Below are 144,179 nucleotides of genomic sequence, written 5' to 3' on the forward strand. Positions count from 1 at the left end.
ACTCGATGGATGTGAGTCTGGGTGAACACCAGGAATTGGTGATGGACAGGGAGGCCTGGTGTGCTGTGATACATGGGGTCACAAAGAGTCTGACATGACTGAGCAACTGAACTGAACTGAACTGATTAAATTACAGTAAGGGAAGTACTTTAAAATAATACTCTGCTGCATTATTTTTGAAACAGTCATTTGAACTTATTAGAAGCTCAAATCCAATGCTCTTTTCATCACTTTTTTAACAGTGATCTTTAAAATCCCTGTGTGATTTGGTGAAAATAACATCATCTGTGTTTTTAATATTGTATCAGAACTCATATATTAATATTACAGGTTAAAAGGATCTTACTTTTAGATATAGATTATTTTTTATTTTTACCCATGAACATTAAAAAGTGTATTTCAAGTTCTAAAACATAAATACTCCAGTGAAACTGAGAGTATAAATGTACTATATAAATATACATAATATGGAGATTTTGCATTCCATCCCTTTATTGTCACTCACTCTAATACCATTTACCTGTAAATATTTATCAAGCATTTGGTATTTATGAGTGGTGATATTAGACATTTGGGATACAGCAGTAAATAAATCTAAGGAGACCCTGATGTCATAGAATTTACACTTTCAGCAATCAGAAAAGAAATACAAGGAATCCAAATTAGAAAATAAGTCAAACTTTTATCATGCAGATGACATGATACTCTACATAGAATGTCCTAAATATGCTACCAGCAAACTACTTGAGCTCATCAATGAATCTGGTAAAGTTTCAGGATACAGAATTAATGCACAGAACTCTCTTGTGTTTCTATACACTTACAATGAAAGATCAGAAAGAGATATTAAAGAAACAATCCCATTTATCATCACATCAAAAAGAATAAAATACCTAGGAACAAACCTGTAATAAGAAGACAAAGACCTGTGCTCTGAAAACTGTAAGACAGAAATGAAAGAAACTGAAGGTGACTCAATAGATGGAAAGATATACCATGTTCTTGGATTGGAAGAATCAATACAGTCAAAATACCATATTACCCAAAGCAATCTACAGATTCAGTGCAATCCCTTCATTTTTTTTCCCACAAATATAGAACAACAACAACCACAAAATAATTTATATGGAAACACAAAAGATCTTGAATAGCCAAAGCAATCTTGAGGAAGAAAAATGGAAATGGATGAATCAGATGCTGTAACTTCAGACTATACTACAAGGCTCCAGTCATCAAAACAGTAAGGTACTGGCACAGAAATAGAGATCAACAGAACAAACTAGAAAGCCAAAAAAAAAACCCCACACAGCTCTGGTCAAAAAGATCCCCCCCCAAAAAAAATTTAAAAATGGGCAGAAGATCTAAATAGACATTTCTACAAAGAAGACACATACGGATGGCCAAAAAGCACATGAAGAGATGCTCAACATTACTATCAGGTAAATGCAGATCAGAACTACAGTGAACTATCACCTCACGCAGGTTAGAATGAAAATGAAACTGAAAGTCACTCAGTTGTGTCCAACTCTTTGTGACCCCATGGACTCTATAGTCCATTAAATTTTCTAGGCCAGAAAACTGGAGTGGGTAGCCTTTCCCTTATCCAGGGGATCTTCGCAACCCAGAAATCCAACTGGGATCTCCTGCATTGCAGGCGGATTCTTTACCAACTGAGTCACAAGGTAAGGCCAAGAAAATGGTAGTGGATAGCTTATCCCTTCTCCAGCAGATCTTCCCGACCAAGGCATCGAACTATGATCTCCTGCATTGCAGGAGGATTCTTTACCAACTGAGCTATGAGGGAAGCCCACAGGTTCGAGTGGCCACCATCAAAAAGTGTATAAACAAGAAATTCTGGAGAGGGTATAGAGAAAAGCAATGCTTCTACATTGTTTGTGGGAATGTAAATCGGTACAGCCACTATGCAGAAGAGAATGTAGGTTCCTTAAAAACTCAGCAATAGAACTACCATATGATCCTGCAATGCCATTCCTTGGCTTATACCTAGAGAAAACTATGATCTGAAAAAATTCACACATTCTAGTGTTCCAATAGCCGAGACATACAAGCAACCCAAATTTCTGTTGACAGAGGAATGGATAAAGAATAATGTGGTGTATATATACAATTGAATATTACTCAAAGAATGAAATAATGCCATTGATGAACCTGAAGATTATCATACTAAGTGAAAAGTCAGACACAGAAATGTGAGTATCATATGGTATCACTCATATATGATATCTAATTTTTACAATGATGCAAATGAACTTATTTACAGAACAGAAACAGACTTACAGATATAAAAACAAACACATGTTTATCAGAAGGGAAACAAGGTCAGGGAGGGGTAAATTAAGAGGTTGGGATGAACAGGCACACACTGCTGTGTATAAGATAGACAACAAACAAGAACCTACCGTGTAGCACAGGGAACTCTACTTAATGTTTTGCAATTACCAGTTTGAGAAAAGACTCTGAAAAAGAATGAATCTATGCTTCTGTGTAATTCAATCACTTTCCTGTTTGCCTGAAGCTGACACAGCCTTGTAAATCAACTCTACTCCAATAAAATAGATGACTTAGAATGTACATTTTCGATATGTATTTTATGTGGGTGTAATGGGAACAAACGATACATAAGTAAGTAAAAATAGCCACTGTGATGATTAGTTTCAGGTATTAGCCTGAAGGCTAAGGGATGCCTAGGAAGCTGGCATCTTCAAAAGAGATCAAATCTGAATCAGTAGCGTGAGGAAAGACTATCGGTCCCCACCAGTGTGGATGGCCACCATCCAGTCCGTGATGGCCCAAATAGAAGAAAATGACAGGAGAAGGGCAACTTATCTTTCTCTTTCTGAGCCTGGACATCCATCCTCTTCTTCCCTCTGGAAGAAGAAGCACTGGAGCTCCGGGATCTCTACACTCTTAACCCTGGGACCTACACCAGTGCACCCTGGCTCTCAGCTCTTCCCACCAACTGAAATACACCAGTGGTTCTCCTGGTGCTCCAGCTCGCACTGAAGATCATGGCAGATCATGGGACTCCTTGGCCTCCAAAGCAGTCTGAGCCAATTCCTGTAATAACATATCTCTATCTCTAATCTCTGCCTCTCTTTCTACATTTACATCTGCATCTACATCTATCCTACTGGTTCTGCTTATCTGGAGACCCTTGACTAATAGTACATTAGTACATTAGACCTGCCTGAAGCATACTATTACAGTGTTTTGAATTCACAACCAGGAAGCTATTTCACACTGCAGCAAAAGGAAAGCAAAGTTTAAGCTGAGATCTAAGCCATTAAAAGGAGACAACCAACTAAAGATTTGCTAAAATAGCTTATAATACATATTTTACAAACACACTATTCCTAGATCTGAAAGCAGAATGAAATCATTGAGGTCTAGGAATAGAAAGAGAAACATATTTTTGCTCATGAAGTAAAGGAAATAAGCCCTGCATAGTCACTGGAAGGACTGATGCTGAAGCTGAAGCTCCAATACTTTGGCCACCTGATGTGAAGAACTGACTCCTTGGAAAAGACCCTGATGCTGGGAAAGATTGAAGGCAGGAGGAAGGAACGACAGAGGATGAGATGTTTGGATGGCATCACCGACTCAATGGACGTGAGTTTGTGTAAACTCCAGGAGTTGGTAATGGACTGGGAGGCCTGGCATGCTGCAGTCCGTGGGATTGCAAAGAGTCAGACAGAACTGAGCAACTGAACTGAACTGGACTAGGTGTTCAGGAAATGAGGGGAGTGAGACAGGCCAGAGTGAGATGCACAGTCAAGGCCACATCGTAAAAGGCTGATGGGGTTTTGTTTCTTGTTTTAATTGCGCTGGAAAGCTATTTAAGATTTTAGGGGGAGCCTATTACACAGAGTGAAGTAAGCCAGAAAGAAAAACACCAGTACAGATACTAACGCGTATATATGGAATTTAGAAAGATGGTAACGATAACCCTGTATGTGAGACAGCAAAAGAGACACAGACGTATAGAACAGTCTTTTGGACTCTGTGGGAGAGGGCAAGGGTGGGATGGTTGGGAAAATGGCATTGAAACATGTATATTATCATATGTGAAATGAATTGGCAGTCCAGGTTTGATGCATGATACAGGATGCTCGGGGCTGATGCACTGGGACAACCCAGAGGGATGGTATGCGGAGGGAGGTGGGAGGGGGGTTCAGGATGGGGAACACGTGTACACCCATGGTGGATTCATGTCAATGTATGGCAAAACCACTACAATATTGTAAAGTAATTAGCCTCCAATTAAAATAAATTTATATTAAAAATAAATAAATGAAGTAATTAAAATAAAATAAAATTGTAACAATACAAATTTAAATTTAGACTTAAAAATTGATTTTAGGTAGGAAATTGCAGGACATGATTATTTTTAAAATACTATTCTGGTTACTCATTTAAAATGTACTGTAGGGGGTTGAAGCTGTGAAATAAAATTCATATTTTATGGAAAGACAAGTAAAATTTCAACATAAAAATTCTCCTCTGCCCTTTGACCTCCTCTCTCCCTGCACTGTGCCTCATGTATCTGCATTGTACATCAACCAAAATTTCCCCATCAGCAGGAATACCTGTTGAACCATAAAGAGCAACTTTCTCCTATCATCAGGACAGTTCGTTAAAAGATAGCATTCCTTCTTGATCTTGCAAAGGGTCACATACCCCATTACAGTGATGGTTAGATCTGGATTATGTAAACTGTCAATACTATGTCATTTGACATGCAGCCTTGTCTCAAAAAGAAGAGGTGTCTGCGGCTTAACTTCTAACAGACAGAACAGTTCTCAGAGCTTTCTGATATGCTCCTCCAGAGTTACAATCCTCAAATTTGGCTTGAATAAACATTTTCATTTCTTTCATAGATCGAGTGATTAATTTTTCATTGACAAGGCAAAATGGTAGCTCAGAGATTAATGGATAAAATCAACAAGTCTACACAGTAGTACAGTCAAGGGAGAGTAGAAATTAGGACAAGGATGGTAGAAGCTGAAATGGTGAGAAGTAGATCCACTTGGAATATATTCTAGGATTAATATGAGGAGTGTTGAGATGCTAACATAGTGTTCTTCTGTGTCTTCCATATTCTCAACCCAACTTTTGCCCCAGTTGTTTATTTTCCCCATTTTACAAAATCAAGATACAGTATCGAAGATCCTTACCTTAGGCCCAGGGGCATACTTATGTCTTAGGTACGTAGAGTTGACTGGCCTTTCTTCATGGTAGTTGAATGTTCACCAAAAAGCCAAGATCACTCTAACAAAGTATTCGTTATTTAGAAATTATAGAAACTTTTAATAAAATAATTACTATTTAAAATTTAAGTCCTTCATTTTATAGATGAGGAAATGTAAGCTCCAAGAGGGAAGGGATTTATCACACATCACAACCTATCCTCAGCGTTCATCACTTTGCTGGGGCATATTACTAATACAAGCTCAACAATATGTTTTTCAGAGGACAAAGTAACATACCTTATTAGTGTCAGGGCTGGAAGTCTAATGCAAGTCTCTTACCTTCAAAATAGATCTCTTAAATCCTCTTTTTCTTCTTAAATTCAAATCTGGAATCTCAAGTTTCATTGTAGTCCTGAGTCCGGGTGTAGAAAACATCTGAAAGATAGATTATTATACATTTTTGTCATAATCTTTTATTTAAGGAATAACCTTTAACATTTTAGGCACCTAGTTATCTCGATTTACCACGTAATAGCCCAAAGAGTGGTGTTTATGCCTCATCTCACAGATGAGCGACCAGAGGCTCAAAAGGTTGTGTCAGATTCTCAAGGTTACAGAAATAGGTGTCAACAGTAAATTTAATTCTAGAGTATTTGACACCAAATCCTATACTTATGAACTCTATGACAAGAGATAACTCACAGCACCCAAGCTTTTGATTGAAAATAGTTTGAAAATCACCATCTTAGTGTTCACTTTATTTTTAACTCTTGCTAATGAAACAAATATGTAAAGCTATTAAATGACAAAATCAGCCCTGTCTTTTATCTTCTTATCACGTCTATTATTGCTAATTTGTTCCCTTTTATGATCCAAGTCTTAAAAAGCAAGTGAAAATTTTTAGATTTTTTGATAAATTTAGACTTAAATAATATAAATCTATAGATCTCAATTTAGATTTTTATATAAATATATGTATTCTTATATAAAAGAATATTACATTAACATTATTAAATAATTATTGCCTGAGCCATCAGGGAGCACCAAATTAACACGTATGTACCCCCAAGCCAACTGACAAATTGAAATGCTACCAAATTGATGATCCTTTTTACATAGTTCCTGTGAACACAATCTACTAATTTAATAAGGTGGCTATCATTCCCATGGGATTCTGTATGAAATAAAGATGTATACATGCAGGATTTTTAATCAGTGGATATGAAACTGTAACATCATACAGTTTCTTTTATTTTGCTTTATATTTTAAATATATTGTTCAATCATATCTGAACTTGGCTGAAGAAAAACTATTTGAAAAGACTATTGTAAAAGGAAGAACACTCAGACCTTGAAATCTGCAAGCATCTCAAAATCAAACAGAAAAAAAAAAAAAAGCTTTCCTTGTATAGGGAGGAGTAAGCAAGGTCAGCAAGAACTTTGAGGGGAAATCACTCAAGCAGGTGGGCATGAGCAGATAGCATGACTGGCCTGATTGAATAGGAAATGTTTCTTGCTGTGACCAGCTAATTATCAGAATGAGCTTCTAAGGGGGCATGTACTGTCTCTTAGTAATTTCTTAAAAATGGGAGTAAAGCTAAGGTTCATAGGATTATAGGAGGGAGAAGGCTAATTACATTTTGTCTGGGCCACATGAGTCAGTAAGTAATGGGCAGTTGTGTACAACTGGTCAGCTGCTCTTGTTTAAGATGGACAGTGTCTGTCTTTAAATATTATTAGAGATGTCCTAAGAGTCATTGTTAAATTGAGGTCGGCTGGCCTTCACGTTCATGTTGGTCTTAAAGAGACTTGACAAGAACTATGCCTAAGAATGTAGTAAAGGGTCAAGCAAGATGGCGATATAGGAGGCTCCTGAGATCCTCTAACACACTGAATACTCTTCCTCTTTGAAAGAACACACGCAAAACAATTCTCTTTGAAAAAAAAAAATCTAGAAAATATTATAGCAGAATAGACAAACGGGGAAACATCCACATCAAAGTGGCAGGCTCCAGGGGATGACTGAGTCCACCTGGAGACCAGTGCTGCTTATAGACACCACTCTTGCCTTGTCCCTCCAGTCGGCTCCAAGAAAATGCCTTGAAAGAGCTTTTGCACATATCCTAGCACCCCGGCTTTATTAGCTGCTGCCAAGAGAGAGGTTCCCAAATGTCTGGTTCTGTTTGTGAGTCCCACTCTTACAAGATGATACCAATCCAAGCAATTTTTTTCCTATTCCAGTTTTACTGAGATATAAGTGACATACAGCACTGTATAATTTGGGGCTTCCTTGGCAGCTCAGCTGGTAAAGAATACACCTGCAATGCAGGAGACCCCGGTTCAATTCCTGTGACTAAGCACAACAAGCACAGCTATATAAGTTAAAATGATGGAAGGCTTCAAAAACTGAGTGCCATCCTTAAAAGGGGACCATGCTAATCTTCTCTGTATCATTCCAATTTTCAGTGTATGTGCTGCCAAAGCAAGTACCAAAGAAGTAATAAGAACCAGCTATTCTACTGCTCAAGACACTAGGAAGAACGTATTAGCAGAAGGAAGTATAACAAAGATTAGTATGAAAATGAAGACTTAAAAAATTAGAAAAAAAAACAATGAAATTAAGAGTTATTGTTTTGAAAAGATAAGCAAAATTGATATACTGTTAGCTAGACTAAGAAAAAAGAAGCAAAGACTCAAAATCATAAACGAGAAAGAAAACATTACAGTGGATACCATACTAAGCAAAGGATTGTAAGAGAGTACTATAAAAAATTATACACCAACAAAGTGGACACCATAGAAGAGAGGGATAAATTCCTAGATACAGACAACCCACCAAGTTGACTCATGAAGAAATCAAAAATCTGAACTCAACAGTTTGGCAGCCCACTCCAGTATTTTTGCCTGGGAGATCCCATGGACAGAGGAGCCTGGTAGGCAACAGTCCAAGGTGTTCCAAAGAGTTGGACACAATTGAGTGACTGAACAAGAAAGCTAATTCAGTAACCAAAAGCTTTAAAAATAATGGAAAGTCTAGGACTAGAGGGTCTTGCTGGTAAATTATATCAAACATTTAAAGAAGATTAATACAAATCCTCCCTGTTATTTACGTGGGGCCAAACTATGGTGGAGGTAATGAAAATAATGGCGACCTCCTTCAAAAGGTTCCATGCAGGCACTGCTAGACTCAGTGCCCCAACCCTGCAGCAGACCACCGTTGACCCATGCCACCACCAGAGACTCCTGGACACGCATGGGCAAGTCTGACTAACCAGATAGTCAATACCAAGATCAGATTGATAATATTCTTTGTAGCCAAAGATGGAGAAGCTCTATACATTCAGCAAAAACAATACCGGGAGCTGACTGTTGCACAGATCATGAACTCCTTATTGTCAAATTCAGACTTAAATTGAAGAAAGTGGGGAGAACCACTAGACCATTCAGGCATGACCTAAATCAAATTCCTTAAGTGGAAGTGACAAATAGATTCAAGGGATTAGATCTGACAGACAGAGTGCATGAAGAACTATGGATGGAGGTTCGTGACATTGTACAGGAGGCAGTGATCAAGACCATCCTAAAGAAAAAGAAATGCAAAAAGGCAAAATGGTTGTCTGGGGAGGCTTTACAAATAGCTGTGAAAAGCGAAGTGAAAGGCAAAGGAGAAAAGGAAAGATATACCCAGTTGAATGCAGAGTTCCAAAGAATAGCAAGGAGAGATAAGAAAGCCTTCCTCAGTGATGAATGCAAAGAAATAGAGGAAAACAACAGAATGGGAAAGTCTAGAGATCTCTTCTAGAAAATCAGAGATACCAAGGGAACATTTCATGCAAAGATGGGCACAATAGAGGACAGAAATGTTATGGACCTAACAGAAGCAGAAGATATTAAGAAGAGGTGGCAAGAATACACAGAAGAACCGTACAAAAAAGATCTTCGTGACCCAGATAATCACGATGGTGTGATCACTTACCTAGAGCCAGGCATCATGGAGTGCAAAGTCGAGTGGTCCTTAAGAAGCATCACTACGTACAAACTAGTGGAGGTGATGAAATTCCAGTTGAGCTATTTCAAATCCTGAAAGATGATACTGAGAAAGTGCTGAACTAAATATGCTGGTGAATTTGGAAAACTCAGCAGTGGTCACAGAACTGGAAAAGTTCAGTTTTCATTCCAATCCCTAAGAAAGGCAATGCCAAAGAATGTTCAAACTAATGCACAATTGCACTCATCTCACACACTAGCAAAGTAACACTCAAAATTCTCCAAGGCAGGCTTAAACAACGTGACTGTGAACTTCCAGATGTTCAAGCTGGATTTAGAAAAGGCAGAAGAATCAGAGATCAAATTGTCAACATCCATTGGATCATCAAAAAAGAAAGAGAGTTCCAGAAGAAACATCTACTTCTGCTTTAATGACTAAGCCAAAGACTTTGAATGTTTAGATTACAACAAACTGTGGAAAATTCTGAAAGAGATGGGAATACCAGACCACCCGACCTGCCTCTTGAGAAATCTGTACGCAGGTCAGGAAGCAACAGTTAGAACTGGACATGGAGCAACAGACTGGTTCCAAATCAGGAAAGGAGTACTTCAAGGCTGTATATTGTCACCCTGCTTATTTAACTTATATGCAGAGTACATCATGAGAAATGTGGGGCTGGAAGAAGCATAAGCTGGAATCAAGATTGCCAGGAGAAATATCAATAACCTCAGATACGAAGATGACACCACCCATATGGCAGAAAGTGAAGAACTAAAGAGCCTCTTGATGAGAGTGAAAGAGGAGAGTGAAAATGTCGGCTTAAAGCTTAACATTCAGAAAACGAACATCATGGCATCTGGTCCCATCACTTCATGGGAAATATATGGGGAAACAGTGGCAGACTTTATATTTTTTTGGTGGGGGGGCGGTGCTCCAAAATCACTGCAGATGGTGACTGCAGCCATGAAATTAAAAGACACTTGCTCCTTGGAAGAAAAGCTATGACCAATCTAGACAGCATATTAAAAAAGCATAGACACTGTTTTGCCAACAAGGTCCATGTAGCCAAAGCTATGGTTTTGCCAATAGTCGTGTATGGATGTGGGAGTCATACTTTAAAGAAAGCTGGATGGTGAAGAATTGATGCTTTTGAACTGTGGTGTTGGAGAAGACTCTTGAGAGTCCCTTGGACTATAAGGAGATCCAACCAGTCAGTCCTAAAAGAAATCAGTCTTGAACATTCATTGGAAGGACTAATGCTGAAGATGAAAGTCCAATACTTTGGCCACCTGATGCAAAGAACTGACTCATTTAAAATATCCTGATGCTCAGAAAGATTGAAAGTGGGAGGAGAAGGGGACAACAGAGGATGAGATGGTTGGATGGCATCATTAACTCAATGGACATGAGTTTGGGTAAACTCCTGAAGTTGGTGATCGACAGCGAGGCCTGGCATGCTGCAGTCCATGGGGTCGCAAAGAGTTTGACAGGACTGAGTGACTCAACTGAACTAAACTGAATACCAATCCTTCTCAGACCCTTCCAGAAAATAGAACAGGGAGAAATATATCCAAACTCATTTCATGAGGCCAGCATTATCCTGATACTAATGCCAGATAAGGACACAACAAGAAAAGAAAATTGCAGGTTAATGTTCCTAATAGAAATTGATGTAAAATTTCTCAACAAATTACTAACAAACTAAATTCAACAGCACATTAAAAGATAAGGATCATGCACCTTGATCTAGTGGGATTTGTTACTGGGATGCATTAAGATTCAGCATCACACACTATAAATGTCACATTATAAAAGTGACACATTACATTAAGAAAATAAATAATAGAAACCACTGGCTATTTCAATCAGTGAAGAAGCATTTCACAAAATTCAACATCCTTCTATGGTAACAACTCTACACAAACTTTGCATAAAGAGAATGTATCTCTACATAATGAACACTATCTGTGACTGACCCTCAGCAAACATCATCATAAATGGAGAAATGCTGAATGCTTTTCTTCTAAGATCAGGAACATGACAAATAAATCCACCTTCATCACTTTTACTCAACACAGTACTGTAATTCCTAGTCAGAGAGTTCCAGAAAAACATATATTTCTGCTTTATTGACTATGCCAAAGCCTTTGACTGTGTGGATCACAATAAACTGTGGAAAATTCTGAAAGAGATGGGAATACCAGACCACCTGACCTACCTCTTGAGAAACCTATATGCAGGTCAGGAAGCAACAGTTAGAACTGCACATGGAACAACAGACTGGTTCCAAATAGGAAAAGGAGTATGTCAAGGCTGTATATTGTCACCCTGCTTATTTAACCTATATGCAGAGTACATCATGAGAAATGCTGGGCAGAGGAAGCATAAGCTGAAATCAAGATTGCCGAGAGAAATATCAATAACCTCAGATATGCAGATGACACCACCCTTATGGCAGAAAGTGAAGAAGAACTAAAGAGTCTCTTGATGAAAGTGACAGAGGAGAGTGAAAAAGTTGGCTTAAAGCTCAACATTCAGAAAACTAAGATCATGGCCTCCAGTCCCATCACTTCATGCCAAAAGTCAAAGAAATTAGGAAAGAAAAATAAATAAAAAGCAGCTAAATCAGAAAGGAAGAGTAAATTGCTTCTGTTCACAGATAATAAAGTACTACAGACAGAAAACCCTTAGGTTTTCACCAAAAATCTCTCAGGACTAATCAACAATTTAAGTAAAACTGCAGTATATAAAATTCATATAGAAAATCAGTTATGTTCTCACACATTAACAAATGATATAAAAATATAAATTCAGAAAACAAATCTATTTATAGTAACATCTAAAAGAACAAAGTTCTCAGATATAAATTTAACAAAGAAGGTGAGATATCTGTATGCTGAAAACTGAATAATTAATGAAAGAAATTGAGAAGGAATAAAATGAATAGAAAGATTATGTTTATTGATTAGAATAATTCATACTGTTAAAATATCTGTATTACCCAAAGCAATACACAGGTTTAATGAAATCCCTATCAAAATTCCAATGGCAATTTTTAGAGAAATAGAAAAAAAATCCTAAAATTTATATAGAACAACCAAAGATCTCAAATATTCAAAATGATCTTAAGCAAGTAGAGCAATGTTGGAGGCATCATACTTTCTGGTTTTAAACATATTACAAAGATGAATTAAAAAATTATGTTACTGGCAATAAAAAAAAAGAGGCATAGATCAATGAACATAATAGAGTCCATAAATAAACTCACACATACATGGTCAGTTAATTTTAAACAAACGAGCCAAGGATGTACAATGGGGAATTTGTTGTCTGTTCAATAAATAGTATTGGAATAATTGGAAGTCCAATATGCAAATAATTTCCAATTATGCAAATAATTTGAAATCCAAATCAAATATGCAAATCAGTGAAATTAGACAACTATCTTACTCCATTCACAAAAATTTAACTTGAAATGTATTAAAGAATTATAAGATCTGAAACTACAAAAATCCTAGGAGAAAATCAGAGGTAAGCTTCTTGAATTTTGCATTGGCAATGATATTTTAATATATTTTAATTATGTTTAATATAATTTCATATATTTTAATGATATTTCTAAGTGAACAATGCATAGAAATAGAGGAAAACAATAGAATGGGAAAGACTAGAGATTTCTTCAAGAAAATTAGAAATACTAAAGGAGAATTTCATGCAAAGATGGGCACAATAAAGGACATAAACATTAAGGACCTAACAGAAGCAGAAGCTGTTAAGAAGATATGGCAAGAATATACAGAACTATATCGAAAAGGTCTTAATGACCCTGATAACCACGATGGTGTGATCACTCATCTAGAGCCAAGACACCCTGGAGTGTGAAGTATATTGGGCCATAGGAAGCGTTACTGTGAACAAAGCTGGTGGAGGTGATGGCATTCTACAAAATGATGCTGTTAAGGTGCCGCACTCAATATGCCAGCAAATTTGGAAACCTCAGTAGTGGCCAAAGGACTAGGAGAGGTCAGTTTTCATTCCAATCCCAGAGAAGGGCAATTGCACTCATTGCACATGGTAACATGGTAATGCTCAAAATCCTTCAAGTTAGGCTTCAGCAGTATGTTAACTGAGAACTTCCAATGGTACAGGCTGGGGTTTCAAAGAGGCAGAGGAACAAGAGATCAAATCGCCATCATTCACTGGATAATAGATTAACCAGGGATTCCAGAAAACCAACCAACAAACAAACAAACAAAAAAACCTGCTTCATTGACTATGCCCAAGCCTTTGACTGTGTGGATCACAACAGACTGTGAAAAATTCTTCCTGAAAGAGATGGGAATACCAGACTACTTACCTGCCTCCTGAGAAACCTGTATGTAAGTCAAGAAGCACCAGTTAAAATAGAACATGGAATAACAGACTGGTTCAAAATTGGGAAAGGAGTACATAAAGGCTGTATATTGTCACCCTGTTTATTTAACTTTTATGCAAAGTGCATGTGTTCTAAGTCATCCCATTCCTGTCTGACTCTTTGTGACCCCATGGACTGTAACCTGCCAGGATCCTCTGTCCATAGAATTCTCCAGGCAAGAATACCGGAGTGGGTTGCCACAACCTCCTCCAGGGGATCTTCCTGACCCAGAGATCGAACCTGCATCTCCTGTGTCTCCTGCATTGGCAGGCAGATTCTTTACCACTAAGCTACCAGGGAAGCCATTCTATGCAGAGTAAATCATGCAAAGTACCAGGCTGGATGAAGCTCAAGCTGGAATCAAGATTGCCAGGAGAAATATCAATAAACTCAGATATGCAGATGACACAACCCTAATGGCAGAAACAGAGGAAAAGATCCTTTTGATGAAGGTGAAAGAGTAAAGTGAAAAGCTGACTTAAAACTCAGCATTCAAAAAACTAAGATCATGACATCTGGTCCCATCACTTCATGGCAAATAGATGGAAAAAATTACAAACTTTATTTTCTTGGACTGCAAAATCACTGTAAACAATGACTGCAGTCATGAAGTTAAAAGATTCTTGCTCCTTGGAAAAAAGTTATAATAAACCTAGACAGTGTATTAAAAAGCAGAGACATCACTTTGCCAACAAATGTCTATATAGTTAAAGCTATGGTTTTTCCAATAGTCATGTGTGGACATGAGAATTGGACCATAAAGAAGGTTGAGCACCAAATAACTGATGCTTTTGAACTGTGGTGCTGGAGAAGACTCTTTAATGTCCATTGGATCCCAAGGAGTTCAAACTAGTCAATTCTAAATGAAATCAATCTTGTATATTCATTGGAAGGACTGATGCTGAAGCTGAAACTCCAATACTCTGGCCACCTGATGTGAAGATCCAACTCATTTGAAAAGATCCTGATGCTGGGAAAGATTGAGGGCAGGAGGAAAAGGGGGCAACAGAAGATGAAATGGTTGGATGGCATCATTGGCTCAATGGACTTGAGTTTGATCAAACTCTGGGAGATAGTGAAGGACAGGGAAGGCTGGTATGCTGCAGTCTACACAGTCTCAAAGAGCTGGACATGACTGAGCGACTGAATAGCAGCAATGATATTTTGGGTTTGACACCAAACACAAAGCCAACAAAAGCAAAAAAATAAACAAGGAGGACTACCTCAGATGAAAAATCTCCTCCAGAGTGAAGGAAAGCATCAACAAAATGAAAAAGTATCCCACGGAATAAAAGATAGTATTTGCAAACCACATACCAGACAGTGAGGTAATATCCAAAATACATGAGGAGCTAATGCAGCTCAATAGCCAATAGCTAAAAAGACAAACAATCCTCAGAAAAAAATAAGCAGAGGACCTAAATAGACATTTCTCCAGAGAAAATGTACAAATGATAAATAGGTACTTGAAACAGTATTCAACATCACTAATCACCAGGGAAATGCAAATCAAAACCACAGTGAGCTACTAACTTCCATCTGTTAGGTTGTCAGTTATCAAAAAGTCAAGAGATAACAAATGCTGGTGAGAAGGTGGAGAAAACGGAACCTTTGTGCACTGTGTGTGGGAATGTCAACTGGTACAGCCACTGTGCAAAGTACCGTGGTGGCTCCTCAAAACATAAAAATTGAACTTTCAGATCATCCAGCAGTTCTACTTCTGAGTATACATCCAAAAGACATAAAATCATTATCTTAAAGAGATATCTGTACTCCCATTACTCACAATAGCCATAATATGGAAACAATCCACTTTTCCATCAACAGATGGAAGGATAAAAGAAAAAAACCTCTATCCCCCTCTCTGTCTCTCCCCCACCCCACACACAGTATTCAACATTATTCAGCCTTAAACAAAAAAGTAAACCCTGTTATTTGTGACAACAGGGCCCAGAATGAACCTGAAAGCCATTACGCAAAGTGAAATAAGTCACATGTGAAAAGATGAATACCACATGGTACCACTTATTTGTGGAATCTAAAAAAAGAAAAAAAGTCAAATGCATGCCAACAAGCAGGGGTGGAATAAGCAGAGGGTAGAAAAGTGGTTGCTAAGCCATCACACTGTGCACTTTAAATATTTTTTCCTTTTCTCTACTAATTATACCTCAATACAGCTGGGTGGGGGAATGAAGCACACCATGCAACACGCATGCTCACACACCAAAGAACATATGAGAAAAATAAGGAGGTTTAAAATTTCATTATGAAAGCAAAAACTAGACTGGAGGTTTGAAGGAGATAAATTCAGAGGATTCAGAATGTTGGACTCAATGCGTCCTTAGACAGTAGAATGAGGACAGCAGAGCCATTGCAGCAAATTTCCTTGTTTGTGGTCTAAATATTTTCCGCAGCGGCACAAGTAACAGAGCGTTCAGGGAACATACACAGCAGTCACTGTGACCAATGCCCAGCTGTATCCTGGGGAAACCAGAATCATGCCCCATATTGTATAATTGTAGATGACCCCTCACTGGGATGCTGTTTATCATTTTGGTAAGATAGTCTAGAGTCCTGGTTATTTCCCAGACCAGAGCATGTGAATTCCAGGAGCTCAGTGACCTTCATTCGGGGTCCATATGGCAACATCAACAGGCACAAAGTTCACCCATAAATGATCTGCTATGAGAGTCAAATATTTTAGGTTTATGCCAAGTCTCTCAGCTTCTGATTTCAAGTCTTTTGGGGTATATTGTGAGAAAGGAAGGTCATAGATTCCTTTTAGTGCTGAAATTTGACACCTAAGCTTACAAGTGTAAGACCTTGTTAAAGACTTTTTGCTTCATCTACTGTATGAAAATTTGAAATCAGAGGTCATAGAATAGTTAAAGTGAGAAAGAAGATAGCTTATTTGAAGACTTGATAAGGGCTAATTGTATTGGCTGGATAATAGGATCTAGCTCAGATAGCAGGCAGACACTAATAGGCACATTTGCCATAAATAAACGATGTCTCACTGTGTGCTATTCAGGAGATAATTGTCTCATGGGTTTGACATTTTTTGGAATTTATATAAAACATTTTGATGAAGTTGTTGTCTCAGTTCTCAGTCTTATATATTAAAAAAAAACTATATATTTTTGTTTGTTTTTTGTGGGTCGAGGCATGTAAGTCAGATATAGACCAAGGCTTAAATGTAACTAATTGAGGAGGTGATTGGAGTCACTTAACTTCTCTCTCCCAGTGTCTGAATACTAGGGGAGCAAAATCAAGGTCTTCAAGTAATTTTAAGAACCTGGGGAGTGAGAAAAATAAAAATGGGTTGGGAAGGGGTGGGTAAAACCAAAGGGGGCTCAGACAGATGAGACAGGAGAGCATGCTTGGAGGAACAGTATGATAAGGAGAGCAGACATAGGGAAACGTGTCTTTGAGGTTGGAATCAATGTGGGACTAACAGCTGAAGACATGAATTTTGACATATTGAGTAACTTCAGATAAAGTAGGCTGAGATTGTTGGATGGCCTGATTAAGATTAGATTGAGAAAGGTGTTTTTCTTCTTCATATCGGGAGAAAAAAGCAAAACATATTTTTAGAAGAGATTCCTAGAATATTGATTTTCAAGGGCCCTCTGAAATGAATCAGTTTGGAGAGACTCCAGGAACTCTTGCTCTCATAAACAGTGCTGCCATAGGCATTCTCTACTTCTCTTTCTGTGGATAATTCAGTTTCTCAAAATGATATATCTAGATGATGCTTTCCAAGTCAGGGGACTGAGACCTTGAGCTTTACTAGATATTTCAGATATATTTTGAAAGTGGTTATACCAGTTTTATTTTCACCTCAAAAAGATTTATATTTGGTTAAGGTCCTTACAACATGTAGTTTTGTGAAACATATATTTACTCAAACTAAGGATTTGGGATGTAAGATGGTCTCTCATTCCTTGCACTTTTATTCTTATTTTCTAAGAGATTGAGCATTTTTCCTCAGATACTTTCTTAATAATATTGCCTATTTTGGCAAGAATACACAGAGGAAATATGTAAAAGGACTTAATGACTCAGATAACCACAATGGTGTGGTCACTCACCTAGAACCAGACATCCTGGTGTAAGAAGTCAACTGGACCTTAGGGTATTATGATGAACAAAGCTAGTGGAGGTGATGGAATTCCAGTTGAGCTCATTAAAATCTTAAAATATGATGCTATTAAAGTGCTGCACTCAATTTGCCAGCAAATTTGGAAAACTCAGCAATGGCCACAGGACAGGATAAGATTAGTTTTCCCTGAATTCCCAAGAAAAGCAATGCCAAAAAATGTACAAACTGTACAATTGCACCCATTTCACATGCTAACAAGGTAATGCTCAAACTCCTTCAAGCTAGGTTTCAGCAGTATGTGAACCAAGAGCTTCCATATGTACAAGCTGGATTTAGAAAAGTCAAAGGAAACAGAGGTCAAATTGTCAAAATCCTTTGGGTCATATAGAAAGCAAGGGAATTCCAGAAAACATCTATTTCTGCTTCATTGACAACATGAAAGCCTTTGACTTTGTGGACTGCAACAAACTGGAAAATTCTGAAAAAGATGGGATTACCAGACCACCTTATCTGCCTCCTGAGAAACCTGTATGCAGGTCAAGAAGCAACAGTTATAAGTGGACATGGAACAACAGACTGGTTCAAAATAGAGAAAGGAAATTGTCAAGGACTTATATTGTTACCCTGTTTATTTAACATCTATGTAGACTACATCATATAAAATGCTGGGCTGGATGAATCACAAGCTTGAATAATGACTGTCAGGAGAAATATCAACAACCTCAGATATTCACATGCCACCACTTTAATGGCAGAGGGTGAAGAGGAACCAAAGAGCCTCTTTATGAGGGTGAAAGAGGAGAGTGAAAAAGCTGAGTCTCTATCTCCCTCTGAAACAATACTCCTGTTATTATTCTTGGTATCCATGCGAATAATACACCCAATATCCTATCAGTCACATGATCTAATTTCATCCAAAGACCTTGTCCTCAATCCTACCTCAGCCAGTGCATTATCACATCAATACTTCCCCCAAATCACACTCTAGTTCTCCATTGACAGCAAATCTTTTTAATCCAATAGAAGTTTAAATCCAGCATTGCAATCACTTTTATTCACCTCTCATCTCTCTCCCCATGAAATTTATTCCCTTTAAGCTAATGTTATTCTCTCGCCAGTCGTTTTGAATATTCTACTGCACATACTCTTTCTGCTCTTGCTTCTCTATCTCTTTGCACAATTTGCTTCTGCCATGTATCCTAGTTATATCTGAGTTACTTCATTCTTGTTTCAGCCAGTTAAACTTTCCCCCAAATAATGCTCTATCATGTTTCTAGTCTCACTTTACATTAGTAATTAATCACCAAAAGGGGGCTTTAATGCTTAGCCTGTTGTCTTTTCTCTAAAATAGGATCTCCTATTTTCTGTTCATGTCTAAAAGCTACAATTTCCTTCCCCCATTCTCATTATAAGTTGATACTATTTTATTCTAAATCAGAGAGAAAACTGAAGCAATTAAGAGAATTTCCTCTTCCACTAGCTCTTCATATTATGATCCATTTGCTTGCTGCTTAAGTAACAAATCTGTTCTCCTAGTCTTTGGCTTGGTAGTGTCTTTCAGCTCATCACTTACTAAAAGGAAGCCCCTGTTTTAGGGTAACACCATCACTCTGTTTTTCCTGTTTTATACCAAACAGGGCCTTGTGGGACTGGGCACAAAGCTTTTCTGTGTCCCCCATTTCTTTGATTGGAGGAAGTACCTTCATTCAGCCTCTGTGAATTTCCCTGAGTTCCAACGGGCAGATTCAAGCAGCTGTTAATCAGGGAAATGAGGGGATGCAAGACCAGAGAGAGACGGTCAAGGGGAACAATAGCATAGCATTGGAGGCAAGGTCCTGGTTCCCCATCGAGGGACACACAACAATATATTTGAGCTGTTTTGCAGATACTGAAGCCCCCTCCAGGTGGGAGAAGTTAATGATTAATGATGGCATGCTGCCCACAAGCATTTAGACCTCAGACTAGTTGGAACCTGAAGGTTGATGATGCTGACTCGTACTTAACTTCACCACCAACCCATCAGAAGAATGTCCTCTAGCCAACCATACTGTCTGGGGAGTTTGTGATTTCCTCAGTTCTGTCTTGTTGCAACAAAAACTTGAAACAATGGACAGACCAGTGTGACAGCCCTGTGTAATTTCCTCGGATGGACCAGTGTTACAGCTCAGTTTTATTTATAAAGCAAAGGAAAATACATCCTTGAGGCATGAGGGCAGGTCGACCCAAAAGACTGAAGAGAAGAAAAGCCACCAGCCCAATTTTGGCTTCTCTTTTTATATGTTTTTATTTTCTCCTCCCCTGAAGCCTGCCCTATGTAAACTGGGCGAGCCAGGAGTGCTGTTTGCTTCACCTGAGGTCCTCACTGTGGTCCTCAGACCTTCCTGTGTTCTATTTCTGGAGTTTTCCCCTTTGTCTTTTCGCCACTGCCATTCTGGACTCCTTTTTCCTATTCTAACTACCTAACAACACCCTCTTTGAACCATTACTATAAAACTTCTCACTGTCCTCTTCTAGTGGAAACAAACAGTTTTTCATGGTAAGATTCCACCATGTCTCTCTTTGCCTGGCAAAGTAATAAAGCTATAGTTTTCTACTTCAACCAAAACTCTGTCTCTGAGATTTGACTAGGCACCATTGTACAGAGAAGCTGACCTTTACAACTACACTCCTTGAAAAAAAAAAAAAAGAAAGCTTAAACTTGCTTTCTCTAATTTTTCTTCTCCATTCTCTATTGAACCCGTTTCAATAAAGTACTTCTTTAAGATATCTTGTCTAAGCTATCACAATAGCATGTACCATAACTGCTTATTTGTAGAACTTCTCTTCCTGAAAGGAAAAACTCTACTTCCTACTCTGCTTTCTGTAACTACCAGACTCAGTATATCTGAGACTGTACTTCTGAATCTGTAGGCAGACAAGGTAGTGGGTCCCCAGAGGGAAAGAACTAGAGTTGCCTTCTATTTTTTTAGACCTAAAATAAGCCATTTGGGCCTGAGCCATTTTTTGTTCTAAGCCTGGCCACAATACCTGCCCTTGAACAGGTCTCAGTAGTTAATTACCTCTTAGTGGTAGAGAATACAGAAAAAAGGGAGGAGCCATCAGAAAACAATAGTGTAGCCTGGAGATACACGTAATAATACATCTCTGAGATCGGCAGTACTAAGGCCTCCATTCAGGATGGAATTATAATGTTGACCCTCCTGACTTCAATCAACTGAAATTTGGACTCAGTCATCCCTGACTGTATGATGAATTCTCTGTTCAATGCCCCTCATCAATATGCTTAAAACTTCCCCCAAAATGCTGATGGGGAGACCTTGCTTTGGGAGAGATCTCTGATGTTCTCCTTACTTGCTGCAAGTAATAAACACTTCTGTCTTCTGGCTCCAAACTCAGCAAGTGTTGAACCCACTTTGGGGATAACAAAACCAGATAGGTGGGGATTTCCAAACCAAGCAATTCTCCAACTTTTGGAAGACCTCAACTAGGTGTCTATAATTTAACTCAAATCAGACACTAACTCCTGGATTTAAAGTAGAGCCAATGGGTTAATACTGTTCCTCACTTAAGACATGAATCACAAGCCTGGATTGTCATCTGTGCTTCTGACTGTCTATATATTAGAAATTTCTACAAATCCCTCATTAGGTTTGATAATTTCCTAGGACATTTCACAGAACTCAGGAAAATGGTTTACTTACTAGATTAGCAGTTTATTATAAAAGAATACTGGGCTAGATGAAGCACAAGCTGGAATCAAGATTGCCAGGAGAAATATCTATAACCTCAGATATGCAGATAACATCACCCTAAGGGCAGAAGGCAAAGAGGAATTAAAGAGCTTCTTGATGAAAGTGGAAGAGGGGAGTGAAAAAGTTGACTTAAAACTCAACATTCAAAAGCTAAGATCATGGCATCTGGTCCCATCACTTCATGGCAAATAGATGGGGAAAATGGAAACAGTGACTTCATTCTCTTGGGCTCCAAAATCACTGCAGATGGTGAATGCAATCATGAAATCAAAATATACTTGCTCCTTGGAAGAAAAGCTATGACAAACATAGACTTTGTATTAAAAAGCAAACACATTACTTTGCCAACAAGTTCCACATAGGCAAAGCTATGATTTTTTCCAGTAGTCATGTATGGGTGTGAGAGCTGGACAATAAACAAGGCTGAGTGCCAAAGAATTGGTGCCTTTGAATTGTGATGCTGGAGAAGACTCTTGAGAGTCCCTTGGACTGCAAGGAAATCAAATCAGTCCATCCTAAAGGAAATCAATCCAACTCATTGGAAAAGACCATGATCTGGGAAAGACTGAAGGCAGGAGGTGAAGGGGATGACTGAGGATGAGATAGTTGGATGGCATCACTACTCAATGGGCGTGAGTTTGAGCAAACTCTATGAAGCAGTGAAGGACAGGGAAGCCTGGCATGCTGCAGTCCATGGGGTCGCAAAGAGTCAGACCCCACTGAACAACTGAACAACAACAATAGAAGAATGGAAGTCAGATGCATGGGGCAGAGAATGTGGGAAGGGGTGCAGAATGTCCACACTGTCTCCAGGTGAGCCATTTTCCTAGCGCTTCCCTGTGTTCAGCAATCTGGAGTTCTCTGAACCCCTTTGGTTAGTGTTTTTCATGGAAGCTACATTACACAGGCATGACTGATTAATCACTGTGATTAATGATTTATTCAACCTCTAGCCACTCTTCCCTCCTTAGACTTAGGGGTGGGGTTGGAAGTTCCAACTGTCTTATTAAATAGTTACTTCCTCTCCCATAAGGGCTTCCCTGGTGGCTCAGAGGGTAAAGTGTCTGCCTGTAATGCAGGAGACCAGGGTTCGATCCCCTGGAGAAGGAAATGGCAACCCACTCTGGTACTCAGGGATCGAACCCTGGTACTCTTGCTTGGAAAATCCCATGGACAGAGAAGCCTGGTGGGCTACAGTCTAGGGTGTCCCAAAGAGTTGGACATAACTGAGGAACTTCATTCACTTCCATGAGCGCCTATCCCTGGAGCTTTTCACAGTCACTTCATTAACATAAATTCAGGTGTGGTGGAAAGATCTTGTTGTGAATAACCATAGACTATCTTTTCACCTTTACTGCTCTTATCACTTAGGAAATTTTAAGGTTTTTAGGAGGCCAGGAACAGAGACAAAAACCAAACATATTATTTCTTACTGTACATCACAATATCCCACTCCCTAAACCCATTCACCCATTTTTAGCAGATTATTTTTCCCTCCATTTTTCCTCCATCATTCCTCTTCAAGCAGCATTTCCTCCACCAGCAAACATCAGAATTTTGTCGTTTCCTGCATGTGCCATGATTGCTTATGGCTCTTGGGCTATGGTGAATTAATGAAGGGAATTAAAAAGTCTTTCTCTCTCCTTTAAAACCTGTGGGGCCCTCCTTGATGCAAAAGCCTTCCCATGTGCCCTGTTTCTGGGTTTTGGAAAAAGGCTTCAGCCTCCTAGACCTTCCTGGAGTTCCAAAGGGCAGATTCTAACAGTTACTCATCAGGGAAGTGAGGGAATACAGACACAAGAGAAAAGCAGCCAAGAAACAAGAGTGCAGCAATAGAGCAGAGTCAGAGCTCCTCCTCAAGGGTATACAAACTAGTATCTTTGAGTTCTTCTACTGAAACTAAAGTTCTCACCTAGGTGAAGGGTGGCTTGCATAAGATTCCTTGAACACCACTCTCCTACCACACCACGAACCAGTCAGAAGAAAGGCACACACCTTTCCACCCTTACCCCAATTTTTGCCTTTAAAAATTCTTCCCTGAAACCCATCAGGAAGTTTGGCCTTCTGAGCATGAGCCACCCATTCTGTTTGCTTGGCCTTTGCGATAAATCTTTCTCTACTCCAAACTCCATCGTTTTTTGTTTGTTTGGCCTCACAGTGTACCAGGTACGTGAAATTAGGTTCATCAACACTTTTCTGACTTTTGATATCTTACCAGACCATCAAGTTATTCATTAATATTACCCCTGTGGAGAATTTTCTGTTTTCTCTCGGTCAACTTAAAATTTCACTGTTAAAGTATTTGTAGTAGCCTGATTTGCCTAGCAATTACTTGAATATACTTGTTTCCTTTCATAGTCTCTAAAGGACTTGTATTATTACTTTTGATACCTTAATTACTTAGACCAGTATTTAAATCATTTATATGCTGAGAATATGTTTTGGCTTGAATTTAGAGTTGACTGAGGGAGACAGCAGCTTTTCTAGTAGCATCCTGGATTTATATAGTTTCTTAGGGAGGATGTTGATCCATGAAATATGATTGTTAGTTTCATTTCTAGACATGTATTTAGATCAAAATCCAGATCAAGCAGATGAGTACATCTTGCTAGGAACAGTGACATGTTCATTAGACTATAATAATTAAACTTAAAAAGAAGTGTGCTTACTTTTATAAAATAAAAGAGTTTTGTTCAAAAAACCAAATAGGAAATGTGTGTGTGTCTTTTGGTGACTTCTTTGTATTGGTGACATAAACTTTTCCTCAGGGAGGACCTGGATAAGTACTTATTTGTTGAAGATATATGTTACGTTTTTTAAACTTTGAAAATAAAAACTTTTCAGTTCAAAAACTGGTCTTTGTTCCTTTAAAAAAAAAAAAATATATATGCACATGGGAGAATTATATTGGCACATTAATATGTAAAGTATTATATGTTTGGTTATTAGAAACCCAAATTTTTATACAAGATTAATGATATCAGCATATTCTCATAGCTCTCTCCATCAACTTCCACAGTTTTAGCAGCTAAGATGTTCTTTTTTAATATTAATTGAACACTTTTCATTTCCCAGAGCACCATTTTCTGCAGTATAATAGTTAAAAAGAAAGTTTCTGACAAGAATCCAGATTCATAGCATATAATACTATAGAAGAAGAGTAAAATTCCTATATTTTAATAATGGAAGATGAAAAGAAACTTAGGGGCCACCATTTCTCAAATGTCAAATGCATGATTTTCACACCTACCAATCTAAGATAGAACTATCAGGATCACAAGTAGAGAATGGACCTACCTAATATTTCTGAGAGTATCTGCTATAGACTGAATGTTCATGTCTCCCCAGTATTGTTGTGTTGAATTCCTACCTCCTCTAAATGATGGTATTGGGACGTGAGGCTTTTGGGGGTGATTAGGTCATGTGGGTGGAGGCCTCATGAATGGGATCCATATTTTTATAAAAAAGACCCACAGAGGTCCTTTACATGGTGGAAGAAGGCAACGAGTTACTGGCTGTGAATCAGGAAGAGCACTCTCACCAGAATGTGACCTGTCAGAGCCCTGACCTTGGACTTCCAAACCTCCAGAAATGTGAGAAATAAATATCTGTTGTTTATAAGCTACCCAGTCTGTGTATTTATTATAGCCAGAATAGGCTAAGATAGTCTCTGTTTATAACTACAGACTTCCTAATTTATTATTAAGTTTCTACCTCATTACTAGATTTAGGGATCATATCACTCCTTGTCTGGCATCCAACTTCATGGGGGTGGGGGGAGGGAAGAAAAGATAACAGTACCCACATTTTCTGACTTTATCAAATATTAAAGACAAGCTTATCACCTTGGTATCATTCCATACAGCTTATGCATAAACCATCCCAATCAAGTAAGCTATAGACAAGACAGTGCCTTTCTTTGCACACTTGACATCACTTTGGTATTATGCTCCTGCCCTCTCTATTGCTGTATTTAAATCCAGGTCCCATATTTTCATTTCCACACATAGGCTTTTGATTTCCTCTTAGAACCTGATAGCTCCAGCACAGACTTTGTCAACTTAAAATATGCATAGGGTTTAACCATGGATATTGTTAAAAGTGCAAATTTTGATTAACTGGGTTTGAATCTTGAGACCTCAAGATTAACAGACTGGTTCCAAATAGGAAAAGGAGTACATCAAGGCTGTATATTGTCACCCTGCTTATTTAACTTATATGCAGAGTACATCAAGAGAAACGCTTGACTGGAAGAAGCACAAGCTGGGATCAAGATTGATGGGAGAAATATCAATAACCTCAGATATGCAGATGACACCATCCTTATGGCAGAAAGTGAAGAGGAACTAAAAAGCCTCTTGATGAAAGTGAAAGTGGAGAGTGAAAAAGTTGGCTTAAAGCTCAACATTCAGAAGACAAAGATCATGGCATCCGGTCCCATCACTTCATGGGAAATAGATGGGGAAACAGTGGAAACAGTGTCAGACTATTTTTGGGGTCTCCAAAATCACTGCAGATGGTGACTGCAGCCATGAAATTAAAAGACACTTACTCCTTGGAAGGAAAGTTATGACCAACCTAGATAGCATATTGAAAAGCAGAGACATTCCTTTGCCAACAAAGGTCCATCTAGTCAAGGCTACGGTTTTTCCTGTGGTCATGTATGGATGTGAGAGTTGGACTGTGAAGAAGGCTGAGCGCCGAAGAATTGATGCTTTTGAACTGTGGTGTTAGAGAAGACTCTTGAGAGACCCATGGACTGCAAGGAGATCCAACCAGTCCATTCTGAAGATCAGCCCTGGGTGTTCTTTGGAAGGACTGATGCTAAAGCTGAAACTCCATTACTTTGGCCACCTCATGGGAAGAGTTGACTCATTGGAAAAGACTCTGATGCTGGGAGGGATTGGGGGCAGGAGGAGAAGGGGACGACAGAGGATGAGATGGCTGGATGGCATCACTGACTCGATGGATGTGAGTCTGAGTGAACTCCGGGAGTTGGTGATGGACAGGGAGGCCTGGCGTGCTGCGATTCATGGGGTTGCAAAGAGTTGGACACGACTGAGCGACTGAACTGAACTGAACCAGTTACCACGGGATACCAACACTGTTTGTTTGAAGACAACACTGAGCACAGCAGGGTTCTAGTTGATTTTATACGATCTCTTAAAAAAGATAGAAAAAACCCCTAAAACTGCTCACAGCATTCTTTATATACGTGATCTTTATCTTATCCATCCTACTTACCTGCAAGCTTCTTGAGGAGATTAAACGTACCATTTACACCGGTGTGTGTATGTGTGTGTTTTCTTTTTGGTCCTCTAAATTCTTAACGAGTATTTCAATTTTAGTAGTTCCACACCAAATATCATTTGCAGATGGAGTGGATATTTCAGGAGTGTGAATGACTGGGAAAGCCTCAAAACAGTCAGCCAACTCTCTCACAAGTGTAGGTTTTATGTGGCTCTGTATGATTTGGGAGAGGGTAGCAATTTATATTTGTGGAAGGATGGAAGTTAATGAAATCAGTTTAGTTTGAAGCGGTAAGTACAGTGTGTCTGAAGGGAAGAAAACAACTGAAGAAGAGCTGAGTAGACAGTGCCTGTGGAGGGGCCCAGTTTCACAATTTGATTTGACTATATGAGCACAATTAACAAGCAAAAAAAAAGGAAAAACCTGGTTTCTGGTATCTTCAGACTTCTGATAGACTTGAGAATCCTTGTAAAAGCCATTACGTGTAACCAGCTCTAATCAAGAAAGAGGAATGAGTGGCCCTGCTCAGAATGATATCTAGAGAAGATTTTTTTTTTTTAAACCTCCTAATGAAATCAGCATTTATCTCCACATAAATAGCAATTTAAAACAAAAGAGACAGATATCGTGAATTAATGATGTAGAAATTAACTGGAATGCAAGCATCTATGTACACTAAAGACCTTAATAGCTCTTAACCTGAAATATGGCTGAAGTGAAATGACTTCTTAAAAATATGAAGGACCTGCTCAGATAAGTCATTTATTTTTCATGGACTGTTGGTGCCAAAACATAAATACTGAGATCATCTCGACCTGCACGGGCCTTTGTACTCTATGCCTATGCATGAGTCCCTATCAGAGGACTGGGAATTTGCCAAGCCTCATATAAAACGGCAATGACTTTTAAGGCCACTCAGGCCATTCCATCTACTCAAAAATGAAATTAGGCTTCTTTTTATAGGCTTGAAGCCACCTAAATTCGACCTCTATCTAACACATTTTTATCCATCAAAATTATCAATACTGTGAGTAAGGGGTAGAAAGTTTAGAGTCAGTCACCAGAACATATCATTTGTAAGGTCTTTTATCAAGGTTTCTCAAATAAATTGCTTTTGCAAATGCATTTAGAGAGAAATAATTAACTTTGAGGGTCACAAAGAGAATATATGTGTAGGTAATACCAGAGTTACTTTTCCTACCATTCTTTCCCCCACCCCTTGCCTTTCTGTTCATTTACTGTAGATGCAAAAAGTCTCTTTCATAAGACAGGCAAAGAGACAGATATTCCATTAAAATAATTACATTTATGCTCTGAAAATTTATCAACATGAAAATACAAATATTTGCTTAGAGGTATTTTTATCTGAAGATTTTTAACTTCTTAAGTCTCATCCAATAGATCAGAAAGTTTTAAAAATGTGATATTGTCTATATTGTAGGCCCTGGGAGAGGAAAGAGGGGTAGTTCAAGACAGAGGGTTTTCTGGACAACACAAGAGCTTAAAGCATCTGAGAGAGAAAAATTAATGATGCCTATCCAATTTAATTTTCTTATGGACTTGATGGAAAAACTAAAAATGCTTTACACATAAGACTGGGTCTCCTATGAGCATCTAACAGGAATGATGTTACTGATATATACTGAATGCTTCCACCCAAACATTTTGGGCATTAGTAAAGGCTTATGTCATACTGGAAATAACAGAACCGACTTTGATCTATTTCTCCAGATGAACCACTGATACATGCAAATACCATCATTCTTTCGAAGGTAATTTTTTGAACTGTAAAGGATTTCAGAGCATCAACAGTGTTACAGCTTTGGGTTTACCTCTTCCTTTCCCCCTCTAACTGGACAGTCCTAAAATGAAGCTTAAGACAGGGTCAATGAGTGACCAACTAGCAAACCCTAACGGACACTCTTCCCTCCTTAGAATACTGGAGCTGTTTAAGTGTTAGGAGAATTTAGTGAACTATCTGGACAGGATCTGCAAAGATTCTTCCCAGGCTTCCTGAGCTCCTTGAGGGTTAGGACAAACATTCTTCACCCAAACCTAGCATAAACTAAATTTGAACAGGCAATTTAGGAGAGAAAGATTAAAAAGTGATTTATTATTTTGTGGAGAAAACAAGGAAATCATAGCAGTTTTACCATTACCTTCCCAAATAACCCAACTTAAAACTGTTAAACATCACTACATATATAACCAATGAAAATGAAGTGGATCACTGAAAATGTAGGATTAACTTGATTGAATTGATTATATGATTAGAGAAAAATTATTTGGGGATCTCAATCTGATACTTTTGCTGCATATGTTGGTCAAGTTGACTGAATATTTTCCAGCACACTTTGTCATATCACCTACAGTGGTACTATGCATGTTTAAAGCTATTCCTTCTATGTGTCACTATTGATATTTCTGCATAAGGAGATATTTGTTCTGGGTCTCTTCTCCATAAATCTTGAAGTATTTTGTTTTTCTGAGACTATTTTGGTTCTTATAACCAATTCTGCATTCAAATTAATTCCCTGTCTCACCAACACAGACACAGTTTAAAGGCAGAATCATTGTCTATCTGTGACATCAAGTAATACACTTGCCTAAATCTGTCTTTTAAGAGCAGCATCAATGGCGCTAGCAACACCAACACCAGCAATGCCTCCTAGATTACAACAGAGAGCAGGGGGAGAACCCAGAGCGCTTTTGGACTTTTGTTATTACAAATCAGATCAGATCAGTCGCTCAGTCCTGTCCGACTCTTTGCGACCCCATGAATTGCAGCACTCCAGGCCTCCCTGTCCATCACCAACTCCCGGAGTTCACTCAGACTCACGTCCATCGAGTCAGTGATGCCATCCAGCCATCTCATCCTCTGTCGTCCCCTTCTCCTCTTGCCCCCAATCCCTCCCAGCATCAGAGTCTTTTCCAATGAGTCAACTCTTTGCATGAGGTGGCCAAAGTACTGGAGTTTCAGCTTTAGCATCATTCCTTCCAAAGAAATCCCAGGGCTGATCTCCTTCAGAATGGACTGGTTGGATCTCCTTGCAGTCCAAGGGACTCGCAAGAGTCTTCTCCAACACCACAGTTTAAAAGCATCAATTCTTTGGTGCTCAGCCTTCTCTACAGTCCAACTCTCACATCCATACATGACCACAGGAAAAACCATAGCCTTGACTAGATGAACCTTTGTTGGCAAAATAATGTCTCTGCTTTTGAATATGCTATCTAGGTTGGTCATAACTTTCCTTCCAAGGAGTAAGTGTCTTTTAATTTCATGGTTGCAGTCACCATCTGCAGTGATTTTGGAGCCCAGAAAAATAAAGTCTGACACTGTTTCCAATGTTTCCCCATCTCTTTCCCATGAAGTGATGGAACCGGATGCCATGATCTTCGTTTTCTGAATACTGAGCTTTAAGCCAACTTTTTCACTCTCCACTTTCACTTTCATCAAGAGGCTTTTGAGTTCCTCTTCACTTTCTGCCATAAGGGTGGTATCATCTGCATATCTGAGGTTATTGATATTTCTCCTGGCAATCTTGATTCCAGCTTGTGTTTCTTCCAACCCAGCGTTTCTCATGATGTACTCTGCATATAAATAAACAGGGTGACAATATACAGCCTTGACGAACTCCTTTTCCTATTTGGAACCAGTCTGTTGTTCCATGTCCAGTTCTAACTGTTGCTTCCTGACCTGTGTATAGGTTTCTCAAGAGGCAGGCCAGGTGGTCTGGTATTCCCATCTCTTTCAGAATTTTCCACAGTTTATTTTGATCCACACAGTCAAAGGCTTTGGCATAGTCAATAAAGCAGAAATAGATGCTTTTCTGGAACTCTCTTGCCTTTTCCATGATCCAGCGGATGTTGGCAATTTGATCTCTGGTTCCTCTGACTTTTCTAAAACCAGCTTGAACATCTGGAAGTTCACGGTTCACATATTGCTGAAGCCTGGCTTGGAGAATTTTGAGCATTACTTTACTAGCATGTGAGATGAGTGCAATTGTGTGGTATCTGAGCATTCTTTGGCATTGCCTTTCTTTGGGATTGGAATGAAAACTGACCTTTTCCAGTCCTGTGGCCACTGCTGAATTTTCCAAATGTGCTGGCATATTGAGTGTGGCACTTTCACAGCATCGTCTTTCAGGATTTGGAATAGCTCAACTGGAATTCCATCACCTCCACTAGCTTTGTTCGTAGTGATGCTTTCTAAGGCCCACTTGACTTCAAATTCCAGGATATCTGGCTCTAGGTGAGTGATCACACCATCGTGATTATCTGGGTCGTGAAGATCTTTTTTGTACAGTTCTTCTGTGTTCTTGCCATCTCTTCTTAATATCTTCTGCTTCTGTTAGGTCCATACCATTTCTGTCCTTTATCGAGCCCATCTTTGCATGAAATGTTCCTTTGGTATCTCTGATTTTCTTGAAGAGATCCCTAGTCTTTCCCATTCTGTTGTTTTCCTCTATGTCTTTGCATTGATCGCTGAAGAAGGCTTTCTTATCTCTTCTTGCTATTCTTTGGAACTCTGCATTCAGATGTTTATATCTTTCCTTTTCTCCTTTGCTTTTTGCTTCTCTTCTTTTCACAGCTATTTGTAAGGCCTCCCCAGACAGCCATTTTGCTTTTTTTGCATTTCTTTTCCATGGGAATGGTTTGATCCCTGTCTCCTGTACAAGTTAACCACAAATGGATGACAACTAGCAGGTATTTTAATAGAGGGGTGTTCTGAAGTACAACCACTGTTGGCTAGAGCCCAGTGTTTCAGGGTCTAGAAGAGAGGAAAGAGTATTAATCATAACAGATGCTATATTCCTTGCCTTTTGTCCTGTATCAGACACACAATTAAGTGCATTATATAGATCATCATGTATATTTCTAATTAAAAAAAACTGATGGAGTAGGTAACATTAACCTAATTTTACATATGAGGAAACTGAAGCTTAAGAAATCCAAGTAACTAAGATTAAATCTCAGAACTACTGGGTTAAAAAGCTGAAATAGTATCATATTCTGACTCCCTAATTTTCAGTCAGGGTTACTAATTTGGTGGACATCACTTGCTGCCTATTAGGCATGCATTCCATTCTTTAAAGTAACACTTAGGAAAGATTCTAAGCAAAATGTTATGAAGAAAGATATAATTTAAAAAAAATATTATTTCCCCCAAAACTTGCCAAAGTCTCTTTTACCCCTCCCTCCTCCACACTCATGAGTTGAAATGTCTTAACATGCAGCCTCATCCAGCTGTGAAACTGGATGGAATTGCACAAATAACAACCCAACACACTCAGAGGAAAAGTGTGTATCTTTGGTAGGAGAAAAAAAAAAAATTTTTAATGGTGTACCCAAAGGGCATAGGAGAGAGAATAAAGATGTTATACTTAGTGTTGGGGGGGGTGTTCCTAAATGTCTAATGTCTAAGACACGACTGGATGCACAGTTTTGAGTCTAGAATGACCAGTCTCATGTTAATTAAGTAGCTGAGCATTTTGTGGAATGGAGTTGCCCCTCTAAGTTCTCAAATACTGTGGCTTTTATATGGGCTGGCAAAGATAATGCAAACTAAAATACAGTGCTGAGATTTGATATGAAGATTATGTGTAAGCCTGATAATCCAATATAAAACAAACACAAACAGTAAAAATTTTGGTCAAGGACTCTACTGTTCTAGACTTCATTCAGATGTATTTTAAACATTCATTACCACAGTCTGGAGTAAAGAGGGAAGAAAAATCACTTACTGGTTTCAATGAGATCATTATTTCTATTAATTCCATGTTTACACTTAAATTACACTTAAATTGTGAACCCTGATTTATTTGCATGTGATATATCCTCCATTTGAGTTAATGTGGGGTAATAAATCTCTGAAAGTGAACTTTATCTTTCTTTCAAGGAGTTTAGAATGTTTTGAAATACCATTTCACTTTAAAAAAAACCATCTGCTGGATATGTAACATGTGTATCTGGGAAAGTACTAGGTACTAGATAAATAAAATAGTTTAATGGGAGAGAAAAGTAAATATACTAATGTTTAAGCATAATGATTGCTCAGATAGGATAAGCCTTGGATGATACGAGGCTACATATGAGTACACTTTATCTAGCTGTCAGGATCATGGAAAGCTTCCAAGAGGAAGATGAGGAACTTAAGTATTCTAACATGGTGGGAGCACGGGTTCTCAGATGGGAGCTGGAGTTTTAGGAGGGAATCAGTGTTGAGAGATGAAGTTTGAGAGTTAGATGGGGGCCAGGCTCTGAAAGTCATTACATGCAAAAGTAACGAGTTTGGAATGCGTCCTAAGTGCTATTGGAGCCACTGAAAGATTTTTGGCATGAAAGAGAGGTGTCTAAATTTGTATCTTAGATACATTTATCCATCATGTCTTTGGAATATATTTTGAAAACCTGAGATTGGAAGGAGGCCGAACAGGAGATGATACAGGTTTGATCAGTTCAAGGCACACACACACAAAAACAGTAGAATGAGAAGATGTGAATGGCTGATTGAGAGTAAGAGTCAGTGGGGAGTTAAGGATGGCACACAGAGGTCCTGGTTTAGGCAACAGGCAAATAGTGGTGCTGGGAACCAGGAGTATTATACACAAGGATCAGTAGGAAGCTTGAAAATGCATATATTTGTTATTTTGACTATTCACTACCCATTGTTAGTATATTTAGGTAGAATCTGATGTCTGACTGCTGCAAGCCCCTAACAAGGGTACAAGGTTGATGCTTTGGATCTGCAGGTATTAAGGTCAGCTTGGATCCTGGGGCTAATAGTCCTTATAAGGTCTGAGTATCCATCCTCCTCCTTCTACAATATTCAATCACTTGAGTAAATGGGCATAAGCCCATTAAAAAAATAAACAAAACAAGAGCAGCAAAACCCAACTTTATGAATTATTATGGTAGATTCTTGGCACAGTATTGCAGTCCTTCCTCTTTGGGACATAATTATCACTTTGAGTCTGTGAACTGAGCAAGAAATTGTGACTTTGCATTATGGTAACTGCCTTCAATCTCTTGGTTTTTTACTCTTCTAATCTCTGAGCTTCTGCTGCTGCTGCTGCTGCTAAGTCGCTTCAGTCATGTCCGACTCTGTGTGACCCCACAGACGGCAGCCCACCAGGCTTCTCCGTCCATGGGATTTTCCAGGTAAGAACACTGGTGTGGGTTGCCATTTCCTTCTCCAATGCATGAAAGTGGAAAGTGAAAGTGAAGTCGCTCAGTCGTGTCCAACTCTTAGCCACCCCATGGACTGCAGCCCACCAGGCTCCTCCGTCCATGGGATTTTCCAGGCAACAGTACTGGAGTGGGGTGCCATTGCCTTCTCCCCTAATCTCTGAGTATACATGTTAAATAGATACAAATAATATTAACCTCCTTATTCACTTTTCTGTTGTTTTTTTTTTTCTGATATTTATGTTTCTCAATATCCTTAGGATAATTTATAATATATAGTAAACATTTGGGAGAGAAGCAGTGATTAATTTAGTAATATTATATTCATTTCACAGATATTAGGGACTTCCCTGGTGGTCTAGTTGTTAAGACTCTGCCCTTCCAATACAGGGGGTGCAGGATATCACAGATATAAATATACATAAATATATATTAACCTAGTTTATAAAAATTTCACAGGTATGTCAGAATTCTGATGTTACTCAGTTACTCCATGCCATTTGCCACTACCAAATAAAACAATCTTCATGGTTAGTTTCAATCAAGTTCATATATGAAAAAGATTGGCCAAAAACCAACAACCCTGATCATTTCTACCTTGTCAGAATTTATTTTCTACCTTTACTCTCGTTAATCTATGTACAAGTGTCATAGATTAGGCTTCCTCCAGATTAGAAGATTGATAATGTTATCAAATGTTTTCAATTAATTCCTGAATATTTATTTGCTTGCATGACAACAGTATTAACTTTCTCTCTATATGTATATGTGTATGTATGTGCATATATATATATATGTATATAATTTTCCAATACTTGGAATGAAAGAAACTTGTGAAAACACGAACAAGGATTGTGGAAAAGAAATAGGTAAACAAGGTAATGGAAGGAGAAGTTTAAAGGAGAAAGTAAGACAGAATCATAGTTTACCCCTCAAATAAATTTTAAAAATCTGTTTACAAAATTAAACATAAAGAAAGCTTTACAAATTGACATTAAAAAATTAAATTAAGTAATACACTAAGGGTTTAATTTTGGTCTATGTGTTTTAAAACAATGTGTAAATTTTTATTTTTGATGGCATGTCCATGATTTAAGGTAATTAAATGATAGATCATTTCTATCTGATAATTCCTTATTTTATAGACACAAAAGCTATACTTTTCAACTGTATCTGGTATTGGCACACAGTATTCATAGCATATATTCTGAAATAAAATCAATCTCATATAAAATTATACAGTTTTGAGGTAATATAACATATTGGCTAGAAACAGCTCGTCAACTTCATATCATTTTGTTTCCTTTCAATAATGTATTTCTTTCATATAATTGTGCTTATTATCTTAAATTCTTTCACATATACTTATTACAACCAAAAGCAAGGGAACATGATTATTTCTTGATGTTACTTTTTAAGCCAGAGAACCAAAAATTTTACTCAAGTCATGAAGCAACAATAAACATAATAATTAAATTCTTCAGAAATTTTACATATACCAGGATGTAGTTATATCTAAATCTGAGATGATTATTTTAAATATTCTTGGCTTATTTATAAACATTAGTCATAATTGGGGATCAGTAGATGTGTTGACATAATCTTTCAACATGTTTATAAATATATTCCTAGATAATTATACTTTAATATGAATGTAATAATCTTTGATACAAATTTTGCAAAGTATTTAAAAATGAAGATTACAGGGTTATAAAATCACTGAGGATGGTGACACCGTCATGAAATTAAAAGATGCTTGCTCTTTGGAAGAAAAGCTATGACAAACCTAGACAGCACATTAAAAAGCAGAGACATCACATTGTTAACAAAGGTCCACATAGTCAAAACTGTGATTTTTCCAGTAGTCATGTGTGGATGTGAGAGTTGGACCATAAAGGCTTAGTACTGAAAAATTGATGCTTTTGGATTGTGGTGGTGGACAAAACTCTTGAGAGTCCCTTTGACTGCAAGGAGATCAAGCCAGTTGATCCTAAAGGAAATCAACTTTGAATATTTATTGGAAGGACTGATGCTGAAGTTCCAATACTTTGGCCACTTGATGCGAAGAGCAACTCGTTGAAAAAGACCGTGATGCTAGGGAAGATTGATGGTGGGAGAAATGTGGTGACAGAGGATGCGATGGTTGGATGGCATCACCAACTCAATGGACATGAGTTTGAGCAAACTCCAGGAGAGAGTGAAGGACAGAGAAGCCAAGCTTGCTACAGTCCATGGGGTCGCAAACAGTCAGATGTGGCTTAGTGAACAACAACAGAGTTTACAGAAACTGCTGAGATCATGAAAGCAGTCTATTCCTGTTCGGTGTGAACCTCAGATCCAAGACCAAAAGATAACTCTGGCATTCCCTGGTTTTCATCTGGTGGGCCTTACTGTGTCCCAGAGACCATTGCAAGATATAAGCTTACAGAGGCTGTCAAATGAAGTTCCCCTGTGAGGAGTTGAGGATGTTACACATATACAGTAATTCTCTTTCTTCTCTTCCTTCTTCCCCCAGAAGATTTTGTTTGCTTTTGTTTTTAATTTTCTGTTGGTAGACTTTGCAATTTATACAATCATGACTATATTTTAAAATAATGACTATGTTTGCCTGTGTGTATACCAGTGTTTGTGTGCCTGTCTATGTATGTATATATAAAGGGGGTCTCAACCTTATGAAAATTGGAAGCAGACTTCCAAGGTGTTTTATATCCTCAGATGTTAGGAAGTGAAGTAATTTATAGGGAGTTATAAAAATCAGCAATGTCAAGCAGCAAGATATCTGATTGGAAAGAGAAGGCAGCTTTGAAACCTTTAATGGCTGGAAGAAGTTGACTACACACAGTTCATTGTGCTGTGCAATATATGTTGAGTCCATAATGCCTTTTCTTATTTTTTCTAATGAAACTGAAAGCAGCTTTTCCATATATGAAGAGCAAGAAAATGGACAGTGAAGAAGGCACCTTTAGCATTCTCATCCTAGTAAGAGGAGGGCTGCTGCTGCTGCTAAGTCACTTCAGTCGTGTCCGACTCTGTGGGACCCCACAGACAACAGCCCACCAGGCTCCGCCGTCTTTGGGATTCTCCAGGCAAGAACACTGGAGTGGGTTGCCATTTCCTTCTCCAATGCATGAAAGTGGAAAATGAAAGTGAAGTTGTTCAGTTGTGTCTGACTCTTAGCGACCCCATGGACTGCAGCCCACCAGGCTCCTCCGTCCATGGGATTTTCCAGGCAAGAGTACTGGAGTGGGGTGCCACTGCCTTCTCCAAAGAGAAGGGGCAGTGGGCAGGGGCAGGCAATTAAGATTTTCACTCTAGTGATAATCTGTACATTAAGGCTTTACCATCATGTTTCCCAGAATCATCAGATTTTACCCTAAAATATGATGATACTAATGGAGAAGGCAATGGCAACCCACTCCAGTATTTTTGCCTGGCAAATCCCAAGGACGGAGGAGCCTGGTAGGCTGCAGTCCATGGGGTCTCTAGGAGTCGGACATGACTAAGCGACTTCACTTTCACTTTTCACTTTCATGCACTGGAGAAGGAAATGGCAACCCACTCCAGTGTTCTTGCCTGGAGAATCCAGGGACCCGGGAGCCTGGTAGTCTGCGGTCTACGGGGTCACACAGAGTCGGACACTACTGAAGTGGCTTGGCAGCAGCAGCAGCAGCATGATGATACTAGAATGCTATATATTAAATTTGAAACTATTTGGAAAAAATAATCTTATTGAGTAAAAACCATTTATTTAACAAATTTAACTTTTCCACAATTTTGGTTGTAAATATTTCAAAGAGGATAAAAATGAATTAGGTTAAAAAATTAAAAGCAACCCTTTAGACCAGACTCTGAAAAAAATGTCCAGATTATCAAACTGGAATAACCCCTGAGTGCCACCACCTCTGACCAAGAATTAACTCAATGATATGTGGCTTACCTACAGAAGAGATGCATCTCATCACTGGAATGAGACATCATCCCATTATGTGGTATAAATAAAACCTAGAATATACATTTACATAAGCCCAATGTATATAAATATGCCTTCATTTTTCTAGATGAAAAATCTATGGGAAAATGGTAGCTCCATCAAATTAGTGAGCAAACAAGACCATTACATCAAAATAGATTTTGCTCATTTACTCTGACAAGTGTAGCAGTATAAATTATTTATAGTTCCATTCTGAATGGGTTTACAAATGCCCTGTAGTGCATTTTGTAAATTCAGTGGAGTCTTAGTAACTTCTTTATTAATTACATTTATAAATTACAATCCTTGGGAAAGCCCTGAGACTCATAATTGATACATTAAATATTTATCAACTCAGTAGATATTGCATTTTATGTGTATATAAATTTAACTAAAAATATAGATTATTCCTTTTGGTGAAAGAGTAATAATATATTATTAGGAAAGGATTTATAAAAATAAAGCAATACCTTGAAAGTTCTCCCAATTGTGGTAAATGTTAGTTATACCTTCTAAGGCTTTCTCATCTTCCATCAGAAAAGATGGGATTACAGACACAATGAACACAATGATCAATACTTTGTCAACTTCTGCAAATATCTACTTCTAATTATACTGAGAAATTGTCTCACATTACTATGTATCATTAGTGTAATAGTGAACATTCATTGAGATCTACACATCCATTCATGAAGAAGATAGGGAAAATGTTGACACAGGTTATCATAAAGTAGGAATCCTAGCAATATATTAAAAAAAAAAAAAACTCAGTCTCTGCTCATATTTGAGTCCTAATACACAAAAAAGTTCTGACTAGCTGATGTGAATTTTTATCTCATTTAACCTCTACTTGTCTCAGTATCTTTCATGCCACATGCAAGTAAAAGATTCTAACTCCCTGCACTGCAAGTAGACCTGAGGTAGAAGGCAATGGAATCTGATATGTTTGGGTATCAGATCTGCTATAGGCAGTGGAGAGGCAAGGTGAGTACTGGGATCAGTGTACTCTAGAGTTTCTAGCTTCTCAGAAACCATTCCCAGGTAAATAAAAATTGCAAACCATTTTTATTTTGTGAAATAGTTTTGTGGCCTGTTCAGAGGGATAGGCAATGAGAGTGGGAAATAATTCAGACCCAATTCAATAGAGTCAACAGCTAAAACACCAGCATTTTGACCAGGCTCTACATAGCAGATTTCACTTGAATGTGGGATTGGAAGAAGAAATCATGCAGAACCAATGAAAGTGATCAAGAAATAACTGCAGTAGATACACTGTGTAGGTTCTCAGTCCCCAAGTTCAGATGAAGTGCTCCTACTTTTAATTACTATTATTTTTAAATTCTACAACCTTCATGTCTTACTTTAAAAATGTAAAGCATGAACATTATTTTAAAATTAGACTATACTTTTTGTCATGCTTCAACTATGCCTTATAAACTGTTAGTAAATGCTCTTAAACAGATCTCAAATAAAGAAAACTTCCAAGTGGAATAAGAGACAGGACTGTGTGATGAAAAGAGCAAGTGCTTTGGAGCCAGGCAATCATGGATTGAAATTCTGACCTGGTTCTAATTCAAAGGGTGTTTTTGACAAGATATTTACATGGGATGAGTTTCAATTTCCATATCTATGAAATGGGAATAATAATATCTAGTTAATGGGTTTACTTATTGTGGAGTTAAATAGGCTATAACAAAGATAATATAATTAAAATAGTTAATTAAATGCCTGATATAAAAGCATATACTATATGTAGTATGCTATAGAAATATACACATTATTTTCTTTGTTACTGCCTTTGATAACTTTTGGAGCTAGAGCTAAATTGTGAGCTTATAAAAACAGGAGTCAGGCTTGGGGGGAATTTAATGGATGAAGGAGTTTTAAAAAGATAAACAGACTGTTTATGAGTTATCTACTTGATAGTTAATCTTACGTATGCTTGGTAGTCATGTTGCAGTAGGTCTAGAGACTGTTAGTGGTTTCTTAAAGTTGTATTTATGATCTCTCGCCTTGCAAGGTAAGGAAAGCTGAACAAGTACAGCCTACCTGTCCATACTTATAAAGTGACTAAACAGATGGATACATTTAGAATCAACAGATTTTGGGGGGCACAGAATAGTTTCATGACCTATGAGAAAGGAAAGAGCTGTTTTTAGATAATGACTGCTTTAGAAATTGTAGATCATTATTGACTGGAACTTTAAGCGGCAATATTATTGATTTTCTGTTTATTTTACTCCTTTCCTAAAACATAGTGAAGTATGTCCATCTGACCTGCATCTAGCCCGTGTATAGAAAAGGTGTTACAAATCTCTCCTGTCTTTGGCTATGAAAAGTTGTGAGTAAACTCAGCCATTGCTCTCCAAAAATGTTAATGTGACAAGATCTATATGCCAATATCTCTTTCCATCTCACAATACCGTTAATTCTTTCCATTTGACGTCATTTGATGAAAAACAGAAAAAAAACTTGGTGAGATCAGGAATTTATCCAATAGTTATTCTTTAGTGGGAAGGGGGAAATTGTGAAGAATAAATTATTCCTCTCCAACAGATTCTCCAGATCATAAACCCTTACCCCAACTCACCTCCTCTGGTGATAACCTTGATTTTATTTGCTTGTGCACATAGGCAGTGACGAGTGACGTGCCGCAGGAGTGTAGAGAGTTTCAGGTATATTTAATGGAAAGATGAGAGATGAGACACTGACAGAGTGAAAAGTCGTGCAGAATGTGGACTCAGAACTGGAGGAGAGTATGCTGTGGAAATTGAAGTAAAATAAATCTCAAGACCAGCAGCTAAGTTGACACCTAGAGTGTTGCTTTCCTCAACACTCCTGAGCCCCCAAAGAAAACTAGAACTAAGCCTATAAAAATAGAAACACAAAGAATCTCTACTAAGCTTGGAGTTGTTACCTTGAAAAAAAAAAAAAAATGATAACAACTTATAGCATTTCCCCTTGTCCAGAGCAAAGCGGCAGGAGGCTGTGGGCCCGAGTCAGAACGAAATGGACTATTGATCCAGTTTTGTGAGCCCTCTAAACTCGAGGATTAGATCACCACACCAATGATTGTGAAGATGGCTTTCCTGGAGACCCAACCTGTAGCATAAATATTGGGGATGGGATCCGTAAGATGAAGAAAGTGATGACCGTGAACGGAGAATGAAAGGGAGGTAAAGAATGAATACTGTTCAGGATAGGCTATTAATGTATATCTTATGTGGAGCTGAAGGCCTGCTCTCTGTTAAACTGACCGTGAAAAGCATGCACATTGGGAAATTTTCTGACTTCAAGGTACAAACTCTTGCATCAGCTTCCTGTGCCTGGTTCATACATATGATTTAACACATAGCAGAAGATTAATTTCTGGGGACAATTCCGAATGAATTTCATTTCTTGGCAGAAAATGAACCCTAAGCCAGCAAACACTAGAGAGCCGAGATTGGCGTCTGTTTATAGTCAGCTCCTGGGGTTGGTATTGCATAATGCGCATTTTCAACCGAAGGCTGACTTATTTCCACCTCAACTGTTTACTTCTCAGGCGAGTTTCTGTACAACCACTCTGCGTTAGGAAAATCTTTATACTGTGAGTCATCAGTCATTCTGATTCCTGCCAAGTATACACATTACCCTAAAGTAAACAAAAATAATACATTGCACATGACAAATTCAGATTCCAACTAGCTCAAAGAGTTTCTGCCATTGTTCAATTCACCTGTAGATACTTAGGTCAAGTTTAAGTGAAGTATATAAACCACACTATTTGAGATACAGATTCATCAACAGTAGATCAATATACAGTAATTTTGCAGAAAATGATTATCTTTACTATTTAGATACTATAATGTTTTACACTAATTTTAAGCATGATGGCCTTATCTATGTTATTTACAGGAAAAAAGAAAAGGAAATGATTATATTTATTTCATTAAAGTCCCAATGAGGCAGATTCATTTTCTTGAAAATTGAGTGTTTATAGGAAGTTAGTAACTATAGAACTAAACTGAGTAACCATAGTGTATACAAAGGAATTACACAATTCCTGCACCTTAATATGTTTACCACATATGCAAGATCCTCACTTTTCATAATCAGCTTCTACTGAGCTCGTGAAACTCTGGGAAACCTGGGTTTTGCAACTCATGCTTCCATGTAATTTCCTTTATAGCAGAACACTAAATTCACACAAAAAAGATTATTGTTAAGCAGGTCAGAATACATATATTAGTTGCTCACTGTATTATCATCCCAGGTAGGAAAAGCTGCTTGAAAATCACTTTAAAAATAAAAACTTTTTTTTTTTTTTCCACTTGGTGAGTGTGTTATGAGAGATAAATGATTCTACAGTGCATTGCAAGAAGGCATGGCTTCTTGGCCAGTCACCCTTCTCTAAAGGAATATACTCACCAGGACAAGAGGCAGATTTGTATTTATCAATATGAGAAGTATCTTCCTATAAAACGCATTAAAGACACCATGACAGTATTATTTGTCTTCCCAGTTATTCTAATTTTGGGAAGAGTGCTCCATTTTATGGCCTTCATCCCTTTTTAGCTTTTAACATTACTTGTCCTTTTTTTTTCAAATTTCAATATTCTTTTATAACATGCCATATTTTCCCACACCAAATCATGTTTTACATTGATTATATTTCAGGATGATTGCTTCTCAATAGCATTTTAGAGAAGAGACAGGGCAACTGATTCATAAAAAAAAACATTAAATGTGTTTTCACATGTCTTTCTGTTGGAAAGCATTCTGGCTAATATGATATAACTGTCATTGTAAACCATTAATGGTGTCTGATGGTTTACAACAAACCATCAACTTTGTTACTTGCCTTTTTCTCTTTGCTTTTGCAGGTGCTTTCTTGCCTCTCTGCCTTAGCTCATTCCATTTCTCTATCCTCTTCCCTGTTATTTAATTCATTTTAAAAAGTGAACTCAAGCACGGTATATTTATACAGCTTTACATATTTTGGAACTTGTATATTCTTGTTATCAAAAATCTGGCCCCTAAAATGTTTTTTATCTTTTTTTCCTTGTTTATGGACATAGGTGTGACTATGGTTATAGCCATAATTAATCCCTGATTTTTGATGCTCTGCTTCCACTTATGGCATTTCAGTTGCACATCCATGCGACCTGCCACCGTGTGCTGGTGGTGCCCAGTGCTATGAACGCTCACTTCTGTCTCACCTGGATTGCCAGCAGGTGTGAGGGAAGGAAGGCAGTGTTCTCGTCTACACCTGCTCTTGTTGTTCAGTTGCTAAGCTAGGTCTGACTCTTCACAACCCCGTGGACTGCAGCACGCCAGGCTTCCCTGTCCTTTTTTTTTTTTTTTTTTTGACAAAACAAAATCAGCCTGTTTAATGGGAGAAGATATTTGCAGATGACGTGACCAATAAGGGATTAATATCCAACATATGTAAACAGCTCATACAACTGAATGTCAAAACCAAACAAAACAGCAAATAATCCAATTAAAAAATGGGCAAAATACCTGAATAAATGTTTTTTCAAAGAGGACATGTTTACGGCCAATAGGAACATGAAAAGATGCTCAACATTGACGGGTGGCCGAAATAGCTCAGTTGGGAGAGCATTAGACTGAAGATGCTCAACATCACTAGTCATCAGGGCAATGCAAATCAAAACCACAATGATGTATCACCTCACACCTGTCAGGACGCCCATCATCACAAAGAACACAGCAAATGCTGGCTGGGATGTGGAGTAAAGGGAACCCTCGAATGTATGTACTTGATCCCTTGATTCACGTAGTCCACTATTCTTCCAGTATCTTTGTTTGTTCTCTTACTCCATAAGTTTTTACTAACATCTACATTTCTCTTTTGCTTTAGATTTCCTAGCAATTCATTTATGTCTGCTAACACTGACAGCTGCCCCATCTCCTATAAGATAGAGTTTCCCACTGAATTCTTCTTTTGATCAGTACTATATACTCCATGTTTCTAAATTTTACATACGTTTCAAAGCTTTTCACCTTAATAAAAACACTATGTCATTACTTTCCAAATCTGTATGCTTTGATCAGAATTCCTCTCATTTCTCATTTGACCATTATTTCTGATTAATAACCAACCTGTTAGTCTAAAATCCAGCTTAAAACTCACAGAATTTAAGTTGGTCCACATATGGCATGTTTACACACAGTATTGGAAAAGCAATCTTTAGCTCATCTGTGTTAACATTGTTATTTCTGCTTTATCATGAATTCATGGAGCATTCCCTGTCCTTTACCATCTCACGGAGCACGCTCAAACTCATGTCTATTCAGTCAGTGATGCCATCCAAACATCTCATCACCCGTTGCCCCCTTCTCCTCCTGCCTTCAATCTTTCCCAGCATCAGGGTCTTTTCCAATGAATCGGCTCTTTACATCAGGTAGCCAAAGGATTTGAGCTGCAGCATCATTCCTCCCAATGAATACTGAGAGTTAATTTTCTTTAAGATTGACTGGCTGGATCTCCTTGCTGTCCAAGGGACTCCCAAGAGTCTTCTCCAGCACCACAATTTGAAAGCATCAGTTATTTGGCACTCAGCCTTCTCTATGGCCCAACACTCACATCCGTACACGACTATTGGAAAAAAAAAACATCGCTTTGCCTATACAGACCTTTGTCAGCATAGTGATGTCTCTGCTTTTTAATATACTGTCTAGATTTGTCAGAGCTTTTCTTCCAAGGAGCAGGTGTCTTTTAATTCTGTGGTGCAGTCACCATCTGCAATGATTTTCAAGCCCAAGAAAATAAAATCTGTCCCTGTTTCCACTTTTTCTCTATTTGCCATAAAGTGATGGGACTATATGACTTGATCTTAGTTTTTAGAATGTTGAGTTTTAAGCCAGCTTTTTCACGCTCTTCTTTCACTCTCATTAAGAGGCTCTTTAGTTCTTTTTCACTTTCTACCATTAGAGTGGTATCATCTGCATATCTGTTGTTATTGATATTTCTCCTGGCAGGCTTTATTCCAGCTTGAGATTCATCCAGTCCAGCATTCCCCATAATGTACTCTACATAAAAGTTAAATAAGCAGGGTGACAATATACAACTATGACATACTCCTTTCCCAATTTTGAACCAGTCCATTCTTCCATGTCCTGTTCTAACTGTTTCTTCTTGACCTGCATACAGGTTTCTCAGGAGGCAGGTAAGGTTGCCTGCTATTCCTATCTCTTTCTAAATTTTCCATAGTATATTGTGATTCACACAGTCAAAGGCTTTACCATAGTCAGTGAAGCAGAAGTAGATGTTTTTCTGAAATTCCTTAATTTTTCTATGATCCAACAGATGTTGGCAATTTGATCCCTGCTTCTTATGTCTTTTCTATATCCAGTTTGTACATCTGGAAGTTCTCTGTTTACATATTGTTGAAGCCTGAAGTGAAATGAAGTCGCTCAGTTGTGTCCAATTCTTTGCGACCCCATAACTGTAGCTTTCCAGGTGCCTCCATTCATGGGATTTTCCGGGCAAGAATACTGGAATCAGTTGCCATTTCCTTCTCAAAAGGGGATCTTCCCAACCCAGGGATCTAACCTGGGTCTCCCACACTGCAGACAGATACTTTACTGTCCGAGCTACCAGGCTGAAGCCTAGACTGAAGGATTTTGAGCATTACCTTGCTAGCATGTGAAATTAGTAACATTGTACAATAGTTTGAATGTTCTTTGGCATTGTCTTTCTTTGGGATTGGAATGAAAACTGACCTGTCCCAGTCCTGTGGCCACTGCTGAGTGGCCAAATTTGTTGGCATGTTGAGTGCAGCACTTTGACAGCATCATCTTTTAGTATTGAAATTCCATCATTTTAGGATTGAATTCCATCACTCCACTAGCTTTGTCCATAGTAACGCTTCCTAAGCCCCACTTGAGTTCACACTCCAGGATGTCTGGTTCTAGGTGAGTGACCACGTCATTGTGGTTATCAGGGTCACTAAGAACTTTTTATATAGTTCTTCTGTGTATTCTTGCCACATCTTCTTAAATCTGCTTCTGTTAGGTCCATACCATTTCTGTCCTTTATTGTGCCCATCGTTGCATGAAATGTTACCTTGGTATCTCCAGTTTTCTTGAAGAGATCTTTAGTCTTTCCAATTCTATTGTTTTTCTCTATTTCTTTACATTCTTCACTTAACAAATGATTAGTGGATTTGATAAACTGGTCTGAAATCTATGTATGAAAGTTTCAGAATATATACAATTTGGAAGACAGATGATAAAATATGAATCATTGTTCTGAATTGTTAGAAACCTAACCAACCCTTTCAGATTAAGGATTACAAGCTAAATTTCAAAGAAAAGGACATCTCCTGGATACATAGCCATGCATTTGCTTCCCACAAGGGGTCTAATTTGTCTGGATTAGTTGGAAGCTGGAAGTATTCATCCAAGGTTCATGTTTTGAGGTCCTGTGTGATCTCAGGCAGTCATCAGATGGTAATAATCATGTCTGTACATATATGTGTACTTTATCTCCTGAAGAGAAAATGCCTTTAATCAGAATATTTAACATAGCCAAAGAAGCCTTGTTTAGAGCTTCTGCCTATCCAACACAAGATACTGCTAATAAGCTAATCTCAAATTGGGTCAGAAGAAGGCTCTTCAAGTCATTGCACAAATAGAATGCTCACTCTGCACAGACCAGTTGTAAAGCACACTTACTTTGTTCAGGAGGAAAGCAACAGTGAGGTCAGGACTTTTGCCTCAACACGATTCCTATCAACATAAAAGCGGATGAGCCTCAAAAGATTGGAGCCAAGAGGATACTCGTACTAATGGAGCTTATTCTAGGAATCAAGAATGACCAGGGGGATATTTCAAATCATTGAAATCTTCAGACCTTTATGCTACGTCCATTAGAGTTAATCCCATTTGACTCTTTCTTAATTCGAATGCCAACTTTGTCAGTGAGAATAGTCTTGATTACCTCATGTTTCCTACCAAGAAATAGGAGTTTGATACCCTCAGAATGGTAACCTAACAATGAGTCCTTGTGTTCTCACTGGCATAAGGTCTAGGAGTTAATATAGCCCACCATTCTTGGTAATGTTTCTTTATTTTGTTATAGCTTCCAGATCTCTAGATATACTACAGAACAATGACCTTGTAATCAACAGAATATGATCTACCTTGATGGTCAGCATCTGTAGCCCTTTTTCATGACTTGATAAGCACCTAACTCTGAATTAAGTCCTTTTCATATGAAAGATTGGAACTTGTTTTTGCTTTCTATTTCCTGAATTGAAACTTGACTGATGGAGGATTCTAAACTGAATCAACTTACCTATGTATCTAACTGTTCCTTATGCAAAGATCCTACAGGATTGCCTACCTCAGCAGATGGCATTATTTTTTTTTCTTGTTGCCACAAGATGGCTGTCAGGAGTTTCAGAAACTATAAACTTCTACAGTAAACTCCAGTAAGAAACACACACACAGACACACACACATATTAAATAGATGAAAGCCCAGAATACAATTTCCTTTATTTGACTGCTCTGACCTGGGCCATGTGCTCACTGATAAAGTAATATAGTTCAGGAGGAGGATGGAATGTGATGCTTGATTATAACTAGTCAGCCTTTAATCAAAGATGTGATCAATGCAAGCCAAAGTATAGAATCTGGGATACTTTTCAAAACAGTTAATGAGGGAAATAGTTTTCCAATGTAGCTTTTTCATTTGGCTTCCTTAATATTATCCCAGTGATGTTTACAAAAAGCAAATATGAACATGTCACTCCCTTTCCTAATTCTGTTAAGACCTGCACATTTCCCTAAGAATTATGTGCAAAATGGCAACCTACTTCAATATTCTTGTCTGAAAACTCCCTTGGACAGAGGAGCCTGGTGGGTTGCAGTCCATGGGGTCACAAAGAGTGGGACACGACTGAGAGACTGACACTAGTCTGGCAATAGTGTTTTTCCGGCGATAGTCTGGCAATGCTAGCCCCTGCCTACTCGTGGTTCACATTTCTTTGTGACCCTATGGACTATACGGTCCATGGAATTCTCCAGGCCTGAATACTGGAGAGCATAGCCTTTCCCTTCTCCAGGGGATCTTCCCAACCCAGGGATTGAATCCAGGTCTCCAGCATTGCAGGTAGATTCTTTACCAGCTGAGCCACAGGGAAGCCCAAGAATACTGGAGTGGGTAGCCTATTCCTTCTCCAGTGGATCTTCCCAACCGAGGAAGTGGACCTGCCTCTTTTGTATTTCAGGCGGATTCTTTACCAACTGAGCTATCAGGGAAGCCCCCATCAATTATCTAATAATGACTAATTATTAAATTAATTATAATAGCTGCCACTTTATTGAGCTTTATTACACATGTCAGCAAGTAGGATGAATACTAGATATGCAGAGTCACATTTAACCTTTCCCACAGGGCTTCACTGATGGCTCAGTGTTGAAGAATCCACCTGCCAATGTGGGAGACACGGGTTTGGTCCCTGAAGATCCCACATGCCTAGAGCAACTAAGCCCATGTACCACAAGTACTGAGCCTGGGCTCTAGAGCTTGGGAGCTGTGGCTACTGAGTCCAAGTACTGCAACTACTGGAGTCCACGGGCCCTAGAACCCCTGCTCCACAACAAGAGAAGCCCCACAATGCAAAGCCTGTGCACGGCAACCAGTCACAGCTAGAGGAGATCCCAAGCAGCAACGAAGGCCCAGCACAACCCAAAATAGTGAATAATAAATAAAATTTTAAAAAAGCCTTGCCCACAGAATTCATATTCATCATTTGCAAATGGGGACACTGACGTTAAGAGACATGAGGCAGTTTGGTCAATGTCACAGAGATAAATGGCACAGCCAACCCTGGCTGTCTCGCTCTATTCATCTCAAAAGTTGTTTCCACCTAGCAGAGAATGGAAAAAAAAAAAAGGAGGGGGGGCAGTGGTGGGGAAAGACCTTAGAAATAACCTATTTCATTTCTTTACAATTTTATATGAGAAAATTAGTTTAGAAATGTCATTTGGTCTAGAAAAGAGCCTTATAATTTAGACTATGTATGCTATGCTATGCTAAGTCACTTCAGTCGTGTCCGACTCTGTGTGACCCCAGAGACAGCAGACCACCAGCTCCCCCGTCCCTGAAATTCTCCAGGCAAGAACACTGGAGTGGGTTGCCATTTCCTTCTCCAATGCATGAAAGTGAAAAGTGAAAGTGAAGTTGCTCAGTCGTATCCAACTCTTAGCGACCCCATGGACTGCAGCCTACCAGGCTCCTCTGTCCATGGGATTTTCCAGGCAAGAGTACTGGAGTGGGGTGCCATTGCCTTCTATGTAGAACATGATTATATCTTAGATGATGGTCTTAAACATGGAAACAAGTGTCCATAACTGAATTTTTTTGTAGCTAAAACAAAGTAGTGTACATAATTATTAAACAGTTAATGAAAACAAAGGGGACAACAAAGTAAAGTGCTCGGGACCATGCCAAACCTGGGAGATGTTTAATGAATTACCTTAAACAAGTATTACAACTTGAATCAAACAAATGTAATTGTGTATTACTACTTATTGTTGCTCAGTTGCTGTGTCATGTCTGACTCTTTGCTATCGCATGGACTGCGGCACACCAGGCTTCTCTGTCGTCCACTATCTCCTGGAGTTTGTTCAAATTCATGTCCATTGAGTCAGGGATGCTATCTAACTATCTCATTCTCTGCCACCCTCTTCTTTTGCCTTCAATCTTTCCTAGCATCATGGACTTTTCCAACAAGTTGGTTCTTCATATCAGGTAGCCAAAGTATTGAAGCATCAGCCACAGTCCTTCCAATGAATATTTAGGGGTGATTTCCTTTAGAATTGACTGCTTCAGTCTCCTTGCAGTACCTTGTAGTGCAAGGTACTTTCAAGAGCCTTCTCCAGCACTTCAGTTTGAAAGTATCAATTCTTCAGTGCTCAGCCCTTTTTATGGTCCAACTCCCACATCTGTACATGACTACTGGAAAAAACCATAGCTTTGACTACACAGACCTTGTTGGTAAAGTGAGGTCTCTGCTTTTTAATATGCTGTCTAGGATTGTCATAGCTTTCCTTCTAAGGAACAAGCATCTTTTAATTTCATGACTGCAGTCGCCGTCTGCAATGATTTTGAGCCCAAGAAAACAAAATATGTTACTGCTTCCAATATTACCCCTCTTATTTACCATTAAGTGATGGGACCAGATGCTATGATCTTCGTTTTCTGAAAGTTGAGTTTCAAACCAGCTTTTTCACTTTCCTAGTGAACATAGTCAACAAAAAATTTGAAAGGCAAAACATGGGTGCAATCTTAAAAACAACAAAATGATCTCCATTCATTTCCAAGGCAAACCATTCAACATCACAGTAGTCCAAGTCTGTGCCTCAACCACTAATGCTGAAGAACCTGAAATTGAACAATACTCTGAAGACCTATATGTTCTAGAACTAGCACCATAAAAATGTCCTTTTCATCACAGAAGACTGGAATGCAAAAGTAGGAAGTTAAGAGATACCTAGAATAACAGGCAAGTTTGGCCTTGGAGTACAAAATAAAGCAGGGCAAAGGCTAAACAGTTTTGCCTAAAGAATGCACTGGTATAAAGGAAACATCCTTTTCCAATGACACAAGAGACAACTATACACATGGATATCACCAGATGGTCCATAACGAAATCAAATGATTATATTCTTTGCAGCCGAGGCTCTGTACTGTCAGCAAAAACAAAACCTGGAGCTGACTGTGGCCCAGATTATCAGCTCCTTTTTGCAAAATTCTGGCTCAAATTGAAGAAAACCACTAGGCCATTCAGGTAGTGGAGGTGACAAATAGATTCAAGGGATGATATCTGGTAGATAGAGCGCTTGAAGAACTATGGACAGAGGTTCTTAACACTGTAGATGGAGTGGTGTCCAAAAGTATCCCCAAGAAAAAGAAATTCAAGAAGGCAGACTGGTTGTCTGAGGAGGACTTACAAATAACTAAGCAAAGAAGAGAGGCAAAATGCAAAGGAAAATGGGAAAGATATATCCAAATGAATGCAGAGTTCCAGAATATAGCAAGGGGAAAAAAGAAAGCCTTACGTGAACAATGCAAAGAAATAGAGAAAAACAATAGAATGGGAAAGACTAGAGATCTCGTCAATAAAATTGGAGACACCAAAGGAACATTTCATACAATGATGGGCACAATAAAGGACAGAAATGGTATGGACCTAACAGAAGAAGAAGAGATTAAGAAGAGGTGGCAAGAATACACAGAAAAATTGTACAAAGAAGTTATTACTCGCCTAGAGAGACATGCTGGAGTGTGAATTCAAGTGGGCCTTAGGAAGCATTACTACAAACAAAGCTAGTGGAGGTGATGGAATTCCAGCTGAGCTACTTCAAATCCTCAAAGGTGATGCTGTTAAAGCGCTGCACTCAATGTGCCAGCAAATTTGGAAAACTCACCAATGTCCACAGCCCTGAAAAAGGTCACTTTTCATCCAATCCCAAAGAAAGACAATACCAAAGATGTTCAAGTCACTTTAAAGTTGCACTCATTCCACATGCTAGCAAGGTTATGTTCAAAATCCTTCAAACAGTATGTGAATCCTACAGCAGTATGTAAACTTAGAATCTAAATGTGGATTTAGAAAAAGCAGAGGCCAGAGATCAAATTGCCAACATCTGCTGGATCATCAGGAAAGCAAGGGAATTCCAGAAAAACATCTACTTCTGCTTCATTGACTATGCTAAAGCCTTTGACTGTGTGGATCACAACAGACTGTGAAAAATTCTTAAAGAGATTGGAATACCCAGCCACCTGACCTGCCTCTTGAGAAACCTGTATGCAGGACTAGAAGGGACAGTTAGTACTGGCTGTGGAACAATGGACTGGTTCCAAATTGGGAAAGGAGTACGTCAAGGCTGTATATTGTCACCCTGCTTATTTAACTTATATGCACAGTACATCATGTGGATTGCCGGGCTTGATGAGTCACAATCTGGAATCAATATTGCTAGGAGAAATATTACGAATCTCAGACAGTCAGAAGTTACCACTTTAATGGCAGAAAGTTAATAAAGTGCCTCTAGATGAAGGTGAAAGAGGAGAGTGAAAAACCTAGCTTAAAACTCGACATTCAAAACATAAGATCATGGCATCTGGTCCCATCACTTCATGGCATGCAAATAGGGAAAAATTGGAAACAGTGACATATTTTATATTCTTGGCCTTCAAAATTACTGCAGACAGTGACTGCAGCCACTTAAAATTAGTTTGCTTCTTGGAAGAAAAGCTATGACAAATCTAAACAGCAATTAAAAAGCAGATCATATTAAAAAGTGATTAACGATCACGTTATCAACATGTTCTGTATAGTCAAATCTATGGCTTTTCCAGTAGTCATGTATGGATGTGAATGTTGGTTCATAAGAAAGCTTAGTGTGGAAGAATTGATGCTTTAAACTGTGGTGCTGGAGAAGACTTTTGAGAGTCCCTTGGACAGCAAGGAGATCAAACCAGTCAATCCTAAAGGATATCAACCCTGAATATTCATTGGAAGCACTGATGGGGAAGGTGAAGCTCTAATACTTTGGCCACCTGATGCAAAAAGGCAATTCATTGGGAAAGATTCTCATGCTGGGAAAGACTGAGGGCAAGGGAAGAGAGAGACAGAGAATGAGATGTTTGAATGGCATCAGTGACTCAATGGAAATGAGTTTGAGGAATTCAGGGAGTTAGTGTAGGACAGGAAACCCTGGAGTGCAGCAGTTCACGGGGTCACAGAAAGTCAGACAGGACTTGGTGACTGAACAACAAGTGCATTATTATATTCAGAACCAAAATACTAACTCTATAGATGAAGACTTCCTAATGTTTTATGTCCAATTACTTCTACTAAACACCTTTCTTGAACTGTGTGCGTGTGCATGCTCAGTCACTCAGTCATATCCAACTCTTTGCAACCCCATGGACTGTAGCCTGCCTGGTTCCTAAGTCCATGGGGTTCTCCAGGCTAGAACGCAGAAGTGAGTTGCCATTTCCCCCACCATGGGATCTTTCCCACTCAGGGATTGAACCCATGTCTTCTGTGTCTCCTGCATTGGCAGGCAGATTCTTTACCACTGAACCACATCGGATGCCTCTTAAATTGCAGATAAATATATTACTGAAAATTTAAATCAGGAGATCATCATGATTTACATGGATTTAGTACAATGCATTCTTGTTAGTATTAAAATCTTACAAGAAGGAATATATTCTGTGTGAGTAATTCCTTGAATTCAGTTCAAATAAAGTTTTGAGTTTCTCACAAAATGTTTTCTTATCATCTGGTAATGTGAAGATGTCTGGTTATTTCTCTTCTGGCTGTTTGGAGTTATATTTGAATGCTATTTTCATGGAAGATGCTATTTTTCCTTACTTTCCTAAATAAGATGAAAAGAACAGACGTGGCTTTCCCCAGAGGTGTTTTTACTCATGAATTTCAATTCAGCATCTTGGGTAGTCCCAGAGCAGAAGGTACTGTGACACTTGTCTAGCTTTGATTCTGTGAAGCTAACTTCCCAAAATTATTGTGTTTTCTTGTTTGTAAAGCCATTAATCTCTTAAGGGGAGCAAACTTCCCCAGCAATAAGGAAGAAAATATACATATCACATTGAATTTCATTTCTTCAGTAACACTTTAAATATTGTTTACAAATATTCATTTTCTTTTTTGGCTCATATTGCATAGTCTAATGCCAATTTAGGATAAAAATGAGAAATCATAATTGTACTCTTTGGCATACTAAATAACTGTTTGAATATACTTAGGAGAATGGTGTAAAAATAAAATTATAATTTATTGCAATTATGACAGTACTTTTTTAAGTGATAATAATCTATCCTGTTCCTTAGCAAATTTAAAATCCTTTCAAAAGGGTTAACTACTATATATTTAAATCACTACACTTGCTGTAACATTAAGGAACTCTTGAAGAAATATATGTCTTATGTATGCTTACATAATTACAAGATTCAGGAACTAAGGTACATATAATAATTTGAATCAAATAGAATTTTAAAATTTCTTACATGAAAAGGATAGTTCAAAAGTGCTGGCCAAGTCTATGTCTCAGATCTTAAAATATTTTCTTTCTACACGTAATATCATACAAAATAGAGTAAAAACAATGCTGTTACATAAATTATCCCAAACTATACTGGAATGTCTTTTTGAGGATTTTTAATATGGGAATCATCCTTCCGAGATACAGGCAAATCCTCACTCTAGAGCAAAGGGAAAACTTGTCTACTGTGCAGTATAAAAGCTTTGGTGGGAACTTCCTGGTGGTCCAGTGGTTGGAACTCTGTGCTTTCATTGCCAAAGGTGTAGGTGAAAAATTAAAATACAAGCTCTGAGATCTCTAAGGTCAGGTTTCCTCTCCTGCAGTAGTAAGTGCAGAGGTCCCTGGCTCTCTTTGAATTACCCCTGAGAACTAGGATTTGGGAAAATAATAAATTAGAATGTTATTATTCTGTCTACTGTTATTATTGCAAATAATAAAGTCCTTTCTCTTTGATCCTGGATGGTCTTCTACCAGAATCCATGAAATGTGGCAGGCTAACTTGTTAGCATGCAAATAGAGTGATATTTCAGACTCATCACAGTTTTTGACAACTCATATTAATAATTTTGTGTGTGTGTCTCTATGTGTGGGTGTCAGTCACTCAGTCGTGTCTTACTTTTTCAGACCCTGTGGACTGTAGCCTGCCAGGCTCCACTGTCCATGGGATTTCCCACTGGATGGGGTTGCCATTTCCTCCTCCAGAGGATCTTCTCAAGCCAGGGATCGAACTTGCATCTCCTATCAGTAGATGGATTCTGTACCACTGAGTCACTTTGGAAGCCCCATATGTATACACACACACACACACACACACACATACATACATATGAAATGCAATGCAGCCATATATTATGCTAATATTCTGGGGAAGGAAGGAGAGAAAAGGGAATGGGATCAAGGGAAATTATAAGTGAGGCTCTCCAGTAGTATCTGTAATGCTTTATCTCTTTTAAAATGATCTGAATAAAATGGTTGGGGCGTAGGCTTGGATCACCGTGATATTGAATGGTTTGCCTTGGAAACGAACAGAGATCATTCTGTCGTTTCTGAGATTGCATTCAAGTACTGCATTTCGGACTCTTTTGTGACCATGATGGCTACTCCATTTCTTCTAAGGGATTCCTCCCCACAGTAGTAGATATAATGATCATCTGAGTTAAATTCACCCATTCCAGTCCATTTTAGTTCGCTGAGTCCTAGAATGTCGATGTTCACTCTTGCCATCTCCTGTTTGACCACCTCCAATTTGCCTTGATTCATGGACCTCACATTCCAGGTTCCTATGCAATATTGCTCTTTACAGCATCGGACCTTGCTTCTATCACCAGTCACATCCACAACTGGGTAATGTTTTTGCTTTGGCTCCATCCCTTCATTCTTTCTGGAGTTGTTTCTCCACTATCTCCAGTAGCATATTAGGCACTTACTGACCTGGGGAGTTCCTCTTTCAGTATCCTATCATATTGCATCAATGATTTGATGGACACGAGTTTGAGTGAACTCTGGGAGTTGGTGATGGACAGGGAGGCCTGACGTGCTGCGATTCATGGGATCACAAAGAGTCCGACACAACTAATTGAACTGAACTGGACTGAATAAAATGGTATATTCTTAACTACCCATCGGGTAAGTGCTTCTTTGTTGTATTCTTTATTTTTTGCATATATTTTGAATATAATTTCATAATGAAAACTAGGAAATGTGGTGGAATCTCATATAACTATTGAATTCCATGATTGATCAGAAGGATCTAGTTATCTAGTAATGCAGTTACTTGCTATTTTATTCTCTTTTTCTAAGATAGCCCTTCCAAGGGCCCATCAACTTATAATTAAACAACTAGAATTACAAAAGCCTTTTTATTTTTCTGGGAGAATGCACTTTATCTTTAGGAAATAGTCATCACTGTTGGAAAGACCCTCTTTAATTTTACCCTAAATCTTGCATTTTCTAATAGGGGGCATCTGGAGTGTTATACACACATGCACACAGACACATACACACATGTAGAATCGAATCAGATCTCAGTTCAAACTTAGAACTTGCCACTTTGATCATCATGTCACAGTGCCAAAGGACCAGAACTCTTTTGCCTTTAATTCCTTCACATATAGGGCTTCCCTAATGGCTCAGTGGTCAAGAATCCGCCCATCAATGCCAGAGATGTGGGTTCAATCCCTCATCTCAGGAAGATCCTCTGGAGAAGGAAATGGGAATCCAGTATTCCCATAGAATCCAGTATTCTTGTCTGGGAAATCTTATGTACAGAGAAGTCTGGTGGGCTACAGTCCATGGGATTGCAAAGAGTCAGACGTGATGGAGCATGCACACTTCTCTTATAATACTGGAATGACAATATCTGTCCTTTTGTAACTCCGGCAGTTGTTTTGAGGATTGAGTTCATTTATGTGAAGATTATTTGTGAGTGTTGTGAAATATAGTGTTTTTAAAGATGGTAGTCATGCTCTCTTGCTTTTATCATCTTCTCAATTTTGTTTTATTCCAGGCAAAAAATTCAGTTTCACTAACCATTCAGTGTAAAAGCTGCTTCAGTAACCTCCCACCATCTTGATCTTTCTCCCCTGAATGTGCTGAGCACAGGACTGCCTCCTCCCTAAAACTACTTAAAATACAAACTCAAAATAATCCAAGGACAAAAAAAGGCAATATAGTATGAATAACTACATTTAAATCTAAGATAATCAATCATAAGAGAACAAATGCATTTTCCAGCTACTTTTCTAATTATAAAGAATACGGTGTTGTTTTAAAACATATCAAAGTGGTTTTAGTCTTGAGGTAAAGCCAAAAATTTAAGAAATGTATTTTTAGGATAAAGATAAGTTGTAAAGTGTGAATATAAATGTAAGTCAGCAAAAATAGAATACAGCTGAGATTCATGGCTGTGAAATCAAAGCTGGTTCAAATTCTGACTTAAGCTTTAACCAGTCAATATCTTGCTTTTCTTCAATATAAGGAAATATTATGAATATTACCATATTCATACTGTAATAACTGCAATATTACAACATTTCAAATTATTAAGCCCAATGATTTCCAAGTAAGCAGTCAAGAAATAATGATATTATTATAAACTAATTCACATAAGATGCAGTCATATAGACATATTTCAATGTTGTACAACATGTGGGTATTCTTACATCAATGGATTAATTAATCATCTATCTTGACATTGAAAAATTATGGAGAATTTTACAATTTATTCACAATTTCTGAGAATCAGGTTTTCAACACTTTCTCATTTTCCTTCCATTTTATTTTGAACAGTTGTAAAACTGTGCTTCAAAGTTTCTAGTGTTTAGAAGATTTAGTTTCTTCTTTCTATAGAAATTCTTTCCCTTCTTAATACCAAATAATCAGTTATCTGATGAACCCTCAGCCTCTAGGCTATAATTTAGCAGGCAATTTAATACTGAATTAGATTTTTTTTAATGTGAACAAAAATTTCAGGTTTCAATTTTGATAACATTTTCATGATGTTTTAGAGGTATTGAAGTCTGAGATATATACCATTTCTCTACATAATTTCCAGAAAGCCCCTTTTCATTAATATTCTGAAATATATTCTATGTGCTACACAGGTTTCAAATATAATAACTCCATCAGTGACAATCAGTTTTATAGTTCAGTACATTAATGAACACTGCATTTTTATGTCATATCTTAGGTTAAAAGTAATCTAGGTTTAAAAATTCTTAAATTCATCTCTTTAAAAATTTTTCATCTTTTTATCCATTTTTCCCTTCTTCCCTTTGAGATCAGGTAATTTTGAGTTCTTTTTGGAAAGCAGGTACAGGAGACCTATGCAATGATAAAAGTTCCTGCTCCATAAAAATCTAAATTGTCTGATAGGGTTAGAAGGAGAACCCATGGAACATTATTCTCTATAATAAAACCTGGTAAGATGTTGATGCACATCAGTAAGTTTTCAAAGTAATTAGGCCTGGATCCTGATCTTGGGTAAGCTACATCTTTTTTCAAGGACTTTGATTTCCCCTGTGTGAAATAAAGATGTTGGACTATATTGGTGCTTCCCAAATATGAGCTACTCATGTACTACCCTTATAATTGTTGGACATCCACAAATTATTTGTTATCTTATTTAATTTAAATAATTCACTTGAATCACATATATGCCTATAATATTCTATTATACCATAAGTGGAAACTGTAATATTCTGCCATCAATGAAAGCCTGTATTGCATTTTATTAATTGAAGGTAATCATAAAATTGTAATTAAAATAGAGCTGAGTAGTCTTACACAGGCAAGACTCATTCTGTTGTTTGATTTCTCTTTGGGGAAAAGGAAGATTAGCTCCTGTTAGAGCAATGTCAAAGACAACTTGACTCAAATTATCTCTTTTCCAAACATAATCCAAATACTCAAAAGGGAGTTAAAAGGGGAATAAACCTCTTTTGTGTTTATTTAATGCAGCATCTATCAGCTGTAAGCATCTCACCAGGCTCAATGATGTCTCATGTGTTCTCTCTTTAATGGCCAATGCTCCTATGATTTTTAATTGCAGAGAAAATTTAGGTGTACTAATTATAATGATCTTAGTACTGATAATTACTTAGCTAAATGTATTGAGCTCTTATTGCATGTCAGGTAGTGATCAAAGGCCCTCATATGCTTTTCCCACTTACTCCTTATGACAACTCTCTGAGATGAGTGGTATTACAACCTGTACGATTACAAAAAGAAGACAAACTAGGATCGCATCCATCACCAGTGAGTGGGCGGGAGGTTGAATGGAAATGAAACTGAAGACAATAGAGTCTGAAAAATATAATGTGCTGAGAAAAGCTACACATGAATCTAGAATTAAAGAAATTTCTGATCATATTTCTCAAATGGCCTTGGAATCATTTTGTATTTTTTTGAAGACACGAAAAGGTGCAAACATCACAATATCACCAGTGCCTAGCATAATGCATGACATCGTTGGAAAGCAGGTAGGTATAAAGGAAGGAAAGAACTAAGAAAGTGAAAATAGCAACAAGAAAACAGAACAAAGGGCTAAGTAGATCTGAAAAACTTCACAAGGAATATCAGGACATTTAGGGCCTGGAATTAATCCTGGTAACATCTGGACTATTCTAAGTATGCTAAGGCCTTAGACAATCAGCTTCCCAAGACTTTTAAAATCTTTCCCCCAAGTGTTTAGTCTGCCAAGCCAATGGGAGTTCTTTATATCAGTGATACTGGGGGAGAATTCTGGATGGTTCTGGAGAGGTAGGCACAAATATGTAGTCTACAAGAATATTTTATTATAGATTACATGTCTACTATTATCCTTATATTGAGCCAAATAATACTTGAATTTATACACTGTAGGTGAATTGTTAACACAAGCATGAGATGAAATTGATTTAATTTGCCTGGAATAAGAATGTTATAACAACAATGGAAATAGGGTTTCTGGATCTTAACCAAAAAATAAAACAAATTGATGGAAATTTACTTTTCATTATGTTTTGGATTCATTTATATTGACATGACTATAGATATAGATCTCTGTGAATAGACAAGCCACAACCTAGTGAAAGGCTATTTGGTCCAAAAATTAAAATACAGCTGAGCTCTGGAATCCCCAATTGCTTTCTATCTGAAGATTTTAGAACTCTTTTTTAGTTTTGCGACTAAAATATAAGATGGAATTGTTTGTAAAATTTTGTATGTTGAGTAAAAAAGGGAAACTATGAAGTTTCTTTCATTTCTAAGCTATCAATCTACATCCAGGAATAAAATGCACTTCTGTAATTTTAATTAACTTGGATTTCTTGCCAAGCTATGCTAATTATTATTGCTTTAAAACCAGTGAGACAATTTTTCTAGATATCACTTATCTGTCATTAAATATCTGGAATTTAGACAAAAACCCAAAGATAAGAAACAAAGTTTCTCATGAACTAGAAAGGAAGTAGGAAATGAAATCACTAAAAGCCCTACATATTATTCACAAAACACTAAAGTTTCTCCTTATTTCAGTCTATTTTTTTTCTTATTTTAGACATGAATCTAATGAGACTGTTCAATTGGTTTCTTAAGCCACAACAAAAACAGCAAATTAGAAGAAGGTAATTTTGTAAGACGCTGGCCAAATTGACAGTTCTAAGACTTGGCAGCTGAAAAATTAGAAGAGACAGTTAAAAAAAAGAAATACTGCTCAGAGTAGAGAGAAGATGTTAGAACATGACGGTCCAGGTATTTATTGAACAGGTATTCTTGGGACCTTGCTAAAATCAAGAGAGAGTACAGATCCCAATTAATCAAAGCAGAAGTCTATAACACCAAGAGCCAAAGTGTTTCATATTCCCTATGTATTTCAAGGTAATTATAGTAACTAAATTGAAAGCAGTACTTATACTGAGGCAGTGACTGGTGAGATTGCTTTTGAAGAAAAATCTGAACAGATCTAGAATGTTCGTTTTGGGGTGACAATTTGTGACAGATGGTCATTGCAGCCACAAAATTAAAATATACTTGCTTCTTGAAAGAAAAGCTATGACAAACCTAGACAGCATATTAGAAAGAAGAGACATCATTTTGCTGACAAAGGTCCATATGGTAAAAGCTATGATTTTCCAGCAGTTATGTACAGATGTGGGAGCTGGACCATGAAGAAGGCTGAGCACTGAAGAACTGATGCTTTCTAATTGTGGTGCTAGAGAAGACTCTTGAGAATCTCTCGGACATCAGAGAGATCCAACCAGTCATCCTGAATGATCCAACCAGTCCTGAATGTTCATTGAAAGGACAGATGTTGAAACTGAAGCTCCACTACTTTGGCCACCTTATGCGAAGAGCCAACTCTTTGGAAAAGACTCTGATGCTGGGAAAGATTGAGGGCAGGAGAAGAACAGGGAGACAGAAAATGAAATGGTTGGATTGGATCAGTGACTCAATGGACATGAGTTTGAGCAAACTCCGGGATAGTGAAGGACAGGGAAGCCTGGCGGGCTACAGTCCATGGGGTCACAAAGAGTCAGACACAACGTAGCGACTGGACAGTCTCAAGAAGGTCACAACCAGAAGGCCACTTCAAAGGGGTAGACGCCTATTCTTATGACTTTATCTGAGGCATATTCACAACAAATACTAATTTTATTACCTTATTTGAGGCATAGTCTGAGGGAAAGTGCCTTTAAGTAGTATCAATGTTACATCCAGTTGTCCAAGGATCACATGTTTGAATTGTTATAAAGGATGTACATTGTTTTGGTAAAATCTTGCTATATGAATCGCAATCCTTGTACCAAGTGGCTCAACTTCAACTGAATGTTTGAAAAGCAGAATCCTAGTCCATAGCTCAAATTTCCTCAACCAGAATCATTTAGCAACATTTAACAAGCTCCCAGATGATTTATATCTGTGTTAGCATTAGAGAGGCACTGTCAAAAACAGTGGCATACTGATTTTGTGATAGTTTGATTAAAAGTTACTGTTTATTTCAACATTTTCCTAAGAGGTTAATTGTATGGCACTTCCTTGAAAACTTTAGGACTATGGAGCAGAACTTTATAATGAATGTATTAAAGCAAAAGCTTGTCTTCATAATTTAAGGGATGTCATTCTTTCACAGAGGCTATGTTGAGTCATGTGAGTAAATCTTAGTTAAATTAAATTAACTGAATTTAACATGGTTTAAACATTTATACTGGAATAGTTCTATTCAAAATGGTTAAAATAATCATCTTTGTATCCATGTTGTATTTTACTTTGCTTTTTAACTTGCTAAATAACCAATGTGATACTCTGTGTCATGCAGGTTTTGAGTACCAAAAAGGAGAGATGTATTTTTTCATTCTCAAATACCTAGCAAGGTTCAGTTCAGTTGCTCAGTCATATCTGACTCTTTGCAAGCCCATGGACTGCAGCACGTCAGGCTTCTGTGTACATCTCCATCTCCCAGAGCTGCTCAAACCCATGTCCATCAAGTCAGTGATGCCATCAAACCATCTCATCCTCTGTCACCCCCTTCTCCTCCCACCTTCAATCTTTCCTAGCATCAGGGTCTTTTCCAGTGAGTCAGTTCTTCCCATCAGGTGGCCAAAGTATTGGAGTTTCAGCTTCAGCATCAGTCCTTCCAATGAACATCCAGGACTGATTTCCCTTTAGGATTTACTGGTTGGATCTCCTTGCAGTCCAAGGGACTCTCAAGAGTCTTCTCCAACACCACAGTTCAAAAGCATCAATTCTTCTGTACTCAGCCTTCTTTATAGTCCAACTCTCACATCCATACATGACTACTGGAAAAACTATAGCTTTGACTAGACAGACATTTGTTGGCAAAATAATGTCTCTGCTTTTTAATATGTTGTCTAGATTTGTCATAGCTTTTCTTCCAAGAAGTAAGTGTCTTTTAATTTCATGGCCTAAGTCACTGTCTGCAGTGTTTTTGGAGCCCAAGAAAATAAAGTGTCTCACTGTTATAAGGTTTACCCATCTCAAAATATTATTTATTTCTTCAGATATGACATGGACCATTAGCTTTCTAAGTTGAAGATATACTGGAGAAAATAAAGCAAAGGGAAAGGAAGAGGGAGATATTAGATAGAGTTCTTGAGAAATCTATCACATTCTCAAGAATCTGAAAACTAAAACTTGACAGATCTATATTTGTTCTTTTTCTGATTTTTGTAAATACCACAATTGAATGTTTTAACACTAGAATAATGTGATACATATATTTAAGTATCTATATTTTATGCATGTATATGCATTTGTTTTAGTTGCTTAGTCATGTCCGACTCTTGCGACCCCATGGACTACAGCTCACCAGGCTCCTCTGTCCATGGGATTCTCTAGGCAAATAATACTGGAGTGGGTAGCCATTTCCTTCTCCAGGGGATCCTCCTTAACCAGTAATCGAACCCAGGTCTCCTGCATTGCGGGAAGATTCTTTGCTAACTGAGCTACAGGGAAGCTCATATCTACATAGAATAATTATTTAATACTGTAGAAAGCTACTGTGAAGGATGCAATCATAACATTATCAGAGGATTATATATCAATGCGTTTTCATTTGATTTAAGATATGTGTGTTAGTTGCTCAGTCATATTCAATTCTTTGCAATCCCATAGACTGTAGCCCACCAGTCTCCTCTGTCCATGGAATTCTCCAGGCAAAAATACTAGATTGGATTGCCATTCCCTTCTCCAGGAGATCTTCCTCATTCAGGGATCAATCCTGGGTCTTCTGCATTGCAGGAGAATTACTGTCTGAGCCACCAGGGAAGCCCATGATTTTAAATATAGTAGTTTACATGTCTTTATCATATCTCTGAGGCTCTGTGAACATGCAGAATCAAATGATCAGCAAGTATTTAACAGGTACTTAAATTACCTGTTAAACATCCAGCTGATATTCCGCTGTATGCTAAACAACTTGGTAAAGTTTATAAGACATATATTTTGATTTTTATGTTCTTTCTTATTAGGTACTGTAGAACTTATTTTCAATTCTGAAAGCAGGGATAAGTTTATTTGCCAATAAAATGACATTAATGTTATATAAAGTAATAGATTAATGGAAGGTTAACTTGCAAAGGAACTAAATTTTTCACTATATCATGAAGAACTTAATGATATTTCAATAAAATCTATTCACATCTTGGTAAGTACAAGATTAACAATGTACAAGAACAGAAGAAAGGAAAAGATGTATTTAGTCAGCAAAAGATTATTATATACAAGTATTTTGCAAGTTTGTATACAGCTATTACATTTCAACTCACCATTAGCCCTAATCTATTAAAATTTTTACCATAAATATCAACACTTAAGACCTCTAGTATGATACTATATACTATTTTAAGTTCTTTGGCTCTCAATTAGAAATCATTTTTTTGCAATTAACTTCCACGAATGGCTAAATTGTAATTATTAAATTGCACTTCTCATTAAGAGTGTACTAATTTCCAAGGAGATGTAGTTTAGATTTGGTTTCACTTGATAAGATTTAATTCAAAAACACTGATTGGTAATTAAAGACATTGCTCTCTATATGGAGCAGAACACTGTAACTGAAGCTTTTCTGTCTTCTTTCACTTTCTAATTTCCTTTCCCTCTCCTTAGAAGTAATTGTTGGGGTTTTTTCCCCTCTATTTAAAACAGATCCACATAAAAATGTAGATATTGATGGAAATCAAATCATACTAATGTTTGCACCACATCTGAAATATACCTCTTTTTTTTAGTGAACTAGTATTTGCTTTGGTCCTTATTGAAACACTGTAATTTTGACCATGAAGTGCCCAGGTGTTTGAAAAACATTATTTGAATGAATAGAAAAGAGTTAAAAAGCCTATTCCAGCACTGATTTTAACTTTATAACTTTTTCATTTTTGCAAAGGTAGTTGGGGAAAGGGAGTTAAAGTGCTTTTGGCTAGGCACTGGAGTCATTCACTGAATCATAGTTTACAGTTTTCAAGAGCGTACTTAAATCCCTAAAGTAGCTCATGGCATGTACAGTCTAAAGAATGGTTCTGCATATTAAGTGATCATTATCTGAACAGCAAATAAATAGCTGGTGTACTTAAATGAAATCACAATATCATTGAAATATACATTCCCTAAATGTATTTACCAATTGTAGGAAACTAGCATTTATAAAAATTGAATTTAGGTAAAAATGGTGTTTTGGGAGCAAACCACATGTTTTCTCACATACATTTAATATGCAATATCTCACATTATATCTTGAAGAGAATGCTATTTTATTTGCATATTTGAAACCTGTTTCGGATGTTAACTCAAAGATCACCTAGGTGGTAGCTGCTCTGATCATATTATTCAAAACTGCAGAGGACTGACATTACCAATATGCTGGATAAAGCCCTGGAGTCTTCCCTCCCTGCGACATCCCCAACACATCAATTCAAAAGCAACACACAGATCAGTGCCCTTTGTGAGATATGCAGAAACTAGCCAAGAGGAGTAATCCAGAGGAGTGTGGAAACAGCAACGATGAAAGGGTAGGCAAAAGGGAGACACTGGCTCACCAAAAGCTGTACCCTGGCATGGTGCCATATGATTGGCAGGGAACCATCAGCCCTTGCTTCTATCAAAACCCCAATTGCGTTTTTTTATGAAAATAGAAAAAGCAATTCTGAAATTCATACAGGACCAGAAAGGACCTCAGATAGCTAAAACAATCTTGAAAAACGGCTAAGCTTGAATTGAACATGACTGCTTCCCTGGTGGCTCAGACAGTAAAGCGTCTGTCTACAATGCAGGAGACCTGGGTTCAATCCATGGGTTGGGAAGATCGCCTGGAGAAGGAAATGGCAATTCACTCCAGTAATATTGCCTGGAAAATCTCATGGACAGAGGAGTCTGGTAGGCTACAGTCCATGGGGTCACAAAGAGTCGGACACAACTGAGAGACTTCACTTTTCACTTTAGTAACTAAACCACTAAGCTTGTTTCTTTATTATAAAATACATGATAAAGCCATAGCAATTTAAAAGTATGGTATTGGCATAATGAGAGGTATATGTATCAATGTAACCAGCAAGAAATCCAGTATAAATCCACACAAATAAGGTCAACTGATTGATAAGGTACCAGGAATACACAATGGGGAAAGAATAATATCTTTAACAAATACTGCAAAAGAATGAAATTGGATCCTTATTTTCCACCATATACAAAAATCAACACAAATGGGTTAAAGACCATAAAACAATGGTATAGATCATAAAATCTGAAGCTGTACAACTCCTAGAAGAAATAGTGGAGGAAAACTCTATGACATTAACCTTATTAATGATTTCATGGATATTAAACCCAAAGCACAGGCAACAAAAGCAAAAATAAACAAGTGGGACTATATAAAACTAAAAAGCTTCTACACTGAAAAGAAAATAGCGCAAATAGTGAAAAGATAATCTTCAGAATGAAAGAAAATATTTACAAACCATATATTTGACAAGAGGGTCATTTACATAATATATAAAAAACGTCTACAACTCAATAGCAGTATAATGACAATAATAATAATCTGATTTTAAAATGGGCTAAGGACTTGAATGGCTCAGTGGGTAAAGAATCGACCTGCAATGCAGGAGATGAAGGAGATGCGGGTTCAGTCCCTGGGTCGGAAAGATCCCCTGGAGGAGGAAATGGCATCCCATCCAGTATCCTTACCTGGGAAATCCCATGGACAGGAGAGCCTGGAAGGCTACAGTCCACGAGGTCCCAAAGAGTCAGACACGCTGAGCAACTATCCTTTCAAACTGTACCTACAATGGCCAACAGGTGTGTGAAACGTTGCTAAACATTGAAAAAGGCTAAGCATGACTAATCATCACGTCAATATCCCGTCATACCATTTAGGATGTCTGTTACTAAAAAAAAAAAAAAAAAGACACCTAGTGTTGGCAAGTTTGTGGCAACCTTTGACCCTTAAACCCACAGAGGAGAGGAGGTCATATGAAGACAAAGCAGAGATTGGAGTCATGTGACTGCAAGCCAAGGAACGCTAAGAATTGCCAGCAGTCACCGGGAACTAGGAGATGTGGAGTAGATTCTTCCTGACCATGTCAACACCCTAAGTTTGAACTTCTGACCTCCAGAAATAGCAGAAATAAAGTTCTATGCCTGGAGAATCCCAGGGACAGGGGAGCCTGGTGGGCTGCCGTCTATGGGGTCGCACAGAGTCAGACAGGACTGAAGCGACTTAGCAGCAGCAGCAGCAGCAGCAAAGTTCTATTGTCCTAAGCTATCAGGTTTGTGTAATGTTATGGCATTCTTAGGCGCATCTTTTTTATATGGGAGAAATGTTTCAATAAAGTAGAAGTTTCCACAAAGTTCAAAATCTTTAAAATGCTGCTATTTTTTTTTTACAGTCAATATCAAAGACTTTATTGTTTTGTTACTTAACAAGTATGATCTAATAGTGACCAGAACTGAGCAGTAACAACAATTTGACAGTCAAAAGTGCCTCCTTCATGTGTTGAAGAAAAAAATACATTAGCTCCTTCTGAAGTTCATGTCTGCATTGATAACTAGTGATGCTGTATACAGTGACAGCTGGCACAGAGGCAAGCGATTTCTCATCGTGTGCGTGTGTGTGCGTGAGTGTCTGTGTGTAAACAAGACCTTTAGTAACTCCATAAATGTACATGGAGTTTATTAGGGATTATCTGCAGGACTGTTTTCCATCTTTCTCTCTAAGTTCCTTGACTGAGAACGTTGGCAGATCTAAAAATTTATTTATTTTCTGTTGTGTAAAATGACTTCTTCCTCAGAGCTCCTACAGTACTTATGCTTTATCTAGAAATGTATCCTAACTTTTCTTATGTCAACCACTCATATATTTCCATAAATGGCTATACAGATGTTTTATTAGTATTTAATATCTCTCAAATATATATAATTTTCTCTCAAACAAAGCACATTCTTGGAAGCAAAGGCCCTGTTTTTCACAGCACATAACACACAGCACACTGTTTTGTATAGACAAAGTGCTGAAACCAGGGTTGGTTTGCTTTTATTAAAAAGGAATTTTAAGCTCTATTTGCACAACAGAAGTATTTTTGTAGCAACATTCTCCATGACTGCCCTTGTGTCAATTATTTCCTACTATTATTATTAATACTTTTACCTCTGCCTTGTATCTTTGGAGGGTGTTAGATTAGTTTGGAAAATTGGAATTTCAAGAATTGAGAAGGGAGAGTTCAAGAATTGGAGCTGCAACATAAGGTACTCCAGTTGTATTTCTAAACATAGAGAAGATTATCGCTGCAAATATGAAAAACCAGGCTGCTTGCTATGCATCAGGGCTCATTCCTCTTACATACTCCAGAACTCCCTCTAAGAACTCCAAGTTCTCCCTCCAGAACTTCATCACCCAAATATAAATAATAAAATCGTCAAACAGAGAAACAAACGTACACACAGACAACAGTAGAAATCTATTTTTGCTGACTCTACATATATGTCTTAAGGAAGTCCCATTGGCTCAAAATGCAAAATACAATCAGAACTGGATCTTTCCTTATCTCTATACCATTACCACACTGGTCTGAGCACCATCGTTTGTTGCCGAGATATTTGCCTCCAATGATACTTCCTCAACATGGTAGCCAAAGTGACGCTTTAAAAAAAACATGTGGAGTCATATTACTCTTCTATCATGGGCCCTCCTTTTCCTCTGAGTAAAAGTCTAAGCCTTTACAGTATGAAATTCCTATAATAGGAAATGTAAGCGTTTTATTCCAAGGGTGCTTTCTGAAGTCTGATTAAGCTTATGAACTCTACTTCAAATTAATGTTTCCAAATGCAAACAATTTCAAGATTGCAAAGGAACTCAACTATATTGAAATGTTGCTATCAAAATATTCAGTATATGAAGAAATTTATGGTACAGCAATGATATGCTTTTTCGGTAAGGTATTACATAAAGTTGGTTTTCCCTAGTGCTGGACTTGATAACTACTGCAGTTTTGAAGTGATCATGGCCATAAAAAATAGTTTTAGATACTTTCATAAACTGAAATACTTTCATATGACATAAAAATATCCATAATTTATTTTTGTGATAAAGTCACATATACTATTAATTCTCCTATGTTAACAGATAATACATTTCAGTTAGAAATGCATGTGTGCATCCTGGGTCATGTTTGATTCTTTTTGATCCCTTGGACAGTAGCCTGCCAGGTTCTTCAGTCCAAGGGATTTTCCAGACAAGAATACTGGAGTGGGTTGCCATTTCCTCTTCCAGAGGATCTACCTGACCCAAGGAGGCAACCTGCCTTCTCCTCTGTCTCCTGCTTGGCAGGATTTTTTATCATTGAGCCACCTGGGAAGCCTGTTAAGCTACTTAATTTGTGGTAATTTGTTACAGCAACAGTAGAAACTACTATACATTTCTATGGCTTCCCTGGTGGTGCAGACGGTAAGGAATCTGCCTGCAATGTGGGAAACCTGGGTTCGATCCCTGGGTTGGGAACATTCCCTGGAGGAGGGCATGGCAACTCACTCCAGTATTCTTGCCTGGAGAATCCTATGGACAGGGGAGTCTGGTGGGCTAAAGTTGATGGGGTCACAAAGAGTTGGATGTGACTTAGCGACTGAAAAGCAACAACAAAATCAAGGTGTTGGTGGGACTTTGCTTCTTTGGAGGCCCCAGGGGAGGATCTCTTTCCTCGCCTTTTCAGCTTCTAGAGGTTACATACGTTCATGGGCTAGTGGCCCCTTCCTTCATCTTCAAAGCATTTCTCTCCTATTTCTGCTCCTTCCTCTAATTTTCTTTCTCTAACTGTGATGCTTCTGCCTCCCTCTCGTATAGACCCCTGTGATTACATTCAACTCACCCCGCAGTCAAGGATAATCCCCATGTCAAGATCCTTAATAACATTTGTAAAGCACGTGCCATGTTGTAAGATAAAACATCCATAAAGGTTATGGAGATTAGGATTTGGATGTGCATATCTTGAGGCGGGGGGTCCCCTCTTCAGCCCACCACACTGAGACTGAAAATAATGTTTCCCATCACAATTCATGAATACTCTCTCTGTTTCATTCCATGCCAGGGTTAAGAATTCTTGCCCTTTAAAGCCTTTGCAAATAATATCTCTTTGACTTCATCTTCTATTACCTTCCTTCTTTGACAACACTGCCAAAGTGACAGTGAAAGTCAGTCATGCTTGACTCTTTGCAACCCCATGGACTATACAGTCCATGGAATTCTCCAGGCCAGAATACTGGAGTGGGTAGTTTTCCTTTCTCCAGGGGATCTTCCCAACCCAGGAACTGAACCCAGATCTCCCCACACTGCGGGCAGATTCTTTTACCAGCTGAGCCACCAGGGAAGCCCAAGAATACTGGAGTGGGTAGCCCATCCTTTCTTCAGAGGATCTTTCCAACCCAGGAATCAAAGCGGGGTCTCCTCCATTGCAGGCAGATTCTTTACCAATTGAGCTACCAGGGAATCCCCTGACAATATTGCCAGGGTGCACCCAATATTTTATTGTGTTCTCATTTTTTCCATTCCAGGTATCACTATCTAGCATACAATTTGATTCACTTATTTTTTTTATTGTGTGTCCCACGTGATTACACACCCCAATTCCCTCTGAAATAAAACTCAGCAATAACAGGAGTCTTAGTTTTAGTCACGTATTTATCCCAAATTTCTTGGCAGGATCCCAGCACTTAACAGATACTCAATAAGTATGTCCTGAAACCATCCAAATTAACTATAGACTCTAACAAAGTTGGGGACACTATTTTATAAGAAAGTGCTACACTTTCACCTCTATTTCTAGCTTTATTTCTTCAGTGAATAAATATGCATGAGATGAGAGGCACAGAAAACAATAAGATACACTAGAAAACATCAATCATAACAACAACTAAAAAAAGTTGACTAGAAAAAACGTTAGAGCAGGAAAAGTCATTGCTCTCTCCTGCATGCTGTCTTTGTTTCAAAAATATAGTATCAGTTTGCTCAGGCTACCGCAACGAAATAGCATAGACTGAGTGACTTAAACAATGGAAATTTACTTTCTCAGAGTCCTGGAGTCTGAAAGCCTAAGATTAGGGTGACGGCATGGCTGGTTCCTGGTGAGGACTCTGTAGTAGACCACTGCTTCTCACTGGTGCTCGCGGGGTCTTTCCTCGGTGTGTGCATGCGCAGAAAGATTGTGCTCTGCTCTCTTTTTTTCCTATACAGGAGAATTCTCTGGGATCAGGGCCCTACACTTATGACTATATTTACCTTAATTACTTCTATAAGGGCCCTATATTCAGAAACAGTTGCACTGGAAGGGTGGAGCTTCGGCAGGTTAACTTGAAGAGGTAGCACAAACATTCAGTCCATACATTTCGTGTAACCAGCATGTTAGCAGAAAGAAGACGTGAGCGCTTCATATTGATCATACTACCATCTAACACAAATCAAGCTTTCAAGTGGAAGATGGATCCTTTTATGTTAAATATGAGTTCTTCTCAGAGGAATAAAAGGTGGTGGTAGAGGGGGGACAAAGCTATTAATAATTGTAGAAACGTTAGCGAGAATTTCAGATGCCTCAGTCAATAACAATGACAGCATGGCTCCTGTCAGGAGAAAATTGTGCCTGACAAATCTATTGGCTTTCTTTGCAGCATAAATATTCTTGGATAATGAGGAAAACACAAAATACAATCTCTTTAAACTTTTACAATGCCTTGAATGAGTTTTCATACCTAAAGGTACTCAAAAATTACAGCAACGGTAAAATGCAAGGTTACTGGCTTGTCATAGGTAGGAAACTAGCTTAGAGACAAGAAACAAAGATGAGTAAGTATTGGGAAAGTCCGATTCAGCACTTTAATGAATTATTTAGATGGTGGAGTACACAGTGAACAGCAAAGCAAAAATAAAAAAAATTGAATATTTTCTTGGAATACAGAGAGGTATTTCATAGACTCTTAAATACAACAAATGCAAAATAATAATTTTAATAGGAAATGATGCATATTTTATTTAGACAAACTTTGAGTTGAAAGTTAAAACTCAAGACTTGCCTTACTCATTAGGTGAGCTGTTACCCAAAATCAGTATCATTGTGAAGTTACTTTTAGTACTCTCCTCTCTGGATCCTTCTTAAATTAGGGCAAGAGTGCGTGTGTTAGTCGTCCAGTCATTTCTGACTCTTTGCAACCTCATGGACTGTAGTCCATCAGGCTCCTCTGTCCATGGAATTCTTCAGCAGGAATACTAGAGTATTAGACTAGAGTGGGTTGCCATTTCCTTCTCCAGGGGATCTTCCCAACCCAGGGATCAAACCGCAGTCTGCATTGCAGGCAGATGCTTTACCATCTGAGTTACCTGGGAAGCCCAAATTAAGGCAAGAGGGGATGTAAAATAGAATTTTAACAATATTTTTATATAATAAAATTCTAAGAAGCAGGTCAAGTGGAATAGCCTATGAACTTTTGAACACAGAAAATAGGTATGTTTATAAAAAATACCAACTGGTTCATTTTCTGTGTCTTGACATTTGAAAAATGAGTGTGTTAAGATTGCTATTTTTGCAGATGACAGCAGCATTTCAGCTTGTGTGACAATCATCTTTGTAACAATTTAAAAGGGAATTATTAACTCATCTAACTAAGAATCCAGGGGAGTCCTTTCATTGCTGATTAGATGGTTAAAATTCCCTGTAGCAGGAAATGTACTTCTATCAGCCTCCAGACCCCCAGCTCTGAATTGGCCAGAAACAGCCTGTCTTTCATTGTATCATGGGCATGTGTTGGGTGATGGGCCCAATACCACACCAGTCACCTAGATGAACCAATTATCTAGAGTATTCTGTTTAGCTGGGCTCAGGTCTCCTTGCCACTTCTCCTTTCCACATTCCGGAAAGGGATCAATCCAACCCAAGCTGCATATAATCGTTTCCCCTCTGAGAAAAGCATCCATTTGTTACCAGAGTAAAGGGTGGTAGTCAGAACTTTTAAAATAAACAAAACAAATAGCGAATCATTAGCATGAAATTTCCAATGTGAGCAAGGGGGACAAGCAGCAGAAGGCGGCCATCTTGAAGTAAAGGAATGCCTCCTGCACTTTACAAGGGCTTTGCAAACAGAAAACATGATTTGAAGCCAATCATGTAAGAGAACGTGGCCCAGGAGGCCTTAAAGAGGGAAAATGTTACAAACTGCTTTCTCTGCAATTATGGATAATCCAGAAGCGGGTGGGGAACGCCCTCTTTGGCCACATTGTTATATGACTTTTCCAGAGATCAGCTTATTTATCACCTTCTCAAAAATTTTTGTTTCTTGAGAACCCAAATATTTCTATAGTTGTTTAATATCACATCTTCACATTATTTCTTTTAATTATCTCAATAAGTTTTTAAAAAGAAGTTTCTTCAATTACCATCTGCTCTCACTTTAAAGATACAAACATAATACTATTAGGGACTTTCTCCTCTTGCTTTTTACTTTCTTTCCAGAACTGAACAACACGGTTGGAAAAACACTAGGTGGAAGAAATTTGCATCCATATGCACCAAAGAACCGAGCTTCAACACGTTCAGTACCACAGAGCCTCAGAAGTGGTCTTCAGTGACAGCAGCTCCTTGTACATTGAATAGCTTTGACTTAATGTGGAGGTTGGAGTTGGACCATAGTCTTTAAAAGGCAACGTAAGTAAGTTATTTACAGACACCTGGTGCTGGAGTTGCACTTCAGAGGACCTTAGAGGTGTATTCCCAGAACAACGAGTCCCTTGTTCACATCACCTGAGCTGAGAATCAGAACTCTCATCCTTGTTGAAGAATCTCCAGAAGTCCCAGTACAGAATGTTCATAATGCGTCACCTATTATAAAGCATTACTTGAGGAATTATGATTTACTAAATGATGTATTTAAAACAATGATCCACTTGGCTGGTTCATATGTATACTCATGATATTTCATAGAGATAGTCCATGTACAGACATAATCCTCACAACGTCTAAACTGCCTACAGGTGGAGAATACTTCTGCACAAACTTGATTTTTACTTGAATATCAGTTTCCTTAGATTTGTTTAAAGCTAGAGTAATTCAGTTAGGACAGTATGAACAGCAATTTTTAGGGACGCCAACTTTGGAATGCATATTAAAATGACATGAAGTTACACAATTTACCTGGGAGATAATTTAGAGAAGAGTTTACAGACCCACCTACCCATCAGAATAGAGGAAAGGAGAGAAAGATAGAGGGAGAAAGAAAAAGAAAATTAGGGGAAGAGAGTTGGGGAGGGAGGGTAAAGAGAGCCTGTGTATATTCTAACACCCCACTGAAGACCTGCTGAGCCTATCTGGGTGTATTATAATAAATAAATGTTGTTATAAAGCTCCCTGAGTTATTGTGAAAAAGCCAGGTAGCCAGATTGGCAGCACTTCATGAAGTGTTGTTAAAATACTAGAGATGGAGACATTCATTGATTAAAACTGACACTGGGGGAAAAAAAAAAAAAAAAACCCTGACACTGAACACAACAACATAATACACACATCAAATGAAATTACCCAAGATTAAAAGTGCCCCTAAGCCTGCCATCGTCTCATCCCCGTCACTGACCGCAGTAAGCTTGCCTGCCAGAATCACTCTTCCAAACATCCAACTCGATGAATGCCAATCAAGGGCAGGTAATGATTGCTCTATGTTTGATATATGTGTTGACAAAAATGGCTTTCTTAATACTATTTGGATGAAAAAAAAACTACTGAAGTAAAAAAGTCATACACAAATAGAGCAGATCTAAGTCATTAACTCATTTATCATTTGCCTTTCAGTCAGTTCAGTTCAGGTGAGTTGCTCAGTCGTGTCCGACTCTTTGTGACCCCATGAATCGCAGCACGCCGGGTCTCCCTGTCCATCACCAACTCCCAGAGTTCACCCTAACTCATGTCCATAGAGTTGGTGATGCCATCCAGCCATCTCATCCTCTGTCATCCTCTTCTCCTCCTGCCCCCAATCCCTCCCAGCATGAGTCTTTTCCACTGAGTCAACTCTTCGCATGAGGTGGCCAAAGTACTGGAGTTTCAGCTTTAGCATCAGTCCTTCCAAAGAAATCCCAGGGCTGATCTCCTTCAGAATGGACTGGTTGGATCTCCTTGCAGTCCAAGGGACTCTCAAGAGTCTTCTCCAACATCACAGTTCAAAAGCATCAGTTCTTCAGGGCTCAGCTTTCTTCACAGTCCAACTCTCACATCCATACATGACCACAGGAAAAACCATACCCTTGACTAGACGAACCTTTGTTGGCAAAGTAATATCTCTGCTTTTGAATATGCTATCTAGGTTGGTCATAACTTTCCTTCCAAGGAGTAAGTGTCTTTTAATTTCATGGCTGCAATCACCATCTGTAGTGATTTTGGAGCCCAAAAACATAAAGTCTGCCACTGTTTCCACTGTTTCCCCATCTATTTCCCATGAAGTGATGGGACCAGATGCCATGATCTTCATTTTCTGAATGTTGAGCTTTTAAGCCAACTTTTTCACTCTCCTCTTTCACTTTCATCAAGGGGCTTTTTAGTTCCTCTTCACTCTCTGCCATAAGGATGGTGTCATCTGCATATCTGAGGTTATTGATATTTATCCCAGCAATCTTGATTCCAGGTTGTGCTTCATCCAGCCCAGTATTTCTCATGATGTACTCTGCATATAAGTTAAATAAACAGGGTGAAATACACAGCCTTGATGTACTCCTTTTCCTATTTGGAACCAGTCATGTGCCTTTATGTGTGAATTATAACCAAAACTCACTGCATTTTTTTTATTATTATGCAAAGCCACTGAGAAGCAAGCTTTCTGTTCTTTGTCTGCAAGACCCACAAAGAGCAGCATGTCAACAAGCCACTAAGCATGCCCAGCTAGTATTGGGGCATCGATTTCTGTTCTTTCTCAACCTTGCTCATCACCCTCTAACCCACTGCGGTAATTTTCAATATCCAGTCAGAAGCAATGACAATAACAACAGAAGAATAACGCCCCAAACATTTTCTCTTTTTGAAAAAGAAAAGTCTTTAAAGGATGGAAAATTGAATTGTGAAGTCTCCAAAATTTCAGGGTATATTCCACAGATTGAGAATCTAATCTATGGCCATTCTCTTACATAGGATAGCCCTCAGCTGATAATATACTTTTGGTAAAAATGTATAGTAATTTTTATCATAAAGTATAAAAGTGAAAGTCACTCAGTGGTGTCCTACTCTTTGAGACCCCATGGACTTAGTTCATAGGATTTTCCAGGCCAGAATACTGGAGTGGGTAACCTTTCCCTTCTCCAGGGGATCTTCCCCACCCAGGGATTGAACCCAGGTCTCCAGCATTGTAGGCAAATTCTTTACCAGCTGAGCCACTTATAGCTCATTTTGTAAAGAATCATAAAGTATAGGGTTTTATAATAAATATAAGCTCAAGACCTGGTTTATATCTTCTGCTCTGGGGATTGATATTAAACTAGGGAGCGTAAGGACAGGAGAGATTTAGTTAGTGTTGACTCACATGTTTACTCCTACAGTGGAGGTGGCTAAGAAAATAAATATTTAGCTCTTCTAGTCCTTGGAGTGAAAATGACAAGGAAACTTTCAGTGAGCTAGGTCTTGAATCATACAGACTGAACGTAGGTATATACGACATAAAGCTTATTAAAATCTTTAATATGATTCCTTCTGTTCCTGAAAGACTGTGAAGAAAAAACGTGAGAGAGAAAATCAGGAAAGTTGATAACAGGGCCTAACACTGATAGGTGAAAAAAGTACTTTAGATATAATATCTAGACATATATGGAGAAATTAAAGACTTTAGGCTAATGACTTTCTGTCTTGCACTTGACTTGAGAAAGATATACGAGCTTAGGAAAATTTGAAATATAGGCTTGGCATCATGTGCAAATTATGTGGAAGAAACAAGGATGCACCAGTGGTGGGAAAGAGGTAGAAAGAAGGTGATTAAGGCCGTGTTCTTGACTCCCAGTATATTTTTTAGGATACTGTGAATATCTTGGGTGCAGAAGCTTGTGAATGAATGTGATTGTGGAATGTCACTCACATTGTGTAATGAATGTGAATGCTAATGGGAAAAAGTGAATGCCACAGATGGGAACATTGAGACCAGGCAAATTGATGGGGCCAGCTGGCCCAGTGATGAGACTAGTCACACCTGAATAGACACCAGCAATAGTCAATTAAAATGCAAAAAGTATGGGGTTCCCTCTCTTCTCTTCTTGAAAACACAGTTAATCTGCCCCCTTCTTTATACTCAGATACCACTTTAGTGGAGGAGGGGGAAGAAATCTAATATACTATGCTATTCAAAGGAGCCTAAACCAACTTTGATGGTAAGTTCAGTCTGAAATTGACAGAATTTTTTTTCTTTCTGTTTTGTTTTTTAAACTATGGAAGCATAATAACACATTTACAGACTTCAAAAATACAGAACAAAGATACATATAGTTCCATTATATATTACATTTACATTGAATATTACATTATAAACATATAGTTACATTATATATTACATTTACACTGAAACATGTAAAATATCATGTATGAAGTGAGTTGCCAGTCCAGGTTCGATGCAGGATACTGGATGCTTGGGGCTAGAGCACTGGGACGACCCAGAGGGATGGTATGGGGAGGGAGGAGGGAGGAGGGTTCAGGATGGGGAACACATGTATACCTGTGGCAGATTCATTTTGATATTTGGCAAAACTAATACAATTATGTAAAGTTTAAAAATAAAATAAAATAAAAAAAAAGAATCTAATGAGTAGAAAGATTAAAAAAAACAATATATATTACAATTATTATTTTTTTTAAGTAGGCAAATCAAGATTTTTAGTTTGGAGTTTCAACATCCAGCTCTCAAAAATGAATAGACAGAAAAGTAGAAGGATATAGTAGACTTGAAAAGCACTATGAATGAAATTAACAGAAATTTTAAATTGAAAAGACATCGTTCAAACCTAAGAAGAATGGAAAACAATTTTAATCGGAAAAGCTTAGTGTATCAGCTTCAGAACAACAGGACCTTAAGTAATCAGGTCAGTTAGAGGCAAAGAAACTATTTTCTCTACTCACCAAAGTACAGGGTGAACGAATGTATTACTTCACTATTCCTCATCTATCTTTATTCTCTCTTGTTCATTCAAGCTGTGCTCTCCTTTTGCTGAAATCAGCACAATGATATGTGCTGTTAGCCCTAACATATTTATACAGCGTTTCTGCCCAACGTCCTCTTCTGCCCTTTCCGTGGAAGAGCTGTTCACAACTCATCTGCATTTTGTGGATCCAACACTTCACTTCCCGTTTGCTCTGCAAACCATTCCATCAATGGACCTAGCTTCCTCTCTAGAACTTTGATGAAATTGTTCTTGCCAAAGTCACAAAGACCTCAGTGCCAAATTCTCAGGAACCTGCATTCCTATCACTTTAGTCAGAACAGGGAGAGAAAGAGAGAGAGAGAGGGAGAGAGAGAGGGAGAGAGAGAGGGAGAGAGAGAGCGCGCGCGCGCAAGCCCAACCGGTGGCTGGGGAGAGGGAAAGAGGAAAAGGAAGAAAGAGTAGGGGAGGTGGGGGGATAGGGGAGAGAGTTTAGCACCAGGGGCCATTCCATTGTTCTTAAACGTCTCTTTTTTCTGAGCTTCTTTGATAATGTACTTTCTCACACGATTGATTGCTTTAGGCAGCATTCCATAAACCTGATCATTATACGTGAAATGGCTTGGGGCTACACGAGAGAGACTAGATGCTCTTTCATTTTTTCTATTCCTTTCCATCAATTTCAGCGGCATTAAATCCCAAATGTCTTCTGCATCAGATCCTAGGCTTACATTTCTAACTGCTTACATGTCCCTTGAGTGGGCTGTTCTCTATGTCTATGGGCAAGTGTTCCAGACTGAATATTCCCATACTGCTGTAGGTCTTGCAACTTTCACTGCAACATGTTAAATTGGACCTTGTCCACCTTTAATTATCACCTATTTTCTCAAGATTCTCTGGTAAGTTTCCCTTAAAAGCCCAGGCAAATCTCCCACCATCCCTTAAGCATTAGTATCATACACTACCTCCATATGCCTACCCAAGAATTCAAATGCACCAAAACAAAATGATTTAAATATCTTCAAAGATAATAGTTTAAAATGTTGCTAGTAATCAACTATAATAGAAAAATGACCTTCTTTTTTTGTTTAGGAAGACATTTCTATTTTAATGCATTCCTGGCTACTCTTTTTAAACCAAGAATAAAAACTATTTAAAAATTGCAACATCCCAAAATAAAATACTAAAACAACTAAGATTAAGAAAGCAATTTTTAGCTAAAATGAAACATTAAAAGAAAAATATGACAACAAAATTTTGAAATTTAACTTCATTCTATAAATGAAACATCATTGGATACTTACTAAGAGCCATGTATCAATAGTTTTGTAAGTGTTTTATATGTATCTAATTTAAGCTTCACAACAATGCTATTAAAACTGTTGAGTGTTCATCCTTATTTTACAAGTTAAGAAATTGAAGTACAGGGTAAAATAAACTGCCCACATGTGAACAACTAGTAAGTGGTGGAATTGAATTTGAAAACCAGGATTTTTTAATCCAGGACACACACTTAATTTCTTTTTCAATATGCTATATTGATTGTAAGATTATATTATATTTGCAATTTTATTTTTAATATATTATTAAAATTTTTTACATATTTCATCATTTAAACATGTCTTTTTAACATCATTTACCACATATTTAGCTTTCTTAAGTCATATTATTTTATAATTTATTCAGGAGAAATATTAAAATTGTTTAATATTTTAATAAAACACAAGACAGATGTTTATTACTCTCTCACGTAAAATAAGCTGAGGTAAGACGTCCTGAGCTTGAAAGAAGCTGCATGCCTATTCAGAGACCTAGATTTCTTCCCAGATTCTGCTCCATCATCTCGGAGCACAGAGGTCAACTCAGCTTGGAGAGTAACTATCAGATCTCCAGTTCCAAACCTCAGGTGAGGAGATAGAAGGGCAAAGGGGCAGGATGTAAATTGTCACCCTGCTTGTCATGGTCTTTGTAGACCGGGACCTGGGGACTGGAGTCGACGAGAAGAGGGATGCAGGGGACCCAAGTCTCAAGTGAAACAAGGGTGCTTTATTTGCAGAAACACATGTTTATATATCTTCATACAAGGCAGCTTTAGGCAGTAAAAGAATTGAGTAAAAACAAAGCCAAGCAAATAACAATCTTCAAAGGGCCAGAAAGCATTCAATATCTTGAGTAAGAGGGGCATAACTGAGAAGGTCACTGAAGGGAGTCACTGAAAGGAATCCAAGCAGGTGCTCTTTCTCATGATCTCAGTCCTAAGAACTGCGCGCAGCTCTGCTGGTTCCTGTTTTCCAGGAACTGATAAGGAATAGAGAGCCCTTGAGAAACAGCACACAAAAGAACATATTGGATCTCTTAAAGTTGAACGTCCCCGACACCTGCTTATTTAGCTTATATGCAGAGTACATCATGTGAAATGCCAGACTGGATGAAGGACAAGCTGGAATCATGATTGCCAGGAGAAATAACAATAATCTTAGATGTGCAGATGACACCACCCTTATGGCAGAAAGCAAAGAAGAGCTAAAGAGCCTCCTGATGAATGTGAAAGAGGAGAGTGAAAAGCTGGCTTAAAACTCAACATTCAGAAAACTAAGATCATGGCATCTGGTCCCATCATTTCATGGCAAATAGATGGGGAAACAGTGACAGACTGCATTTTCTTGGGCTCCAATACCACTGCAGGTGACTGTAGCCATGAAATTAAAAGACACCTGCTCCTTGGAAGAAAATCTATGACAACCATAGACAGCATATTAAAAAGCAGAGAAATCACTTTCCTGACAAAAGTCATTATAGTCAAAGCTATGGTTCTTCCAGAAGTCATGTATGGATGTAAGAGTTGGACCATAAAGAAGACTGAGTACTGAAGAATTGATGCTTTTAAACTGTGGTGCTGGAGAAGACTCTTGAGAGTCACTTGAACAGCAAGTCAGTAGAAATGAAAAAGAAATTGCTGAGATACTGTCAATACATCTGGATCAAGAATAAGTTAATTTAATTATTCTCCTGCTTTTCAGCTGAGTTAATATTCACTATTGCAGAAGTGTTTGATTTCATATAGTTACAAAAATAATGTTGAATGTCAGTCATATAACAATTGTGTTAAATTATTATACATAACCTATTTGTTAATTCATAATAAATTTTACCATGTTGCAATAGTCTTTAGGGCATGATTAGATAAATATCAATCTCTGGGGTAAAATATCTTTTCTGAGGTAATATACTCTTTGGAATATAGTTTTGAATCTTTGAAAAACTGTATTATTTTTCCTTTTCTCTGTTATGATCGATCCTTAAGGCAAACAGACTTATAATTTCAGCTAAGGAACTATTAATACTTTATAACAGTTTAATCATGAATTATACCCAACATCCCCTTGAAACACATAAAACAATTCTAGTTTTACAAATGAGACTGCTGAAGTAAAGTAAGGACCCATTCCTTGCTGGAAAATTCACTCCACTATTATTAATCCTGAAAATGTTCTTATTAGTAGATGAACTGCATAAGAGACTTTCTAATTACCCTAAGTTCCATTAAAGTATTTTAATACTTCATTAAAGCTGATGGATGGTACACACCTTTGATTATTCAGGTGCTGATTACTTGTGAAAAACACTTACACCACCAAAGTGTCAGCTAAATAGAGTTCACATCTTATGATATGTTAAGGCTGTGCCTGCAAGGAATAGATAAAGTCAGTCTTAGGAGCTCTCTCGGGAATTATTTAAGAACTATTTTTATCATCATATTTTGTTTTAGTATTTCCATTAACGTCTGGAAGTTTAAACTAGGGGAACTGTAAAAAGGCAGACTTTAAACTTGCCAAATGTGTGAATAATAATAAAAAAAGATTAAAAACAATGAAACAAAAGATCATAGGGTTATTTCTCTACCCATTATAACATTCTAAAATATGCATTTGGCATGTCTTTACCAGAACATTGATTTCACTTTTAAGAGAAAATAACTCCTTATGTGAATTGGGAACATGACCAAAATAAAACAGAGGAAGGAAGAATAACACAATTGTGAAATTTGTTTATAATGGAAAAATCTTTTCATAATTATTTTCTCCAGAGTCTGATAATTTGAAACTCTATGCCAACTAGCAATCAATGAATTATATACAATCAAAAATCAGCTTTTGAAATATCTCTAGTTTCAGTGTGCAGTGGGCTTCCCTACTGTTTTCCTCTTCTTGAAATACGCGGGTGGCTCCTCTGCCTTTGTTGTGTTTTATCTGTTGGACAATTCAAATATTGATCTTTTTTTTTTCCAAAATGCGTTGCATAGCTTTAAATGTTAAAAAATAGATTAATGCTTTAAGAAAAGAGTATATTATCACCTTAGGGAGGACCTTGTGTCAGAATGGGGGTCAAAATGTCTTGTAGACATTAGGGATTTTGAGAACTGTCTCTACTCTTTTTGATCTCAGGAAGAGCTTAATGTCTCTGCATTGTTCATGAAGTTTGCTCCATTGAAAGGATTTCTTAAATTGCTCATTTATGGCGGCTTATGGCAGCATATTGGGAGTTGACTGAGATAAGTTCCTCATGATGCGATATTTACAAACAGATGCAGCTCAGACAATCCTTTCACTGCTTTTTAACCCACCGAAGAAGGGATGTCCCTAAACTGGACATTTCTATGGTAGCCTGGAATTTAATTAATGTCCTTACTTTAACCTATAAGCATAATATGCTGTAAGACCATTAACATGTAGTTTGAGAGAACAGTTTCTGTCAGAAAGAATTAGTGGTTTATTAGAGTATAGATTCTGGATCCAGGCTTTCTAGGTTTGAAACCCAGCTCCAGCTTTTATTAGCTTTGCAAAATGTCTTTTTTATTCAGCTTTATTACTGTGTAATTGGAAAAAAAATGTAATATATTAGAAGCGTTCAATGTGATGATTTGATATATGTATATACTGTGAAAGGATTTCCCTCATCCAGTTAAATATTAATAACATTCATCACCTCACTTCTTCTTTCTTTTCCTTCTAGTGAGTACATTTAAGTTCCACTCTCTTTCAACAAATTTCAGTTATACAATACATTGTTATCAGCCATATTGTCCAGTGATGTCCGTTAGACCCTCAGACCTTACTCATAGTAAATGTCCAGTGATATCCGTTAGATCCTCAGACCTTACTCTTATTATAGCAACAGTCTGAACCCTCTTACCAACTTCTCTTTCCATCACCTGCCATGCCCTGGCAAGCACCAGTCTACTCCTTTCTATGAGTTCATCTTTCCTCCTCTCCCCCAGATTTCAAATACAAGTGATAATACAGGGGATATTTGTCATTCTCTGTCTGACTTATGTCATCTGTCACAATACCCTCCATCTTCATTTATGGTATCACAAATAACATGGTTTCCTTTCCCTCTAAGGCAGAATAATATTACTCTGTGTGTGTGTGTGTGTGTGTGTGTGTGTGCGTGTGTGTGTCCACTGACAGTTTCCATGATTTGGCTCCTGTGAATAATGCTGCAATGAATATGGGGGTTCAGATAGCTCTTCAAGATAATGGTTTAGTTTGCTTTGGATATACATCTAGAAGTAAGATTATTGGATCATATGGTAGTTTTATTTTAAATTTATTGATGAACCTACATACTGATTTCCTGATTTATTGAACACTCAATGGTGCATTTCCTGACAGATTGCTTTCCTAACCCTGTCCATGCATTTTAAGTCACTATTCTTGAAATTTTAAAAAGTACTTCCTCTTTGAAATACCTACAATGCTTTTGTTTTCCTAACTGAATTCCACTTGAAAGTCATAATGTACAATGCCAAGAATATGGACAAAAATATATGGATGTAAAATACTATAATGTGTTGGAGACATCTGAAATTTGAATGACAAAAATGACATTTCATAGTCAAATAAAATTCTAAACAGCACCTTCCACTATTCATAAAAGAGAAATTTGTGTGACATTTCTAGTTATTCAACATTTTGTGATAATTAGAAAATTGATACCTAAAATGAGATCAGAAAAGATATTCTACTATAGCCAATGTTAATTTATAGCATATTTTTGAAAGAATTCATATCTGAATTATATTTAAGATGCTATCTGGGCTCCTTTATTGGCGCTAAACACTCATCAGGTGGCCAACTCACCACCAAAACATAGGTGATTATATTAAGAAGATATTTCACCTCAACCACTGGCACCATAATTTGTCTAAAGAAAATAACTGCATATGTGTATGAATATACATATATGCATACATACATATGTATTAAAATACATAAATATATGTACACATAAATTATTATGTATGTACACATATACTGCTTCATATAATTGTTATTCACTAATATATAAATGTTTATCCATTCAACATATGTAATATGGAAGATGAAAACTCTGACCATAATCAAAAATATGTTGGTCCATAAGAGAATGGAATCCAGGGGGAAAAATTACAATGAGGGAAAATAAAGAGAGGAAGTGCCCAGCTGTGTGTAGTATGAATCATAAGTGTCATCTATAAAGATTCATCTTATTTTATACCAGAATACTTGATGTGATTGGAGTGTGTGTGTGTTGTATATGCCAAAGAACAGCAGAAGGAAACTTTGCTTGCTGGACAATGTAGGCAAAAAAGAGTTAGCTTGTGAGAACACAGATGCCGTGAGCAAACAATAGTTTGAAAATATGCCTTGGCAATTTTCAAATACTTGAGAATGCTTTGGACTTTACCAGAAACCAACACAATATTGTAAAGAAATTAGCTTCCAATTAAAATAAATAAATTTAAATAAATAAATAAAACATAAAAAGTAAAACATTTATCTTATATACAAATATATTTTAAAAAAAATAAAGTTTGAGATCAGTTTTACCTGAACTTTTGAGGTGAATGTTTTTACAAATGTCTTGGCTACACATTTCCAAGCTAATCCTGAAAGCTGTCAGAAGGGCACAAGATCAAGCAACAATAACTATTTTTCCACCCGCATCGTGTTAGTTGGCATAAATGTTGCTGCTGTTGTTCTTTTAAATCATTATAGAAGCATCAGTAGTAACTTGAACACTGATATTGATAGCTTATGACTAGATTTCATATATTTTTCCTTTAAGTTACTTAATAATTCTATAATAAGGTTTAACCTCATTACTTTATTTTTAAAGGAATTACACGGTGTTTTAATTGTTAAACTGCCTGCTACTGCTACTGCTAGGTCACTTCAGTCATGTCTGACTCTGTGCAACCCCATAGACGGCAGCCCACCAGGTGCCCCCATCCCTGGGATTCTCCAGGCAAGAACACTGCAGTGGGTTGCCATTTCCTTCTCCAATGCATGAACGTGAAAAGTGAAAGTGAAGTCGCTCAGTCATATCCGACTATTCGCTACCCTATGGACTGCAGCCTACCAGGCTCCTCCATCCATGGGATCCTCCAGGCAAGAGTACTGGAGTGGGGTGTTAAACTGCCTGCTTCAGGTTAAAAATGTTAAGAGTAGAAGAACCGGAATTAGCGTGTTCTTTTTATTACAACTCTCTAAGTGATTCATTGTTCTGGATTAAGAAAGGGAAGACTTGAAGGATTTTTTACTTCTAAAAAATATAGTGGATGTAAATACACAATTTACTGCTGTCAAAAATAACTCTTTGATGGGAATCATTTAAGTTACTGACAACCAGGTTGATATTTTTGCTTTATTATATTTCATGGTCACTTATTATTAAAATTGTTTCTGAAAACAAGGTTTTTAATATAATTCCATTTTTATATTTCATGCAACAAAATTTCCATCTCAACATTTCTCTTTTCAAAAGACCAGAAAATCAAAGCCTAGAACCTAATATCAAGTATGAAGTATGATTTTTGAAATTTGTAAGTGGTTGGTGAATACTTTCTGTTTCTCTTTTTTTTTTTTTTTAAGGCTTTTAGAGTAAATATTCCTGCAAGGCTATTTTTTAAAATGAATTCATAACTGCTACTTTTATATTTGCTCTTTCCCCAAATGAAGGTATTTTAGTCAGAAGACTTGTACTTTTGAAAATAGTACTTTTAACTTCTATATTAACAAAGATGATTCAGTATTAAGACAGTCAGCTCTGATAGTTGTTGACTTTTAGTTTTCTATTTAAAAATAATTTTTTATTGAAAGAATTGCTCATAGAGTTTACATCATACAATTTCACCCATCTTCGAATGTTAATAACTTGCATAGCCACAATAAAATAATTAAAATCTGTGCATTTGTTTCTCTTGATACTAGAGAAATATAAAGCCACTCTAAACTTTAAGTGAATATGAACCTTGGAAACTTCTTAGATACAACAGAAAAATAATGAAGTTTAAATCAAGTTGTTTATTTGGTTGCTTTTCTTTTAATCTTTGGCTTTTGCCTAATTTATTTAGAGCACAATACCTTATGGGAAACAGAATGAGGATGAAGATATGAATTTATCTTTTTATGCAAAATTAAGAAAAATTATTTCACATTCTCTTCATTTAAGATGCTATTAAAATATTTAACATAATTTGGACAAGGAGATAATTTAAGTGTTCTGCTCTTTTTTATCACCTGATTCTCTTGGATTAGACACATTTGTATCATTTTTCTGAAGAATTCCCAAAGGTGAGTGAGCACTATCAAAGCCTTTGAAGCAATGAAAAGACTTAATTTGCATGGGATCATTTTCCTTCACTGTGTGAAGTTTATCAGTTTATCAGTAAACATATACTCTGAATCTTCTCACCCAGTAATGCATAGTTGTAAACAAATATGATGACCATGCTGAATAATTATAATAAAAGTTAAACTCATCATAATTTCATTTTAAATTTGGTCCATACATTGCCTGAGTGCCGTGGAAAAGCTGTTGACAATATTCATTCATTTGAGTCACTACATTGTTACCTGTTACCTTCCATTTGCTCCTCTAGACCTCCTTCTAAGATTCTCCTCCTACTTTGTGACTCTATGGGTTAGGTCACTGGGATCTGTCGCTCTATCATTTCTAGGGGCTGGGAACTAGTCAATGGGGAATGCAGGCAGGAAATGAGAGTTAGATAGGAAAGTATGATCAAAGGAATCATTCCTTTGACTTCTTCTGTGAAGGAGCACTACAAACCAGCTCCCTTTATCTAAAGGGTGGCCTTGACTCAGCTCTCTCTCTTCAGCTGCAAGTAACCAGCACTGCTGTCTCCTACCTCTGTTCGGGCTTGAGATGTCAAAGCTGCCCATTCCTAGTAACCCTGTGACTCTGCACTGTTCTTTGAGATTCACCTATACTCTTGAGAGTCCCTTGGACTGAGAGGAGATCCAACCAGTCCATTCTGAAGGAGATCAGCCCTGGGATTTCTTTGGAAGGAGTGATGCTAAAGCTGAAACTCCAGTATTTTGGCCACCTGATGTGAAGAGTCGACTCATTGGAAAAGCTCTGATGCTGGGAGGGATTGGGGGCAGGAGAAGGGGACGACAGAGGATGAGATGGCTGGATGGCATCACTGACTTGATAGACGTGAGTCTGAGTGAACTCCGGGAGTTGGTGATGGACAGGGAGGCCTGGCGTGCTGCAATTCATGGGGTTGTGAAGAGTTGGACACGACTGAGCAACTGAACTGAACTGAACTATACTTTGTGCTTCGTGTATGTGTGTGTATGGGTAGGGAGAGAGAGAGAGAGACAGAAAAATATATATAGAGAGGGAGTGAGACAAGACAGAGACATAAACATACAAGAGGAATTAAAGATAGAGAGACAAAGGGATATAGAAAGATTTCAGAAATCAAAGCTCTAAGTTTCATGACTTTTGATAATGCACATAAAATAATATATACAATATAGACCAAGAAAGGAAGAAAGTCTGATCAAATCCAGAGGCTCCTGAACTAATTTAAAATTGTAAAAATAAAGATGCACAGACCAGGTAGAGGACCTAGAAAAATAGGTTAATTTAATGATACTAATTTTTTATTCCTGCCTCTGTTTCCTTTTTTGGTATACATCCTTCAGACCGGATCCCATTCCCCTCACTTCCCTCTACCTCCAGGAATACAGGACTTGCCACATGAGGGGGTCCCATTCCAAAAAGCAAGCTGGGTAAATCCTATTCTCAGCATCCCATACTTTCCCAAGTTAAGTTATTTGTCTCATCTCACCAGTATATGTCAACATCACAAATTTTTCACTTTTATTTCCAAGTTTAAGAACATATTATGGCAGTTTGACCTGGAGCTAAAATTATCTTGTGCTAGCATGCTTAGTGTCTACGATATCAATAATTTAAACACTCCAATTAATATGGTTACACTTCAATAATAATTTTCTATAGGCCTAAACTCATGGATGATGAAAATATCAGATCTTCAGTATGAATTAACTGGAATGATTGAGGGGGCAGAGTTCTATAATCAAAATGGAAATGATCTAGGGTACAAAGTCCTGGGTGTGTGTCCACACTGGGTGTGTATCCTGGATAAATCCTCCCCTATTTGATAAAAGCAAATATTCTCTAGTTACCATGGCCTTATTAAATTCTATGCAGATTATCCTGTCATCCTTTAAATCTGCTCTCTTAATATCACATCTGTCCTTGAGAATCTCTGCCCCAGATGATTCAGTATCATGGAGAATAATTCTCCATGTGAAAAAATGATGATAAAACTGAAAGTTATGTAACTAAGGAAGACATGTGAAATCAGGTTAAAAAATACATTTCAGTAAAAATTCCCAGGTAGCTCAGTGGTAAAGAATCTGCCTGACAACGTAGGAGCCACAGGAGACATGGGTTCTACCTCTGGGTTGGGAAGATACCCTGGAGGAGGAAATCATAACCCTCTCTAGTATTCTGGACTGGAGAATCCCATGAACAGAGGATTCTGGCAGGTACAATCCACGGGGTTGCAATTGGACACGACTGAGTGACAGAGAAAGTACACATGCAAAAATACTCAAGAGAATAAACTGGTAATAATAGTTAATAGTGAATGCTCAGAATATGATGTCTAGACAGTTCAGGAACCATTTGAATCATTGTATACACTAAGTACTTAATAAACATTGGTTGAATAGGTTGAGAAACATCATGGGGACCTGTAACATGCAAGTGATAATCCTCGTGGCCCCATCATGGTGTAATCTAGAGTAGTATATTGAGAAAACCTATTTTCATATCTGGCTTGAATATTTATCACTTGGGATTGTCAGTGCCAACACTGGTCTATCTCTTCCTTGAAGAGGGGAACTTTCACAGTCTGTTATTCCAAGAAAATGACTGAGTTCTTGTTCTTGCCTGTTTATTTTATCTGCTAGAGGATATGTGCTTCCCAAAGAGTTCACCTTGTTCCCAAAAACCAGCCTATCTTTTGTGCTGCTTATCTGAGTTTCTTGCTTTTTGACTGAAAGAAAGGAGTCAACACTCAAGATGTGTTGGTAGAAAACAACATATCCTTTGTTTCTTATCTGCCTATCACATGCCTCACAGGAAAAGCACCATTTAAATACCTACGTATATATTTTGGATTGTAACGAGATCAAACCAGTCAATCCTAAAAGAAATCAACCCTGAATACTCATTGGAAGGACTGATGCTGAAGCACCAATATTTTGGCCACCAGATGCGAAGATCCAACTTATTGGAAAAGACCCTGGTTCTGGGGAAAAGTTGGGGCATCAGGACAAGGGGGCTTCAAAGGATGAGATGATTGGATGGCATCACCAACTAAATGGACATAAGTTTGTGCAAACCCTGGGAGACTGTGAAGGACAGGGAAGTCTGGCATTCTCTAGTCAATGGGGTTGCAAAGAGTTGGACATGACTTAGTCAACAACAACAAACAACAATATATCTAAATACACAGGCATACTCCCCTCCCTAACCTACTCTTCCTCCCCTTGCATACATTTACTTTACTCTTCACTGCAAATCAATGCATAATTCAGAAGTATGGTGATTTGTCTAATGCTGCTTCTAACTAGGAAATATGGAGCTAAGATTTAAATTTAGATTCTTCACAGCACATTCATAACAGGAAATTAGAATACAAATTGCGTGTTCTTAATCTAACACATTACTTTCTTTTTAATAAGCTGTGCTTCTCGTATGTTTGTGTATTTGTGTGTGCTCAAGTGCTCAGTCATGTCAGACTCTTTGGGACCTCGTGGACTGGAGCTCATATGTTTAGCAGTATCTATAATTTTTTTATTGACACTTTTATTTATTTTAGCCATTCTACATAGGTCCTACTATTACATTCCACACTAAAGGTTTTTTTATTTTTTTTAAAAATTAATCCATGTGTTTGGATCTGGATAAAGCTGAAAAGAAAAAAATAGGGATTTGCAGATAGAATACAGGCTGAACATTTGCATGAGGCAGTTAGAAAGACAAATGGTCCAATGCTAAGTTCTACTGGAAAAAAAAGGAAAAGGGGAAAAGGTGGTAGGAACCAGCTCAGTGTGAATATGTGAGCCTGCTGGTCTAGCTGGCAGAATATCCATGTGTGGGCAGTTCTTATAGCTTAAAAGCATTAATTTACTCCAGGTAATAAATGCTTAATTATACATTTGCTTTACTTTAAAAGTTCAATATTTTTAACTTCGAATGAGTTTCAAAAATGTAATCCTTAACATAAATCAACATTTTGACTGGAAAAATCTGTAAAATGCTTTTCTCACCATGCTGAAGATGATTTCATTTATAAAATAAATGACATGCCATCAATAAGGAGGGTTGAGCTGACAAAGACAAGCCTTACTCTCTATAAATTATATATATATAGATAGATAGATATGCAACTTCTTTATTGCACAATTCATCAAAATGAATTGATTTTAATTTTTGTCTCCAACCATTGCCTTCTCTTATGCTTCCCTGCACCTTTTTCTTTCCCTTAATTACATTTTGTACAGCCTCCATTACTGTGTGTTCACATTCAAGTAGGTAAGACGCCTAGTCAAATTGAAAGAATCTCCTCCACGTTCACTTACTGTGAGCTGTTCCCTCTCGCACCAGTGCTGCTTAGGTTTTACAAGGAGGGACTTGGGGAGAAAAAGTGGACTGTATTCTTTTCCTGAAATGGCTCCCTCTCTCACTCTCCCTTGTCCCACTCCCCACCTTTGTTTTTCCGGGTTTCCACTTCCCTGTCAAGTTCATGCGGAAGGAGTGACAGGTCTGAGATGCAAGCGCCTCGTGTGTATGTTGTTGCCCACGACGGCAGACCCTTGTTTGCTCCTGTTTCCTTTCTGGTTAAGACAGAGCATGTGTGTTCTCTGTGAGAGAGGGAACAGAAAGTTGTTTTTCAAGAGGATGACATGTTTGAGTGAATACGTGAGGGAGCCCTGCAGGGGAAGAACCTTCCACACACGTTCCCAAGGTAAGAAACATAATAAAGCATGGTCCACACGATCTACAGGACAGCATCTGTGTTCAGCTGCCAGCCTTCTAAGTGGTGAACCTTAAGTGGCTTCAAAGTGGACACTCTTCACAGGGTCCACTTGACCCTTTGCACATTTCCTTTATCTTCAGCATCTAAGAAAGTGCAGTGCTGGCTGTTCCCATGGCTTTCTCATCTCTACATTCTCCTTTTCAATGATACTCTCTTTTCCAGGTTCAAATAATAAGCCCAGGGGATAGATCCATCAGCGAGTGCATAAGTAGACGTCTAATCAGGGAAAGATGCCAGTCAACACAATTGCTTCAGTCCTTTTTTAAAACAAACAATGAAGATTGTATATTATTACTATCTCCAGTTGTAAGTTCTAGTACCCAATTTCAGTATAATAAGAAAAATACCAGTTAACATGACAAAAAACATAAAAGCAAATAAAATCACACTTTAAAGAGATAAAAGAACTTATTGATTCTGGAAACCAAGTGAAACAAAAAAGTTGAATTATATAGATGTGTTTACCTTTTGTGGTCTATGGAGGCATGATTAGAAACCTACAGGTCAGGGTTTTAAGTGCTACCTGGAAGAGAAGATATAGCATTAGGTTTAGTAGAAACAGGCAGCTAGAAAAAGGGCTGGCTTTGCTCAAAGATTAGAAAACTGAGACCATCTGATCCACACATGAAGTCAAGGGAGGAGAGTTAGTCATGAGAAATTGGAAACAGAGTCTCTGTCACTCACGGATGTGAGATCTGGAGTCTCATCGCAACCTGGGAATAGAAACCAACTCCAAAATTAGATGATGGCCAACAACATGTTCAAATTCAGTTGTTACCTTAGAATAATATACGCCAGAGTGACAAAATGATTTTGAAGGAAATGTTCCTAGAACGAACTCATATGGAACTCTCTACAGTGGGGAGCAAAAAGGTATCACTCCTCAAAGATGAACCAAAAATTGACAAAGCCATCTCTTAAGCCAATAAACTATCATGAAGGAGAGTCAATTCTATAAACAGGAGATTTAGCAGTCCCAGGAAATAGCAAAAATCTAAAGAGATTATAAAAGCATTATAAAAATTATGAAAAATATTTAAAGGCATAGAATGATAAATGCTCCTTATTCATTCATAGGTAGTACAAAATATTTGAAAAATAACTCAATATAACTTCTAAAATTAAAAATATAGTAATTCAATTTTAAATAGCGTTTAAAAGATAGATAGTATTATATAATAGATTCGCAGTAATAACTCAGGTAATGTAATATAGAAATTTTGAAAGGTGGAAAATACTGAAGATATGTTAAAAGTGCTAAGGATACACTGAGAAAATCCAGATGAAGGAAAAAAAGGAAATGCAAGCAATACCACAAGATAATATTCAGTGTTTTCTAGGTGCAGAGAGATTACTGAATCCTTACACTGACTGTACATCAATTTCAAACATAAAAATCTAATACTTACCCTATATACATCATAGATAGAATGCAGAACATTACATTTAGAAAAAATCAAAAGCACTTCAATAGACTGACAGAATACTTCTCATTAATAACAATAGACGCCTGAAGACAAATGATTAACATGTTCAAATAGCTGAGGGAACATCTAGCTGTCACTAGATTTCTATGTCCATTTAGATTATCATACAATAATAAGAAGAAAATAAATAGCTTTTAGATTACATTCAGAATTTCATAAGAAAATACTAACAATGAATTTCACAGGAATAAAAAAGGAAGAAACTACATACAAGGGAAAGAAACAGTAAATCAAGGAATCAGTAAATATATTAGCTAACTTATTACTCATTTGCTGAAACATTTCAGATAATTTAAAACAGGTCAGAAATAATAATAATATGTAAAAATAATATGAAATACCAAAGGAGAAGATCTGAGATAAAACATTTTATGGTTCCTGTACTGTGTGCTGACTAACTTCCATTTTGTCATAGTCAAGTATGCATATTAATAATTTATAAAGACAAATAAAATTCAAACTACAGTGTCTTTAAAAAGAAGAGTAATGAAGAAAACACGATGCATCCAGAGGGAAAGCAAGATTGGAAAAAATAAACTAAAATGGTATGCAAAGAAACAAAATAACATAGAAAATGTCCAAATATATCAGAAATAACAACATGTACATGGCCTGAGGGCTTCCCTTGTGGCTTAGCTGGTAAAGAAACTGCCTGCAATGAGGGAGACCTGGATTCAGTCCCTGGGTTGGGAAGATCCCCTGGAGAAGGGAAGGGCACTCACTCCAGTGTTCAGACTTCCCTGGTGGCTCAGGTGGTAAAGCATCTGCCTACCATCTGTCTACCAATGTGGGAGACACGGATTTGATCCCTGGGTCAGGAAGATCCTCTGGAGAAGGAAATGGCAACCCATTCCAGTATTCTTGCCTGGAAAATCCCATGGCCAGAGGAGCCTGATAGGCTACGGTCTATGGGGTTGCAAAGAGTTGGACATGACTGAGCAACTAAACCTTCAACGTTCATCAGACTTAAGTGCTTCTCTTGTGGTTCAGCTGGTAAAGAATCTGCCTGCAATGTGGGAGACCTGAGTTGGATCCCTGGGTTGGGAAGATCCCCAGGAGAAGGGAAAGGCTACCCACTCCAGTATTCCTGGTAGGCGCTGGAGCAGTGGCTTCACGGGGTTCCAGTGACTGTGAGGAGATACGCCATATCCAAGAACAAAAGAGAAGTCGCAGCAAGACGGTAGGAGGGGCGAAATCACATTAAGAATCAAATGCCATTCCCACCAAAGATGCTCAGAGGGCTCAGACAAACCTTGTGCACACCAAGACCCAGAGACCCCACAGAGACTGAGCCAGAACTGTGCTTGGGTGTCTCATGTGGAGGCACAGGTCACCAGTGCACTGCCACAGGAGCAGGGGCCCTGGGTGCAGCCGAGCTGGGTGTGACATAAGCCCTCTTGGAGGAGGTCGCTATTACCCCACCATCAGTCCAGTTCAGTCTCAGTCGTGTCCGACTCTCTGCGACCCCACGGACTGCAGCACGCCAGGCCTCCCTGCCCATCACCAATTCCTGGAGTTTACTCAAACTCATGGCCATTGATTTGGTGATGCCATCCAGCCATCTCATCCTCTGTTGTCCCCTTCTCCTCCCACCTTCAATCGTTCCCAACATCAGGGTCTTTTCAAATGAGTTAGTTCTTTGCATCAGGTGGCCGAGCCACAACACTTACACATTCCTGGAGGGCACAAACAGAACTTTGTGTGCACCAGGACCCAGGAGAAAGGAGCAGTGACCCCACAAGAGACTGACCTAGATTTGCCCATAAGAGTCCAGGAGTCTCCAGCAGAGGTGTGGGTCAGCAGTGGACTGCCGTAGGGCTGGGGGCACTGAATGCAGCAGTTCATGCATGGGAACATTTGAAGGAGGTTGTGATAATCTTCATTACCTCCACTATAGTTTGGCTCCAGGTAAATAACAGGGAGGGAACACAGCCCCATCCATCAACAGAACATTGGATGACCCAATTTCCCTCTTGGTCAGTCTCTCCCATCAGGAAGACTCCATAAGCCCCTTATCTTCTCCAACACAGGGCAGACAGAATAAAAGCCACAATCACAGGAAACTAACCAATCTGATCACATAGACCACAGCCTTGTCTAGCTCAATGAAACTATGAGCTATGCCGTGTAGGGCTACCCAAGACAGAAGGGTGATAGTGGAGAGTTCTGACAAAACGTGGTCCACTGGAGAAGGGAATGGAAAACCACTTCAGTATTCTTGCCTTGAGAACCCCATGAACAGTATGAAAGGCAAAAAGATAGGATACAGAAAGATGAACTGCCCAGGTCAGTAGGTGCCCAATATGCTACTGGAGATCAGTGGAGAAATAACTCCAGAAAGAATGAAGGGATGAAGACAAAACAAAAACAATACCCAGTTGTGGATGTGACTGGTGAAGGAAGTAAAGTCCGATGCTGTAAAGGGCAATATTGCATAGGAACCTGGAATGTTAAGCCAATAAATCAAGGCAAATTGGAACTGATCAAACAGGAGGTGGCAAGAGTAAACACTGACATTTTAGGAATCAGCAAACTAAAATGGACTGGAATGGGTGAATTTAACACAGATGACTATTATATCTATCTTGAGGTCAAGAATCCTTTAGAAGAAATGGAGTAGCCATCATAGTCACAAAAGAGTCTGAAAAGCAGTACTTGGATACAATCTCAAAAATGACAGAATGATCTCCATTCATTTCCAAGGCAAACCATTCACTATCACAGCAATCCAAGTCTATGCCCTGACCAGTAACACTGAAGAAGCTGAAGTTGAATGATTCTAGGAAGACCTATAAGACCTTCTAGAACTAACACCCCCAAAAATATCCTTTTCATTATAGGAGACTGGAATGCAAAACAGGAAGTCAAGAAATACCTGGAGTAACAGGCAAATTTGGCCTTGGAGGACAGAATGTAGGCCAAAAGCTAATAGAATTTTGCCAAGAAAATGCACTGGTCATAGCAAACACCCTCTTGCAACAACACAAGAGAAGACCCTACACATGGACATCACCAGATGGTCAATATCAAAATCAGGTTGATTATATTCTTTGCAGCCAAAGATGGAGAAGCTCTATACAGTCAGCAAAAGTAAGACTGGGAGCTGACTGTAGCACAGACCATGAACTCCTTATTGCCAAATTCAGATTTAAATTGAAAAAAAGTAGGGAAAACCACTAGACCATTCAGGTATGACCTAAATCAAATCCCTTACAATTATACAGTGGAAGCAACAAATAGATTCAAGGGATTAGATCTGAGAGACAAAGTGCCTGAAGAACTATGGACAAGGTTCGTGACATTGTACACAAGGCAGGGATCAAGACCACCCCCAGGGAAAAGAAATGCAAAAAAGCAAGATGGTTGTCTGAGGGGGCCTTACAAATAGCTGTGAATAGAAGAGAAGCAAAAAGCAAAGAAGAAAAGGAAATATATACCCACATGAATGGTGAGTTTCAAAGAATAGTAAGGAGAGATAAGAAAGCCTTCCTCACAGATTGATGCAAATAAATAGAGGAAAACAATAGACTGGGAAAGTCTAGAGATCTCTTCAAGAAAATTAGAGATAGCAAGGGAACATTTAATGCAAAGATGGGCACAATAGAGGACAGAAATTCTATGGACCTAAAAGAAGCAGAATATATTAAGAAGAGGTGGCAAGAATACACAGAAGAATTGTACAGAAAAGATCTTCACGACCCAGATAATCATGATGCTGTGATCACCAGCCCAGAGCTAGATATCCTGCAGTGTGAAGTCAAGTGGGCCTTAGAAAGCATCACTACAAACAAAGCTAGTGGATGTGATGGAACTCCAGATGAGCTATTTCAAATCTTAAAAGATGATGCTGTGAAAGTGCTGCACTCAATATGCCAGCAAATTTGGAAAACTCAGCAGTGGCCACAGGACTGGAAAAGGTCAGTTTTCATTGCAATCCCTAAGAAAGGCAATGCCAAAGAATGCTCAGACTACCACACAATTGGACTCATCTCATATGCTAGCAAAGTAATGCTCAAAATTCTCCAAGCCAGGCTTCAACAGTTCGTGAACAGTGAACTTCCAGATGTTCAAGCTGGATTTAGAAAAGGCAGAGGAACCAGAGAACAAATTGCCAACATCCGTTGAATATTTAAAAAGCCAGACAGTTCCAGAAAAACAAACAAACAAACAAACAAACAAAAAACCGCTTTATTGACTATGCCAAAGCCTTTGACTGTGTAGACCACAACAAACTGTGGAAAATTCTGAAAGAGTTAGGAATATCAGACCACCTGACCTGCCTCTTGAGAAATCTGTGTACAGGTCAGGAAGTAACAGTTAAAATTGGACATGGAAGAACAGACAGTTTCCAAATATGGAATGGAGTACCTCCAGACTGTATATTGTCACCCTGCTTATTTACCTTCTATGCAGAGTACATCATGAGAAACGTTGGGTTGGGTGAAACACAAGCTGGAATCAAGATTGCCGGGAGAAATATCCAATATCTCCAATATGCAGATGACACCACCCTTATGGCAGGAAGTGAAGAGGAACTAAAAAGCCTCTTGATGAATGTGAAAGAGGAGAGTGAAAAAGCTGGCTTAAAACTCAACATTCAGAAAACTGGGATCATGGCATCTTGTCCCATAACATCATGGCAAATAGATGGAGAAACAGTGGAAACAGTGACAGACTTTATTTTCTTGGGCTGCAAAATCACTGCAGATGGTGACTGCAGCTATGAAATTAAATGATGCTTGCGCCTTGGAAGAAAAGTTGTGACCAATCTAGACAGCATATTAAAAAGCAGATATTACCTTGCCAACAAAAGTCCATCTAGTCAAAGCTATGGTTTTTCCAGTAGTCACGTATGGATGTGAGAGTTGGACTATAAAGAAAGCTGAGTGCCAAAGAATTGATGCTTTTGAACTGTGGCATTGGAGAAGACTCTTAAGAGTCCCTTGAACTGCAAGGAGACACAACCAGTCCATGCTAAAGGAAATCCATCCTGAATATTCATTGGAAGGACTGATGCTGAAGCTGAAACTCCAATACTTTGGCCACCTGTTGTGAAGAACTGATTCATTTGAAAAGATCCTGACGCTGGTAAAATTTGAAGGCAGGAGGAGAAGGGGACTACAGAGGTTGAGATGTCTGGATGGCATCACTGACTCAATGGACATGAGTTTGAGTAAACTCTGGGAGTTGGTGATGGGCAGGGATGCCTGGGGTGTTGCAGTCCGTGGGGTTGCAAAGAGTCAGACAGGACTGAGTGACATCAGTACTGAACTGTACTGATTTGAACTGAAGTGACTTCAACTTGCCTCTTAATGAAGTTGTAATGCTATATTTAGATAATATGCTTAAGTTTAAGATATCAGGCTCAAATAGTTGCCAGTGAAGCTAATATTCATATGTGGCCATGGAAACTGAAGAACTGGAAATAAGAAATCAACTGTATGGGATATAGCAATTTTTGTCTACATGGAGCTTTGAATCCACCCAGTGCTTAAAAGTGTTACTCACTCAGTCATTTCTGACTCTTTGAGACTGCATGGGCTGTAGCATGCAAGTCTCCTCTGTCCGTGGACTTCTACAACCAAGGAATACTGGAGTGGGTAGCCATTCCCTTCTCCAGGAGAACTTCTCAACCCAGGGATCAAACCCAGGACTCTGGCATTACAGAAAGATTCTTTACCCTCTGAGAGATCAGGGTAGCCCTGAATTCATTCACCCAGGTTTATACTAACTACAGTCTAGTAAGGCAGATTTTATCTTTATGTAATGAAGTAACCATTTAAGTAAGAAGATCTTACCAAAATATCGATAAACAAAAAGAAAACAGACAGGTATCATGAATCTTAAGTAGTAACAATGGGAATCAGAGAAGGCAATGGCACCCCACTCCAGTACTCTTGCCTGGAAAATCCCATGGATGGAGGAGCCTGGTGGGCTGCAGTCCATGGGGTCGCTAGGAGTCGGACATGACTGAAGTGACTTAGCAGCAGCAGCAGCAGCAACAGTGGGAAGATACTGAAGCACGAGATGGATATTGTTTTTATTTCGAAAAGGTTATGCTGGCTGTGGTTGGGAGCAAATGTAAATTGGTGGCTGCAGGATTATGAAGGCATGGAAGAGTTTGTAGACTACATTTAGGAAGTGACTGCTGCAACAGAACTGCACGTAAGTTAATTTATGGAGTGTTGAGTCTAACAGTTGAAGAAGAGAGATGTGTTGTTTGTGGGTTATCTCAAGCTGAAACACTACCCTATATCTTATCTGTGTTTCAGAAGTAATCTGTTTCACTTGTCTGCAGATGAGAGTATCAGCTGATGTGCAATGAAAAATGAAGTCCTTGGCAAAAAAGCAAGATCAGTTGGTGCTTTTGGAGACAATAATCAAAGTATAAGTATTTGCTGCTGCTGCTGCTGCTAAGTCGCTTCAGTCGTGTCCGACTCTGTGCGACCCCATAGACAGCAGCCCACCAGGCCTCCCCGTCCCTGGGATTCTCCAGGCAAGAACACTGGAGTGGTTTGCCATTTCCTTCTCCAATGCATGAAAGTGAAAAGTGAAAGTGAAGTCGCTCAGTCATGTCCGACTCTAGCAATCCCATGGACTGCAGCCTACCAGGCTTCTCTGTCCATGGGATTTTCCAGGCAAAAGTACTGGAGTGGGGTGCCATTGCCTTCTCCGAAGTATTTACTAGAACTATTTTAATTTCAGTTGATTAAAAATGTAAAGCTTTCTCCATATATGTATTCATAAATTTTGCCTTCTCGGCAGACTACAAAACTTATTATCTATAGATGATAACTTCTGCTGATATCACATTGAATTTAATTGAACTTTGGCCTTCAAAATTCATGAAGTATATTATAAATCTTTTAAATAATCCATGCATGGAGCACAGCATAACATGCATGAGGCATGCAAGTATTTTCAAGTCTGCAATTTACCTTACACCACTGGTTTTTGAGACATTAATAGATTACTTTTGTTTTCCTCCACTTCACTTCATATGTCCCTGTGCTTTATAACTGTTCATCTAATTAAGTGGTGCTTATTCTTTTCACACACATGAAGGCCTCACACTTAATCTGTCAAGGAAAAAGAAACTTGTCTCTGTTGATCTAGAAGAGTTTCCTTTTGTGTGAATTTTTTGGTGATAGTATTTCAATGGTAATAAATGCAGCTGGATTAGTGACAGGCAGAAAAATATTCCTTAGCAAATATTACTAGGAAATGGTAAAAATGTATATCATAAAGAGGAGCTTATACTTGTTCTGAACTCCTGCCCTATGGGGTACTGATATAAGAAATTTTGATTAAATAGTTCAGAAGACTTGCAAAAAGCTCTAGGATCTATTTGCCACTGACGGCAAAGATGAGGGGTGAGAATAATATAATCCTCAATGTGATATATAAAACTTCATAATAAGCTGATACTCTTCAATCATCCTGAAGAATCTTTAAGGTCCTTCTAGAATAGCATCATAAAAAATAAACAGTGGGCAGGGAGAGTAGGCAAATGGGTCGCTATGGAAAAAAGGAAAGCATCATCCGTGAGTATTAAAGAAGACAGCTCAAATCAACAATCTTTATGTTTAGTGACTCTATATAGGCTGAGATTTTCCTCCCACTCTATAGAAAGGAAGCATCAAGATTAAGAAAACTCCCAAAGGAGAATGAAAGGGTCAATGGGAAAACCTGTGGAAGTGACTCACAACACACTGAAATTCTAAAGTGGAAAATACTGAGTATATGAGTTATTTGACTTTTTGTTACATTTTTTCTCATTATCTAACATATTCAAATGAAAAGGGTGTGTCAGAATTTCTTCAAATATTTCCATCACTGATATAAATGCAAGTGAAAAAAGGAAATACAAAATGAACATAGAAATAATTCAACATAATCTTGTAGGGGAAAAAGATAGAAATATAGAGGACATTAAAAAATAAAAAACTAGTATAAAATAGAAAACTAGACAAACCAACCAGTGAGCAAAGATATAATTGGAAACTGAAAAAAAAAAACCTAGAGAAATGTAACATCTTTTTTTATCTCTGTCATGTATCATTATGTTTCAATTCAATATGTAATTAACAGTGCTTTTGTAAACATACCATTTAGTAACTTATTCACTAAGAACATTTTCTAAAATCTGTGGGAAAGCCAATAAAAATAATTAGAAAAGTTGAACGCTAGTTATAGTTAACATTCACCTCTTTCCACATAGGAGTTGGCTGAAAATGGGAGTATGGAAAATGGGCTGTGTTACTATTCTTTCCTTTCAGACTGTGATATATTGCTGTAAATTTCTTGCAATGAAATAAAAATCACATGACTTGGAAGTATTATTATATACATCTTTTGATTATTTTTATCATATTCTATCCTTTTAAAAATAAATTTATCAAAAAAAAGGCATTTTGTTGACCCAAACTACATAAACTTGTATCTATATGAAAGTACTAACATATGTACGTATGTATGTATATATACATGTTTATATACATACACAAGTTAATGAAGTCAAGGTCAACAAAATGCCTGTTCTTTGGCAAATTAAATACATAAATATGCATGTTTTATATATGTTAAATATATGGTGATCTCGTCTTACATCTATTTATTTAATTACACGTTTTTCCTTTTTGTTTATGCTATTGGAGGCTCACAAGGAGTTAATAAATGATTCTAATTACCTGCCTAACATTTTATAGCACATAAAAAATATGGCTTCATACCAAAATTTATATTTGAAGCATATATTGTTTTTGGAGGTAAAATGTCTGAAGATTTTACTACAGTGGCCTAACAATTATTGAGTTTTTAATGGGAGAATTGCTCAATGTAGTAAATTAAAATTGGCAGTTGAAGCTGCAAATATTCACAGAGGGAATCAGCATTTAATTTTAAATTGTTTGGTTTAACATTTTGGCTCTCACACTCTCAACACAGGCGCCCAGCAGAAGCATGGTAGGGACTTTGGAGAAGGGCGCTGGTCAATATTCCATAATTTAATTTTCAATTTCTTCACCAGACATAAGTGCCATCCTTTGTTTTAGTGAGTTTTGCTGATAATACAAATGCCTGTGTGCATGCTAAGTCGCTTTAGTCAAGTCTGACTCTTTGCGACCCCATGGACTGTAGCCCGCCATGCTCCCCTGTCCATGGGATTTTCCAGGCAAGAGTACTGGAGTAGGTTGCCATTCCCTCCTTTGGGGGATCTTCCCAACCGTGTGGGATGGAACCAACCTCTCATGTCTCCTGCACTGGCAGGCAGGTTCTTTACTATGAGTGCCACCTTTGAAGCCCAAGAATACAAATGGGATGTTTCAAATTAGTTTGGCTCTCCTAATCATTAGTTTTTAATAAAACTAATAATAATTTTATGGCTTTAAGGTAGAAGTAATTGTTAAAAAGTGATATGCCTTATTAAGGAGATGTGAATGCTCTTTGATAAAAGTTAGAGGATAAATTGACTGAGCGATTTCACTTTCACTTTTCACTTTCATGCATTGGAGAAGGAAATAGCAACCCACTCCAGTGTTCTTGCCTGGAGAATCCCAGGGACGGGGAAGCCTGGTGGGCTGCCGTCTATGGGGTCGCACAGAGTCAGACAAGACTGAAGTGACTTAGCAGCAGCAGAGGATAAATTTAGAGGAGTGCATTTAGTCAAGTGTAACAGCAACATTTTAATCAATTTAGTTTACTCATGAAGATTGAATTATTAATTGTAAAAAGTTTACTAGGTATAGGTATGATTTTCTATATCAAAATACTTTGTAAAATAAGTGAGTAGGCTCATTGTGCTATTCTGGAGTAGTTATTTGTATAATCATTCAAATTTTATAGTGTAGGGTTATTGGCTCTAGAGCTAGTCTGCTCGTTCCTGAATCCCACTGATCATGCTGACTGTCATTACTGCCGGTAGACCACTGGCAAGTTGTATAATCTCTCTGTGCTTCAGATTCCTTATCCATAAAATTGGGATGAGATGCACCTAATAAGCGTCAAAAATTACTTCACACAACAGCTTGAACAATAAATGTTAGTATATCATTATGATTACTATTGACGATTCTTATTCAGGAAAATTAAAAGAAACTATGGTCATAAAACATTTTCCATCATTAATTGTTTTAAGCAGCTTTTTCACATGCTTAAATGGTATTGATAATTCATTTGCTCACTGTCAAGACTCCCTTTCTTCAAAGGAAAGATACATTGTTTAAGAAAAGAAAGAGAATATTTTCCTTAGGTAGAGATATTCAGTTGACAGTCACTCTTCTCTGTTCTAATTCACTACTTCCTAGACAACACATGCTAAATACATACTCATTTTCAATGATAAAGCTCACTAAGCATTGATGGGTGAATAAGAGATGTGTTTAAAAAGAAAATGTTTTCACATAAATGGATGCTTAGAAGTATCTTTCAGACTTCCATAGCTAAGATAAACTAGTTGTAGAAGCTGATGACATGCACAGTGCAAGAATAAACTGAAACTAAAACAGCACTTCGGTTCAGTTCAGTCACTCAGTCATGTCCCACTCTCTGTGACCTCATGAATCGCAGCACGCCAGGCCTCCCTGTCCATCACCAAGTCCCGGAGTTCACCCAGACTCACGTCCATTGAGTCAGTGATGCCATCCAGCCATCTCATCCTCTGTCGTCCCCTTCTCCTCCTGCCCCCAATCCCCCCCAGCATCAGAGTCTTTTCCAATGAGTCAACTCTTCGCATAGCTATGAAATTCTTCTCTACAATTTTTAATACCATCACTTCCCTCGTTCTTGCTTCTGTATATTTTCCAGTAAACTCTATTCTGCTTCCTTCTGATAAAGTTGAAAGTTACAGAAGTCTACTCAGTGATTTTGGCATCTCCTGTACTCTCAGAAATCATAGAATGCAATCACAGAGCGGGTAATTCAAGCTCACATTCTTTCAAGGCAAAAAAGGTTGAGCTGCATTAAGTATGAGATTCCTGTAGTTTGAGAGCTATGCATTTGACTGAACTGAGGGGAAAATAAAAGCATCTCTCTGCATCTTTTTGCTCAATTCAGTCAACTGTATGGCAAAATATTTAAGAGGTTATTTCGATATTGGTTCTCTCCATAATTATTCAAATACTTGCCCCTATTTTAAAAACACTTTTTTCCAATTTATTGTAAATTCTTTTATTAGAGCAATGCATTAAATTTCATATATTGGTAACTGAAATTATGGAATCTATACACACATTTTCTCGATTGACCAAGTATACTATTACATGGATCCCCGATATTGGATAAAAAGGTTCAGAGCCTAAACTTGCCCTAGGAGCAGCAAATTCATTATTACAAAAGCACATTACTGCTTACAGATATAATTCAACAAGATCAAGCTCAAACATCTGAAGGGAAAAATTCATACTCACAGCACATGAATAAGTTGGTATTTCTTTTTTACCTAGAGGGAAAAAGTCAAAGCAAACTAAAACAAAGCGTATCTTTATAATGGTGCACACAAATGTGTTAGGGAAATGCAGATAGTAATCGCAGCAAATTTCTAATAGATCCTTTTATTTTCAGCACTACACAGCAGATAGATCTGTTTTAGTATAGCTAAAGCATTCTGCCTTCTCAGTGCCATAGTCTTTATGGATCATATAGTAATAACAGGTCCTAAAAATAAATATAAGCTTTATTATTTTATAGAAAAAGGCATGGTTTTGTGTGTGTGTGTGTGTGTGTGTGCATTATGGGAAAGGATATAGCTTTTCTATATAAATGGTTTTAGTTCAGCTTCATTTTTGAACACTGGCCTTCTTTGGGTGGTGTTTTGCTTTCTAGGTGGTATCTTGAAATGTATCATGTCCAAAAACGCAAGATTTCAAGCTAATTTTAAGCAAATTTATCAAATGTATGAAAGCTTACAATGTCCTTTATTAAACAAATTTTTACTAAATTGAACCAGTTTGTTTTTATATATTTTCGTAATGATTGAATAGGAAGACAGAAGCAAAACAGTGGTTCTGATTTTACTCAGGATAAAGAAAGTACATCATTAACTCTACTAATGAAAATAACTATGCATTCCAAAAACATGTTAGGGATGATGAAATTATTTTGTATCTCAAATGTGGTGTTGTTATACCACTGTTTATACCAGTCAAAACTCATCCAAAAAAGGTGAATTTTACTGTTAAGTAATGTCAGTAAACCTAAATTAAGTAAATGAAATAAAAATATAAAAAATATTATTGTATATTTCTAGTGCTATCTTATTCTAACATTTGTGAAATTAATGTCATTATTGATATTTCATTATAATTAAATCATCATTAATAGCATTAATAAATCATCATTAATGAGCAGTCAGGACAAGAAAAAAAAAAAAAAAAAAAAAGCATAAGACAAAGAAACTTAAAAGAAGCAAGAGAGCAGTAACTCATCATGTACAAGTATTTCCCCAATAAGGTCGATATCTGATGTCTCATCAAAACTTAAGGAGGCCAAAAGACTGGGATGACACATTCAGAGGGCTCAAAGAATGTCAATCAAGAATTCTATAGCAAAGATATACTTTAAAATGAGAAAAAAAAAAAAAAGTCTATATGTATTAGTTTTCCGTTGTTGCCTAACAAGTTGCCACAAAGCCAGCAGCTTAAGACAACACCCTTGTTAGTTCACAATTTTTGTGGTTCCGCTTCTGTCTGAACACAACTTCAGCTGGGTCCTCTGCTTCAGACTCTCTGACAACGATGTCATGAAGAATTCAGGGCCAACAGCTACGGGAGGATCCATTTCCACCTTTATGTGGTAATCAGAATGCAATTCCTCCTTGGCTGTTAGAGTCAGGGTTAGGGTTCCCTCCTGGCTGCTGGCCATGTGGACCTCCCGACTAAGGTGACCTTGTCTTATGGGCCTCCCCACTAAGGGGACCTGCTTATGTAAAGTAATGATGGAGTGACACTCCATCACCTTTGCAGTAAAGTACTAGCCAGAAGCAAGTCACAGATCCCACTCCCCAAGACTGTCAGCAGAAGGCAGTGGGGAGCAGAGGGGTCTACATTAGAAACTGCCACACCAAGTTAACACAAATGCAGTTAACATATGTGTATGCATAACGTTTAGAAATTTGATGCCTAAGGAACATGAAGATGATTGGAGCGTTAGATAAAAAATAAATTAAAACTATTCCATATATTAATATTTTGTTCCATATTTTGTCAAAAATAAATGCTAGGAAATCAATACTTTCCCTATGCATTCCATTAGTCACTGAGATATTAATTTTCTTTAAACAAATATATGGCTCCACTTCTGAATATTTAGCATAATTCTGCTCTGACTCAGGCATGTGGTATAGCTAATTCATCTTACTTTCCCTTTTTGTTATGTATTATTAATATATATCTAAAAGATTTTATATCTTAGAAAACTATATCCTTGAAACCAACAATATATATCATTATATTTATATGCTTTTTTGTCATTAGTAATTTAGCATATAATTTTAATTAGTATATGATCAAGCAAGTTGTCAAGAATTTTACTAGCTAATTTCATTAGCTAATCTCAATACATATAATAACAAATTAAGCTGACTATAAAACACTAATTTAAAACTGGTCCAAAAATTTTATAACGTATGCTGAAAAGACCTTAGCTAAAATTTTTTAAATTACTTTTTAATGGTATTTTATTTTGATTACTCTTTCTAAAAGACGGAGAAGGCAATGGCACCCCACTCCAGTACTCTTGCCTAGAAAATCCTATGGACAGAGGCGCCTGATAGGCTGCAGTCCATGGGGTCACTACCAGTCTGGCACGACTTCACTTTCACTTTTCATTTTCATGCATTGGAGAAGGAAAGGGCAACCCACTCCAGTGTTCTTGCCTGGAGAATCCCAGGGACGGGGGAGCCTGGTGGGCTGCCATCTGTGGGGTCGCACAGAGTCAGACACGACTGAGGCAACTTAGCAGCAGCAGCAGCTTTCTAAAAGATACAACTAAAAATATATTAATTTCTAAATCCCTATCAGAGTATATCTTCATGTATTTTAAAATTTATTTCCTATTCAGCTTTTTATTTTATATGTAATATTTTACATTTAATGTTCTAACATTATTCTTTTGATATCAGATCTTTATTTTTACATTCTTTGCCACTTATTTATAGGTATTTATATTTCTAGGTCTTTAAACATTCCTGACCACTGTTTCTTAACCTAGAATTTTTCTGCAAAATTTATTTATAGTCTTTATAATAGAAAAGACCATATTTTATATGATACTATAAAACTTTTTCTCCAGTTAAAAAATTGTCTAATGCTTTATAGCATTTTAGGGTTTTTTTTTTTTTTTTTACTACCAAATATTTTATCTTATAAAATTATGACTTTATCATTACAAGATATTTATTGTTTTAACTAGATTGTCTATCTCTGGCAAGCTGAGAAAAAAAAATCTATTCCACTGTATTATTGAAAACAAGATTTCATTTTATTTTATTTTTGGCCACACCACACAGCTTACAGGATCTCAGTTCCCCAACCAGGAACTGAATATAGGCCATGGCAGTGTAAGTGCCAAATCCTAACCACTAGACCACCAGGAAACTCATGGACATATTTTAGTATGAATAAGCATTTTGCTTCCTATCAACCTTGTTGTGTCAACATATCAGGAAAATGGAAGTTAATGCACTGAAAAAACGTGGTGTATTGTTTTCTGCAGACTGAATTACTCTTTGACTTTTTGGACTCTGAAGCATTTATTCCTTTTAACTAGATACAATTAAAATTATATAATAGCAGATATTTTTACTTTCAAAAAAGTGTTTCAGGATAAAGCAGAATGAGGCTGTTAGCTTTCACATATATATTATTTTTTTCAAGTCATTGCATTGGAAGATATATGCTGATTTAGTCAATCATTCATTAAAGAATTATTATTGAATGTGTATTCCATGCCAGACATTGAGGATATAACAGTAATCAAAGAAAACCCTTCTCTTATCCAAATTTCATTCTACTCTCTGGGGAATATGTAAAATAAATATATACCTGTCAATTAATGGCATAATTCTTCAAAGATAAAAGAAGAATTATTCACAAAATGTGTAGGTTTGGGAGGAAAGGGAGTAACAATACTTAAAATTCTTCTCAACTGCTTTGAAAATTGATATGGAATTTTAGGTGATACAGGGGCATTCAGAGATCATGAAACCCAAGCTCTTCATTTCACACTGAAGATGCCCAAAGTGGGTAGGGGAGTGATCCACATCTTATTTGATCATATGTTGATAAATTTGACCTGGAAACTAAATCATGTGTCCCCAAATATAGTGTCCACATTACATTGCTAACTTGTTCCAGAATGTCAAGTTTGATACCAAAAATTATGCCAGATGAAAGGCCAGGACCTCTTTCCTGTACTCTCTCTCCCTACATCAGGAAGAGTGTTGTCTACTCATTTTCAGACTTTTTAATAGCATTTTTTTTCATATCATTTTTGTAGTTTCAATCACATTCTTCTTTCAGTTCAATTCAGTTCAGTTGCTCAGTCATGTCCAACTCTTTGCAAACCCGTGGACTGCAGTACACCAGGCCTCTCTGTCCATCACAACTCCCGGGGTTTACCCAAACTCATGTCCATTGAGTTGGTGATGCCATCCAAATATCTTATCCTCTGTCATCCCCTTCTCCTTCCACCGTCAATCTTTCCCAGCATCAGGGTTTTTTCCAATGAGTCCAGTGAGTTCTTCACATCAGGTGGTCAAAGCATTGGAGTTTCAGCTTCAGCATCAGTCCTTCCAATAAATATTCAGGACTTATTTCCTTTAGGATGGACTGGTTGGATGTCCTTGCAGTGCAAGGGATTCTCAAGAGTCTTCTCCAACACCACAGTTCAAAAGCATCAATGCTTTGGCGCTCAGCTTTCTTCACAGTCCAACTCTCACATCCATACATGACCACTAGGAAAACCATAGCCTTGACTACATGGACCTTTGTTGAGAAAGTATACTCTATATTAATTCATATGGACTCTCATCATGATTATAGAACAAGGAGGGTAAAACCTTACTTAATGTGTGTACAGGTGTGAACGTGTGTATATGTATATATATGTATGTGGCCCCCCCAAATAAAGTTGCTTAATAAGGATTGTTCTTTTTATTCAGTCGCTAAGTCAAATCCAACTCTTTGTGACCCATGAACTGCAGCACGCCAGGCTTCCCTGTCCACTATCTCCCTGAGTTTATCAAACTTACATCCATTGAATCATTGACGTCATCCAACCATCTCATCCTGTCTCTTCCTTCTCTTGCCATCAGTCTTTTTCAGCATAGTTGACACCAAGAACACACTTGCCATGTTTTGTGAGGTACTTGCTCAACCAGGATTATTGTAAGAAATGTTCCAAACATAAAACAACTTACATATATATTATGACTTTGGGTCTGCTTCAATGTTTCCAACTGGGCCCCAGAAAGCACTTATTTACAAACCTGGGAAGACATTAGGGAAAGATGAGTATAGTTAAAATTGGCTCCTTTCTTTGGGTTCTTAAAATATCAAGATGAGCATGAGGCTATAAGTGAGACTTAAAATCTCTGTTGGCTTCAAGGACACATCTGGGTTATAAGGCCTTCATGTGGGCTCAAATTTATCCTGCTCCATTTAAGTACAAATTAGAGCTCCCAGCCATGAGGAACAAAAATCTTTAGGGTAATTTAAGGATGTGATCAGTCAACTGGAAGCTTTTTATTGTGTAGTCAGTAGCCATCTGCAGTCAATAAAACACTATCAGTTGGCCTAAATATATGAAGCACACTGGTCACTTGTGTTTGAGGGGGGATTTGGTCCTGTGCCTGCATGCACCTGTTCGCCCATTTGCAAACCTTATCGTGTAGACTGGAAGAGGCTGTAAGTGCCACATTGCCACTGAGCTGCACAATACACCTGCAAAGAAGCGTGTTAGATTTTCTCCACACTTGCTTCAGAAGAACGCTTCTCCTAGTCAATGAAGGCATACCAATAAGTTTACACCTGCCAGCCAAACTTTAGTTACAAAAATGAAATGTAGAAAAACACAGATGAATATGGTCTCCACATACCTTGATTTCATGAAAATATACGTTTAAATCAGGATTGCAAAAACAACTCCATAAATTGTTTCAGGAATTACAGTGATTCAATATAAATGAAATCACAGCTGGCATTGATGTAAGACTGCTGTGAAGAATAGCTTTTCTTAAAGGTGCTGCTATCACTTGGTCAAGGGTTGTTTAAAAGCAGAAAAAAGGGCTGTGGTATAAAAGTAATGAATAGTGGAAATGAATAAAATAGAGAGAAAGCTATTGGTATAGCATGAAAAATATAAAATCCATTAAAGTAATAACAGTCCAATTTACTAAAATTTCTCAAAGTATCTTGTAAAATAGCTCTGCGTGATTTCTCTTATTTTCAGCTATGATGCTCCGTATAAATGGGTTCAGGTTTTATTGCTTGTACGATAAAGTGAAAACTCAACTTGGCATCAGAAAACCTAAAATCAGAAAACAGGAGTTGTCACTACTTATGTGAATTTGAGAAATATCTCAACCTCGGTGATCAGTAGTGTGTTGATTATTAAAAGTAATATACAAGTTTTTTTTTTTTTTCTTTATATATGGAAAGACTCAGCCCAGAGGCAAAGCAAGTTGCTTTAGGTCGTCAGCCAAATCATCAGTGGTGAGGCTAAAGTTCACATGTCCAGACCCTGTGTTTCATGGGTTTATTCACAGCTTTGCTCTTCAAGGTAGGGTCTCTGGAGAAACAAAATTAGCATGACTGGGGAGCTTGTTGGACATGCAAGCTGTCTAGACTCCAGACCTATTGATCCATAATCTACATTTTAAACAGATCCCCAGGTAATTCCTCTGCACATTAGACTTGGAAAAGCAACACTTTACAATGTGCTGTCTTCTCACTCCATGGTTGACATGGGGCAAGATGATCTGATACATGTAAAACAGTCCATGCTCAATGAATGCAACATGTTGTTGTTCAGTCTCCAAGTCATGTCAACTCTCCATGACATAATTTTTCTTAATGGTGGTTCTAGGAGTGCTTTTAATTAAAATTTAATTTAATTCTAAGAGTGATTTTAATTCAAAATTTGGAATTAAAGAATGCCCTTGTAAAAATTTCACTAGTAATAACCTCACATTTTTGAAACACACATATGCCAATGAATTCAAAGTTCTTCCAAAGTTAAACTGAAAATAACTATTTCAATTAAATATTCATAAAGTATGAAGCAATATTTAATTCACAAAAGATTCCATCCAAGGGTGCTAGAAGAATTTACAGACAGCATAGTTTATTCCCTCTCAAAATTTGTTCATGATTAGATGGAAGCAAAGTTATCATCTGAGACAGCTTGCAAGTAGCAAAATTGTGCAAGAAGTTAGTAACAGAAATGAATTTTCACACATTAATTTCTGATATATTCACAGTAATGTCTAGCTCTTAAAGTAACAAAAGGAATCTATCGATCTTAACTTCTCACTGTTTAGGCAACATAAATATGGCCATTGTATCTTTGGAACTATGCGTCTCTAATGTCAGACGCGGTGCTGGGCTATACTAAGTGCCATATATATATATATATATGAAACTAGCAGTGAGAAGGGACATTCAGAATTAGGCAAAATATTTTTTTTTCCTATTCACCTAAATAGAAGGAAGAAGGAAATGGGATCTGACTGCTATTACAACCAGAAGGAAATATGACAACTCTGAAAACAACCGAAGCTTAAGATTCTCATTTGTAAATATGATTTTGAGAGGAAGAGACAGTAATTTGAGAAAACACTGCACTACCATGATTGAAAACAGTTTTATGCTCTTCTAGACCCTAGAAGACCCTAGACAGAATAAACCCAAAAGTACAATAATCTCCATTGCTGAAGTTAAAAATTGCAAACAAAACAAAACAATACAATATCGAGTGTTAAAAAACGCTGAACAAGTTGATGCAAGTTGGACTCCGATAGTTTTAACAACAAATGCAAATGTATGGAAATACAGTAAACCAAATATTTTAAATAATTTTTATTCCAGAGGGTGGTAAACAGAATTATGTCTGCCTAAAGATAGTTACTTTAAAGTCTCTGAAGCCTGTGATAGGTTACTAACATGGTAAAAGGGATTTACCAGAATAATTAAATTTATGGATCTTAAAATAGGAGATTACCATGTATTATACAATTTGGCCCAAAGTAGTCACATGAGTCCTTAAAAGCACAGAACTTTCTCCAGAAAAAAACTGAGATGTGGCAGAAGGTAAAGTCACATAAATTCCAAATATAAGCAGATGCAACGTATTGCTGCTGACTCTGAAATGTTACATGGAGGAACCAGATACAAGACTCTAGGAGTTAAGATTGGGCTTCCCTGGTGGCTCAGACGGTAAAGCGCCTGCCTGCAATGCGGGAGATCCGGGTTCTATCCCTGGGTTGAGAAGATCCCCCGGAGAAGGCAATGGCAATCCACTCCAGCACTCTTGCCTGGAAAATCCCATTGACTCGGAGGAGCCTGATAGGCTACAAGGCTATAGTCCATGGGGTCGCAAAGAGTCGGACACGACTGAGCGATTTCACTTTACCTTTCACTTTTACCAAGGTGGGTAGGAAGCAGGCACTTCAGTTCTACAATGGATTTAAATTATCCCAGCATCCTTAAAGGGTTTGGGACTGGATTCTTCCCTAGAATTTCCAGTTAAAAAAAAAAATAGAAAAAAAGAAAAGTAGGCTGTTTATATTTTTATTTCAGTCTTCTGGAATATGTTGCAGAGGAATAAGCTGAGTTACAATGTGCCTAATGTGTTTTTTTTTTTTTTTGTCAATTTCCACATAAATTATGAAATTTAGTTCAAAGGCAATTACCTTAAATTAATAACTGGAGCTGGAAGATAAAAATGACTCCATTTTTCTTAGATAACCTTAACTAGAAGTTATGACAGTAGGTCTCAAACAAGATTACTGTGGGTAAATATTAAGACTTACATGACAGACTCAAATCAAGATGGCAGAGTAGGACACAAACTCACATCCCCCAACAAAGAGGCCAAAATATATATCCACCTGTGGGTCAATTTTCACTAAAAACTAAGTGGAGACAAGCAGAAAGACTCAGTACCACCAAGGCTGTAAGTCAGATACATGGAAATTGAGGTGGAAGGGAAAACAAGTGATCAGGTCAGGACATGTGCCCTGGGAGAGGTCTCAGAGGAATGGGGGGATTACATGAGGGGAGAACCACATTGGGGAGTGAGCTGTTCAAGCCACAGATTAGGTAGCTCAGCTCTGGGGTCTAATGGGAAGATGAGCCCCTTTGGCTGGGTGGAGGGCTGCTGGGGCTAATAGAAAGGCTGTAGAAAATGTGGACTAGGCTTATGAGGAACACACAAATGTTTGCTTGATCCTGAATCAGGGTAAAAGGGTGGAATGAAATCATATGGTTGTCTGACTGCTTGCTGTCCAGACAGAACCCACAAATTATCTCCATGCACACCTCAGCTTGAGTCAAGCAAACAGTCCTGAACCACTTACTCCTCATCTCAGCTCCACACAGTAGTCAGGACTACCATGACCCAGGACAAAGCTTGACCATGAGATGCTGTAGCAGCTCATACCCAAGGGGTATCTGAGCAGGAATACGAGAAGCCATTCCTAGTGATTGCTTTGTATCTCAGAGGCAGACCAAGTCTCTGACCATGATCAGACCACCATACCCTATGTGCGGACCTTCACTGAATACCCAAGCCAGCCACTGTTACTCCAGCATTGCTCCCCTCTGAGGTTGAGGATCCTAGGAGCAGAATAATGAGGAGCACACGTTTAAAGAGAACTGAGTCAGCTGAGATCTTACCCTTAAGGCTTTTGCTTGAGCAGTTTGAGACGACACTGCTCCTGACAGGGTAATTATGGCCACTGGGCGTGGGGGAAGCCCTGCCTCGAACCTGGCTCCAAACCTATTCCCTCCACCTCTAGCACCACTTCCTACCAAGGTGATAGATGCCAAAAAACACTGAGAGAAGACAGGATTTGTGTTCATATTAAATCCAGCTCTCTCACTAGAGCCTCTGGGCACACAGACAATGTGGGATGCTCCAATTTAAGGGTGCTTCTTCTAGACTGTCATAGGTAACTGTTTCACCTAATTTCATAAAGATAGAAAAAAAAGATGAGCAACATGAGAAGACAGAAGAATGTGTCTCAATTGAAGAGCAAGAGAAAACCCTTTAAAGAACAAATAGTGAAATAGAAATTTCACTATTTATTTCACTAAATAGAAAAAGCATTTTACTAGGTAAAGAAGTCAAAGCATTATTAGTAAGAATGCTAACTGAATTAGGGGAAAGAATAGATGAACACAATGAAAATTTTAATGAGAAGCTAGAAAATATAAAAAATTTAAAAAGACCAGTCAGAACTGGTCTTTGAAATAAAAAACAAATTGGAGAAATGAACAACGGACCAGGTCATACAGAGGACTGCATAAATGACATGGAAGATAGAATAATGGAAATCACTCAATCAGAATAGCAAAAATAAAAGAAAATTTTTTAAAAATAATAATACTATAAAGGATATTTGGGATAATGTCAAGCATATCAATATTGCCATTGCAGGGGTCTCTGAAGGAGATAAGAGAGAGGGAAGGGATTGAAAATATATTTAATGAAATTTCAGTTGAAATATCTCAGTCTTGAAGTAGAAAGAGATATAAGTACAGTATCCCAAACAAGATGAACCAAATAGATCCATATCAAGACATATTGTACTGAAAATGGGAAATGTGAAAGATAGAGAATTCTAAAAGCAGAGATTAAAAATCCATGTACAAAGGAATCCCCATAGGTTATCATCTGATTTTCTTATAAACACTTTACAGATCATAAGAGAGTGACATGATATATTTAGAGTGCTAAAAGAGAAAAAACCTGCAAATTAGGGTTTTCTACCCAGCAAGATCATTATTTAGAATCAAAAGAGAGACAAAGAGCATTTCAAACTAGGAAAAGCTAAAAACATTCATCAATACTAAACAGATCCACCCAAAATGTTAAAGGGTCTTCTCAAAGTAGAAAATAAAAGGCTAGAGCAAAATTTAAGTATCCATAAAAAGGTAAATACCACTACTAATGACAAATATGTAGTAAAGACTGGAGATCAACAACTTGAATAAGGTAAGATTTATATTAAAAGAAAAAAATTGTAATCAAGAAAGGGATAAACATGAAGATTAAAATATGACATCAAAAAAAAAATATGACATCAAAAACACAAAGTGTGGGGAAAGGGAGCAAAACTATACTCTTTTAGAACATGTCTGAACTTAAAGGACAATTAATTTAAAAAAATAGATATAGCTATAGATAAAATGATACAATCCCCATGCTAAACACAAGTCAAAAACCACAAACAGAGAAAGAACAAAAACTACAAAACAGAGAAAGAGCAAATGTATGGTACTAAATAAAATTATCAAACTACAGCAAAGAAACTAAAAGGGGTAGTGTGCACGTGTGGGGGAAGAACAGGAAAGAACAAGAAAAAAATTGGACAAAAAGAAATAAAATGGCATTAAGTACAAACCAATCAATAATTACTTTAAATGTCAATAGGTGAAATGTTCCAATAAAAATACATAGGTGGCTGATTACATAAAAATATGACTCAAATATCCTGCCCACAAGAGACTCATAAGCTAGACACACTTAGATTGAAAGTGAGGGGATGGAAAAAGATATTTCAGGCAAATGGAAGCAAGATGGCTGTAGCAGAACTCATATCAGAAAACATATCTGTTAACATACATACATCCAATGAAGGAGCACCTAAATATATAAACCGACAAAGGTCCATCTAGTCAGAGCTTTAGTTTTTCCAGTAGTTATGTACGAATGTTGATTTGGACCATAAAGAAAGCTGAGCACTGAAGACTTGATGCTTTTGAACTGGGGTGTTGGAGAAGACTCTTGAGAGTCCCTTGAACTGCAAGGAGATCAAACCAGTCCATTCCTAAAGGAAATCAGTCCTGAATATTCATTGGAAGGACTGACGCTGAAGCAACTCCAATACTTTGGCCACGTGATGTGAAGAACTGACTCATTGGAAAAGACTCTGATGCTGAGAAAGATTGAAGGCAGGAGGAGAGGGGGACAACAGAGGATGAGATGTTTGGATGGCATGATTGACTTATGGACATGAGTTTGAGCAAGCTCCAGAAATTGGGGATGGACAGGGAAGCCTGGAATGCTGCAGTCCATGGGGTCGCAAATAGTCGGACACAACTGAGTGACTGAACTAAACTGAACTGAAATATATAAAGAAAATACTAACAAATATAAATGGAGAGACTGACAGCTATACAGTAACAGCAGATGACTTGACCATCCCACTTACTTCAATGGCCAGAATATACAAACAGAGTATCAGTAAAGCTGTAGTGCTCTTACAGGACACAATGGACTTGTTGAACTTGATAGATGTCTGGACAACAAGTGTGTGTGTGCTCAGTTGCTCAGTTTATCAGCTCATTGCAACACCATGGATTGCAGTCTGCTAGGCTATTCTGTCCATGGAATTTCTTTTGAAAAACAGCAGAATAAACATTCTTTTCAAGTTCACATGGCACATTCTCCAGGAAAGATCACATTCTAGGCCATAAAACAAATCTAATATAATTTAAGAAGATAGAAATTTTATAAAACACTTATGAGGCCACAATAATATGTCACTGCAAATCAATTATGGGAAGAAAAATGGGTAAAACACAAATGCATGGACACCAAAAAACATGCTACCAAGAAGAAAATCACTGGGTAAATAAAAGAATTCAAAGAGGAATTAACAAAATACTTCAGGACTAATGAGAATACAAACTTTCCAATGTCTGTGAGATGTAGAAAAAGCAGTTCCAAGAGGGAGCTGATGTAATACAAGCATAACTCGAAAATAAAACTCTCAAACAAATTACCTAACCTTTCATCTAAAGGAATTACAGAAAGCAAATGAAAGACAAAAGCCAGCAGGAGAAATAATAATCAGAGTGTAAATAAATGATACAGGCCAAAAAAATAGAAAAGGTCAATGAAACCCAAAGCTGATTTTATGAAAAGATGAACAAAATTGCTAGACTTAAGCTAGGTTCATTAAGGAGAAAAGACAGAAAATTAAAAAAAAACACACACACTAAATGATAAGAAATAACAATTTATTTTAAAAAATTATCATCTTAATAGATAAACAAAAAGGATTTAATAAAATCTAACATTGAATAAGAAGAGGTGGCAAGAATACACAGAACTGTACAAAAAATATCTTCACAACCAAGATAATCACGATGGTGTGATCACTCACCTAGAGCCAGACATCCTGGAATGTGAAGTCAAGTGGGCCTTAGGAAGCATCACTATGAACAAAGTTAGTGGAGGTGATGGAATTCCAGTTGAGCTATTTCAAATCCTAAGAGATGATGCTGTGAAAGTGCTGCAGTCAACATACCAGCAGATTTGGAAAATTCAGCAGTGGCCACAGGACTGGAAAAGGTCAGTTTTCATTCCAATCCCAAAGAAAAGCAATGCCAAGAAATGCTCAAACTGCCACACAATTGCACTCATTTCACACGCTAGTAAAGTAATGCTCAAAATTCTCCAAGCCAGGCTTCAGCAATACTTGAACTGTGAACTTCCTGATGTTCAAGCTGGTTTTAGAAAAGGCAGAGGAACCAGAGATCAAATTGCCAACATCCGCTGGATCATGGAAAAAGCAAGAGAGTTCCAGAAAAGCATCTCTTTCTGCTTTATTGACTATGCCAAAGCCTTTGACTGTGTGGATCACAAGAAAATGTGGAAAATTCTGAAAGAGATGGGAATACCAGACCACCTGACCTGCCTCTTAAGAAACCTATATGCAGGTCAGGAAGCAACAGTTAGAACTGGACATGGAACAACAGACTGGCTCCAAATAGGAAAAGGAGTATGTCAAGGCTGTATATTGTCACCCTACTTATTTAAATTATATTCAGAGTACATCATGAGAAACGCTGGGCTGGAAGAAGCACAAGCTGGAATCAAGATTTCCGGGAGAAATATCAATAACCTCAGATATGCAGATGACACCACTCTTATGGCAGAAAGTGAAGAGGAACTAAAAAGCCTCTTGATGAAAGTGAAAGTGGAGAGTGAAAAAGCTGACTTAAAGCTCAACATTCAGAAAACTAAGATCATGGCATCTGGTCCCAACACTTCATGGGAAATAGGTGGGAAACAGTGGAAACAATGCCAGACTTTATCTTTTTGGGCTCCAAAATCACTGCAGATGGTGACTGCAGCCATGAAATTAAAAGACACTTACTCCTTGGAAGAAAAGTTATGACCAACCTAGATAGCATGTTGAAAAGTAGAGACATTACTTTGCCAACAAAGGTCCGTCTAGTCAAGGCTATGGTTTTTCCAGTAGTCATGTATGGATGTGAAAGTTGGACTGTGAAGAAAGCTGAGTGCCAAAGAATTGATGCTTTTCAACTGTGGTGTTGGAGAAGACTCTTGAGAGTTCCTTGGACTGCAAGGAGATCCAACCAGTCCATTCTGAAGGAGATCAGCCCTGGGATTTCTTTGGAAGGAATGATGCTAAAGCTGAAACTCCAGTACTTTGGCCACCTCATCGAAGAGTTGACTCATTGGAAAAGAGTCTGATGCTGGGAGGGATTGGGGCAGGAGGAAGAGGGGATGACGGAGGATGAGATGCCTGGATGGCATCACCGACTGGATGGACATGAGTTTGAGTGAACTCTGGGAGATGGTGATGGACAGGGAGGGAGGCCTGGCGTGCTGCGATTCATGGGGTTGCAAAGAGTCAGACATGACTGAGTGACTGGACTGAACGGAACTGAACACAGTGAAAGTCATGCTGTAATCAATAAAGCAGATGTTTTTCTGGTATTCTCTTACTTTTTTGATGATCCAATGGGTGTTATCAATTTGATCTCTGGTCCCTCTGCCTTTTCAAATGCAGCTTGAACATCTGGAAGTTCACAATTCATGTACTGTTGAAGCCTGACTTGGAGAATTTTGAGCATTACTTTGCTAGCATCTGAAATGAGTGCAATTGTGTGGTAGTTTGAGCATTCTTTGACATTGCCTTTCTTTGGGACTGGAATGAAAACTGACCTTTTCCAGTCCTGTAGCTATTGCTGAGTTTTCCAAATTTGCTGGCATATTGAGTTCAGCACTTTCACAGCATCATCTCTTAGGATTTGAAATAGCTTAACTGGAATTCCATATCCTCCACTAGCTTTTTTTGTAGTGATGCTTCCTAAGCTCAACTTAACTTTGCTTTCCAGGATGTCTGGCTCTAGGCTAGTGACCACACCATCGTGATTATCTGGGTCGTGAAGATCGTTTTTGTATAGTTCTCTGTGTATTCTTGCCACCTCTTTTTAATTTCTTCTTCTGTTTGGTCTATACAATTTCTGTCATTTATTGTGCCCATCTTTGCATGAAATGTTCCCTTGCTATCTCTAATTTTCTTGAAAAGATATGTAGCCTTTCCCATTCTATTGTTTTCCTCTGTTTCTTTGCATTGTTCACTGAGGACGGCTTTCTTATCTCTCCTTGCTATTATTTTGGAACTCTGCATTCAAATTGGTATATCCTTCCTTTTCATCTTTGCCTTTAGCTTCTCTTCTTTTCTCAGCTATTTATAAGGCCTCCTCAGACAGCCATTTTGCCTTTTTGCATTTCTTTTTCTTGGGTATGTTCTTGATCACTGTGTCCTGTACAATACCATGAACTTCCGCCCATATTTCTTAAGGTATTCTGTCTATCAGATCTAATCCCTTAAATCTATTTGTCATTTCCACTGTATAATCATAACGTGAAAGTGCAGTCTCTCAGTCATGTCCAACTCCTTGTGACCCCATGGACTGTAGCCTACCAGGCTCCTCAGTCCATGGAATTTTCCAGGCAAGAGTACTGGAGTGGGTTGCCATTTCCTTCTCCAGGGTATCTTCCCAACCCAGTGATGGAACCCGGGTCTCCTGCACTGCAGGCAGACACTTTACCGTCTGAGCCACCAGGGAAGTAATCATAAGGGATTTCATTTAGGTCATACCTGAATGGTCTAGTGGTTTTCCCCACTTTCTTCAATTTAAGTCTGAATTTGGCAGTAAGGAGTTCATGATGTGAGCCACAGTCAGCTCCTGGTCTTGTTTTTGCTGATTGTATAGAGCTTCTCTATATTTTCTTGCAAAGAATATAATCAATCTGATTTCAGTATTGACCATCTAGTGATGTCCATGTGTAGAGTCTCCTCTTGTGTTGTTGGAAGAGGGTGTTTGCTATGACCAATGTGTTCTCTTGGCAAAACTCTGTTAGCCTTTGCCCTGCTTCATTTTGTACTCCACCACCAAATTTGCCTGTTATTCTAGGTATCTTGTGACTTCCTACTTTTGCATTCCAGTCCCCTATGATGAAAAGGACATCTTTTTTAGGTGTTAGCTCTAGAAGGTCTTGTAGGTCTTCATAGAACTGTTTAACATCAGCTTTTTATGCATTACTGGTTGGGGCATAGACTTGGATTACTGTGATATTGAATGGTTTGCCTTGGAAATGAACAGAGATCATTCTGTTGTTTTTGAGATTGCACCCAAGTACTGCATTTTGAACTCTTTTGCTGACTATGAGGGCTGCTCCATTTCTTATAAGGGATTCTTGCTCACAATAGTAGATATAATTGTCATCTGAATTGAGTTCTCCCATTCTAGTACATTTTAGTTCCCTGATTCCTAAAATGTCGATGTTCACTCTTGACATCTCCTTGTCCATGTGTGGCAAGTCCACAACTAATAGCTAATATCATGCTTAATGGTGATAAACAGAGAAGTTTTCCTCTAAAATCAGGAACAAGACAAAGATGACCCTCTCACCACTTCTATTTAAGATAGCCTTGGAACAACTAACCATAGCAATCAGACAAGGAAAAGAAACAAAAGCCATTAAAATTGGAAGGGAACAGGTAAAACTGTCACTGTTGGCAAATGACATAGTATTATATAAAAAAAAAAAAAATCCAACAGTGTCCGCCAAAAGCTATTATATTAGAATTAATGCATGAATTAGGCTGCAGGATCCAAGATTAACATATAGGTATATTTTCCATTTTCATACATTAATATTGAACTATCAGAAAGAAAACTGTTTCATTTACAATCACATGAAGTAGAATAAGATACCAGGAATAAACTGTATCAAGGAGGTGAAGATCTATAATCTGAGAACTATAAAACAGTGATGAAAGATATTGAGAATATGGCAAAGAAATGGAAAGATATTCCATGATCTGAGATTGGAAGAATTAATAGTGTCAACATGTCCATACTACCCAAAGTGATTCACAGATTCAGTTGAAACTATCAAAATACCCATGACATTTTTTTTTTTTTTTCCACAAATTAGAGCCAACAATCCTAAACTTTATACGGAGCTACAAAATACCTCGAACGGTCAAAGCAATCTTGTGAACGAAGAACAAAGCTTAAAGTATCGAGCTCCCTGACTTCAGTCTGTAAAGAAAGCTACAGTAATCAAAACAGAATGGTACTGGAACAAAAAACAAATGTAGATATCAATGAAACAGGATAGATAACCCAGAAATAAATCCACCACACTGTGGTCAATCTATGACAAAGGAGGCGAGAATTTGCAAAGCAGAAAATTCTCTTCAATAAGTGGTGCTGCTTGGAAGGCTGGACTGGTACGAGTAGAAGAGTGACATTAGAATACTTCCTCACAAATACAGGGCTTCCCTGGTGGCTCGGACAGTAAAGATCTGCCTGCAGTGTGGGAAACTGGGGTTCGATCCCTGGGTCGGGAAGATCCCCTGGAGAAGGAAATGGCAACCCACTCCAGTATTCTTGCCTGGAGAATCCCATGCACAGAGGAGCCTGTAGGCTACAGTCCATAGGGTCACAAAGGGTCAGACATGACTGAGCGACTTCACTTTCACAAATGTATTTTAAAAAAATGATTCAAAGTGGATTAGAAATGGAAACATTAGACCAGAAACTATGAAACTCCTAGAAGACATGGGATGTGCACTATGACATAAATCATACTAATATTGTTTTAGTCTGCTTAAGGCAAAAATTATAAAAGGAAATAATGAACAATGCAGCCTAATTAAACATAAAAACTTTTTCAAAGCAAAGGGAACCATTAACAAAAACAAAGTACAATCTACAGACTGGGAGAAAATATTTGCAAAAGATATGAGTGATAAAAGTTAATATTTAAAACTCATAAACAGATCATTCAACTTTCTTTCTCTCTCTCTCTCTGTATGTATATGCATGTATATATGTATATGTATATATATATATGTATATATATATATATATATATATATATATATATATATAAAGAACCTAATAAAAAGGGGCAGGAAACCTAAATAGTCATGTTTCCAAAGTAGATATGCAGATGGTCAGGAGGCACATGAACAAATGCTCAACATTGCTTATCATTAGAGCAATGCAAACCAAAACCACAATGAGATAGCACCTCACACCTTTCAAAATGCTATGAGAAAGTTTACAACTAACAAATGTTGCCTAGACTATGGGAAAAAAAGGGAACACTAGTACACTGTTGTTGGGATGGCAGATTGTTTCAGTCACTGTATAATACCAGATATAGCCTCCTCAAAATCTAAAAATATAACTGCCATTTAATCTAGCAATTAGCCTTATGGTTATATAGCCAAAGAAACCAAAAACACTAATTCTAAAAGATAAGATTGTGCACCCCAGTGTTCACAGCAGCATTATTTACAGTAGCCAAGATATGGAAGACACCTAAGTGCTCACTGACATATGAATGAATAAAAAATATATGGAGTGTATATATATATATATATACACATACAGTGGAACCAGTCTGTTGTTCCATGTCGAGTTCTAACTGTTGCTTCCTGACCTGCATACAGATTTCTCAAGAAGCAGGTCAGGTGGTCTGGTATTCCCATCTCTTTCAGAATTTTCCACAGTGTATTGTGATCCACACAGTCAAAGGCTTTGGCATAGTCAATAAAGCAGAAATAGATGTTTTTCTGAAACTGTCTTGCTTTTTCAATGATCCAGCAGATGTTGGCAATTTGATCTCTGGTTCCTCTGCCTTTTCTAAAACCAACTTGAACATCAGGAAGTTCATGGTTCACGTATTGCTGAAGTCTGGCTTGGAGGATTTTGAGCATTACTTTACTAGCATGTGAGATGAGTGCAATTGTGTGGTAGTTTGAACATTCTTTGGCATTGCCTTTCTTTGGGATTGGAATGAAAACTGACCTTTTCCAGTCAAGGCTGTATATTTTCACCCTGCTTATTTAACTTATATGCAGAGTACATTATGAGAAATGCTGGACTGGAAGAAACACAAGCTGGAATCAAGATTGCCAGGAGAAATATCAATAACTTCAGATATGCAGATGACACCACCCTTATGGCAGAAAGTGAAGAGGAACTAAAAAGCCTCTTGATGAAAGTGAAAGTGGAGAGTGAAAAAGTTGGCTTAAAACTCAACATTCAGAAAACGAAGCTCATGGCACCCATAACCTAGGTGAGAAAGCAAAAAGAAAATAGAGAACTCTAGGATTCTATCTAGTGGAAGCAGAAAAACACAAGTCTTTAGTTATAGAAGAAACAAATTCCTTGATGTGTATAGTTTTTACAATAACATAAGATAAAACTGTATCTTCACTGCTAAATGATTCTTGTACTTGGCCTGAAGAACTGAGTTAGTTTATTGCCATCACATGAAAAGACATAAGTATCATTGTTAAGAACAACTGATCTTGAGAAAATATTTTGACTTTAATTATAATAGCAGGACTTCCCTGGGGGCTGACTGGTAAAGAATACACTTGCCAGTGCTGGAGACACGGTTTCCATCCCTGATCTGGGAAGATCCACGTGGTGTGGGACAACCAAGCCTGTGTGCCCCAAGGACTGAGCCTGTGCTCTAGAGCCCAGGAGCCACAGCTACTGAGCTCACACACCACGGCTCCTGAGGACTGAGTGTCCTGGCATCTGTGCTCCACAAAAGAGAGGCCTCCACAATGAGAAAGCTGTGTACCACCCAGGAGGGTAGCTCCTACTCGCCGCAACTCAAGAAAAGCTCATGCAGTAATGAAGACCCAGCACAGTCAAAAGAAATGAATGCAACAGTTTATTAAAAATTGTAACAGTAAATAAAATGTTGAATCCACACACACTATGCACATCCCTTATACTACATTCTGTGATCCTAAACTCATAAAAAATGCCTTTGTTGTTTCTCTTCCATTACAATTAGATAAGAGCAAACTAACTTTCAAGAGGCAAAAATTGTGAGTGAAGCAGATCTTACAGACTTTTCCTTTGCACTGAAATGTTTTTACTCAGAGCATTTCAGAATACCAGGATTTTCCTCTGTCTCATCACTCTATTACTATCACAAATAAGAGATTAAGATGTCAAGAAAGAGAACATTTGAATACAACTTTAGATTATATGCCTTCTTACTTATGAGCTGTACTACAAGTGAACTATTTCTATAATATATAAAAAATAGCAGTAATTATATCAAATGTGCATGGGGGTTGTGCCTTTTTAAAGAACATTAGGGACTTTTACATTCTTTTCATTAGGACTTCATTACTATCTCTTAAGCTACCTCAAATTAATAATTTATTTCACTCTCTCAATGCAGTTTAAACATATTTTTCCTCATGCTATTATTTCTTGTGAAATAAAGGAAAAATGACAGTACACTAACTAACAATGAGCATAGGATATCAAGAGTTCACTTAGGTCCGTCTGAAATTCCATTTGATGTTTTTTTTTTTTTTGTATTCTACTTGTGTTGTATTGTTTTATTTAACTTCTCTACACATAATGAAAAGGGATCCAAATTGGAAAAGAAGGAAAGATATAATTTTTTGCAGATGCTATGATACATATGTAGAAAATCCTAAAGATGCTATCAGAAAACAACTAGAGCTTATTAATAACTTCAGTAACATTGCAGGATACCAAATTAATACACAGAAATCTCTTGCATTCCTATACACTGATAAGAAAAGACCAGAAATAGAAATTCAGGAAATAATCATATCTTTCATTGCATCAAAAAGAATAAAATAATTAGCAATAACCCTTCTTAAGAAGGCAAAAGACATGTACTCCAAAAACTGTACTGAAGATGACAAGATATACCATGACAAACAAAAAGACATATCTTGTTTTTGGAGTGGAAGAATTGATACTATGAAAATGAACATACTACCCAAGGCAATCTACAGATTCAAAGCAATCCCTATCAAACTATTTACCAAGGGTATTTTTCACAGTAATACAACATTTTTTAACTTTTATGGAAACACAAGATCCCAAATATCCAGACAACTTTGAGAAGGAAAAACAGAGATGGAGGAGTCAGAATCCCTGACTTCAGATTATACAACAAAGCTACAGTCATTAAAAACAGTATGGTACTGGCACACAAAACAGTGGAACATGACAGAAAACCCAGAAATAAACTCACTCTCTTATGCTCAATTAATCTGTGACAAAGGGGCAAGACTATACAATGAAGAGAAGACAGTCTCTTCAGATGTGGTGCTGGGAAAACTGATCAGCTACATGTGAAGGAGTGAATTAAACATTAAAAGAGAGAATTAAAACATTCTCAAAACCATACACAAGATAAACTCAAAATGTATTAAAGACCTAAATGTAAGACCAGGTATTCCTAGAGAAAATCATAAGCAGAACCCTGACATAAATCACAGCATCAACTTTTTGGATCTGTCTCCTACAGAAATGGAAATAAAAATAAACAAATGGGATCTAATTAAACTTAAAAGCTTTTGCACAGGGAAGGAAATGATAAACAAAACAAAAAGGCAATCTAAAGTATAGGAGAAAATATTTGCAAATGGCAAGGGATTAATTTCCAAAATATACAAACTGCTTTTCTAGTACTATATAACCAAACAATCCAATCAAAAAATGGGCAGAAGATCTAAATATACATTTCTCCAAAGAAGATATACAGATTACCAACAGACACTGGAAAACATGTTCAACATCACTAGTAATTACAGAAATGCAAATAAAAATTATAATGAGGTAACATCTCACACTGGTAAGAATAGCCATCATCAAAAAGTCTACAGATAATAAATACTGGAGAGGATGTGGAGAAAAAAGAATGTTCTTACTTAAAAGCCAAAAAATGTAGTTCCATATGATCCTGCAAATCCCATTCTTGGATATATATCAGAAGAAAAGTATAATTAGAAAAAAATACGTGTACCTCAATGTTCATTGCAGCACTATTTAGAATAACCAAGACATGGAAGCCACCTAGATTTCCATGACAGATTAATGGATTAAGAAGATACAGTATATGTACATATGTATATGAAGAGACTCACAGACAGAAAAAATAAGCATTGTTACCAAAGGGGAAAGAGAGTGGAGTGATAAATTAGGAGGTTTGGATTAAAATTCACACACTACTGTATATAAATAGATAACCAACAAGGACTTGTTGTATAATAAAGAGTAGTATACTCAATATTTTGTAGTAACCTATAAGAGAAAAGAATCTAAAAAAGAATATATATACATAGGCAACTGAATTACTGTGCTATACACTTGAAACTAATAGAATGTTAAAAAAATAATGAAAAGGGAAAATAATCCAAAGAATTGGAAAGCAGTTTCTTTCTGTGTTACTTTCTTTTTTTTTTTTAATTTAATTTTATTTTTAAACTTTACATAATTGTATTAGTTTTGCCAAATATCAAAATGAATCCGCCACAGGTATACATGTGTTCCCCATCCTGAACCCTCCTCCCTCCTCCCTCCCCATACCATCCCTCTGGGCCGTCCCAGTGCTCTAGCCCCAAGCATCCAGTATCGTGCATCGAACCTGGACTGGCATCTCATTTCATACATGATATTTTACATGTTTCAATGCCATTCTCCCAAATCTTCCCACCCTCTCCCTCTCCCACAGAGTCCATAAGACTGTTCTATACATCAGTGTCTCTTTTGCTGTCTCGTACACCAGGTTATTGTTACCATCTTTCTAAATTCCATATATATGCGTTAGTATACTGTATTGATGTTTTTCCTTCTGGCTTACTTCACTCTGTATAATAGGCTCCAGTTTCATGCACCTCATTAGAACTGATTCAAATGTATTATTTTTAATGGCTGAGTAATACTCCATTGTGTATATGTACCACAGCTTTCTTATCCATTCATCTGCTGATGGACATCTAGGTTGCTTCCATGTCCTGGCTATTGTAAACAGTGCTGCGATGAACACTGGGGTACACGTGTCTCTTTCCCTTCTGGTTTCCTCAGTGTGTATGCCCAGCAGTGGGGTTGCTGGATCATAAGGCAGATATATTTCCAGTTTTTTAAGGAATCTCCACACTGTTCTCCATAGTGGCTGTACTAGTTTGCATTCCCACCAACAGTGTAAGAGGGTTCCCTTTTCTCCCCACCCTCTCCAGCATTTATTATTTGTAGACTTTTGGATCGCTGCCATTCTGACTGGTGTGAAATGGTACCTCATAGTGGTTTTGATTTGCATTTCTCTGATAATGAGTGATGTTGAGCATCTTTTCATGTGTTTGTTAGCCATCTGTATGTCTTCTTTGGAGAAATGTCTATTTACTTTCTAATACATGGTTTAAAATGATTATATACCCTAATGCTGCTGCTGCTGCTAAGTCACTTCAGTTATGTCCGACTCTGTGCAACCCCAGAGACAGAAGCCCGCCAGGCTCCCCCGTCCCTGGAATTCTCCAGGCAAGAACACTGGAGTAGGTTGCCATTTCCTTCTCCAATGCAGGAAAGTGAAAAGTGAAAGTGAGGTTGCTCAGTAGTGTCCTACTCCTAGTGACCCCATGGACTGTAGCCTACCAGGCTCCTCTGTCAGTGGGATTTTCCAGGCAAGAGTACTGGAGTGGGTTGTCATTGCCTTCTCTGATATACCCTCATAACTCCTCCTAATAATTTTATTTTTTCTCAGGGCCAGCATCATCCATAATATAAATATTAATGACCCTTTGCTACGTAATAGAGATTTTCTATGATACATAATACAAAGTGTCCCCTTATGGAATTTGATGAAATCATTGACAATGACAGAAAAAAAAAGATGAAAATTATTATAACGAGCACAATAAAAATGCCCATAGCTACTATTTTTGAATACTATTGATTATCAACTTGGTAGACATTTAGTAGATACATACATACATGGGTAATTTAGTTAATATTTACTTTCATATGTAATACTCATGGCAATCTATAATTTATACACTATTAATATCCCCATTAGGCAATTAAGAAAAAAGATTAGAAATGCTTATTAAATTAAAATGTTAACTATTTTTAGATATGTTAACTTCTACATTATCTTATAAGGTAGATATCTTATATAATTAACCTTAATCAATTTCCTTAATAAGACGGATGACCATTCTTGTACCACCAAGCATACACTTTTTTGGGTACTGATCATATGCTCAATACTACAATAAGTTTTTCGCAAATTTATGTCAGATGATTTTCAAAATATTATAAAGTTTGTCTTTTTTTCCTGTTTAATATACAATTAGAAAATTCAGAGATATTCAATTACTTAAAAGAAGCACCAGGGGTCCAATTCAATTCTGAGTCTAAAATTTAAAGCTCTGTTTACTACTACAGTGTTTCCCAGCAGTGTACACTACTTCAGTTTTATAAGTATTTCATGGGATTTCGTTATGTCAAAATATTGAAAAGTTCTGTTATGTTTGAAAGATTTTAATAAATAAGAGATTTGGGGTCATTTACAAGAATAATTGTTAGTTTTGTTTTAATTTAAGGCAGTAAATGGTAATATAAGAGCAAATGATGTCTGAGATATGATGACAGATTATTCCAAATCCCCTAAATATATACAGGAATATTTCAGACAAACACTTATAGATCATATTTTGTTAAAAGTGGTAGTGAAAACTGCAGGAGCATGCTGGCTCTAATCTTTCTAAGTGTGATGTTCTCCCACATAATGCTCTATTACCCAATATGACTTAAATCTCTAAATGATTGGAAGTAGCTTTCATATCCTGGTGCATAAAAAATCTAATAATTGTCAAAATTAATTATCCATACAGCATAATTCTGTATACCTGCTCAGAACTAAGTGTGACAGCCAGGAAAATATAGTTCTTGGTTACCATACTGATGCTTTTGAACTGAGGTGTTGGAGAAGACTCTTGAGAGTCCCTTGAACTGCAAGGAGACCGAACCAGTCCATCCTAAAGGAAATCAATCTGAATATGCATTGGAAGGACTGATGCTGAAGCTGAAACTCCAATACTTTGGCCTCCTGATGCAAAGAACTGACTTATTGGAAAAGACCCTGATGCTGGGAAAGACTGAAGGTGGGAGGAGAAGGGGACAACAGAGGATGAGATGGTTGGATGGCATCACCAACTCAGTGGAGGAGTTTGAGTAAACTCTGGGAGTTGGTGATGGACAGGGAGGCCTGGGGTGCTGCAGTCCATGGGGTCGCAGAGAGTAGGACACGACTGAGCAACTGAATTGAACTGACCCACACGAGACTGACAGGTTCAGCTGCCACTTGAGAGTCTACCACCATGTCTGCACTGAGACCATATTTCTACCCGTCAATTTCCGATTATGGTGAGGAGATTGTACTCTAATAGGAGCCTTTGGCTTAAGAACTTCATATCAGACTGACTGAAATTTTCACTGTGCTGCACGGGAGCCTGACTCCATCTGTGTCTTCTACCTTCCCCTGCCCTCTTCTCTTTACAGGTGTCAGACCTGCTGATGGTCAACGGGTTCTCTCTGGCCACTCCTGCCCCTTTATTCTTCACAGATATATATATTGCCCTATCCCATTTTGTGTCTGCATGGCAGAGCACCAGAACTGACACACCGAGTCAATAAATCCTTACCTAGGAGGAGGACTGAAGATGAATCAGATGTGAACTACTGAAGTTTATCTTGAACCTCATTTCTGAGACCGTTTGTTGCAGATAGGCACTTGGAAGTAACTTGAAAAAAGAATCTGTTAAATTGCCTGATGAATAAAGTGTTCACCTCCAACCTTGGGAAAATATGTGATTCTTGCAGGTCAATCCTCTTTAAGGAGAGAAAAACTCGGCTTTCTAAGTTCATAGCTACTCAGGTTAAGGATGGCAGTGAGGGTTAAGGGGAGAGCAAAGTGATTGAAAATGCCCTTCACAGAAGTACACTGCACTGTTCGCTGGAAAGAGATACTGCTCAAAACTGATTTCACATATAAGCTTTTTGAATTAAACTCCTTTTGCTAAGAAAAGAAAGGTATGAAGTGGGTTTTGGTTCAGGGATCTACGTGGAAAAGTATCTTTTTATGTGCTTCAAAATCAAGAAAGCTATATAAATAAGCAGACATTTTAGAGATTTTTACAACCAAATTAATTTATCTGTACATTCATTCATTTATTCATTCAAAAAATATTGAACTTTTTAAACTTAATTTATGTTAATTGGAGGATAGTTACTTTACAATACTGTGATGGTTTTTGCCATACATCAGCATGAATCAGCCACAGGTGCACAAGTGTCCCCCCCGTCCTGAACCCCCTTCCCACCTCCCTCCCCACCCCATCCCTCTTGGTTGCCCCAGAGCACAGGCTTTGAGTGCCCTGCTTTGTGCACTTTCACTGGTCATCTCTTTTACATATGGTAATGTGCATGTGTCAATACTAATCTCTCAAATCATTCCACCCTCTCATTCTCCCACAGAGTCCAAAAGTCTCTTCTTTTGAAGTATAGTGAAGAAAACACAATCCTTTCCATAGACTGATTAAAATGTGAGGCAACCGAGTAAGCATTTTAAATAGTGTGCAAGCATTTGTGATAAGTAAGGGAGCATGTGAATGCAACATAGAAGAAGGAGACCTATTTCATGTGCAAGTATTAGGAAAGATATGCCTTAGGAAGCAATGCTTCTGATGGATTCTGAAAGATAAACAGAGATAGTCAAGGACACCAGATAGTGAAGTCTTATATCATGGGTGTGAGAGAGAGTGCGGGTAGATATAACTCTGAATCCACAGAACTACAAAGTAAGTGTTAATTCAATTGAGAAGAAAACTTGTGTTGCAGATAGAGTGATAAAAACTAGAGAGCCTGTATGCTCTCTAGTGCAGAATGTTACACTTTGGTCAGGGTGCAGCTTTTTATGCATTTAAAGAAGGGGTTTGAGAAGAAGCTCACAGAGAAAGCATAGCAGAGTATTGCAAGAATCCAGATGATAGAGAATGAGTATCTGAACCAAGATGGCAGGGTCAGAGAAAAGTCAATGGCTAAAGGTAATATGTTTAAAGGAAACTGATGGAATTTATTTTTAATATTTTTTAAATGTTTTTTATTATTTTTTTTTTACTTTACAATATTGTATTGGTTTTGCCATACATCAACATGCATCTGCCACGGGTGTATACATGTTCCCCATCCTGAACCCCCCTCCCACCTCCCTCCTCATACCATCCCTCTGGATCATCCCAGTGCACCAGCCCCAAGCTTCCTGTATCCTGCATTGAACCTGGACTGGCGATTCATTTCTTATATGATATTATACATGTTTTAATGCCATTCTCCCAAATCATGACTGCTAGATTATGGGGATTAAGAAAGAGAGAAAACTCAAGGACGTTTTCCCAAGTATCTAGCTAAACTAAATGGTGGATGATGCCATTAAATGAGGTAAAGAACCATAAAAGGAAAAGATTTTTGAAAGAAAGATAAGGGCATTTTTGGAGATACTGAGTTTATCTAATACACACAATGGAATTTTAATTTGGACCATACTACAATCAATGAATAGCCATGAAACAGTTTTTTCCTGAGGTTAATTATGTTTTTTAATAACTAAAACTTTAATCATAATTCCCTGACTAATGGAAAGATGGTACAATGCAAAAGATGATTACATATTTTCCCTAGTAAGTTAAATCTAATCCAGAATCTTGTGAGACAGCCCCACAGATAATAAAACTTCAAAAATAACAAAATGTTCTAAGAAGTCTGCTCACTGTGAAATTTAAGAGTAGGTGATCCAACCAGTCCATCCTAAAGGAGATCAGTCCTGGGTGTTCATTGGAAGTACTGACATTGAAGCTGAAGCTCCAATACTTTGGCCACCTGATGCAAAGAGAGGACTCTGGAAAAGACCCTGATGCTGGGAAAGATTGAGGGCAGGAGGAGAAAGGGACAACAGAGGATAAGATGGTTGGATGGCATCATCGACTCAATGGACATGGGTTTGGGTGGACTCCAGGAGTTGGTGATGGACAGGGAGGCCTGGCGTGCTGCGGTTCATGGGGTCACAAAGTGTCGGACACGACTGAGCGACTGAACTGAGCTGATCATCCAATGAAATTATCCTGAAATCTTTGAATTATCAATATGACACCCAAAACTTCTTCAGTTGTATAAAATTTCATTTAGCTTTTTAAAAATTTAAAAAATTTTGAGATAATTGTATATTCGTATGCAATTATAAGAAATAATACAGAAATGTGGTGCATATATACAATGGAATATTAGTCATAAAAAAATGAAACTTTGCCATTTACATGAACATGGATAGATCTAGAGATTATCATAATAAGTTAAGTAAGTTCGACAGAGAAAGACAAATGTCATGATATAATTCATAAATGAAATTGCAAGTTGCTCAGTCATGTCCAACTCTTCGCGACCCCATGGAATATAGAGTCCATGGAATTCTCCAGGCCAGAATACTGGAGTGGATAGCCTTTCCCTTCTGCAAGGGGATCTTCCCAACCCAGGGATTGAAACCAGGTCTTCCACATTGCGGGTGGATTCTTTACCAACTTAGCCACAAGGGAAGCCCCATTGGAGGTCACTACAGAGCTGAAATTCCCATCCTTGCCCAGTAGTGACAGGAGTCTCCCTTTTATAGATATTAATGGAGGCTGAGTGGAGACCTGGATTTATACCCCCAGTTGTCACTGACAAGGCATAGCAGTCTACTTCCCTTGCTAGAGCAATCTCAGGAAAAGCAAACTAAAACAGAAGACTCAAATAAGCCACAGAGCATTACAACATAATACTCAAAATGTCAGCCTTTCCATTTAAGAAAATATCATTCAACAAATCAACAACCAGGACAATCTCACATTGAATGTGAAAAGATATTGAATAGATGCCAACACTGAGGGGAAAAAGATGTTAGAATTATCTGAAGAATACCTTAAATACTTTAATCATCATAAAAATATTTGAAGAAGCAATTATAAACAAGCATTGAGAATTAAAAATAGAGATTCTAAGCAAAGAAACAAAAGTGTCAGAAAAATAAATATAAAAGAGAGCCAAATATAAATTTTATAAATTAAAAAGTACAATAACCAGAACAAACAGTTATTGGGTGCTCTCAAAAACAGCATGCAGAGGACAGAGAACAGAATTAGTGAACTCGGAAATGGAATAATAGAAGCTGCTCAGTAGAAAAACAGAGTAAACACACAATAACAAAACAAACAAAAATATCAGATACATTAGCACAGGAACGTGTGGAAATATTAACAGAAGGTTAACCTGTGTCAGTGGAGACTGAGGATAGGAAAAAGAAGACAGGGCTGAAAAACTACTCAAATTGATGAAATTTTGGATGAAATAATGAATGAAAATTTACATTTGCAAAATATATAAATCTACAGATTCAAGAATCTAAGCAAATCCAACTAGAATAACTGAATTAAGTAGATATCAAGGCATATATCACAAATTTCTCCCTGAAAAATATATCTTACAAATATTAAATCAACGAGAAGAGGTTTTATTCATATCAGGTAAAGTAGACTTCAGAACTAAGTCTTAGGGACATCAATTAATAAAAAATAGTTAAAGAAGAATGATTTTAATTCTACATAATTTCTTCTAAAAATGCAAGAGGGGGGAAAGGTATATATATATTTTTCTTTTTATAGTATTACTCTGATGCCAAAGCCAGACAAAAATAGAAAAATAAAATAAAGAGAAAATCACAGATTTATCTCTCATGAATATAGATTGATATCTCACAAGCAAAAATCTTTCACAGGAAATAATAATTGATATTTTTATATCATAATTGAATGGGGTTTACTTTAGTGATGTAAGCCTGGTTAAATATTCAAGAATCGGTTAATGTAACGCACTATGTTAGCAGGAGAGAAGCAAACTCATGATCATATCAGTCAATGCAGAAAAAACAAAATTCACCACCCACACATGTAAAAGCCTTTAGAAAAATAGGAAAGATGGGTGGCATTCTCAAAGTGATATATAGCAACTACAGAATACCTATTCAATTCAGCGCTCAGTTGTGTCCAACTCTTTGCGATCCCATGAATCGCAGCACTCCAGGCCTCCCTGTCCATCACCAACTCCTGGAGTTTACTCAAACTCATGTTCATTGAGTCGGTGATGCCATCCAGCCATCTTATCCTCTGTCGTCCCCTTTTCCTCCTGCCCCCAATCTCTCCCAGCATCAGAGTCTTTTCCAATGAGTCAACTCTTCGCATGAGATGGCCTAAGTATTGGAGTTTCAGCTTTAGCATCAGTCCTTCCAAAGAACACCCAGGACTGATCTCCTTTAGGTTGGACTGGTTGGATCTCTTTCCAATCTAAGGGACTCTCAAGAGTCTTCTCTAACACCACAGTTCAAAAGCATCAGTTCTTCGGCACTCTGCTTTCTTCACAGTCCAACTCTCACCTCCATACATGACCACTGGAAAAACCATAGCCTTGACTAGACGGACCTTTGTTGGCAAAGTAATGTCTCTGCTTTTGAATATGCTATCTAGATTGGTCATAACTTTCCTTCCAAGGAGTAAGTGTCTTTTAATTTCATGGCTGCAATCACCATCTTCAGTGATTTTGAAGCCCCCCAAAATAAAGTCAGCCACTGTTTCCACTGTTTCCCCATCTATTTCCCATCAAGTGATGGGACCAGATGCCATGATCTTAGTTTTCTGAATGTTGAGCTTTAAGCCAACCTTTTCACTCTCCACTTTCACTTTCATCAAGAGGCTTTTCAGATCTTCTTCACTTTCTTCCATAAGTGTGGTGTCATCTGCTTATCTGAGGTTATTGATATTTCTCCCGGCAATCTTGATTCCAGCTTATGCTTCTTCCAGCCCAGCGTTTCTCATGATGTACTCTGCATATAAGTTAAACAAGCAGGGTGACAATATACATCCTTGACGTACTCCTTTTCCTATTTGGAATCAGTCTGCTGTTCCATGTCCAGTTCTAACTGTTGCTTCCTGACCTGCATATAGGTTTCTCAAGAGGCAGGTCAGGTGGTCTGGTATTCCCATCTCTTTGAGAATTTTCCACAGTTTATTGTGATCCATACAGTCAAAGGCTTTGGCATAACTTAGTGATAAAACACTGCTTTCGTAGTAAGTTCAGTCCCAAGGCAAAAGTGGCTAAATCTTAATACAGTGCACGAAGAGAAGAATCAGAAACAAAAGTCATGTAAATTGAAAAGAAATAAATAACACTTTCCTTATTTGTAGATAGTATATTTGTCTAAACAGAAAAAGCCCTCAAAATCTATTAAAACAAAGTCTTTCAGTTAATGAATGAATTCAGCCAAGTTATCGGATGCAAGGTGAACCTAGAACAATTAATTTCATTCAATATGCTAGAAACAAACATTTGGGCCCTGAAATGAAAAATTAAATATCTGTGTAATCCCTTAAAAGTAAAATGGTAAGATGGCTGTCTAAAAAGACTGGTACTGGACTTGTGGAAATTACATATGATGACAAAAGAATTAAAAGTACATCTAACTAAATTCAGAGATACGTATACAATGTTCATAGATTAGAAAACAACACAGTAAAGAAGTCAATTTACCCATCGTTTTATATGTATAGCAGAATTCCTATAAATATTTCAGCAAGACTTTTTGGAGCTATAAACAAACTTATTCTAAAATTGTATGAAAAGTCAAACTAAAATATTTAAATCAATTTTGCAAAAGAACTATGAAAGAGAAAACAGTGTAACCAATTTAAAGGATTATTATAATATATAATATAGCTAAAGCAATCAAAATGTGTGGTGTTAGGGTTATAGAAACATAGATCAATAGTACAAAATAGAAAACCCAGAAATACATACCCACCAATATCCCCAACTTCTTTTTTTGGACACAGAATAAAAGACCATTTAATGGAGGAAACAGCTTTTTCAATAAATGTTTTGGGAGCATCTGGACATCCATTGGCAAAAAAATGACCCTAAGCCCAAGAGTCACACATTATACAACACTTAAAATAGCCTTGTGCTTAAATGTTACATGGTTTTATATTTTGGAAAAACAAAAACACTTGGGGCCTAGAACCAAGCAGAGAGTAATTAGAATTGACCCCTAAAGTAAAGTCCATAAAAGGAAAATTTATATATTGGACTTCATCAAAATTAAAAACTTTTATTCTGTTGTAAAAGAAGCTGGTAAGTTAATGAAAAATCTGTCTACAGGGTTGGAGGAACCATATGAAAACCACATATCTAACAAAGGAGTAGATCTACAATACATAAAGTTCTTAGATCTAGTCCTAGAGTTTCTCAAATATAACATTCACAAATAAATAGAACATAGGCAAAGGACACAAACAAACATTTTACCACAGGAGATGTGCAGATGGCAAGTATGAACTTGAAAGATTTTCAAAATCTTTAGCCATCAGTGAAATCAAATTAAAACCACAATAAGACATATACCTATCATAACAACTTACTACAAGCAGTGATTACAGCAACTTCTGATGAAGGAACTGGATCACTCATACATGGGTATTAAGGATGTAAAATTGGATAGCCACCTAGAAATCAGCTTGGAAGTTTCTTACAACACTAAATATGTAACCAGTATTACATATTTTTATGTGTTACATGAATTTTTAGTATTACATATACATACTATTACATATTACACAATCAGAAATTGCACTCAGAGAAATGAAAAGGCATGTTCACATAAATACATAAATATGAATGTTTATATCTGCTTTATTCATGACAGTTAAAAACAATGATTAATCCCGTTATCTTTCAATAATGAGTAGTGACACAAACTGGTGCATCTTTCCCATGGAATATTATTCAGTAATGAAAGAAACAAACTGAAACATGCACTAAGCTAAGGAAAGTTTCAGAAAATTCTACTGAGTGAAATCCCAGTAGCTTATCTTCTATATGATTTAATTTATATAACATCTTAATAAGACAACATTATGGAAATAGGGAGCGGATTAGTGGTCGCCTGGGTTGGGTTACATGAAACTTGGGACCTGGAATGAAGTATGTGTGGTTATAAAAGTGCCACCTAATTGATCCTTGCAGTGATGCAAATCTGTTTCTTCACTCTGTCAAGATTTATCCTGGTTATGATACTATCTTTTCGTTTTATAGGTCCTCCCTGAGGGTGCAGATGGTAAAGAATCTGCCTGCAATGCAGGAGACTCAGGTTTGATCCCTGAATCAAACCCAGGGTTTGGAGCCTAACCCTGGGTGGGGAAGATCCCCTGGAGAAGGAAATGGCTACTCACTCCAGTACTCTTGCCTAGGAAATCTCATGGACGTAGGAGCCTGGCAGGCTACAGTCCATGTTGTTGCAAGAACTGGACAAAACTTAGCGACTAAACTATATATGACCTCTCAGTATTATTTCTTTGTTTTAATTTTATTGGAGTGTAGTTAATTTCCATGGTTGTGTTAGTTTCAGCTGTACAGTTTCAGGTGTACAGCTGTGCTGTAAAGTGTTTAAGTTATACATATACAATAATCATTCTTTCTTAAGATTCTTTTCTTATAAATGTTAGCACAGAGTATTGAGGAGAGTTCTCTGTGTTACACAGTATGTCCTTTTTGGTTACCTATCTTATATATAATAATGGGTGTATTTCATCTGAAGCTCCCGATTTACTCTCCCTCACCTCCCACATTTCCATTTTGGTGATCATAGTTTATTTTTGATACCTATAAGTCTGTTTCTGTTTTGTAAATAAGTTCACTTGTATCATTCTTTAAAATTATTTACATTATGAATGATATCGTCTTCCCTCATAGCTCAGTTGGTAAAGAATCCACCTGCAAGGCAGGAGACCCCAGTTCGATTCTTGGATCAGGAAGATCCACTGGAGAAGGCATAGGCTACCCACTCCAGTATTCTTGGACTTCCTTTGTGGCTCAGCTGGTAAAGAGCCCACCTTCAATGCGGGAGACCTGGGTTTGATCTCTGGATTGGGAAGATCCCCTGGAGAATGGAAAGGCTACCCACTTCAGTATTCTGGCCTGGAGAATTCCATGGACTCTAAAGTTTGCTGTGTCTTTGACCAAGGTGCTAAGTCACTTCAGTCATGTCCGACTCTTAGCCACCCCATGGACTGTAGCCCACCAGGATCCTCTGCCTGTAGGATTTTTCAGGCAAAAATACTGGAGTGGGTTGACTCAGGAGTCTTATGTATTTTATCAGCATCCATGAAATGATGACATGTTAATTGGTAAGATTGCAAATACAGACCCCAAGAATAATATGGTGATGAGTTCCCTGGGTTTTATTTTTGCTCTATTATCACAGACAAGGTGTTAGAGAGGCTGTATATTGTCACCCCGCTTATTTAACCTCTATGCAGAGTACATCATGAGAAGTGCTGGACTGGATGAAGCACAAGCTGGAATCAAGATTGCCGGGAGAAATATCAATAATCTCAGATATGCAGATGACACCACCCTTATGGCAGAAAGTGAAGAGAAACTAAACAGCCTCTTGATAAAAGTGAAAGAGGAGAGTGAAAAAGTTGGCTTAAAGCTCAACATTCAGAAAACAAAGATCATGGCATCCAGCCCCATCACTTCATGGCAAATAGATGGGGAAACAGTTGAGACAGTGGCTGACTTTATTTTTTTGTGCTCCAAAATCACTGCAGATGGAGACTGAAGCCATGAAATTAAAAGGCCCTTACTCCTTGGAAGGAAAGTTATGATCAAACTAGATAGCATATTCAAAAGCAGAGACATTACTTTGCCAACAAAGGTCCATCTAGTCAAAGCTATGGTTTTTCCAGTGGCCATGTATGGATGTGAGAGTTGAACTATAAAGAAAGCTGAGTGCAGAAGAATTGATGCTTTTGAACTGTGGTTGTTGGAGAAGACTCTTTTGAGAGTCCCTTGGACTGCAAGGAGATCCAACCAGTCCAACCTAAAGGAGATCAGTCCTGAGTGTTCATTGGAAGGACTGATATTGAAACTGAAACTCCAGTACTTTGGCCACCTGATGCAAAGAGCTGTCTCATTTGAAAAGACCCTGATGCTGGGAAAGATTGAAGGCAGGAGGAGAAGGGGACTACAGAGGATGAGATGGTTGGATGGCATCACCAACTCAGTGGATATGAGTTTGGATAAACCCCAGGAGTTGGTGATGGGCAAGGAGGCCTGGCATGCTACAGTTCATGGGGTCACAAAGAGTTGGACACGACTGAGCGACTGAACTGAACTGATGGATGGATGCTTGTACCTGCAGCAGTTAGCATTACAGAAAAGGAAGCATAAGCTTACGGATCCAGACAATTTGCATGCTTGCCCTTTGCTCTAGAATGACATACTGCATATATTATCTTCCAAGGAAATTAAAAATAGACATACTGTAAAGCTTTATCTGGAGTAAAGGGCAGTCAGTGCCACTGAATGGTATCTGTGGTGCAAGATTATATTATTACTGTATTTTTATTCTTTTTTCATCAAATTTCTATGGCTAAACTATTGGGACCAAAGCACAAAATGAGTTTTCTCTTTTTATTTAATTAAAATCAGTTTTTTCATTGTTTGTTTTTTGCTAATGGGAGTTTCTACTCTAACAATCTTTAGTATGTTGGAAATCCAGTCTCAGACCTATGGATTTCTCTGTTGATTTCTACCATTTTAAGTATTCAACTTTATAAATGGGATCACCTTTGTTAGTATACCTTTTGTTATCCAGGTATCCTCTAGCTCCTAGCTTTTATTGACTGATATATACTATGGTCAACGACCGTAGTATATGTCATTGCTGCGTTGCTGAGTTTTTCAGTCGTGTCCGACTCTGTGCAACCCCATGGACTGCAGCCTACCAGGCTTCTCCGTCCATGGGATTCTCCAGGCAAGAACACTGGAGTGGGTTGCCATTTCCTTCTCCATATATGCCATAGTCTACGCCAACTTAGCTTCCATTAACTGATATGACTCCGTTAAAGTGAAAGTCACTCACTTGTGTCCAGCTCTTTTCGACCCCATGGACTGCAGTCTACCAGGCTCCTCTGTCCTTGGGATTCTCCAGTCAAGAATACTGGAGTGGGTTGCTGTGCCCTCCTCCAGGGGATCTTCCTGACCCAGAGACTGAACCAGGGTCTCCTGCATTGCAGGCAGATTCTTTACCATTTGAGCCACCAGGAAAGCCCAAACTCCCTGAGGCCTATGACTTATCATCTTGGAACCTTATAGTTCCTTTGTTCAGTCCCTGATTTCCTCCCTGTTTCTGCTGATTTTGTATTTGTTTCATTTTTCATTGTGGCTATGCCTTTAATGATTAAAGTGTACCTCACAGATGTCTTATTTGTGATGTTGATGTAATGTTTTGGTAAAACAGAATTTAAGACCAGTGCTGATGTTTCTTTTTGACTAGAATTTTGTTTTACTACTTTAGGAAAAAAGCATAGATTTCCACTTTGGGTAGAAAAATTTAAAATCATCATCTCATTAGTCATGATGATGTAATTATTATAAATTGGACATAAAACTATACATAAATAAATATGCTAACTAATCTCCTTCAGTAATACACTATTGAAAGCACTATTTAATGAAATCCTTTCAAATGTTAAATATCAGACTTGCATTTCTTTTTATATTATTTGTGATTTTCCTTTGTTTAAAACAGAAACTCCATTGATTTAGGATTATCTATTCAAATGTTAATCCATAAGCAGATATATAGTGATTAATTTGCACATGGCTAGCAGCATACTAAATGTATGCAATTAACACATGCACAAAACACACACTCAGATTACTTGAGAAACTTAAGAATTGCTTACATTAAAGCAATGTAAATTTCCTGGTTGTTGCATAATAGGCAGATCAGGAATATCATAGTCGTACATCAATTTTACAGATATCAATGGGTTCAATTTTCCCTTTGTCAAATTATCAACTGTGGTTATAAGATCCAAACTTTGAGGCTAAAATATTTCTATCTCTAGACAATATAAAAGACAAGCAGAGATAGGGCCATATAATTTCTGTATCATTTTGCAAAAAAAAAAAAAAATACTACAGCAATCCCCGCTTCCTTTTGAATCATTGGTCTCTATATCCTTCACTATTTCCTTTTTCTCCTAAACCCATCAAATTTACTAAGTGTCAGCAATCCCCCCACAATATTGCCTTGAAAATGGTTTTCAATCATTTACACAAGGGGCTTTTTCAATGAGTGTAAATTTTACTTCAAATCTTGTCCCCTAAGGACTTGTTTCCTTTACTACTTTATGGGAATATTTAATTTGTCTAATAGGAAAATAAATGATGTGTCTCTTCTATTGAAATTTACATAGAAATACTTATAGTATGTTTTGATGTTCATTATCTCTGATGTGAGGCTATTATCAATGCAGAAAATCAGAGAAATATGCCAAATATAATTTTTCAAGCTTTTAGCTTGCTTTCCTTTGTTAGTATCTATTCATGAACGATCTCAGGCAACAAAAGACAGTATGTTCCAGAGACAATAAAAGATAATTCAACAGATTAGTCGAACTTTATGTAGATGTGGGTACATCATGAAAAATTCTGCATCGTGTCAAAGACTGCTGTCTATTTGCAAACATTACACCTGAAATCTTGAAAGTCCTCCATTTAAGTATGATTTCCTCAATCAAGCAAAATTGAGGTCTTTTAGGGGGAAAACAAATGAAAGAAAAGGTTTAGATGAGATTGGCATCACTTTTACCTGGAATGATTTGATTACATATGCTCACATATTCTGACAGGCTTTATCTAGAGGCACATCAGCATTATTTGACAGTTTAACATTATGAAGCAATACAAAGTACAGGCCTGCTATTTATATTCAGTACACACACGCAGATCTTGTTGGTGTGACACTTTAGGAATCTGAAATCATCAAGATATTGTTTTGTTGTCTTATTTCCTTGTAAGCAAGAATTCGAATTATGTGAAATAGCACTATCTATATAGCCCATGAATAATTTTAGACCTCTTTGTTAGGCCTGTTGGACTTGAATCCGCTTTTTGTTGGTGTTTTACACAATCAAATACAATAACTGCTTGTTTCCACACTAATCAATAAATGCTACATAGCATCATCTGGATACAAATGAGACCTCCCATTGTTGGCATGTGCTTTTAGATACTTAAGAGTAGTAGATAATTGCTGAAATTAAAAAACAAAAACAACTATATATGATCTACCTGTAGATGCAAACTAGATAAATATAATGTTTAATAATGTAAAAAGAAGAAATCAGAATTGGTCAGAACTGTGGTGGCCAGTTCATTTTATTATTTAGATGGACTACAGCCAAATTAGTTAAGTAAAATTCCAGACTAATCATAAAAGTAGTAAGCGACTAATCATAAAAATAGCAATACATAATGATCTCTCCATGCAGGGTTTGATATAGCACAGGCTGGAGAATAACGAAATGAAAGCACAATCTATTAACTAATCAAATTGGGACAAATTCAGTTGGATTTGACAACATATGGTTTATAACTATGGCTCTACATATATATTGGAAGCCAATTCTATGTGCAAGCTTTTAATAATTAAGAAAATTTAAAGACATCAATTCAATATGTTTCTGAAGCAAATGTAAATTAATTTCTAGGTATCATCAAATGAGTATTACAAGATAAAAAAGCAGCGTAACTGAGATAGATAATTTTATATGTCAACACAACTGAGTAATGTTGCCCAAATATGTGGTCAAACATCATTGGAGATGGATGTTTCTATAAGGGTGATTTAGGGGGATGAGAGTACCTTTTAAATAGGTAAAGTAGATTACCCTCCATGTTGTAGGTGGGCCTCATCCAACCAATTGAAGGCCTTAATAGAACAAAGACCGACTTACCTTGAGAAAGAAGGAATTCTGCCAGGAGACTATCTTTAGACTTAAGCTGCAACTATTCCTTTGGTCTCCAGCTTGCCAACCTACCCCACAGATTTTGGATTTCTTAAACTGACACAATCTTATGAGCCAAGTCCTCAAAACAAATGTCTTTCACACACACACACACCCTATTAGTTCTGTTTTCTGGAAGAATACTAATGACTTTGTTTGACTGATACAGGTCTGGACAGATTAGGACTAATACAGAGGAGAAGGAAGGGCGCTGTTATAATGAATACCAAAATATGTCGAACTGGAGAATGGGTAGGAGGCGGGAAATGTTTTGAGGTGCATATTAGAAAAAAAAAAGCCTAGACTTGGAAAAGTTGTTAGTAGAAATGTGGATATTAAAAGTTCTTGTAGTAAGGTCTCAGATGGAAAGGAGGAATATGTTATTTCACACTGGATGAAAGGTGAGCTTTGTTATAAACTGACAAAAAACTGAATCGTGTTCTAGTGTTTTGTGAAAGGCAGAATTTGTAAGAGATGAACTTGGATAGTTAGCAATGTGAAACTTTAACAATGAGAAGAATTTAGAATGTGTTGAAAGTTCTGTCTGATTTCTCCTTACCACTTATATTAATAGTAAAATGTGAGAGGAGAATTATAAATTCAAGGGGAAAAAAAATAAACTTAAATGAAAGGGAATCAGAACTGAAAACTTTGGGAAATTCTCAACCTATCCATATTGCAAAAAAAGAGAAACTGTGTTCTGGCAAGAATACCAAGGGGGTGGCTGCACAATCATTTAATACAGAAATCATGGATTTAATTAGTTATCTTAGCAGAAATCAAGAACAGATATGGGGTTATACCAGAACTAGAGGAAACACTGCCGGCTCGGATGAAAGGGGACAAAGATAAGGCAAAACGAAGGGAGGCTGCTGGACTTCTGAGATTCTACGTTATGAGACCATAGAGCTATCCAAGAAAATGAAGAATGACCCTTAAAGTGATTTGCATTAGCAAGCCTGCTCTTGCCACCACAGAACCGGAAGGCGTAGGCCCAACTCAAGGCTGAACCCCCGAGTTCCTGAGGGCAGGGCCACCTCCTTTGTTTCAGCAGGCTGCTGCTCCAGTGGGCCTAGAAGTGGGCGCACCATTCTGGTGGCCGATAATTCTCCATCATCAAAACTGTATGGAACTCGCCTTACTAGGGTTTACGCTTGTTTGGTTCCCATGACCCTTTTACTCCTTCCAGTTTATCCTTTTTGGAAAGGGAATGTCTGTCTTAAGGCCTTTCTACCACTTATTTTGGAAGCAGGTAACTTGCCTGGTTTTACAGGTTCACAACTGAGAGAGGAATTAGTGCAGAATCAACGCTTTCAAACAGTGGT

The 144,179-nt window shown here is 37.6% G+C and overlaps 1 non-coding gene across 1 annotated transcript; it reads right to left on the minus strand.

Moving 5' to 3' along the window:
- Window positions 1-7,593: 7,593 nt before the first annotated feature.
- On the minus strand, window positions 7,594-7,700 carry LOC138988670 (U6 spliceosomal RNA). Its single transcript, XR_011464942.1, has one exon. It is a non-coding gene; the product is annotated as a U6 spliceosomal RNA (small nuclear RNA).
- Window positions 7,701-144,179: the final 136,479 nt, after the last annotated feature.

This window comes from Bos mutus, chromosome 7 (assembly GCF_027580195.1).
Source record: "Bos mutus isolate GX-2022 chromosome 7, NWIPB_WYAK_1.1, whole genome shotgun sequence".
In the NCBI taxonomy this organism is placed as follows: Eukaryota; Metazoa; Chordata; class Mammalia; order Artiodactyla; family Bovidae; genus Bos; species Bos mutus.